Here is a 144,179-nt window from a genome sequence, read left to right as displayed (position 1 = left end):
AGTGAAGACACTGGATTTGAACCCAGTTTTGACTCTGAGGCTCTGTTTCATTCACATACTTCCTCCCACTGCCCATAAGCATCCCTCCACCTGCTGGGAACGCTGGCCCCAGTTTCCCCTGTCCCTATGGCCGTCTTGGGAAGGTCGGACAGCCCTCCCTGCACAGACAGCAGACTCTGGGAGATTTGGCCTGGCTGCCAGGCTCCCTGCAAAAGTCAGATGTGTGGCCCCAGCCCCGAAAATTTTGCTGATAATGCCGAAAGTGTTTGCCCTACTCCTTTCCTGGAAACTGCGAGAACAGACTGCTCCAAGGAGACCTTGAAAGCTGCTGTGGATGACTCACTTCATCCTCCTTTCAGAGAAGGTCTATCCTGAGGATTGGTAATCCTCTCGCTACCCAAGTAAGACATGGGTTGGTTGGGTTGTTTGTTTGTTTGTTTTTCTGGAGTGTTTCCTGCCCCTGCCTCCACTCCAGCAAGGGACTGGATATTTGCTGCTCGACAGTATAGTAAGTGACCTAGATCTTTGATATGCACCGGGTGGCCAGCTGATGGGCAGCCTGTCCTGAAAGCCTGCTGGAAATGCAGCATCCTGGGCCCCAGCCCAGCTGTACTGAATCAGGATGTGCATCTTAACAGGCCACGATTCCCAGATAACTCCTATGTCTTCCCCTAGAGGCCTCGATAAATGTCTAGTAGGCACCTATAGTGTGATATATCCTAACTGTAATACATACCTCAGGGGACACCGTAAGAATTCAATGAATTGACACATAGGACACGGTTTGACATGTAATAAATGCTGTGTGTTTGAGTATAATCATCATTATTAGTGTAACTATGTGCTAGACCTCAAGTCAAGCCCTAGGGGGCCCAAAAATTAATAGATGAACAAAAGCCCTGCCTCACAGAGCTCTCGGGCTGCTGGGAGATGTACATATAAACAAATAACTCTGATTGACTATAGCCTGGGCTCCAATGGCTGCACACCAAGCTCTGGGGCCTGAGTCCATATAGTATATTATTTGAGCATAAAGCAGTTTTTGAACTACCACGGCCGTTACATTGCCATGACTGAGCTCAGAGGGGCAAAGCCCAAGGTCACACAGGGACATGAATCCAAATATTTTCTTTAGGAAAAAAAATTTTTTTTTAATTTATTTATTTTAGACACACACACACACACACAGAGACAGAGAGACAGAGAGAGAGAGAAAGCGAGTGTGAGCAGGGGCAGAGGCAGGAGGCGAAAGAGAATCTCAAGCAGACTGTGCTGCATGTGGAGCCTGACCTGAGGCTCTATCTCACAACCCTGGGATCACGACCTGAACCAACATCAAAAATCAGCCACCTAATTGACTGAGACACCCAAGCACCCCTCGAATCCAAATCTTTTCATTCCAAATCCAGTGTTCTTTCCTGTACCCAACCTGGCCTCTGTGAGAGAGAGGAGGTTCTGGGTGCCAGCAGGTCTTGGAAGATTCAGGGTCTAGGGAAAGCTACAACCAGTCTCCTAGGTCATGTTAGCCTGGCTCCTCACTTCGTCTTTGTCATTGGAGAAGGACAGTGATCAGGCTTGGAATTGAGATCACTTCTTCTCAAATGTTACAGACAAGTGGAAATGAAGCCCAGGCAATCACTGGGGGCACGAGAGCACCCTACTGGGTTCAGGGGCTCTAAGATAAGTCAGCAACCTACACGCTAGCCCTCTAACGTTCACTTGTTAAAAAGTGGGTGTTAGGACACCTGGGTGGCTCAGCAGTTGAGCATCTGCCTTCGGCTCAGGGCGTGATCCCAGGATCCTGGGATCGAGTCCCACATCGGGACCCCTGCAGGAGCCTGCTTCTCCCTCTGCTTGTGTCTCTGTCTCTGTCTCTCTCTCTCTCTCTATGTGTGTGTGTGTGTATGTGTGTGTGTCTCATGAATAAATAAATAAAATCTTTTAAAAATAAAATGAAATAAAATAAATAAAATAAAATAAAATAAAATAAAATAAAATAAAATAAAATAAAATAAAATAACTGGTCTCCGGCTCCTTCTGGAAGCTCAGCTGGGGGAACTGTGTCCACTGGTCACTGTTTCCCATCAGCAGCTCAGGATCAATACATGGAGTCTTTGAAGCAGACTCCCCCAGGGGTGGTGACTACAGCGGTTCTCAGAGTGTATGCCTTGGGCCAGAGTGTGGATGCTGCTGTGCCCTCACCTAGGAAATTGTTAGAAATGAAAATCCTCCAACCCGCCCCAAAGCTATGAGGCAGAAATTGGGGAAGGGGGGCAGCTTTAGGTGTTTTAGCAAGTCCTCCAATGGTTCTGAGCTTGAGAACCACAGACAGTGCTGTCCAAAGACACTTGCCCTAGTGGAAATGTGCCTCTGCTCCGTCCCATATGGAAGCCACTGGCCGCCTGCGGGCACTGGGCACGGGATACATGACTCGGGCAGGGGGACCTGGATTTTGAGTTTTGTTTACTTTTCATCCATTTAAATAGCCACACAGACAACTGGCTGCCCCCACGGACAGTGCGGGTCCCAAGGACACTCTGCCCACCCCCAGTGCGCACGTTGGAAATGGTTACGGGCCTCCCAAGCCAGATGGAAGCTGGGTTGTCTGAGACGTACAAAGAAAGAAGAGGTCAGGAAAGGGATGCTTCGGGGCCGGCCCAAGGAGAAGCCAGAGCCTACTGAAGCACGGCTGAGATGGCACAGGAGTCAACATTCCCTACAGGCCCTGGTCCACTTGTCCACGGAGGTGGCACAGGCGGGCCTTGGCCACAACCCCTGGGAGAGGTCCTGGAATGGACACATGGGAACAAACAGGGCAGTGGTGGGTGGCGCTTGGGGGGGCTTGTTGACTCATAAGCTGATGATTAACATGGTAGAAAAAGAAGGGAAGTCGGCACACAAAAAAAATGGGTGTGAATCAAAGCAGGACAGACTCTGGTCCGGGTGGCTGAGCCAAATCCTGCTGATGGAAACGGCAGCCTCCATCCTGCAGGAGAAGCGTGGGGCGGTGAGAGGGTCCCGGTATCCCAGCTCCTGTTCCGAGGACTACTATGTGGCCTTGACCCCACTGCCTTCCATCTGTGCAATAGAAGGTGTGGACTAGTTGGACCACAGAGCCTCAGGAGCCATGACAGCCTTCAGGAAGACACAACTTCACGTTCTGGGTGGTTTCAACCAGTCTTCACCTGGTGGCCAGAGGAGGATGGGAAGTCTCTGGAGGATCCTTCCAGGTTGTAGACCATTCAGGGTGACCTCGCTGCTAGCACTCAGCAGGGTCTGCTGAGAAATGCCAGGGGAGTAAGGCAGGACCCAGGATTCCAGTCCTAACTTGGCAGGGTCAGGTGAGGCAAGCCATGGCCTTCCTTGGGTCACCTCTTCCCATCCTCCTTCCTGCCAGCCCAGGGCTGAAACTCCACTGGTCCAGTCAGTCCTAGAGCTCCACCCCTGTTACTGATCTGCCTATACCTGAGCCCAGGACTCGATCCTGGCCTGTGAGTCGCCGAGGTGTTGCTGAGGAAGGTTTTCCTCCCCCATACACAGTCCCACAGGAGAGAGAGCCAGCTTCCACGGGGACCGTATGGAACCCAGACTTGCTGTGGCCACTGTGTGACTATAGCAGCAGTGAGAAGAAGCACAGGGAAGCAGGGAGCTGGCGTCAGGGAGCCCCTGAATCAAGCAGCCCCCAGTGAGAGCAGGACTTGTCAAGGAGATAATGAACCTCTTACTGTGGAAGTCATGTCTGGCCCAGTACTTTCTTTGTTGCAGTCAAATCCAGTCTAAATTACACATTTCGTTTCCCCATTTGTCAAAGATAATACCTTTATCTTTGTTAAAGATAATACCACCAGGTTCTTGAGAGGATAAAATGAGATGAAAGACAAACGTCCAAAACATCCAGGAGCACCTGCGCACTTCCGTGGCCTGGAAGTTGACAGCTCTAAGGGAGTGTGGAGGGAAGGGGAACATTGTCGGTCCCACCGTAACCCACTAATGAATGATCTAACACCCAAGGAGTTTTCTATGGGAGGGCGGGGGGAAGGAGCCCCCACAATTGTGTGGACTTTCCTTAATGCTTGATTTGTTTACTTATATCTAAACAGAATGCAGAAAATCAATTTTTCTCAATTATAAATATGGTGAATTAAATGCCCTTAAATAATTTAAAATGCAATTACAGACAGTACATCTGAATCTTCTGGATGCTTCGAATCCCTCAAATAGCAGACAAAACATTTAGAAGCACAATGTTTGTATGACTTACTGTGATACTCAACACTCATTCTCAATCAGACAAGCCATGGCCTTCACTCATTGTTTGACACTTGATATATCACCTTGCCAAGATTATTGCTGCATTTATTTATTCCTTATTGCATTTTTATATCATCCTAGGGTTACAGTAATATTTTTCCCTTCCAGGGGATTTATTCGTCTTACCAAAGACTTGCCAAAAAAAAAAAAAAAAGAGGACACTTTCTCAGGCAAGCTGAGGACACAGAACTGGGCTATTGGCTCATTGATTCTTGGCCAGGACACGGGCCTGCCTGCACAATTTAAAGTGATTCAACATGAGTCCCAGGCTTCCAGGTTGGGTCTTTTTTTATAAATTTTTTTTTTTACTTGTGATAACTTGGGAATTTTAAGTATATGTCTTTTTACTGTGTTTTGTTTTTTTTTTTAAGTTTTCAAATTTGGAGTCTTCTCTGAGACGATGTAATGAGAAAAATGCTTCACCTGAGAGATAGTCTCCCCCAAACCCATCACTGTCATCTGACCATGAGAAGAACATCTGACAAATCTAAACGTGGGGATGTTCCACAAAATACCTGACAGTACTTCTCAAGTCTGTCAGTTTCTGCGAAAGAGGGAAAGACGGAGAAAGTGTCACAGACCAGGGGAGGCCAAGGAGATATGACGTCTGCGTGGAACATGGTCACCAGGACAGTTCAGAACAGGAAAAGGACGTTAGTAAAAAACTGATAAAATCTGAATAAAGTTTGGTGTCTACGTACTGGTAATAGACCCATGTTCTGATCTATGGTAAGGGAGCAGGTAGTGTTTGGCATAAAGTTGCAGTCGTACAAGATGACTAAGTTCTGGAGATCGTGCCTATAACTAACAATATGGATTATGCTCTTCAAAATGTGTTAAGAGGGTAGATCTCACATTAAATGTTTTTACCAAAAACAAACAAACAAACAACAAAAAAGGAGGGATATGAAGATGCTTTGGGAGGTGCTAGATATGTCCATTACCTTGATTGTAGTATTGGTTTCACAACCTTTTGCATATTTCTAAATGCATCAAGTTGTACACATGAAATACGCTCAGTTCTTTGTGTATCAGTTATACCTTCATTAAAGCTTTAAAGAAAAAGAAGTCAAGATTAGAAGAAAATGGATAAAGAAGTTTCTGTGACTAGTTGAATCTCAGAGCCTCAGTATCTGACAGATTATCTTTATGACCTTTCTCAAAATCTAAAATCATTCCAAATGAGTTTATTTTTAAAAATAGTGCCTTAGCCAGGGCTCCCCCCAGGCGCAGACTCAGAGACAAGGATATGAGTGGAAGTCACTTTCTCGGGGGGGGGGGGGGGCTGTGATTCTAGGGATCGCCTGGCAGGACGTGGGGACGTGAGACTGGGAAGAGAATGATCCAAAGGGGCAGTGTTGGCAAGTGGATTTCTGCCATGGGCCAACCAGGACAGTTGTGCCCAGAAATCTGGGAGATGATATAGATCAAATCTCAGAGCTACTCCAAGTGGAAAGCCAGGGAGCTAGAATATCTACCCAACGTTCCCTTCAGATATTAGGTGAGGGCTGCCCTGGAGCTGGACGCCTCCCGGCTGCCCCAAGTGGGCCAGGCAGGCTCTGGCAGCCACAGGTTCGCAGGCAAAGAGCTGCAGGCCTTTGGGGTCAGACAGATGAGGGGGGAAGTGTCCCCCCGGGGGAGACAGACCGGACACAGATGGTACCTGCCACAGTTGGCTTCTCTCCCAGAACCAATTCTCCCTTTCAATGTCTCTGGGCTGAGACATCTAAACCCATCACCCTATTAGGATATGCCAATCTGGTGCAACAATATTATTTGTGATTTCGGCAGTCATCTTTATTCAAATTAATGTAAGGCCATCTAAAACTTTCATCTCCTGCTTGATGAGGGATTGGATGAGCAGAGTGAGCTCCTCTCCTGAGAACATCTGATGAATTGTCCCTGGGCAATGTCCTGTCGAACTCTTTCTCTCCCTGCTTCTTGCACACACCCGCCTGGGCCCTTCCACCTGGGTTTGCTGTGACCATGGCGCACATCGGCCCTTCCTGCACTCGCTACTAGGTCTGTTTGTTCTGAGATGTTGTGGTCTACTCGCAGTTCCTGGTCTTTGCTCTTCCCTGGTATGACCCGATCTGTCAAACATGAACCAGGAAAACAGAGGTCCTTTCAATAGTTCACATTGAGGGAGTCTATCAGAGGGGTTGTTGATGTAGCTGAGAAGCCAAAGGAGGAAGCATGGCTGGCCCCATTGGGGACAAAAAAGGAGAAAGTGCTACTGGAGACAGAGGACTCAAGGCCCCAGAAGAAGCTGGCACAGTGTGTCTGGCAGCTGTAGCTACGGAGAGGATGCAGGGGGGCATGCAGCCAGGGACAGACACTGCGGGACACGAAGCAGAGGAAGAGGTCCCCTGGCTCTGCTCCTCTTCCCCTCACCCCTCTTCCAATGACCAGGCCCTGCCAGAGCCCACAAATGCAGCCTGTGAGCAGCGGTCCTCGCATCATGCAGAACAGAGAAGGGTTGGGGTGAGTGTGAGGCTCCATGCAGGTCACAGTCATTATAACCAGCCACCCACCCTACAGAGTTCGTATGCATTAACCCTCCCTCATGTTCTAGCAGAAAAAGTAACTGCATCCTGCTAGTCATCCTCCTCAAACCGTTCAACTACCCTTTTGTTGGTTAGACGGATTTTTCTCATTTGCATATCATTATGAATTCCCAGGCTTTCATGAATGCTCCAATTAATTGCCTTATTAAATGGTCAAATTGTCACCCTGTCCATGTGAGCACTTCGAGGATGCCCTTGGCATCCTTGAAAGCATTCTTCCTTTCCGGCAACAAGATGATCTGAAACTTTCCATCCTGATTTCCCCACCTGCACCCACCCCATCTCCAGCGTGGAATCAACTACCTTCCAAGCAGTCCTGACTCCGTGAGCAAAGAACAAGCATTAAAGATCAGAATCTGGCTACAGGGGTTGACCCTTGATCGTGACAAACCCGGGAACATTTCTTTCTGAGATGATGCATTTATCTCAATAGTTTCAGTTCAACATCCATCTTGCGGAAAAGCAGCATACAGTTTTGCATGACTGAGGCGTTCACGTAGGCAGCCGGACCAAAATGCCTCGAGGAAGAGTCAGAGGAGCCTTGGCTTCAGAAAGGACTCAAGCACAAGCCATGCCTCTGACACATCACAACCCAAAGACATGCTTGCTGTGTGCCAGGTACTGTTTTAAGCTTTCCATTTGCAGACTGTCGTTCAGTTGTCCCAACCCTGGGCCAGTAGAATCATTGTTCCCCTTTTACAGATAAGAAAACAGACTGGGAGATGGTTAAGTACCCATGGTTCTGCCAGATGGAACCCACAGAGCCATGCTCTTTGCCTCTGCTCTGCACTGCCAGGCTGGTCCCTGGACAAACCTCTTGGGCTCCCACAGCCTGGTCTCTGCACCTGCTGCCTGCTGGTCCTCCCTGGCTTGGGGTACTTCTTGACCTTCAAATTCCAATTGGAGCACTCTTCCTGTGTGTCCTTGCTCCTGGTACCCCTCAACCCCCTTAGAGTCGCACGTATGTGTGTGTGTGTGTGTGTGTGTGTCCTCACACCGTGAGCCCCTCCAGGGTAGGTTCTGCATTTCACCTGTGCCTGGCATGTAGCAGCTACTCAAGTCATAGCTGATGAGGGAAGAAAGAGGGAACCCGGGATGTCCCGTAGCTCAAGGCAGCGCTTCCAACACCTGGACAAGCTGAGGGGTCACCCCCAAACTCCCTTTCTATTAGGTGGGGCTTCTCCCCCCTCACCCCACATCTTGAATCTGCACCAGGATGCTCCTCCTAAGACACGTGGATCTTTATCTGCTGCGGAAACCAGCCTAATTTGCTCGTGTCATCGAGGCTTCAGGTAATGATCTGAGAGATGGATGAGGAGAAGCTGGAACGAGGTCAGGACTGGGGGCTTCCAGGCTGTTTTCAGGGGTCTGAGGGCTTGTGAGAAATCTCCACAAGCCTAGTGCCCTTGCCAGCTGGCACTGGATCGCTCCCCGGCCTCCATCGCATGTGCACACACACTCACACACACACGCAGCCTTGGTAACCAATGGTTACTAAAGAACCTCAGATGCAGACACATTCCCCACAAACAGAAATCCTCTAGGATACACCTGGCACAAGCCAATTGCTTCCAAATCCCTCATGTGCAGGGCTGTGGAGCTATGTGGGCCGTGGGCCACCATCCTCGGGATTCCTCGCGCATCAACCTTGTGGGCACTGGGCAGGCCAGGTCACAGTGGCCCAGCCTGCCTCGGTGAGGGCCCAGTAAGCATCTGCCAAGCGGCTGGCATTCAAGTCCTTGAAGCCGGTCTGTCCCTGAAATAGGTTAAAACCCACTCCGCGGCCTCTGTTACCTGCTTACTCCCTTGGCTTGGCCACAGTGCCTATATACGCCAAGAAAAATCCCCGGGAGAAATGATTAGTGTTGGCATAGCAACAATATGCTAACAGCTCCTTCCCTCAAGCAGGCCAGCAGGACTCTCCCGCGTGGGCCCGTGGCCGGTTCCGGCGTGCGGCAAAATCCATTGAAACTGCATTCCTCTGCAGGCCCGCCGTGCCTCGGACCCTCCTGCTCCACTCCTGCTCCACCCCCGGGTTAACCCATGTTAACAAGGTGTAGGTGCTTCTGAACGCTTCCCTGTTGGACCAGAACATGCACTGAATCTGGGTCCGTGAACTGGTCTTGATGTCAGGACACTGAGGAAAAAAGAGATCGTTGTCTTTCCCATCTTCTTTGTCCTTCACCCCAGAACTTCCCTGCACCTCCAACTAACCAACGGAGGAGGGAGGGCTGCCAGAAGCACGGAGAGGGGGACAGTTCCTGTGTTTGGGGCTGCAAGTCCTAGGGGAGGCGAGTCCAACAGAATTCAACCGGAGAGAAGATTGGCAACGGCGTCCAGGCGGGGTGGGCTCAAGGCTGCTCCATTTTGTACTCAAGGACAGAATCAAGAACTCGGGTTCTTTCCAGAATCTCTGTTCATCCATCCCGAGCCCTGAACTCCTTCCAAGTCTGCGCCCCTGTGGTCATGGCTACTAACGCTTAGCAAAGGCGGAGACAAATAAATACAGCGAGACAGACAGACACAGAGGGAGACAGAGAATGGATCTGGCTTCTCATCCCTCCACAAACGGTGGAACAGTTTCCCAGAGACCTTCAGCAAATCACTTCTTGTGTCTCATTGGCAGAATCAGGTCATGTCCAGTTCAGCCCCAGTAAGTAGCAGAGTAAATAGAATTAATCCCAAATGCCTCAGGATCACCCTGAGAGCTGAAGTTAATTTTTCAGACTGAAGTTCTACTCTGCTGTGGTGGAAGGAGCGGAATGGACAGTGGGGAGGCCAGCATGACGTCCGCCGTCAAACAGTGGTAAGTATGACCAGGATGTGTGCACCATCATGGTGCCACCAGTGTGTCCCCTTCACGGTCCTCAAGCTTGGCCTTGTTCACAACCTACCTGGAAACCAGAAGATGGGGTCCGGTAATCCTCCTTTCACCAGAGAGCAAGTACGTTCTCCCTCTCTAATCCTCACTTGTGGCCTGTGACTCAGCAAGGAGCTGGGCTCTGCTCATGGTCAGCAGGAGCTGCTTCCTGAAGTCTGGGCAGATGGTGGACAGGGAGGCTCCCACAAGGGCAGAGCAGAGGCCATTTCTTCCCTTGGGTTCCCTTTATCTTCAACCGTTTTATCCGTGAGGTACCTGCATGGAAGGAGTGTGATATGGCGCCAATAAAGCAACGCCCACAAGCCACCCTTCATACAAGAACCGGGGTGATCAGAGGAGCAGTGGTGGCCCCTGCCCTAGTTCCACTGTTTCACTGGAGCCTTGGAGCAACGTAGGGAAGCAGGTGGAGAAAACTGTATTATCCCCGTATAATCAGGGATGAGGCTCAGGAGCTTGAGTGATTTGCTTAAGCCTTGGTGGACCTCAGATCTCACGAGGACTTGTCTCCAAAATACAAAATAACTCTTAAAACGCAAGGGGAAGAAGAACCACAACCAAGTTTCAAAAATGACCAAGAACCTGAGTGGACACCTCGCCAAAGAGGCCAATGAGAATGGTGGATAAGTGCATGAGAAGGTGGTTCAGCCTCATTGGCCATGAGGAAAATGCAAATCAAAACCACAAACTCGACGTGCACCCCCTAGGATGGCTACAGCGAAAGAGACAGCCAGTACCCAGTGCTAGCAAGAGTGCAGTGCAACTAGGATGCTTCTGGGGTGACACAAAGATGGTTTAACAGTTTCTTATAATGTCAGGCACATATTTTCCAGAGGACCCAGCAATCTTGCTCTTGGATACTTATATCCGAGAAGTGAAAACGTGCTCACACGAAAACGTGCACAGAGACGCAAATATCTGTGAAAGCCCCAGACCAGAAACACCCAGATGGCCCTGGAGGGGTGAAGGATCATCGATGCTATGGAACACTACTCAGCCACGAAAAACGACTGAGCTGTTGGTGGTGACAACTTGGATGAACCTAGAGAACATTGTGCTGAGTGAGGGAAGCCAGGCCCAAGGAGTCACGGATGGCACAATTTCAGGCACCCGAGGTCCTCAAACAGGCCAACCCACAGTGCAGGGCAAACTGGTCAGTGGCTGCCAGGGCTTGTGGGTGGAGGAGAGGGGGGTCTTCTGGGGTCCCAGGATTACGGTGGTCATCGGAGAAATGCATACGTATGTTAACATGCAGAGCACTGTGCCCTGAAAGGAAAAGGAGTCGAATTTTACTGTATGATCGTTTTTTAGATAAAACTTCTTTAAAAATCAGTGGCTTGTAGACCAGTCCAGCTCCTCGCCCATGGCTGTCTCTACGACCGCGCACAGCCTGGATCAGCTCAGGGCTTTGCTTGCCAGGCAGCGCCCAGGCCCATGCTCAAAGCCTCGTCCTTGGTGGAAAATTCTATTAAACTTTGGTCTCCGTTTTTCCAGCTCGAGGAAGCAGGGTGCTGGAAAGAGAAGGTGCAGAGGAGCTGCGGGCACCAACAGCAAGCTGCAGCTGGTCATCCGAGGGGAGGCGGAAAACAACAGAATGCAGACCGACATGTTCAGGCAGGTTCACACCCCGGGCTGTGTGGGTCAAGGGCTCATGGCCCCCAGACACACAGCCGCATGTCAGTCCTGGCTGACCTTGAGGAGCAGGAATCCCAAAAAAGGCCGATTTGGGCTCTCCCTGTGCAGCAGCAGAAAGGAGTGAGTAGGGTTGGTACCCAGTGGGTGTGCTACTCACGGGCAACAGTACCCATTTCAACAAGGTTGAACACATGGTGACTCAGCCTTTAGTTGGGACAAGAATTTGGACCCTAAATTTGGACAGTCCCTACTCCCGTCAACGGCTAGCACCCGCCCCCCCAACACGGCCTTGCTGCTGTCTCTAACTGCCACCACCAGTGACCATCACCCCCGACATTTACTGAGCACCTACTGTGTTCCAGAGACTTTAAGAACTTTCTATTTTTTAAAAGATGTTATTTTTTTTATTCATGAGAGACACAGAGAGAGGCAGAGACAGAGGCAGAGGGAGAAGCAGGCTCCGTGCAGGGAGCCAGATGCTGGGCTTGATCCCGGGACCCCAGGATCACACCCTGAGCCGAAGGCTGACACTTGACCACTGAGCCCCCCGGGGACCCCTCTTAAGAACTATAAATGGACTATTGACTGTAATCCTCACAACAGCCCCAGGAGGAGGAACGATAATAAGCCCAACTTTACAGATAAGGAGGCTGCAGCAGGGAGGACAGGCGGCCTCCTGGACAGCACACAGCCAGCAAGGGGCAGAGCCAAGACCCTGGAGCCCCGCGGCCTGGGAGGGAAAGGGGCAGCAGAAAGAGAGCTCGAAGACCACTGACTCCGGAGCTGTAACAGGAGAGGACTAGGGGAGGCCCATCAGGAATCCAGCTCCTCCCCAGGACCCCACTGGGCAGGACCTGGCGCTCAGGGCGGCCGCTGCCTGGTCTGTGGCACTTGGGCCCAGCCCGGGGGGAGGTCTCCGAAGGAAGAAGATGCAGCGGGGTGTCCACCCCGTGGGCACTACACACACCCAGTGACTCGGGTGGAGCCCGGAGATCTCGGGGACGCCACGCCAGCTCACACCCTGTGCTCCAAAGGTCCGGCAGGCCGCTCCAAGGTTGGGCTCGCCCCGAATAGCACCCGGGCCTCCCAGGTGTGACCTGAGTCCCGCCAAGGCCGCCGCCACCGCCTCAGTATTACTAGGCCCGTGGCCACTCAGAATGACTTTTGTTGTTTTGATCTTTTTTTTTTAAGCAGGAAATCAGATGTCAGCCAATTGTAGGGAAGGACTTGCGCCGAGGAAAAGGAGAATAAGCAACATTCCCAGACAAGTGGGATGGACGGGCCAAGCCGGAGATGGCTTCCTTCCTCTTCTGTGTGAAACGCCAGACACGGGCTTCCCCAGGTTTGTGGCGGGGGCCTAGGGAGACGCCTCTGCCCCTGCGCCCTGTCCCTCTTCCTCTCGGGCCGGCTAACGACTCTGGGCCTTACTTGCTGCCAAGACACCTGAGGCACCTGCGGGTGAGGCATCAGGTGAGCCGCAAGCGGGGCCGCCCAGAGGCCTCGGCCCTCCTTTCCGCCGGGAGATCCTTGGGCCTGGGAGGTCCCCTCGCTGCAGACGCCCTGAGACAGCGGACGAGGTATGGTGGCCCACGGAGCTGCCCTGAGCCTCTGCCCACGGGAAAATGCTTTGTTGTGCCCAAGATCGCGAATCCGAGAAACCCCCGAGGAGCCGACACCGATGCAAACTCCCGAGGGTTGATTTACAAGCTGGAGCTTGGGTCCAAGTGCACCCGACACAGCGGAGCAGGGACTTGGACCCCGAGACTAAGAAGCGTAGCAGCTTTATAGGGGCCAGTGGCCCATGGGATACGCAGAAAGGTGCACAGTCCTGTCGGTCCACACGCAGGTGGCCGATTGAATCACACCTTACCCTAAAGTATCCATTTGAACTGGCTGGTCACTCTGGTCGATTTCCGATGAGGGTGTGCCCAGCTTCTTGACTAGGGTGGGGCAGCGCCCTAAGCAATAAGCAGGTCATGTGGGGGTCATAGGGGAGGTGGCGGGTACAACACAAAATGGAGTTAGTCCTGCTCTGCTTGTCCAGGGGTGGGGGATTTTTGTCAAATTTCCTGAGTCCCACAGCTTCTGAGTTTGACGTCTTCCCCCGGGGGAGGCTCTCCAACCCGGGGACCAAGGCGGAGGGTGGGATGGTCCCACCACACCTCCCTGCAGAGGCATCTCTGGGTTCCTGGTCGGTTCATGTCAGCTCTGGTCCCGTTCAGTCTGTGACCCACCCGCAACCCAACAAAGCAGAGGCCACCACCTACCCTCCCTTCTTCCTCGGAAACAAACACGTGGAGCCCATTAAGTATCCAAATGTCACCAGCTTTAAAGGCATCGGCTTGTGTGGGAGATGCTCTATGTGTCCCTTCCTCCTTTGCTCTACCTGGAGTCCTGCTGTGATGGCTGGAGCTACAGCAATCACGTTGCCTCTATAAAGCGAAATGGAGGGTAGTGGAGAGGACAGCAGAAGGAGCCTGGATTTCGGAAGAGTTTGTGAAACGACCACACCATCCCTACATTACCCACCCTCAGACTCTAGGTCAGAAAAAGGCAGTCCTCCATCTATGTGTAGGCCAGTACTATGGCAGATCTCCGTCATTAGCAGCCAGAAGGAATGTTCTTGTTTAGAGACAGGATCTCTGCCTCCAATTAGAGACGAGACAGACCCCTTGAGGTTAAAGAAATTGTAACAAGGAGCCCAAGGAGCAAAAGGCAACCCTCAGCAACTACTCAGGTCGCTCCCCACATCAGTACTTGGTCCTTGGTCCCTGTCCTGTGGACTCACTCCCCTGGCAGGTGGGAGACCAAGCAGGTGCAGGAAACCATCCCAGACCTCGTAGATGGAGAGACAAGGACGTAGGTGATGGTCCAAAGTGGACTCTCTAGAACTCTGCTCCCTGAGACCGGTTCTAGAAGACCATAATCACGCCCCACCACGATGCTCTTTACACATGATTGCTGTTGGTTGTTAGTGAGTTTTAGCTATAAGCTAAAGACAGCCTAGGAACTCAGACAATATTCACACTGGTTGTGTTGCGAAAATGAGCGTTTAAGTTCCAAACAACTCACTCGCCTTTAAAACCCTGCTGACCTAAACTGGCGAAGGTCTGTGATGTCACGTGTTTCTCTCCAGCAGCTGCATGTGCTAATGTACATTTAACAACATCAACAACTTTTAAGGGAATGATGTTCATACACAGCTAGTCCCCTTCGGAGGTGGCCAAAATGCAAATTTTTATAAATTAATGGTTTGATGAAATTAGGACCAACACCAGAATATTTTACCATTTTTTCATTGTTCTGTGCACTCACCTCAGTGTGCATGGCCAAGATCCATGTAAAATCAGTTTTTTCATAAGTTGATACAGAAAGTGTGGCTCTAAGCTTTTCTACTTTTTTAATAGTCCTTTGCATTTGCAAATCTACCATTTCCAAAGTGCTTTTGGATCCAGTGGGTCATCTAGACTCACGGCGATCTGTTGTAAGGACAGTATTGTTTTTCCCATATTACAGGCAGAGCAGATTACTTCAAAAGAATGAGCTGAACATGAAATGATTTGCCCAGCATGGCTGGTTAGTATGCGCTCCACATGTAGCTGGAGGCACCTCTGCTGCTCTTTATATCCCGCACAAAAAGCTGCAGGGTTGGAGGTGTGCTGTGGATGCCTTCCAGCGCTTGGGCTATAAACTAACATTTTAAAGGCAAAAGAGTAAAGTGATCCTGGAGACAATAGCTCTCCTGCTTCAGTTTACCGCAGGATCACCTGAGGGAATTGTAGGAAATCTGTGCAGGGTCGAGGAATGTGCATGTTAAATTGTTCTAGAATATTTGCTACTCAAAATGTGATCCTGAGTCCAGCAACAGCAGCCTCACCCAGGAGCTTGTTAGCAATGCAAATTCTCAAGTCGCATCCCAGTCCTCCGGTATAAAAATCTGCATTTGAACAAGTTCCCCAAGTGATTTCTGTGCACATTAAAGTTTTAAGAGGCTCCCCCCCCCCCCCCCCCCCCCCCCCCCCCCCCCCCCGCCCACTGTTTCAGATGCAGATCTTCTAGATCTCACTTTCCCTGTGTCCCGGGACAGGAGGAAATGCTTTAATCTTTTGGTTAATTTACTCAATTCCCTGAAAACTAGAATAGCTGACCAGTTGACTGTGTGACCACGGCCAGCAGACTGGGAACTCTCTCTGAAGGACAAGCCTATGTGGAAGTCCTGGCAAGCACTGTCTCTCATCTGCTCTGCAACACTGCGTATGGTGAGATGCATTATTGGCGTTTCGTTGGTAGGAAAGCCGGATTTCAGAGACTAGCGTGACTGATCCAACAGCACACCGTAAGGGGCGGAATCAGATTCAAACCCAGCACACTCTGACCCTCTGTGGTAGGGCCCTTCTGCTACCCCTGTTTCAGTTACTCTGCAACAAGGGGTTCCAAGTCTGGCCCCCAGACCTGCAGCAGCCACATCACCCGGACACTTATTAGAGATGCAAGTTCTGGGGCCCTACCCAGAAGGGGTAGGTAGACTGAACGACTCAGAATGTTTGAAAATGGAGCCCAGCTAGCCATGGCTTCTGCCTCCCAGGTGATTCTAATGCATGTGCACGAGCTTGAGAACCTCTGTGCTACGGATCCAAGCCTGGCAGATGCAGGGGAGGAGGAGATGGGGCCACCAGGTCTGACTAGAAGCCCACGGCACTCAAAACCATTCCAAGCTTCCGTGGTAGCTGAGATTTCCTCCCTTCACATAATGCTGCAGGACCTTGATGCTCAAAGGGCAGGGACTATAGCAGCACCCCCAGCCCTTGGGAGCTTGGTAGACCTGCAGGATTCAAGGCCATCCATCAGCACCTACTACTGCAGCACCTGCGTCCTGAGGAGGTTCAGGTGTATGTTAGAGCCTGAGAAGCACCGTAGAACGAGCACTAGATTGAGAGGCTCCATCCCTGAGTATAAATTCCAACTTCACCACTTTCTTGGATCTCCCCAGCCTGCTCACTTCCTAACTCAACCGGTAAAACCTTGAGGTCCCTCAAGGTCTTGAGGGAACCTCCAGGTCCCTCCGGAGAGCTGACACAGTTGAATCTCAGCCAGCCTCTAACTTGTGGTGGGACCCTGCCCTTCAGCCTGAGAGATGTCCTGGGGTGTGACATCATCCTGGGGGTTTCCTGTGAGTGGACAAAGCCCAGAAAAAGCACAGAAAGATCACGTGGCTAGAAACAGAGACCTCCCGGGTGGGGCAAGGAGGAGTGGCTAGAGTCTGAGAAAACCCATCAAAGGGCCAGGGGCACAAAGGAGGAAGTCAGTGGCTTAGATTAAGTCTGCACACACCAGGCTAGTGCACCATGCTGAGCAGCTTCCATGATGCTGAGTCCTTTCCCAAAACTGGTTTGGGTTCTGCCTCAGTTTCCCACTTGGCCTTCCAGCCCCGCCCTGCCTGAACCCCTTCCATAAGCTGATGACCAGTCTGCTCCCCACCCCACCATTGCCATCCACCGCTGCTCCCAGCTTCCTTCTCTTCCCAATGTTCACTAGATCCATGTGCCTTAAGCCAAGACCATCCAAAGTACAAGGAGATCTCACAGTAATAAGAAGCCTAGAGAGGGAGCTGGTGGTTAACCTGGCAGACAGGGAAAAGCTGACAGATTTCAGAAATAGCTGAGAAAAACCTACCAAAGCAGGTGTCACAGAGAAGAGAATGGAACCAGAGAAGTTCAGTACTGGGGGTAAAACCACCCGTACTTTGGGAGAAACCTAATCTGCCCGTGTCTAGGACTTCCAAAGCAACAGCATACTTTTTGGTGACAGCCACTTGATATCCAGGAAGCCTCAGGTTGTATTCCAGTAGGCTTTGTTAAGCCCTTTATTTTCAACATCAAACTGTGTTCTGCCAAGAAGAGATTACCCGGACATCAGGTTAAAGCCTGTAAAAGTCCAGAAGAATTCTAATGTGGCCCAACCCATGTGGGACCCACTGGCACCCACCCTGGCACTTCTCCCTGGGTTCTCCTGGATCTGGTTCCTTTCCGAATCCAGGTGTATTTGTTGGCTCAGGCTGCCATCGTGCCAGATTCCACAGACTGACTTAAATAGCAGACATTCATTTTCTCATAGTTCTGGAGACAGAAAGTGCAAAACCAAGATACTGGCAGGGTTGGTTTCTGGTGAGGTCTTGCTTCCCATCAGCCATCCTCTTCCTGTATCTTTATGTGGTCTTTCCTGTGTATGTACACCGAGAGTGAAAGAGCAAGCTCTGGTGTCTCTTCCTCTTTTTTTTTTTTTTTTAATTTTTTATTCATTTATGATAGTCACAGAGAGAGAGCGAGAGAGAGAGGCAGAGAGAGAAGCAGGCTCCATGCACCAGGAGCCTGATGTGGGATTCGATCCCGGGTCTCCAGGATCGCGCCCTGGGCCAAAGGCAGGCGCCAAACCGCTGCACCACCCAGGGATCCCTGTCTCTTCCTCTTGTAAGGACACCAGTCCTACTGAATTAGGGCCCATCTGTGTCACCTTCTTTTGCCTTAATTTCCTCCATATAGGCCCTCTCACCAAATACAATCACACTGGAAGTTAGGGCTTCATCATACAGATCTGAGGAAGGCAGACACTGTTCAGTCCATAACACTAGGGTTGAGAAGCTAGGCTCCAATCAGCCCACAAAATGCAGCAAGTGGGGCCCAGCTGGTACTGGTGGGTTGGCCCCTAAAAGCTGCAGCTTCAAATAGTACAGATGAGTGTCCTCACTTCTGGACCTCAGTTTCCTCCTTTGTAAGAAATGAAGTGGGACAAAGCCCTGTTGTATACTAGGACCCCTAGATATTGATCCTGACTTGGCCACAGTCCTGCTGTCTTTGAATAAGCATGGCTTTCCTATGACCCATTTTTTCCATGTGTAAGAAGAGGTGTCAACTCACAAACAAACAAAAATCCCAACAACTCAATTTTAAAATGGGCAAAGAACTTGAATACATATTTCTCCAAAGAAGATATACAGATGGCCAGTAAGTAGCGAAAAGATGCTCAGTATCACCAATCATTAGGGAAAGGTGAATTGAAACCATACTGAGAGACCACATCATGCCCATTAGGATGGCTACCATCAAAAGAATAGAGGGGCACCTGGGTGGCTTAGTCGGTTGAACGTCCAACTCTTGGTTTCAACTCAAGCCATGATTTTGGAATCCTGGGATCGAGCCCCATGTAGGGTTCTGTGTTCAGCATGGAATCTGCTTGAGAGTCTCCTTCTCCCTCTGCCCCTCCCACTTGTGCTGTGTCTCTCTTTCAAATCTTAAAAAAAAAAAAAAAAAGTGTTGGCAAGGATGTGGAAAAGTTGGAGCCCTTGTGTACTGTTGGTGGGAATGTAAAATGGCACAGCCAGTGTAAAAAACAGCATGGTGACCCTTCCAAAAACCTAAATATAGAGTTACCATGTGAATCCAGCAATTCCACTTCTGGGTATCTACCCCAAAGAAGTGAAAGCAGACTCAGATATTTGTACCCAAACATGGGTAGCAGCATTTGCAAAAAAGTGGAAACAACCCAAATATTCATTGATAGATGGATAAATAGAACATGGTATATAGATAATGGAATATTATACAGCTGTAAGATGGAAGAAAATCTTGTCACACGATACCACATGGATGACACTTGAGGACATGATGCTAAGCAAAACAAGCCAGTCACAAAAGAATAAATACCATAGGATTCTACTTCTGTGCGGTCACTAGAGTGGTCAAACTCCCAGAGACAGAATGGTGGTTGCCAGGGGCTGGGAGGGGGGGTGGAAAGGGGACTTAGTGTTTAATGGGGACAGAGTTCCAGTTTGGGAAAGTTCTGGAGATGGCAGATAAAGAGGGGTCATTGGTCTAATGGGTCATGCAGCTGAGCCACCAAGACACCCCAATCTTCAGCCTCTTTCCAGCCTGTGCTTCCCATACCTGAAAGGGAAACAAACACTTGTTGAGAATCTGTGGGTTTAACCAGGCTTTAGTCTTTCCTGGGGGGAGGGGATGGGGGAGTGGAAGCCCCTGGAGAAATTTGCACTTTCAGGGAGTTTAGGCCAAGTATTTTGTTTCTGTTTTTGTTTTTTGTTTGTTTGTTTGTTTTTGTTTTTGTTTTTTAGGCCAAGTATTTTGTGATGCCTGTAAGGATAAAATTCTTTAAAAATCAGGATTCTTGTACCTTTGGGTGAGTCCTGCTTATCGTATTTCTGAGCTGGGTGAGGCTGCTGGTGGATAGATTCAGGAAAACCCAAATTGGAGCCCATCTGTTCCATATTTGAAGCAAAATCATGGGAAGTAGTCAGGCTGAAAATTGGTTTGGGGTTTTGGCGGTTGTCTTAAAAAAAGAAAAAAAAAAATCCTTCAGCTGCCATGCGGATGAGTATAGTATCTTAAAACACACTGCCCTATGAAAACACACCAAATGGTCTTTGGGCATTCTAATTTGAGATGTCTGCCCTTCAAATGTGATGAGTCATTGTCAGCTTAAATGCCAGATTCTTGATTCAGGATATCTTTAAAGGACCAGAGGGGTTTGCAGCGATCCAAAGGAATGGTTTCAAACCCGGGTGCCAACCTCTACTGCCACTGCTTCCGTGGAAATCACTGCCGGGTTCCTCTGGAATGGGGTGGGCATGGCATCCCCAGGTTTCAGGCCCAGGCACCGCCCCACTGCCTCCCTGTCTCCCTCAAATCCCAGGGCTAGGGCTAGGCTGATCTCCAAAAGCCCATGTGCACCCCAAGGGTGACGATACAGTATCTTGTTCACCACAGCATCCCCAGCTTGGGAGCAAACAGAAGTTCAGCAAATATCTACCGAGTTTAATTGAATGTCCTGTGGATGATAGAGGATGGAGCATACGGGTCAAAATGTTAATTCCAAATAAACCAATTTAAACACCACTCTTTGTCTTCCTAGCTAAGTAAACAAAGAAGAAGCGCTCAAACTTTATTCCTTGCACTAATTAATACCTGAATTTTAAACCCTAAAATCACCATATTATTTTTGACTTACGATTATTAACCCTGAAAAACAAAGGCGATTATAATGAGTTGTTGGTGCTTAACTTTCTCCATTTGAGTTTCCCCCTTTAGCTAATTGCCTCTTTCTAATAAACGACAAATTCAGAGCTAGAGATCTCTATGCAGCCCAGACACACCTGCCAACCCCACGTGAGGCCAGGTGTGGGTTCACCCACTGGCCTACTTCATCCCTAAACATTGGATCCCAAGGTCCAGCTCTAGGTATGTTTCTGACCAAGCTCCTTTGTTAATCAACTTGGGTAAAATCCTTGCATTTTCTATTATACCTCGCACTTTTCAAAGCCTTTTGATAAGCGTCTATACCACTTTGTTCTCACAATCACCTGGGGAAAGCAAAAGCAACCCCATTTTGCAGAGAAGACTGAGGCATGGAGAGATCATGTGATCTGCTCACTTGCATTAAGAGCACGGTTTGTAGGGCACCTGGGGGGCTCAGTGGATGGAGCATCTGCCTTCGGCTCTGATCATGATCCCAGTTGGGATCGAATCCCCCATCGCGTTCCCTGCTCAGTGGGACATCTGTTTCTCCCTGCCCCTCCCCCAACTCTCTCTCTCTCTCACACACACACACAAAAATAAAATTTTAAAAAAGCTTTAAGAGCATGGTTTGGATCTGAATTCCTTCCCTACTTCTCTGACTTAATCATTTCTGATTTTAATGCACATTTATAAGCTTAAAACTTAGGAGTGCCCTGCTGGTTTTTTAAATAATATGCTCACCGTGACTTGGGCACACTGTAGCCAGTGCAGACACTCAGGATGCCCACCAGCTGCAATCACTTTCTCTTGTAGGACAAGAGCCTTCTTCTGAGTTAGCAAAGCTTCTTAGACTCCATGCTGCCCTCCTCTTTGGTTGCTGAGCCCAGAATCCATTTCAGGAATATGGTCTGAATTAACAGGAAGAGGAACCCAGGACAGACCAAAGAGCTGGATCTCAGGAGTCACAGGGAGCCACGGGTGGTACTGGGTCTAAAGCCGCCCAGGGTCTGCAGCAGCCGAAGACTGTACACCTTCACCCCGTCTAGAACTTTCCTATTAACAAGACTAAGCTCTCAGGGAGACAGCTCAGGGTATTTCTGTCTTGCCTTCATTGCCTGCTGCTCAGGGGGTGTGGAGCTAATGAAGTCAGCATAGTAAATGAAATTCCCATAGAATCAAAATGTGCCCTTGAAAAGCCTGGAAGCCTCCCAGAGAGAGCGGCTGCCATGGATGGGGCTGTGTGCATCCATCCAAGACATGTTACATGCAGAACGTATAGGGTACAATCCTTGCTGAGCTGAGCTATTTTCTCTGGCCCTGCCCTTTAAGCCCTCCCAGTAGAGGTTATCTTCCTCTTGTCCCTGGATGGACACTTGATGCAGTCCCTTGATTTTTTTAAAATTAAGATAAAATTCACATTAACATCAAATTAATAACCATTGGCAGTGAACAATTCGATAGCATCGAGTATATTCACACAATTGTGCAAACCAGCCCCTCTATCTAGTTCCAGGACATTTTGAGCACCCTGAAAGGAAACCCCCTACCCACCAGCACTCACTCCTTGCTCACCAACTCACCTCCTCCTCTGGCAACCACTAGTCCCCTCTCTGTCTCTATGATTTACTGATTCTGAGTATTTCATTTAAATGGAATATTACAAAAACGTGACCTTCTTGTCTGACTTCTTTCCTTAGGATAAATATTGTTGAGTTCATTCTTTTTATCAGCAAACCCCCCCCCCCCCATTTTTTTTCCCTTTCTTTGGTTTCAAAAAGTCCTACAGCAGTTTTCTTTGCAAACATGGTCCTCAGTTCAGAAAGTCAACTCTCAGAGCCAGTCAACAATTAGGTCTTCCTAAGGTAAGATTCTGGGCCACCTCTGGCCTTGTACCTCCTGCCCCATTGCCACCACCTCCCCGTGCGGGAGGCAGGCTGTAGTTCTCTCTCCTTCCCTCCTCCTCCCCAGTCTGTGAACTCTAGCTCCAGCTTTCTAGCCCCTGTGGGTTGCAGAGTGTGGAGGGAAAGCCCAGAAAGGAGGTAGGGGAGCAGAAGATTAGCTACTTGATTAGCGCTACAGGAAAACAGCCTCAAGAGCTCTGAGTGTGGGCAGTCCAGGTGGCTCAGCGGTCTAGCGCCACCTTGGGTCCACGGTGTGATCCCGAAGACCTGGGATCGAGTCCCATGTCAGGCTCCCAGCGTGGAGCCTGCTTCTCCCTCTGCCTGTGTCTCTGCCTCTCTCTCTGTGTCTCTATGAATAAATAAAATCTTTAAAAAAAAAAAAAAAGAGCTCTGAGTGTGATTCCATCGTAGGCTTTTCTTGAACGGAGCTGTCTCTGGGCCCTTCGGAAGCACCTGCCGCGGCTCTGCCATTGCAAACACCTTGGTGTGGGCAACACATTCTGTGCTTTTCGTGGTGTCCCATGGCCTTTTCAAACAGCCCTCTGAGCAACATTGAAAACTCTCAGATTGGTCTCTCCCAGGGGGTTGGGGGCTACTAAAAATAATTGCATAGAAATATTTAGCTATTGATCTACAAGTAGGTCTGATTACATTTGTGAACCTATAGAACTGTAAACTAGTCCTACTCAAAATCATACTTAAAATTCTCAGGGCTCCTGTGGGGACACAGTTGGTTGAATGTCCGACTCTTGGTTTCAGCCCATGTGGAGACCTTAGGGTGGTGAGATCACCCCCTCGCCAGGCTCTGGGCTGGGCATGGAGCTTGCTTGAGATTCTCTCTCGAGCTCTCCCTCTGCCCCTCCCCACCTCCACTCACATTCTCTTTAAAAAAAAAAAATCTCAAAATAAAAACATATCTGTATCTGCATATGTCTGAGCAAAAATTTTAAAGTATCTAAACTAATGTGAACATTTAAAAAACTTATTAGAATGATTACTGTGGGTACACAGTGAAGTGCTTGAATCCATTTTGTAGCTATATCTAATAGCATATCACAAATATTCTTCTGAAGAACATGCTTTGTTTTTTTTCAGTTTGGGCTCATTATTTTTAGATTTTCATAGCATAGACTGAAATTGTCTTCAAAGTTGCATTTACACATTAATAAATTTGAAACTGTTGATACCTCCAAAAGAACCCTCAATAGACCATGATATTTTTAATCAAGAAAATATTCTTTGCAGGTGCTGAGATACCCGTAAGCTCAAAGGAAATTCTGGCTAAATGAAAGATGGCCTCATTTCTTTTCTCTTTTTTTAAAGGTTTCATTTATTTGTTTGAGAGAGAGAAAGCGGGGGTGGTGGGGGTGCAGAGGGAGAGAGAAACTAACCAGACTCCATGCTGAGTGTGGAGCCCAGCATGGGGCTCAATCTCAGGACCCAGAGACCATGACCTGAGCTGAAACCAAGAGTCAGAGGCTCAACCCACTGAGCCCCCGAAGTGCCCCAAGGAGAGTCCCATTTCTAACATATTTCATATCATAATTTGATGTGTGATATTTCAGCCCAAATATTTTCCCAGGCGCTGTCTCTTTGCCTCCTTTCAGATTACTCTTCTTTGGTGAATACAGACACAAGATTTTTAAAAAAGCATCAGAGAAGAGATCTCTGTTTAAGACTTTTTTTTTTGTATATATATTTTTTATTGGAGTTCTATTTGCCAACATATAGCATAACACCCAGTGCTTGTCCTGCCAAGTGCCCCCCTCAGTGCCCGTCACCCATTCACCCCCACCCCCCGCCCTCCTCCCCTTCCACCACCCCTAGTTCGTTTCCCAGAGTTAGGAGTCTCTCATGTTCTGTCTCCCTTTCTGATATTTCCCACTCATTTTCTCTCCTTTCCCCTTTATTCCCTTTCACTATTATTTATATTCCCCAAATGAATGAGACCATATAACGTTTGTCCTTCTCCGATTGATTTACTTCACTCAGCATAATACCCTCCAGTTCCAACAACGTTGAAGGAAATGGTGGGTATTTGTCGTTTCTAATAGCTGAGGAATATTCCATTGTATACATAAACCACATCTTCTTGATCCATTCATCTTTCGATGGACACCGAGGCTCCTTCCACAGTTTGGCTATCGTGGCCATTGCTGCTAGAAACATCGGGGTGCAGGTGTCCCGGCGTTTCATTGCATCTGTATCTTTGGGGTAAATCCCCAGCAGTGCAATTGCTGGGTCGTAGGGCAGGTCTATTTTTAACTCTTTGAGGAACCTCCACGCAGTTTTCCAGAGTGGCTGCACCAGTTCACATTCCCACCAACAGTGCAAGAGGGTTCCCCTTTCTCCTCATCCTCTCCAACATTTGTGGTTTCCTGCCTTGTTAATTTCCCCCATTCTCACTGGTGTGAGGTGGGATCTCATTGTGGTTTTGATTTGTATTTCCCTGATGGCAAGTGATGCGGAGCATTTTCTCATGTGCGTGTTGGCCACGTCTATGTCTACCTCTGTGAGATTTCTCTTCATGTCTTTTGCCCATTTCATGAATGAATTGTTTGTTTCTTTGCTGTTGAGTTTACGAAGTTCTTTATAGATCTTGGTTTACGATTCTTTTGAATGTTCCCCCGGACTTAGGTCACAGGCCTTTCCTGTTCCATCCTGGCATATAGAATAGTAATGTATAGAGTTAAAAAGAGAAGCTTCATCTGCAGTGTCTGGCCTCGAGCTGAGCACAGGTGCAGGATGTGCCATGGGCGCGCTCATCCTTGACTTTTCCCAGTTCCTCCTTTCCTTTTTCAGGGGCAAGTTTCCATGCCTTCCCATGTGCAAGCTTTGTTTTCAGTCATTCCAATTTTCAAAAAGGTTTTAAAAGCTGAAATTCATGTTAGCATATTACTCATTGAGTATTTTGATTAATATTTCCAGCTGATTTTTGGCAAGGATTCAGAGGACTCCCTTAAAAAGGGGAAAACAAACAAACAAAAATACTTGGTAGCTTTGGAAGACTCCAGCGGACATACAAAGTAGTCCTGCAAAAGCTCAAGCATTTTCATGTCTGATAAATGACTCACAGCGAAGAAAGCAAGCATGGGCTACTATGCTGAGGTACTTTTTAACACCATATCAGCCTTATCACAGTTCCTCTCAGTTTGCATGCCAATATTTGTGATTTTTGATGGTCACAGCTCCTATGTCAGCTGGTACAATATCACAGCTGGTCTGAATGAATTAGAAGGTCTATGTGCATCACAACCAATTCTAAGGTCACTGCTATTTCAAAGTCTAGTAAAAATATCATTTTGATCATGAAGCTGTGTTTCGTCAAAATACCTATTCCTACTGAGACCACAAAAGCCATTTCATTTTCAGTGCCAGATATTTTAACTAAATTTACAGTAGTGTCTACACTAATTTGGATATTTTACTTTTGGCAGGATTCTATGAATTGGTTGAAAAAAAATCAAATCTCCATCAGATCCACTTAAAACGTCAGATGACACTGATACCAAACCAGCATTGTTTCACTGTTTGCAAAGTTGTTCCTATGCGAGCGGAGCCCACACGTTAACCGTTACTACTTCTCTTTGCCCATGTACAAGAACACCTAGAATCAAACACGAACAAAATTAATTTTTTATTGTGGTAAAATATCATGACAAAAAAGGACCATTTTGATCCTTTTTCAGGGTATAGTTCAGTGGCATTAAGTACTTTCCCAGAACTTTGTCATCATCTCAAACTGGTTCCCATCTCTCTCTCTCCAACATCTGGTAACCATGCCTCTACTTTCATTCTCCATGAGTTGAACTGTTTAGACACTGCATGTAAATACAATCACACAATATCTGCCTGTGTCAGGCTAATTTCCCATAGCGTGAGACCAGCAAGCTTCAGCCCTGTGTAGACCTGTGTTACGGGTCTTGTGGAGAACGCTGCCATGAACACGGAGGTCCAGACATCTGTTCAAATCTCTGATTTCAGTTAGTTGGGGTTGATACCCAGAAGTGGAATTGCTGGATCATAGGGGAATTCTATGTTGGACTTTTTTGAGGAATTGCCATACCATTTTCCATAAAGGCTGATGATTTTACATGCGCGTCAACGATGCACAAAGGCTCCAGTATCTCCACAGCCTCGCCAACACTTGTTATTTTCTGGGGGGCTTGTTGTTGTTGTTTATGTAGGCTTCATGTCCAGCACGGAGCCTGATGTGGGACTTGAGCTCACAACCCTGAGATCAACAACTGAGCTGAAACCAAGAGTTAGACGCTTAACCAGCTGAGCCACCCAGGTGCCCTATTTTCTGATTTTCAGCAATAGCCATCCTAATGAGTAGGAAGCAGTAGCTCATTGTGGCTTTGACCTGCATTTCTCTAGTAAGCAGTGACATTAAGCATCTCTTCATGTACCTCTTGGCCTTTTGTATATCTTCTTTACCCCCCAAAATGAGCAAGATTAATTTTAAAGGACGATCACTCGATACGAACAAACAGCTGTGGTCCACAGAGTGGTATGTAAATGCACTTTTCTCTAGCTGCGGATGGTAAGCCGTCCTCTTTGGGCATCATCCCTTAAAAAAAAAAAAAATCACTACCTTTTGCAGTGAACGTTGACGCTTCTTCCGCATGCAGATTTGTGCCTTCTGGTTTTCATGTGGGTGGTGACCGCAGCCCCAGGGGTGTCTTGGTAAACAGCACGTTGCACTCAGTGTATGTTCATCATCTACGGTCTTGAGAAACAGAAATGTGGTACTTCGGTTTTCATTAAATATGCATGCAAATTTTTGAGCTCATTATGGCTGGATGGATGTATTGGAAAAACAGAAATATTACCAAACAGTACAGTGAATAAATAGAGTCACACCATGTAAGTGACGACCACTGTAGCAAAAGACTCACTTCTCTCTATGCTCCAGGGTCGGGCTGCTCAGCTTCTCCTTCCTGCAGATATTTTCCGACACCAAATCTACACCTACCATCCCTAATCTGCTATATCCCATATTCCCAGCTGACACCACCGGTCGGCAGCCTGCTGGCTTCCAGCACTTGGCAGGCCGCACAGGCCTCGATACAGCTCATTGGCACCACTGGCCGGCACACTGAATGGCCACCAGATCCGCAGCCCCAAATCCTTTCCCTACCACCGGACAAGCCTGGCAGCATCGGCTTTCCCTTGTCACTCATGTCCTAGCCGGCTTGGTCTCTTTGCCAGGGCCCTGCAAACAGTCCTTGAAAGAAAGCTGTGGGTTATGCGGTGCAACTGAAAAAGAGAGATATCACTAGGAAACTTTTGGGCCGCAGCACAGGTGTCACTTGTTACCAGGTGAGACAGATTCAGGTGGAAGCTGGAAGAGCCAAGGGGACGTCTACGAAACTCACACAGCCTGTTTGAGTGGAACTATCCATATAATATATTTTGCTTAAAAATGACACGCTGAGGGGCACCCAGGGGAGGCTGCTGGCGAAGCATCTACCATGGGCTCAGGTCGAGACCCTGGGGTCCTGGGATCGAGCCCCACATCAGGCTCCCTGCTCAGCTGGGAGCCTGCTTCTCCCTCTCCCTTGGCTCCTCTCCACCCATCCACCCCCACTTGTCCCCTCTGTCTCTAACTCTCAAATGAATGAATCAAATTGTCAAAAAAATTTTTTAAATGACTTGCTGAACAGGATGAGACTCCAAGACAACAGTTCCAACAGTGGAACTGTCCCCAGCAAAGGAGGACAGGTAGTGGCTAATCAGCAGCTCCACAAGTGGTCCCTGGGAACCCCACACACCCTGCTCTGACAGGCCATGGGCCCCACGTGGCAGCCACCCATCTGTGCTTCATTGGCCTCTGCTTCCCTACACAGTAAGGGGCTTAGACCCCTGCCCAGCCCCTCTCACAGGCCACGTGGACCCTCGAAGTCAACCGCTCAGGCCCATCTTTCTGCTAGTGCTGGCTCCCTGCCCATGACCGGCTGGCACAGCCTCTGGCCTACACCACCTCCTAGATCCAAGGCTGCCTCCCCATGGGTGGTTCCAAGAGCAGACCCTGACAGAAGCCTTCTAGGAAAGTAGGTTATTTGGGGCGTTTCCCACAGACATGGGGCCTGTGAGGCAGCGGGGAGAGGAGAGAGAAGTCAAGGACGGAGTCACTAGTGATGCAGTTACCACAGGCAATGGAACCCCAGTCTTTCTGGGAAGACCTGGGACGTGGAGTCACCCCACCGACGGCTGGGAAAGCAGAGCATTTACCTGCTGGGTGCCTTCATCCTGGCGAGGGCTGCTTCTGGGAGCATTAGGTCCCCAGCACTTCTGGCTCTCACCTTGTGCACAGGCTAAGCGCACGCCCCTGCCAGACCCAAGCGCCCAGAGGCCCCCCGGGGCTGTGCAGAGACACGGATGGAGGGGCTACGGGAGGGCGCAGGCCGCATCTCCCACGGCACCCACCCCAGCTGAGGAATACCTTTGTCTCAGTTCAGACTCTCAAGGGACAGCAACTGATTGGCTGCCAGCTGCCAGCGGGCTGCTTGCCTTGGGTCAGATGGTGCCCCCCCCCCGCCCCCACAGAAGGTGCTCAGAGCCTGGGGAAGCATCCGCACCTGCACCTGCTCCGACAGCAGAGGCCTGGTTGGGTCTTTATTATAGACACGGGCCCAAGGTGGGGAATGCCCTGCATGCACAACCACCTCCTGCTGAGAGTCCCTCACACTGGTGCTTACGGATGAGGGTACAGCCCATCTCTTGCACCTGTGCCTCTCCCCTGGGTCAGGAGCCTCCCAGGCCAGGCCCAACCAGTCTACAAAGCACCTTCCCCATATCACAGTTGTGCTCACCGGCGCCATGCCCTCTTCTTTCTCAGCTGAATCAACATGCTCAGTTCCTTCAGCTCTTCTTTGTATCAGGCTTGTATTTTCCTTTGGTCAGAAGGACCAGCAGTCCAAAAAAGCGGATGTGAGTGAGGAAGGCCGAGGTGGGAGCTCGAGGCCCCGTGCTGTGACTTGGGCCATGAGCTGGAGGGGAACCGCGGGCAGGAGGCCTCGGCCAGAGCCAGCGGGCTCCCGGTGGCTCAGAGGCCGGGCGGTGCTGCGCTCGCTGTGCCCCGAAGAGCTGCGGGGCGGAGAAGTGAGGAACCCACGCTCGGCCACCCGCGCCCGGCCAGCTGCCCAGGAAACTGAGGGAAAGCGCTGCCCTGGTGGCTGGGGGACAGACCACTGCTGGCAGGAACCCAGGAAGGCAAAGGCTCCGGGTCTGGGAGAAGAGCACCGGCCTGGCACGGGCCCACGACGAGGTCACTTCTCCCAACAGGAGGCTCTTCATCAGAGAGGACGTTGTCACCAGGGACACTGACTAATCCGGACCAATCATGAAGTAGGGGAAACGAATGAAAGCCAGACCAAGAGGAGCACAAACAGCAGCCGTGGCTGATAACCGTCTCCAACCTGACTCCTATCTCTGGGTTCAGCAGACCCAATGGACCCCGGCCTGTCCCAGAATGGAGTCCAGCTGACAGCTCCGTGCCCCGCAGAGGCTTCCAGCACCCATCCCTGAGCAGTGTCCGGCACCTTCCGAGCTGGCATGCCCTGTGTTCGAGGTTACCAGCTCCACTCGCTTCCCAGGACTGCCCCGAGATCCAGACGTCAGCAGAGTCGCACTCCCTCCAACGGCTCTAAAGACACTTGGTGTCCTCGGTGGCCGCTGGCAGGTGCTCCTGGCCCAAGCTCTGCCTCCGCTTCCGCACAGTCTTCTCCTCCGGGTGTCTGCACCGCCTCTCCTGTCTCATGAGGACACTTTGCCATCAGACTTAGACATCACTCGGTTAGTCCGGGGTGATGTCATCTCGAGACCCGTCACTACCTCCACAAAGACTTTGTTCCCAAGTAAGTCCGTGTTCACAGGCTCCCAGGATTTGTATAGGGATGTGTCCTTCTGGAGGCCACCATTCAACCCATGACACCAACTAGTTTAGAAATCCTGGAAATTGGGGCAACTGGGTGGCTCTGTGGTTCAGCATCTGCCTTTGGCTCAGGACATGATCCTGGGGTCCTGGGTTCAAGTCCCACATTGGGTTTCCTGCTGGGAGCCTGCTTCTCCCTCTGCCTGTGTCTCTCATGAATAAATAAATAAATAAATTCTTAAAACAAATGGCATCTGCAATGACCTGATTTCCAAATAAGTCAGGTTTTGAGGTGCTAGAGGTGAGGACTTTGATGTATATTTGGAGAGGGACACAGGTCACTAACTGTCAGTAAAGGGCAACATGCAGTCAGAAGCAGGGCACAGAGCTGTCTGTCCTGTGCTATCTGAGCCACCCCCAGGGCAGGGCCATCCCCGCCAGACACGGGGTGGAATCTTAGAGGGAATGACTGACCTGGAGCTTCACACAGGGCAGGGAGGGTGAAGGCTGCTGCCTGGTCTGGAGGTGCTGGGTGCTAACCCTTCCGGTGGCCTGGTCTGCTTCCCTCAGAACACCCTCATCACTGAGGTCCTGCATCTTCCTCTCCACAGGTGCCTGGGGCTCCGGTTCTCCCATAGCTCCCAGTGGCATCCAGGTTGGCAGCTGCTGTTTATTCATGACAGCCGCCCCCAGTAGGTGGTGGAAGTCAGAGCACGTCCCCCTCTGCCTGTGGCCCCAGGGGCTCCTGTGTCAGCTCTCATCCCCTGCAAGCCCTTGTGCAGCAGGACACAGTCAGGGAGGGTCCTGGCCGTGTGGCTCCAAGGCTGTGTCCCCAGTGTGTTCCCAGTACCTGAAGGACTCCTGGCGAACATTAGGCACGCATGCGTGCATTCATCCGACGTTCACCCAGTATGTGCGGTGGTCCTGGCTCCATCCGGGCCGGTGAGCTTTGTCCCTTGTGCCTTCCCTACCTCTGACCCGTCCCCCTGTCCTTGCCTCTGGCTCGTACCCGCTTCCTGGGTATGCTGTGGGATGCCCCTCAGTCTCCCTGGGTGTGCAGGGGTGACACTCCTCAGTCTCCCTGGGTGTACTGGGGTGATGCTCCACGGTGCTCCCTGGGTGTGCTCAGCTGATGCCCCTCGGTCTCTCCGGTGTGCTCAGCTGATGCCCCATGGTGCTCCCTGGGTGTGCTAGGGTGCTGGGGTGCTTCCTGGGGTGCTGGGGTGCTCCTTGATAGCCACTCAGGAAATGCAGGGAGCCACCCCCGGGGTACCTGCACTGGGCAAAGGCCCAGGATGGGCCAACAGGGGGCTGGGGGCTGCCCGTCATCAGGCCCCACACCGGGCATCCAAAGTGAAGCCCACTCCCTTGGGCCCTGCCTATTCTGCCGACAGTTCCCAGGCGAGCAAGGCTAGGCCTGGCGGGAGCCAAGAGAGGCCCTGACTGGTGTCCCTGTGCTCTCAGGGCTGGTGCCAAACTCCTGCAGCCCAAACACGTCACATCTGTCATTCCTGCTTCTGCCTGTTGGTTCATCGCTTGCTGAGCAGAGGCTGCATCAGAGCCGTGGGCACCGGGATTTTCAGCTTGTGTTTGTCCCTTGGTCTCTTAAGCGGATGTTTTGACACCGGATTAGCAGGGCCTGCGCGGCTGTAGGGGCTAAGGGGGGCTTGGGGCTGCAGGCCATGTGTCGCCTTGGCCTGTGCCCTTCCAGCCACAGCACCCCCACTACCCCACCCTTGGTCCTCCTGGCTAGGGCCCTCTGGTTTGGGCCCTGAATGCCTAGCCTCTTGGCCTCTGTTCCTGGCACGGCCTTCCTGGCCTTGACCCTGGCTTGCCCTGGATCACTTTCTGTCTTACCCCTGACATGTCCTGGATACACTGTCTTTAGCAGCTAGCTGCTCCTCCCAGCCACACATGGTCCTGGCAGCTTCTTGTTCCCAAAGTGTCCCTCAGTCCCATCCTGCACCCTGCTATGGACAACACTCAAGCCGGGCGCCACAAGCAAACACAGAAAATGTTCTTAGACTTAGCAACTCGGGCTCTGTCAGAAGGGGGAAACTGAGGCAGGTGTTACCTAAAGCTTGGCTATACCTCCTGAGGCTGAAGAGTAGGGGGGACAAATGGGTGGATGCTTGTGTGTCTGGATCCACTGAAGTGTGATCTCAAATGCAAACCTCGGGGTATCTGGGGGGCTCAGGCAGGGAGCCGTCTGCCTTTGGATCAGGTCATGACTCTGGGGTCCAGGGGTTGAGCCCCGTGTCGGGCTCCCTGCTCAGTGGGGTGTCTGCTTTCCCTCTGCCCCACCCCCCCGCACATGCTCTCTCTCTCAAATAAATAAAATCTTTTTTAAAAACTTTTTTTTTTTAAATAATAAAATCAAATGCATCGAGAGATGTTCGTGGTCCCATCTGGTTGGTTGAATGGACGAGGAGGAGGTAGGGGCTGGCTGTCCTGCCAGGATGGTTAGGCTGGGGAAGAAGTAAGTCATGGGTGCCAGGGAGGCCCTCTGATCCCCAGAAAGAACCATGGCACCAAGGGGAACGTGATAGACCACCAGAGCACGAGAGGGCAGGGGGGTCATGGGGGTGCTAATAAAGAATCCAGGTGCAGGTGCAAGTGTGGGGTACGGGGTGCATCCCAGGGAACACAGTCCAGCGACTGCACCTGAGGATTTATACTGAGGTTTTAGTGGCCGAGTTTCACCGAGTTAGGCACGGAAAGCTCAGCAGTCCGCAAACTCCAGTGTTGGGCACAGCAGCCGACACCAGGGTGAGAGGGAGAGCGGGGTCATGCCAACTGCAGACAGGATCCCGTGGTCGCATGTGTGCCGTTCCCTGTTGGTGCCGGCCCCGCATTCCAGGCCCTTGGTAGGCGTCCGCATCCCTGCCTCCTCGAAAGTTAGGAAAGTCCTCACCTCTAGCACCTCAAAACCTGACTTATTTGGAAATCAGGTCATTGCAGATGCCATTTGTTTTAAGAATTTATTTATTTATTTATTCATGAGAGACACAGAGAGAGAGGCAGAGACACAGGCAGAGGGAGAAGCAGGCTCCCAGCAGGAAACCCAATGTGGGACTTGAACCCAGGACCCCAGGATCATGTCCTGAGCCAAAGGCAGATGCTGAACCACAGAGCCACCCAGTTGCCCCAATTTCCAGGATTTCTAAACTAGTTGGTGTCATGGGTTGAATGGTGGCCTCCAGAAGGACACATCCCTATACAAATCCTGGGAGCCTGTGAACACGGACTTACTTGGGAACAAAGTCTTTGTGGAGGTAGTGACGGGTCTCGAGATGACATCACCCCGGACTAACCGAGTGATGTCTAAGTCTGATGGCAAAGTGTCCTCATGAGACAGGAGAGGCGGTGCAGACACCCGGAGGAGAAGACTGTGCGGAAGCGGAGGCAGAGCTTGGGCCAGGAGCACCTGCCAGCGGCCACCGAGGACACCAAGTGTCTTTAGAGCCGTTGGAGGGAGTGCGACTCTGCTGACGTCTGGATCTCGGGGCAGTCCTGGGAAGCGAGTGGAGCTGGTAACCTCGAACACAGGGCATGCCAGCTCGGAAGGTGCCGGACACTGCTCAGGGATGGGTGCTGGAAGCCTCTGCGGGGCACGGAGCTGTCAGCTGGACTCCATTCTGGGACAGGCCGGGGTCCATTGGGTCTGCTGAACCCAGAGATAGGAGTCAGGTTGGAGACGGTTATCAGCCACGGCTGCTGTTTGTGCTCCTCTTGGTCTGGCTTTCATTCGTTTCCCCTACTTCATGATTGGTCCGGATTAGTCAGTGTCCCTGGTGACAACGTCCTCTCTGATGAAGAGCCTCCTGTTGGGAGAAGTGACCTCGTCGTGGGCCTGTGTCTGGCCGTCTGCGACGCCCGCCCTTGCCCACTATCGCATCCTTGTGTGAATACTGCTGAATTGTGTCACCTGCTAGTTCTGAGTGTAGATGTGGAGCATTTTGCTGGCAGGTGATGGCAGAAGCTGTTGGCACCCCTCTCCGTGTCCCATGGCCCCGCCGTTCAGGGGCGCAACCACTCCACCCGCAGGACCCTGTGACATCCTGCTCAGGACCCCGGGGTCACGCCCTCAGGGCAGACACCGAGCCCTGAGCCCCAGGCGTCCGTCCCACGTCCTTCTTCTCTCCCCTCACTGCTCTCCTGCCTTCCTGCTGCCGCTGCCGCACAGCCTCAGCCTGTTGGGGTCAGGGGGTCAGGTGTGCCGGCGTCCTCTGCTGTCGCCTGGGTGTTTCAAGGCAGGGCGGCCTGCAGTGGGCAAGTAGAGAGGGAGGGGGACGCCGGTGTCACTTGGGGGGCGGGGTCAGCAGAGCCTGAGCAGCCCTGAGCCAGACCTCTCCCGGGAGCAGGGGAAGTGGGCGGAGGGCAAGGCAGGCCTTCGGGTGCCACACTCCAGCTGCTGTCTCCTCGCTTCCCCGGCCTCCCTGACTGTCCTCTGCCCGCTCTGCCCGCTCTGCCCTGTTCCACTGGACATGGACGCCGCTCCTGGCTCCTGGCCCCGGGGCATGCTGATGGGGCTCCGCTGCTCAACAGCAACAGAGGACATTGCCAACCACAGACACACTGGGTGCTGGAGCTCCTCACGACAGGACCGCATGGCCAGCGTAGGTGGCAGCGGGGTGCCCTTCTGATGGGAGAATGTGGGAGGCCTGTGATTCCAACCCCCTGCAGCCTGAGCTGCCCCGGATTCTGGGAGCAGCGTCCAGCAACCCCCGGGAGACCTGCCAGGGAGTAATGAAGACCGTGGCCTGGGCTAACCAGGGTTGGAAACTCCACTTGCATATTTACCAGCTCAAGTGGACATTCGTCGTCACCCTTGGCCTCTAGAATCCAAATCCCCTTATCTTACGGTGAATCCCCCACCTGGCAAGGTGGAAAACTCTCCACTGTCCTCCTGTAGAAGTGGGAAACACCGGATACTCCCAGTCCCCACCCTCCTGGCTGCTGAGGCGCAGGTATGTGGCCCCCACAGTGTCCATCATCGAAAACCTGGTGCCGGGACACCTGGTGGCTCCGCAGTGGAGCATCTGCCTTCGGCTCAGGTCATGACCTGGGGCCCGGGATTGAGTCCTGCATCCGGGTCCTGGCGAGGAGCCTGCTTCTCCCTCTGCCTGTGTCCCTGCCTCTCTCTCTGTGTCTCTCATGAATAAATAAGATCTTTAAAAAAAAAAAAAGAAAGAGAAAAAGAAAAAAGAAAACCCGGTGCCCTCTGCTTTCCTGGCTCAGCACTCACTGACCGTGGCTGAGTCTAGCCTCCAGCAGGACTCAGAGCATCTCTCACAGCCACAGAGTCTCAACACCAGGTTCCCTGGCCTTCCCAATGACATTTTCCTCCTAGATTTATTGAGATATTCCTTTTCCAGCTTCACAGAGATGACATCATGTAAGTTACGGGGTGCAACGTGGTGACTTGCCACTCACCACACCTATATATGGGGACACGTGCGCCACAGGATACTCATGAAGACATCAGTCCGCTGATGTAGGAACGATGGTGTGGTGAAGACACCAGGCGAAGCGGTCCACATGACATGGGTAACTGTAGTCTGTGTGCGGTACGTAGACACCCAGAAGTTACTCATCTGCCAACTCAAAAGTTTGTACCGCTGACCAACCTCCACCCATTCCCCCAACCCCGGGTTAACCACCATTCTCTGCTCCTGTGTGTTTGATGTTCTGAGATCCCACGTATAGATGAGAGTGTAAAATACTGGTCTCTCTCTGACTTATTTCACTCAGCATACCGCTTTGAAGCTCTAACCACGTTGTCACAAGTGGCATGACTTCCTCTTTCTGTCTGTATAATATGCCGTCTGTGTGTGTGCACGTCACGCATCCCACATCTTCATCCAGCCATCTGTTAATGGACACCTGGGTTGTTCCTCGTCCAGGCTCCTATGACTGATGCTGCCCTGAGCCCGGGGTGCTGTTATCTCTTTTGATAATTCCGTCTTCTTCAGATACACACTGAGAACTGGCATTGTTGGAGCATACGGTAGTCTTACTTTAATTTTTTAGTGACCTCTACTTTGTGTTGTGGCTGCGCCAATTTCCATTCCCCCCAGCGGTGCACCGGGGTCCCTTTGTCTCCACATCCTCACCAACACTCGTTCTTTGTCTTTATGACACTAGCCATGCTGACAGGGGTGAGGTGATAGTGTGCGGTGGTTTTGATTTGCATTTCCCCCATGACGAGTGATGTGGGACACAGTCTCATGCACCTCTTGGCGGCTGGTATTGGGGTCTGTTTTATAGGCAGGGATATTCGCCCTTTTTAAGTGTGTAGTATAAAATCTGGCGAAATTATACAGTCGAATGACAATTCATTCCCACGATCAAGATCTGAAACTTTTCCTTCATACCAAAAAGATCCCATGTGTTCCTCGGGGTCAGGCCCTCCCCTGCCTGAACACCCTGGTGCTGATTTCCATCTCAGTGGTTTGGCCTTTTCTAGAATGCCACGTAAATGGAATCATGCCATGTGCTGCCTTGTGAGTCTGGTTTCTTATACTCAGCGTAACGCTTTAGAACGTCATCACCATCGCTGCATTACATGCGGTCTGTTCCTTTTTATTACTGAGTCAAAGGCTACTTATTGAACACATCAGAATTTAATTCACCAAAAAAAAAAAAAAAAAAAGAATTTAATTCACCAGTTGATAGACATTTGGGTTGTTTTCTGTTTGAGGTGATTAGCCAGCTCCCTTGGCATTTCCACCAACCGCCAGCCGCGTAGGAGGGGGGTTCCACATCTTTATCAGCATTTGATATTGTCAGGTTTCTAAAAGATGAGCCATTTTCAGAGGTGTGTGCAATAGCTCATGGTTTTGACCTCCATTTGCCTAATTAGAAATGCTGATAAGCATACTTTTGTGTATTTATTTACCACTTGTCCACCTTGGTTGGTGAAATGTTGTTCAACACTTCTGTCAATTTATTTATTAGGTTCTTACTGAGCTTTCAGAAGTCTTTATACGTCCTGGTTACCAGTCCTTCATCAGGTTTGCCCTTTGCAGATCTTTTCTCCCAGTCTGTTGTGTGTCTTTTTATTTTCATAAATGTCTTTCAAAGACCAAAAGTTTTTAATTTTGATGCTCATTTTATAGTTTTTTTTTCCTTTTATGATTCATGGGTTTTATGGCTGACCCAAAGTATCAGATGTTCTGTTTAATTCTAGAAGTCTTATAAGTATAGCATTGACATTTAGGTCTACAACCTATCTCAAATTAATTTTTGTATACAGTCTGATTGAGGGGTTTTGGATTTGGGGTTTTTTTGTTTAGTTTGGTTTGGTTCTTTGTTTTCTCATGTAGATATCCAACAGTGCCTTTGTTGACAAGACTATCCTTCCTCCATTGAATTGCTCAACACCCATGTAAAAAAATCCATTTCTATATAGGTCGGCATCTGCATTCTGTTTTCTGTTCCTTGTTCTGTGTGCTTATCCTTTCGCCAATACCATACTGTATTGATTGCTATGGCTACAAGGTAAATCTTGAAATCTGATAGTAGAAGTCCTACAATATTATCCTTTATCAAAGTCGTTTCTGGCTAATTGAGACCCTTTGCTTTTCTATGTAAATGTTAAAATCAGCCCTTCAGTTCCTCCAAAGAAACCTTCTGGGATTTTGGTTAGCATTGCATTGAATCTGGAGATCAATGTAGGGAGAATTGGCATCTTGACCATATTGCATCTTTTGATCCATGAACACAGTACATTTCATTTATTGAAATCCTTTTTGATTTTTCTCATCAATATTTTATAGTTTTTAGCTCACACATCTTGCACATTATTTATCCCAAAGTATTTCATGTTTTTGGTGCCACTGTGAATGGTACTTTGATAAAAGTCTCCCGTTTCCATTTGCATATTGCCAGCATGTAAAGATATAATTAAATAAATGAAATAATTTTAGTACATAGATCTTGTATCCTCCATTCTTGCTAAAGTCACTTGTTGGATAATAGCTATCTTTATAACTTCTTTGAACTTCTCTGTGTAGATAATACCATTGTCTACAGTTTTATTTCTTCATCATCATTTTGCCTTTTATTGCTTTTTTCTGGCCTTATTGCACTGATTAGGATATTGAGAAGGAGTGAGGAGAGCAGATATCCTTGCCTTTACCCCAGTCTTTGGGGAAGAGCGTGGAGTGTTTCGCCATTAAATACGATGGTTGCTGTAGGGTTTTGTAGCTGCTGCTTTACATGATGAGGAAGTTCTCACTTATACCTAGTTCACTGAGTGTCTCTTTATCATGAATAGATGTTCAATGACCTTTTAATACATTTCTGCCTAACTCAACTAGAGCTGATTTCTGTTGCAAATAGGTGCCCTGACTGATATATGATGTGGCAACACAGGGCAAGTTCCTTAACACCCCCTGAGCCAGGGTCTAAAGAAAAGCCTGGTGATGAAAACCTGAGTCTTTTTAATCCTCTCACCTTAAGAGAACAACCACAGTAAACTCCAAGGCCATCCACTGTGCTATAGATGAACCTTGAGTTTAATTTATTATTTTTCCCCCCGCCTTATCCTCAGTAACCTTACCCATTATATGTAATTACGCAAATTATATATATTTATTGTAAAGACCTGAAGCATTCATTAGAGTTGAGAGAAGAGAGTAAAAGTCCACCTAGACGTCACTGTCCCGCGATCACCACCATCAACAGTTTGATGATTCCCCTTTGAAGGAATAAGCCACTCCTTATGTGAGCTCACTCATACATACATAATTTCCCACAAGTGAACATCCAGAACACACACACTATCTCATCATGGGCATGCCACCGCCTCCCCGCACCCCTCACATCAGAACCACCCCCTATGTCTCTCACGGGTCATGGGATTGACTGGGCCCAGCCGGATGGTTCTCACGCAGGGTCTCTCTCCTGCACTTGCAGCCACATGCTGGCAGGAGGCATGGTCATCGGAGTGCTTGCTCGGGCTGGAAGTCCTGCCTGCCTGTGTCTCTGTCATGGCCGGCAGTTGATGAGCTATCAGCTAGGAGCTTAGCTGGGGCTGTGGGTTGGAGCACCTTGGGCTGCTCACCGCAAGACACCCAGGTTTGGAGAAGGAGAGTCGAAGCGTAGGAGTTCTGAAACACCCAGGTGAGTCTCTCAGGCCTCTTAGGCCTGAGATTGAGAAGTCCCAGAAGCCACTCTGCCGTGTTGTGTTGGTCAAGCGAGTCAGTAAGGCAAGGCTGGATTCGGAGTGTGGGGAAATCAGCACAGAACTCATGGCCGTCTTTAACTTACCACAATTATTACACAATAAATACATGCTGAGAACCTACTTCACTCCAGGTGCTATCGTGAGTGCTATTGTGAGGGATACAGAGGTGACGAGATGAAGTTCCTGCTCTTCCAGAAATTTCTTTATAGCATGGGGAGAGAGACCATAAACAAGGGGGCATATAAACATCAACAAAAGTGTTTCAATTCATTAAATCAATAAATCAGATGCTATCGCTCCTTCTCTGAAGTTCTGAGAGCTTTACCTGTACTTTGCTTGTGGCTTTGTTGCCTCTGTGCCTTCCCCATTGGGTGTTGCCCTTCCAGGCATATCACAAGGGGCAGATCATCCCCATCTCCGCCACCTCCAAGGACTGCGTGGGGGGCAACATTTAGCAGGCACCAGATGGCCCAGTGATTAAGAACATGAGGGTTTTGAAGCCACGATGTGGGTTCAAATCCCTGTTCTGCCAATGTGCTTACCGTGTGACCTTGGTGGATAACTTAATTTCTCTGTTTCTCACTTTTCCCACAACCTATAAACTGAGGAATTGGGGCCAGTAATAAAACCTACTTCGTAGGGTTGCAGTGAGAACTAACATTTGTGAGCCACTTGTAACAGTGCATGGCACACAGTAGGTGCCTTATCCATATTTGTTGAATGAATGGACAGCCCATCAAGCCCGTGACAGAGTCAGCCCTTCTGCGGCAGATGGTCCAGCCACCCACTGACCCCCAGGCCAGTCTACACCGGTGTGTGCAGGAGCCACACCGAAGTGAGTCCACAGAGCTCGGTCCTCAGGTCGGTCTTTACAGTGGTAATGAGCAGGCCTGTCCCACACATCATTTCAGGAAAACTAAAACAGACCTTCCTTGTAGGGGCTGTGGCAATGCCAGCTCACTCATGAGCACAGCCCCAGCCAGGCAGACAGGACCCAGGGTTGCAGGAGCGGACCTTGTACATGATTAGGGCTCACAGCATGGGCCTCCTCGTCCCACAGAGCATCCCCGTGCACTGTCAGAACCCAATCCCTGCGCTGGGCAGCTGGGGACCTGCTGGCCTGCAGAGCAGGTGCTTTGTGCCAGTGACAGGCTGTGGGCTCAGAGCCTGGCCACTCCATGGTTAAGCCAAGTGGCTTACCTCGTGTGCCCTCCGGTCCCGGGGAAGTAGGCTAAGGCCAGCCTGGCAAGATTATTCGCAGGGAATTAGAGCAGGAGGGAGCGGGCTTAGGGCAGCCTTCCAAAGAGTGGAGGCTCATCTGTAACCACCATCTGCAAAGGGCGGGGGCCACCTTCAGGAGGGCGAGTCAGGAAGGCACCCTTGCAACCGTGGGGGGCGTCCCTGCCCACCTCCTCCTCCTGCAGGCCTGCTCACCAGCACCTGCAGTTCTGTAGAGGACAGGCAAGTCCTTGCTGGGAATGAGACCCATGTGCTCCCGGGCCTGTCGCTCAGTGTGCAGCCTGGGCAACCCACCTTCTCTCTCTGGGTCTCCTTTTCCTCACCTGTAAGAAGAGAGTGCTGGGCTGGAGGCCCTGTCATCCCCACCTACCTGTCCTTCTTGAGATGCCACCACTCCAACGAATGGGGGGACCTGGAGGAGCAGAGACCCACCTGGGATTTCTCCTGGATTGGAAGGCAAGAGCCTGGAAAGAGATAGAATTGTCTCCTCTGGGATAACAATTAGATTTCGTTGTGGAAGGAAGGAAACAGTCGGTGTGGATGACATACAGGACTGTCCCAGGGCAACAGCTTCCTTCCAGGGACGTGGAACCGATATAACTAAACTGACTTCTAAGGGTAAATCATATAATCCCCATAAAATGGATAAAATCAGAATTATTCGGATGCTTTAAGTAACATGAATGGTACGTGTTTATTGAACATTTCTCCACCAGACATCAGTCTTCATGCTTTGCAAACATAACTTCAAGTAGTCCTCACCATAATGTAAAGCAGATAATATGGGAAGCCTCAATTTACAGATGGAGAAACTGAGAGGCAGAAATGCCCAAAGCTGACCTTAGAGTCTGGCTTCGGAGGCCACGGGCTGACATGTCCCAGGTCTGCCTCAGAGCACCCACAATGGCTCTTAGGCCTGAGTGAGCCCTGGCCACAGCCTCAGTGAGGTGGGGACTGTTTCCCTGGAGCCTGCCTCGGTTCCCCCTCTGGAGGTGAGACCCCTCCTCACCACGCAGGGCAGGAAGTCTGAGCTTTGGATCCCTTAGCTTGTCCAGCTGGAAACCCTCAGTCCCCAGCGCCCAGGACACAGTGCTCCCCCCAGCCCGGCAGGGTCAAGCTGTGGGTTACCCTGCCCTGGCGCGCCATGTTGCATGCAGGCCTGATCTGACCCCAGGACCCCAACTCCACCTCCAGCAGCACAGCTCGAGATCCAGTAACTCGGTGACCACTGGCTACAGGGTGATGGCATGAGCAGAGTGACCCTAAGTCCTGCACAATGGCAGGGCCTGGAGGCCTGGGCAAGAGATGATGCTGGCGCACCCCTCAGGCTGGGTCTGCTATGTAAAACTGACGTCAAGCAGCTCACAGCCTCTGTGTGATCTCCAGGACGAGCAGGGCTGAGAGGCCCCTGGGTTCTCACTCACACTTGGGGCCGCCAGACACACACAGTCCGGGACTGACACGTGCTGCTGTTCTCCATCGACTCGCAGGCTCACAGCACCACCTAGAAGGGGGCACGGGTGCTGCTCGTGGGCAAACCGTTTAGGACTCATCTGGATCTCAAAGGTGTTAAAATGTGGAAACACATGCTGCTGAGAATGGAGAACATGATGGGATCCCCAGTTTTTAGCTCAAGGCTTCATGACCTGGTGGACATAATGCATTGGAGGTCACATGGACAGTGAAGACAGGAGACTCCGGGGACCTGTGCTGAGGACAAGCCCCGTGCTGCTCCCACAGACCTGCCTCCCTGCAGTGTGTAAGGAGAGGACTGGGGGGTGGAGGGCGCCCTGCAGACAGAGCCCCCCTGAGGTCAGTGGCTGTTTCCCGTGCAGCAGATGCCGACTTTGCTGGGGATCCTATCACTGCAGTGACTCCAGGAGACAGATGGGAGGTTGGTGTCTGCACAGCGGGTGTGGCAAGGAAGGGATGCTGGAAGGGCACGGATGGGAGGCAGGAACAGCCCCAGCAAAGGAAGAGGAGGAGGGCAGAGGCCCCCCAACTCCTAACTTTCCAACTCACGCTGAGTGGTCTCTGCCCGAGCCCCATGAATGATAGAGGAAGCTGCCTCTGAGGAGGACCTTCAATGACGCTGGAAACCAGTGCATTTGGAAAATCATGAAGCACTGTACAGATTTGTTTCCCAGTATTACAAGTCAAAACATACCACCCCAGCTGCTGTGGGGCTGTCCCAGTGCATGACCCTGTGCAAAGGAATCCCCCAAACCAACTGCAGGGTCATTTACATAATCTCTTGCACATCTGGCTGCTCAATCAGAAGAGCAAGACTCGGGGATCCCTGGGTGGCTCAGCGGTTTAGCGCCTGCCTTTGGCCCAGGGCGCGATCCTGGAGTCCCGGGATTGAGTCCCACGTCAGGCTCCCTGCATGGAGCCTGCTTCTCCCTCCTCCTGTGTCTCTGCCTCTCTTTCTCTCTATGTCCATCATAAATAATAAATAAATAAATATTTAAAAAAAAAGTAGGGATCCCTGGGTGGCGCAGCGGTTTGGCGCCTGCCTTTGGCCCAGGGCGCGATCCTGGAGACCCGGGATCGAATCCCACGTCAGGCTCCCGGTGCATGGAGCCTGCTTCTCCCTCTGCCTGTGTCTCTGCCTCTCTCTCTCTCTCTGTGTGACTATCATAAATAAATTAAAAAAAAAAAAAAAAAAAAAAGTAGAGCAAGACTCTTGATCTGAAAAGTTCAAGATCCCATTTTGGGTATAGAGAATTCTTAAAAAGTTTCAAAAATTTAAATCTTTAGGGGTGCCCTGGGGGGCTCTGTTGGTTGAGCATCTGCCTTGGGCTCAGGTTATGACGCCGGGGTCCTGGGATCGAGCCCCACGTTGGGCTCTGTGCTCCGCGGGGACCCTGTTCTCCCTCTCCCTTTCCTTGTTGCTCTGCCTGCTTCTGCTCTCTCTCTCTATCAAATAAATGAGCAAAATCTTAAAAAAAAAAAAAAAATCAGATCTTCAATCTCTTGAAAAATTCCAAAAGGGGATTCAGTGCCTCTCTTGTTTGTCCTGTATGATGCAAGCTGTGTCTGTCATTCTTTTCCTTTCTCTTTCCATGAACTCCCAGAACTTTAAAGAGAAAAAGGAGAAGAAGGCCCACCCAGCTGGGCAGCTCTTTCCTTTGCCTCAATCTGTCCCATCTCAGGATCTGTCCTTTTTCTCTCACATGCAATCTCTGCCCTTGCAAATGACTCAATTTATGTTTTCTTTGCCCCTAAAAACTCTGCAGTTGTATCCCTCATCATATCTGGCACAGAGCTGCCAGTCCCAGAAGCTGCCCCCAGAGCCAAGCATCCCTTCTCGTGGGGCAGTGGGGAGCATGTGGACACTTTCTGTTTCTGGCATATCAATAATCACCAATGATCTCTTGACAGCTGTTGGACTTGTGATTGTCAAAGATAATGGAAAGTCTAAGTTCTGGTGGCTTAGGTGTGATTATACACACACAAACGTACCACAGGATTCCTCCCTGAATTTTCCCTCTCACAAAAAAAGGAGTTGCCTTGTATCCCGGTCCTTACAAAACGTAGCGTGTGATGGGGTCACGTATACTTGCTGCTGTTGTTCTGGACGCTAAGACACTGTTCTGAGGAGATACATCAGCTTGAAGAAACAGTCAGTGGATGGTAATTTGGGATGTGCATGAAGATCACCTGACAGAAACAGACAAACAAAAAGGAGCCAAAGACGTTTAACACAGATTGAACAGATGTCAGATATAGTCTTTAAGGGGAAGGTCCTACAATCGTCTGAGATGTTGTTTAAAAACAAAAACATGGGACACCTTGGGGCTCAGGGGTTGAGCATCTGCTTTGCTCAGATCGATCAATTTGATTCTGGGGTCCCGGGATCAAGTCCAACGTTGGGCTCCCTGCTTAGAGCCCGCTTCTCCCTCTGCCTGTGTCTCTGCCTCTGTGTGTGTGTGTGTCTCTCATGAATAAATAAATAAAATCTTAAATAAATAAATAAATAAATAAATAAATAAATAAATAAAACAAAAAACCCACGACTTTGTAAAGACCAGTAAGAAGCAATGCATTTCGTTCAGTGGGGTGGGTGCCTGCCCTGTCCCCACCAAGCTCTGGCCATCTAGAGGCTTCTCTCCTGGGCTTTTGGACCCAATTCAACATGGTGCCGGGTAATGAGCTCAGGTCCTGCTGCCCCTGCCCTCCCTCTGGTGAGGAGGGAATGGTGGCCCTCCCAAGATGTGCACGACCTAGTCCCCAGAACCTGTGATGATGGTGCCTTCCATAGCCATGGGGATGTCACAGGTGAGGTTAGGGGCTGAGAAGGGGACATTATCCTGAGGTATCCAGGTGGGCCTGGGGCATCACAAGGGTCCTCAGAAGAGGGAGGCGGACGTCAGGGAAGAGATGACAGCAGAAACAGAGACTGGAGGGACCCAGGGTAAGCCAGGGCCATGGCCTGGGCAGGCAGAAGCCTCCAGAAGCTGAAAAAGGGAAGGAAATGGATTTTCCCCTGAAGCCTCCAGAGGAAGGAAGGCAGCCCTGCTGACACTGTCTTAGGCCACTGAGAGCCTGTGGATGCCCTGACCTGCAGAAGTCTAACGAGTTTGTTACTTTTTTTTTTTTTAGATTTTTTTTAATTCATGAGACACACACACACACACACACACAGAGAGAGAGAGAGAGAGAGAGAGAGAGAGAGAGAGGCAGAGACACAGACAGAGGAAGAAGCAGGCTCCATGCAGGGAGCCCAATGTGGGACTCGATCCTGGGTCTCCAGGATCATGCCCTGGGCCAAAGGCGGCGCTAAACCACTGAGCCACCCGGGGTTGCCCAAGTTTCTGTTACTTTAAGCCAAAAAAAGACCAATGCAGCTCGCACTTAGGGTGTGGAGGTCACAACTCTGTCTGCAAGAGGAGCTGTCCCCACGTCTCCAAGGACACTGTCATGTGCCCTCTCACAAGGGCCGGTGCCTCTGGCCGTGTGGGCTGAGGCCGTGAATGGTCAGGGCTCAGGGAACAGAGATGTGGATGTCGGGGAGTCCCCAGCAGAACTTGAATGACATGCTCTGTGAACCCCGGGAGTAGAGAAAAAGGAAATTTCTAAATTAGTAGGACCTTTTACATAACATGTGACTTCAGATATATGAGCGCACACTTAAAAAGTGTCATCGGGATACCTAGTTGCCTTAGTCATGATTGGCTCAGGTCATGATCTCAGGGTCATGAGATCAGGGGGGTCTGCTTGCAATTTTCTCCCTCTGTCCCTCACCTTCCATGCACATGCTCGCTTGTTCTCTCACTCTCTCTCTCTGTCTCAAATAAATCCTTTTTCAAAGAATAAGTATTATAAATCCTTGATGATTTCTCTACAAATGAATAGGTTCACACTGGCCCAAACCATTGGCTTCTGGCCAGTTAGTTGGCCGGTGGTGTTTGGGGGCTGCTTTAATGCTTTTCACTGGGAAAAATGGGAAATTGCTTTATATTTAGTCACGTCCATGAACTGGGCACCTAAGGGCACGGCAGGAACAGAACTGAAGGCCTCGAATGTACGATTTAGTCCACAGAGAACCCATGTGCCAGCAGTTTCAGGATAACGACCCCCATCAGAACGTGGAAACTTCTAGTGTGGGAGGCCATCCCCTCCTGGAGTCGGGCCTCTCCGCATATTTGTCCTCTGGGCTGTGCCGTGGACCCTTCAAGGCCGACGATGACCAGGTGAGCCCCTTACACTGTCATAGGAAGCACAAGTCCTGAATTCCCTCTCAAGATCTCTAGAACACTGTGCAGGGGAATGGAGCAGCGAGTTCAATGAGCATCAGCCTCATCCTTTGGAGATTTATGCGGGACAGAAAATGTGCCAGGTTGGTGTGAAAGCCCAGGCTTTCCCCAGTGTCCTTCACAGATGGCAAGAGAAGTGGGGTGGGAGGCCTGACCTGCTCCCCGTGTCCTTTCTGGTCTCCTGCCTTTCTCTCTCCTGGGATTCAGTGTCTAAAGAATGTTCCCCATCAAGCATCAGCAAATTCTAGTCCAACCTGAATCCTACCTCCACCCGATAATTCCTTTTCCCTAACAGCCAGAAACCTTTAGAAACCCAAACTCAACCTGCCATCCTCCCCACAGGGCCTGCTTCATGCTTCTCTTATAAGAAAAGGTGAAAAAAAATTGTTTTTTGAAGGAATGTAGTGTTGTATTTTGAAAAACTAAAAAATAAATAAATAAATAAATTAATTAATTAATTTAATTTAATTTAATTAAAATAAAAGGGACATTTCTGATTTGGCAACATTTCTGCTCTACTTAAAATTCCCCCAAAGAGTCACGATCTGCGAGCGCAGCTGAGTTGGCATAGGGGCACAGGGTTTTGGTTTTCAAAGGGCTTGTCTGTCTGTCCTGTCGACCTGTGCAGCCACACCACCAGGCGCATGGGGCCAGGACTGTCTGTGGTTTGCAGTCCAGAGGCTGAGGCTGTGGAGGGAGATGGAAGCCAACACGCAGTTGCGTGGCCGTCAAGATTGTTGGACCCTGTGGGGCAGGTATGCTTTGGTCTCAACTCTTAGATTCCTAATTCCAGACAAAAAACCAGCTCAAGGTACCTTAAACAAATAAACCAAAAAAAAAAAAAGGGAATTCGTGGGTTCCCATAAGATGGTCACAGGGTCAGTTCAGACAGTGTCATCTGCGCACACACCCCCAAACTGCCCCCCACCGCCTCCATCCTTAGCCTCCTCCTGTGTTGGCACCCTTCTCAGACACACTGTCCACCAAGACGTGGCAAAGAGGCAAAGACAACCAGCAGCCCCGGGATGTGATCCTACGAGTTCAAGGGACTTGCACAAAGCCAGGCCCTTCTCACCAGCATTTGAAAAGGTGTGCAGTCCCTGCCCCTCTGGCCTGGCTGTCGCTGTCCCGAGCCCGAGACAATCGCCGCAGCTTCAGCCTTGGTTATTCCCCTCCCAGTCAGGTGATGGGACAGCCAGGAGGACTGGGTCCTCAGGGCCCCCAGGTGCAGCCACAATGGCAGGGGGACTGCGAGGCTATCACATTCACCATCCCCGTGGTTCCCATGAGAAAGTGGGCGCGACAGGTGTGGCCCTGGGTCCTGGAACCAGACCCACCCCCAGATGCTGTGGCCTGTGTGCATGGCCAGGGGAGTCCCCCAGCCGCCTACACAGCCAGAGCCGGCCCTGCCCCATCAGGAACACCAGCTTCTCCTCATCTCACAGCCTCCCACCGTTAGCACACTCCCACCCCCAAGCAGCACCTCTCATTAGGAAGATTATATTCATGGGGATGCCTTAAGTGAACCATCAGCCTCGAGTCCTTCCTTTCAATTTCCTGGGCCTCAGCCTCCTCTCCTCCTTCTGGGGTTGCCCCTCCCCACCTGGGAGCAGCTGCTCAGCGGCGCTCATTCATGTCGTCTTTCTGTCTGACGCCCTGCTTTTGGGCCTCTGTCTGTCCTGATCTATTTAAGACACTGCTGTGTTGGGGCACCCAGGGGGCTCTGTGCTTGGGAGTCTGCCTTCAGCTCAGGTCCCGGGATGGAGCTGCTGCATCTGGCTCCCTGCTCAGCCGGGGGGTGCTCATGCTGTCTCTCAAAAGAATAAATCTTATAAATAAATAAATAAATAAATAAATAAATGAAAGAAAGAAAGAAAGAAAGAAAGAAAGAAAGAAAGAAAGAAGAAAGAAAGAAAGAAAGAAAGAAAGAAAGAAAGAAAGAAAGAAAGAAGAAAGAAAGAAAGAAAGAAAGAAAGAAAGAAAGAAAGAAAGAAAGAAAGAAAGACTACTGTGTCTTTGTTCTTAAACACATATGATGTCCTTAAAGAAATAATGCCAGGGACCAGGGACCAGACCTTATTTCTTCTCCCCCCATCCCTGCCCTGAATGACCAGTCCAATACTCTGTATACAGTCAGCCTTCAATAAAAAAGTGATTTCTTGAGACACCCAGATGGCTCGGTGGTTGAGCATCTGCCTTTGGCTCAGGGTGAGATCCTGGGGTCCTGGGATCAAGTCCCACATCAGGCTCCCTGCAGGGAGCCTGCTTCTCCCTCTGCCTATGTCTCTGCATCTCTCTGTGTGTCTCATGAAATCTTTTTAAAAAAAGTGATTTGTAGGGTGCCTGGGTGGCCCAGTCGGTTAAGTACCTGACACTTGGTAGCTCAGGTCTCGGTCCCAGGGTTGTGAGTTCAAGCCCCACATAGAGCCCACTTAAAAAAACTAATTTGCTCCTGATTTGTACTAGACTCATTTCTGGAGTGACTCGAGTTACCGTTCAGTAGACAAAGAGAAGACACAGTACTGCTCATTCCCATTTCTAAATATTCTGACCACAGATTGTCTCAGACTGGATGGGAGCGGTTACATAAGCATTACATAGGGGACGATTTGGCCTTGGGGTTATTTTTCTAATCAGAACAGCTTCACTTGCTTTGCAGTGTATTTTTTAGAAAGTAATTTCTCCCAATGATGTCCTCTCTTCGTTCATCACAACTAAAAAAAAAAAAAAAATCTCTTTGACATTTCTCTTTTCATTCTTTCAGATACTCATTTTTCTATAGATAGATATAGATGAATTTAATATATTTCATTTCCCTCAAATTTTAATGTATCTTTTTAGAATCTATACCCTACTTCACGCTGAGAATAGGGAGTTAGATACCTGGAGCATTAAAGATTTATCACCTCCATCACTCTTTATAGGACTTTTCTTATTTCTAAGGAATAACTCATTTGCGAAGGTTATTGTACAGAAAGAAGGAGAATTATAGTTTTCTTGAAGCCCTGCAAGAATTTTCAAAAATCTGTAGGATGGCGAGTTTTTAATAACGTCTACCAATTACCCCTTTTAAGATTAGATGTTAGGTGGAAGCCTTTAGGTTTACCACCATTGAAAATGACTAATAAAACCAACTTATTGTGGACAAAATGCAGTTCCAACACGAGGATACCTCCAGGGCACAGCCGTTCATACAAGAAAGATTTTCCCCAATTCAGGTTTGAAGAGATGCATGGTAAATCCATCCAACAAAGAAATGTTGGTTGCAAGTGCTAAAATGACGTGAGCAGTGAGCTGAATTACCATGATATTTGTTTCCTACTCCTGGGTTGTAGTGGTAATAGGAAAGGGGAGGGCCACGTGAAGGACAAGAGTCATAGGGGCCCAGAAGGGCATTCACGTGCCAGATCTTGCTTTTATGAACTAGTCCCCACAGCATCTGGGATTGAAAAGATAGAACGCCATTCCCTGAGCGCCACAACACACATGACGTGGGTGATAGAATCACAACGTACAAGAGGGTCTTGTAGCCCCACCCCAGGGAGGATCCCATAGAAAGTGGTAGTTTCGGCCTTCTAGACTGCAGCGTTCTTTCTCCACCGAGATACTCATTTGCTCACTCATCGTCCTTGTCATCCACTTAGGGCGCCAAGCTAGGGATGACCCCATGTGTGTGTTCTTGAGCATCTCGCTGGAAACCATATTTAATGTCATGACTTGTCCAGACCTCCCAGTGTTTCTAGGGTGATGGGGCGCATGCACCGTACACGAGATGAGCAGGAGTATCACCATACTGCGGACCCTTTGAAGGCAGGTGGAGAGCAGTGGAAGCCAAGGGCAATGACGCTCTGGGGGAGGTGCTTCTGCATAGCCCTCCCCGCCTGCTGCCCCTGGCCCCTCCTGGCCACCAGGTCCCTGCCTGCCTGATGTTCTGTTGCAGCCCTCAGGGATGCTGAGCAAGAGGAGGCGAAAACTTTCAGACATCCAGCACAGTCTCCGCTTAAATAATGAGCAATTGCTCATTGAAACAAAATAAACACATTGGTAAAATCCATAAACTCAACACTGGCAGGGAAAAAAAAGTTCATCGTTAATGCACACCTGGGTTAGGCTCTTTCCCTGGCCATTTGCATCTGTAGCTTCATGAACACGGCATCATACCTTCTGTATTACTCTGAAATCTACTGTTTGTCATTTTAACATAACACAAACATCTCTCCAGGGGAGTGTGTAGTGTCAACCTATGGATCAAAATTTTTTTTTTTGAGATTTATTTATTTTGAGGAGAGAGAGAGTGTGAGGGAGCCGCAGAGGGAGAGGGAGAAAGAAGCTGAGGCTGACTTTGCAGCGAGCGTAGCTGGACGTGGGGCTCCATCTCACGACGTGAAGTCACAACCTGGGCTGAAACCAGGAGTCAGGTATGCAGCTGAGCTGAGCCACACACATGCCCCTCAATCAAAATTATTTTTTTCTTAAATAGGGGTTAACGGTTCCACAGCCTGGCTACACCATAATCAATCCATGAATGTTCATTGTCACTCAGGTTTACTATTGCAAATGCTGTTTACTAATCAAGTGCTGAGAGCCCAGCAGCAGCTGGGGCAGCAGGGCAGACAACCATCGAGCATCTGACTCTTGGTCTGGGCTCAGGTTTGCAGTCTCAGCGCTGTGACATCAGGCCCACGTCCCTCTGCACATCCAGCCCCGAGTCTGTCTGAGATCCTGCCTCCCCCTCCGTCGGCCCCTCCAGCTCATGTGCTCTCTCTCTTAATCTCTCTCTCAAACAAATAAATGTTTAGGGCACCTAAGTGGTTCAGTCGGTGAGGTGTTGGTCTCTGGATTTGGCTCAGATCACGGCCTGGGGTGTTGGGCTCCGTGCTCAGCAGGGTCTGCTTGAGATTTCCTCCGCCCCTGTCTGTCCCTCTCCCCCGTCTGCTTGCTCTCTCTCACTCTCACTCGTTCAAGAGCTTGCTCTAAAATAAATAAATAAATAAATAAATAAATAAATAAATAAATAAATCTTTAAAAAATAACAAGTGCGTAGCCCAGTGCCTGTGGTGGAGTGTAACCACGTGCCAGGCTCGCCACCCTCCTTTCCTATGGTGCCTCCACGGTCAGAGAGAGGGTGCGGGTGAAGTCAGGGTTAGCAGCTCCAAAGACGTGCCTCTCATGTTGCGCATCTCTGCTTGCTGAGGTCGAGGATTTTCCTCAGTTTCTGAATTTGCATTTGACCCCAGTCCTCTCCCTACTTTACCTCGAGGCTGGAGGTCTCAAAATGTTTAAATGTGTCTGGAGAGTCTCGGTCGATAGCAGAAACATTCTCCCAGCAGGGATCAGGTAAAGCAGCATGCTCTGCAAAAGCGTCTGCAGTAGGGAAGATGTCAGGTGGCCCCCAATTACACATGAATGTGACTCCTGTTCCTGTTTTCACATGGCGGTGAGTTGAGGCCCCGGGAATATCCAGATCCTGGAGTTTCAACAATGGTCAGAGAGACACAGAGGTTTCCTTGTCTGAAAGACAGGCGATAGTCTTGCTTTATGAACCTCATGACGTACATGGAAGTCCCCCACCCAAGTCACGCAGCGGTCCCTCCCTCCTTCCTGAACACCATCTGTTGCACCGTGGGGATAGGGCAACAATTGTAGTTGCACTTTGAAGTCTTTAATGTGTCCTAGTCCAGGAGCGTGGACCTCAGGATACTCAAGTCTGGCTGCATGTCCTGGCAACAGCTCTTAATTGCTGGCACTGGCCCCCTGGGAGCCACGTGCTGGATCCGGCTGGCCACGCGGGGAGGACTCTGCACAAGGGGAGCGAGAGCAGGGCAAGGGCTCACCATCCATGTGGGTCACTGACTGAGCAGACACACAGACCCCATCCCCCCTTAGTGGGCTGAGTAGTGCACAGCGTCCTCTATGACTGTGATTTCTCTCTGCCACCCTTCATCCACCTCTGTAGGACTGGCAACAGCGGCTAATCCTTTCTGAGCACTTGAAAGCTCAATGTGCTAATTGTGGCCCCACTTTTCAGGAAACTGAAGTCACGGGATGAAGAGCTCACTTGGGATGGCTGCCAGGGGCTGACGGCTGGGGGTGAGTTTTGTACAGTAGCCACAATAGATGTTTTTTTTCCCCCCACAGGGCAACACATTATATGATGACTGGTGGTACAGTAATGACAATGACGGTTTCGACAAATGTTTTTTTTTTTTTTAAGATTTATTTATTTATTCATAGAGACAGAGAGAGAGAGAGAGAGGCAGAGACACAAGCAGAGGGAGAAGCAGGCTCCATGCAGGGAGCCTGACGTGGGACTCGATCCCAGGTCCCCGGGATCACGCCTTGGACTGAAGGCGGCGCCAAACTGCTGGGCCACTGGGGCTGCCGGATGCATGACTTTATGACTAAATCTGTCTGCATTTCACATTGTAGAGAAAACCTGGAAACCATCCAACAACTGGGAAGAGCCAAACAATGATACAGCCTGACGAGAGAGTATTTATAGCTATTAGAAGATATTTATAAAGGTGGGGAAATTTTCTCTAAAGGCACAATGAAAACTTACATATCAACTCCTATAAACATTTCATTTAAAAAAAAGATGGAAAAAAATAAAATAAAGATGGAAAGAAGCCAAGATGATATAAGTACTACATTCAGTAAAAGATTTTTTCCTGTTTCTCTACATCTTTTCTATGCTCTCTAAATTTTCTATAATATGCATTTATTACTTATTACAGAGAAAAGCTAAAAGGGGGGGGTAGTCTACTGAATGAAAGCTCGGTCTTACCAGTGGAATGAAGCAGAATCACCATCTTTATTTTGAACAGTCCATTAGTGATTAGTCCAATAGTTTATTAGTAAAATGGCCCTGATTCTTAACCTTTTTGGCAGCCATCTCTATAACTCAGTTTATAGTACAATAACATGCTTCTTTTTAAGCCTAGAATTCTAGGGTTTTCCTCTCCATCATATATTTATTTATGCCACTGGTTTAGAAAGACAGGTGAAATTCCATTTTCTTAGATTTTGCCCATTGTCAGGATCCCTGTAGGCACCAATTTTCTGTCTCTTTATACAAGAGCTAGTTCTTCCAGTGGCAGGTCATTTGCAAATTTTCTGAACCTGCTACCAATATCCTCAACCAGAAAATTTATGAAAATTTCAAGTTAAGGTAAGATGAGAACTTACTGTACTGTACTAATTCAGTACAGTACTAATTCAGTAAGTACTAATTACTGTACTAATTCAGGCTAGCACACATCCATCCATGAGCCATTTTGCAAATAGCTTTGGAAGGGTTAGAAACCCACTTGACTCAATCTTAACCCAACCCCAATGTCTGTCTCTTGTTAGTGTTGGATGGCATTTTGGAATTAATATATTCCTGAATAAATATGCTCCAAGACTATTCTCTGTAATTCTATGGGGAACAGCATAAAATCGCAATAAATTTGTGAAAAGATTCAGTATCTCTAGATTAATGTATTATCACTTTGACCAAACTTGAAAATTTGCTGCATTTAAATTATTTTACTGTATGCCTAAAGATAAAAATGTCTAAGATCAGGGCGCCTGGGTGTCTTAGTCAGTTTGGCGTCTGCCTTCAGCTTAGGTCATGATCTCAGGTCCCTGGGATCGAGCTCCCTGCTCAGAGGAGAGCCTGCTTCTCCTTCTGCCTCTGCCCCTCCCTATTCCCACTCATGCTCTCTCTCTCTCTCTCTCAAATAAATAAATAAAATCGTTTAAAAAATGTCTTAGATCTACATTAGGTCATATGTTGTAAATCACAGTTATTTAGAGGATACTATAAAAACATTAGAAGCTAATTTAAAGAATTCTTGCCTAGACACTAAAAGAGTAAACAGTAGAGGACCTTTTGGTAGATCAAGTGATAATGGTAAAAGAACTCAATTCACTATTGGTCTGAATCAGGAATGTGACTTTTTTTTGTTTTAAAGATTTTATTTATTTATTCATGAAAGACACACAGAGAGAGAGATTGGCAGAGACACAGGCAGAGGGAGAAGCAGGCTCCATGCGGGGTGCCTGACAAAGGACTCAATCCCAGGACCCCAGGATCACGCCCTAAGCAGAAGGCAGGCGCCAAACCGCTGAGCCACCCAGGGATCCCCCATGGAATGTGACTTTGAACAAGCCATTTAAGAACTCCCTCCCCCAGAGCTAGTTTCTGTATTTGTAAAAACAGAGGTGATATGAGCATTTAGGGGTGGAATGGAGTAAATAAGGCAACAATGATCAATAATTGTTAACATATATTGAGGTGCTTACTATGTGCCAGACGCTCCACATGCCTTGCATGATTCATACCACTTAATCTTCATGCAACCCTTATATATAGTACCATTGCATTGCCATGTGGGCTCAGGGATATTGCAGGTTTGGTTCTAGACAACTACAATAAAGTGAATATTGCAGTAAAGTAAGTCAAATAAGTTTTTTGGTTTCCCAGTGCATTTAAAAATTGTGTTTACATCATACTGTCATCTATTAAGTCTGTTTAGGCACAGGGCAATAACATTGTGCCTAAAAACAAAACAAAACAATGTACAGGCTTTAACTTAAAAAATACTTTATTGCTAAAAAAAAAAAAAAGAAGTGCTCAGAATCACCTGAGCTTTCAGCAAGTTGTACCCTTTGTGCTAGTGGAGGGTCTTGCCTCGGGGTCAATGGCCACAGACTGATGAGGGTGGGGGCTGCTGACGGTGCCTGGACCATTTCTTAAAAAAAAAGACAATGAAGTTTGACCCACTGATGAACTCTTCCTTTCACCTGAGCACTTAAGAGGCCATTGCAGGGTTATTAACTGGCCTAATTTAATACTGTTGGGACTAGGGAGCCCAAGGCCAAGGAGAGAGATGGGGAAGGGCCAGCCCACAGGGCGGTCAAACATACAGAAGCTACATTAGGTTCGCCGTTTCACATGGTTCGCGGTCCTGTATTGTCCACGGTCCCATTCGTGGTGCCCCAAAAGAATCACAATAGTGATACCAGAGATCATTGATCGCAGGTCGCCATCGCAAATGTAATTACAGAAAAGTCTGAAATACCGTTAGAGTCACTGAAATGTGACACAGAGACATGAGGTGAGCAAATGCTGTTGGAAAAACAGCACCGTGACCTGCGGGGCGCACGGCTGCCACAGACCGTACTGTGTAAAAACGCACAGCACCCGCAAAGTGCAACAGAGTGAAGCACAATAAAATGCAGTGTGCCTGTGTGTTTTAAGTAACGGGGCCCCACGAACACACCAAGCACTGCCCTCAGCATCAGAGGCCCCCATCTTCGGAGCCTATGCCCCTAAATACCGCATCTCCCCGGAGGGGGTGCTTGCCGGGTTTCAGTCTTTCACCCTGTGGAAACAGACCCTGGGAGTCTAGTGGTGAAGTGTCCCTACCTGTGTGGAACCTTTGGTGGGACTGACCACCCAGGTGCCACCTGAGCCTCAGCGTCCGCTGAGGACAAAGCCAGGCAATGAAGGGCCACCCGCATGATTGTGTGGGGAGGGGCTATTTCCTTGGTGGCTCTTCAAAGGCTGCTGGGCCACCTGCCTGGATCCTCAGAGCTACCTGAGGTTTTTGTCCCCATAAACCCTGCTTGTTCCTAGGCGAGCCAGCATTTCTTTTGCTCAGAGCTGAAGAACTGAGGTACTAACCCAACACCTGTACACACCGCAATGCCTGTTGTAAGAGCCGGAGGACTATGGACAGACCCTAAGCTTCATTGTCCTTACAGGGTAGGAGCAGGGCCCATTCTGCCCACAATCATGATGGTTAAATGGGACAATGCGTGTAAAGTACTTGGCACAGTATTTGGTACATGGAAAATACTCTGTGTCAAGCACTCTTGCTAGGGGCTGTTATTTATTTTTGTAAAGTAAGCACTTGAGCAATTATTCTCATTAGGTGAGCCAAATCTCTAAATGGGCGAGAGGGGCACTTGATGGGATGAGCACTGGGTGTTGTACTATATGTTGGTAAATTGAACTTCAATTAAAAATTATATATATATATATATAAAGAAATAATTATAGCCATAGACTCTATTTCCCCACAAGTACGAGTAAGTTCTAATAATTATTATACAGGCTCCCACGTTTGTTACATAACTGGACTCCAGCCTGAGCTGACTGAGGAATCGTTTGTCCAGGGGCACAATATTATTCCTCCTACTACAGACTGTGAAGATTGAATAACTGATTGTTTCATAAAAGAACAGCTCAGCGCTCAGTAGAGTGAACTTGGTCCTGACACTCCTAACACTTAAGAGTTAAGGGGGTAGATGATCCAAATGATGAATTGATAGGCTTTTTTTTTTTTCAAGGACAGTTATAAAATAATCTTAATGCAGACCTAAAGATCTTTAACTGCTAATGTTTCAGTGCAGAGGGCATTCTGGAGTGTGATCACTACGGGGTGGTGTCCTCCCACCATGCCCATCATCCCCCTCAAGGCTGTGGTGCCACCTGCTTCCTTTTCCTGCTCTCCTCCATGGACCCACTCCACTGCAGTCATTACTTTGGCTTACCTAGTGCAGAGACTAAGAAAGGAACCTATTGTAACAAAATAACCAAGACAAATGCCTGGACTGAACAGTTCCATTCAATGGAGAAACCTTCAGTTCCTGTGCCCGTTTCACACCCAGACCACAGTGGGAACTGGAAGGCAAGGTCAGCTATGGCACAGCACTCTGGAGCCTACTACTTAAAATACCTACCATGGCATTCAATTGGCAGGTGTGCCGTGGATTGGGAATGGGAGGGCACTCGAGTCACAGCAGCCAGGGTAGGGGGCCTGGAGGTAAGTGGCTAGCCCCTCAGTCAGGAGGTTCGCTAATCCCAGAGAGAGGGAATACATGAATACACTGAGGATTACGGGAGCCTATATTTTTTTTACTATAGAGTAAAGGAGGTACAAATATGGAAAGGGAGGAAACCAGAGTAAACCTCATCTAAGAATGGAATTGGAGATGTGTGCACTTACAGTTTTTACTATACAGAGATGGATGAACGAGGAACAGACGGATCTATTCCCCACTCTTGGCTCAGAAGGCCTAGTAGCAATGATAGCACAGTGGCAATGAGGGTAACCTAGCACCCGGATCTGGTTTCTAAATATCATTTTCCACTGGGACACCTGGATGGCTCAGTCGCTTAAGCAACCAACTCTTGATTTTGGCTCAGGTCATGATCTCAGGGTAGTAAGATCAAGCCCTGAGTTGGGCTGCTGAAAATTCTCTTGCACGCACACGCGCGTGCGTACACACACACACACACACACACAGGAAAAAAAAATACCATTCTCCACTAAACTAAAATAGGACTCTTTGGAGAAATATCTGATCCTAGGATAGGGTAGGAATAATAGAAGATGGAACCTGAAATACCTTGTGCTGAAATGTAAGAAAGTGCTCAAAGAACCATGGGGAAAACAATTATGGAGCCATTATGGAAATGGCAAGTTCCTCCAAAAATTAAAAATATTCCCACTGGATCCATGTCCCAAAGAATTGAAAGCAGCATCTCAAAGAGGTATTTGCACACTCCTGTTCATCACAGAATGAGTCACAATAGCAAAGTGGCAGGAGCAACCCAAAAGTCCACGGACAGATAAACGGATAAAGAAAATGTGGTATTATCCACACAATGAAATATGCAGCCTTAAAAAGGAAAGAAAACCTTCTTAGAAAATAAATAAAAAGGAAGAAAATCCTGCCACATTCTACAGTATGGATGAGCCCTGAGGATGTTATGCTAAGTGAAACTAGCTACTCATGAAAAGGACAAATACTGTGTGATTCCATTCAATCTAAAGCAGTCAAAAATCACAGAAAAAAAAAATCACAGAAAAAAAAAGTAGAAAAGGTAGTTACAAAGGGCTGGGAGGAGGGGATGAGGGTGAGTGCTTTAGTAGGTATGGAGATTCAGTGTTGCAAGATTAAAAAAAGTTGAGACCTCTGTAGTGCAACATCGTGAATATACTAAACACTGCTGAACTGTACACCTAAAGATGGTTAGGATGATTTAATGTTGTTTTTTCACACAATTAAAAAAAAAAAAAAAAAGAACCTGAGAACCATGTTAAAGAACACAGAGGCCAGCTTGAGTGTTCCTGCTAGCCAAATCTAGGGCAACTGGAGAAATCAGAATAGATCGTGATAGTTTGTAGATTATAAAACAGAATCCATGTTCCATGCATACAAATAAATAAATAAACGGGGAAGAGAAAGTATGACTCGAGAATATGCCAATTACATGTAGATGCAGGAGTATAATCAGAAAGCCACCGTTTGGCAATGACTGTTTCAGATAAGAATCATCAATGGATGCTAGAACCAGAGGATAAAAATGTACAGAATATAGATACTGAGGGATGCCTACGTGACTCAGAAGTTGAGCATCTGCCTTTGGTTCAGGGCGTGACCCCAGGGCCCCGGGATCGAGTTCTGCAATAGGCTCCCTGCATGGAGCCTGCTTCTCCCTCTGCCTGTGTCTCTGCCTCTCTCTCTCTGTATCTCTTATGAATAAATACGTAAAATCTTTAAAAATATATATTGATACAGTCCCAAAGTAGCTACCCACAAGACATTTATTCCACATTAATAAGTACAAAATACCAACTTCACAGTGGAAAAACCTTGCAGACGTAACCAGTTATCAACAATTAACATCACTGGTAGCAGCAAAAACGAACACCAAGCACCTCCTGATAGAACACAGCGTCACTTCTCCAGTATTCCTGCCAAAAATTCCTAACCTGATTCTAATCATGAGGTATCAGACAAATACAGTGTAAGGCTCAGTCTACAAAGTCACTGGCCAGCACTCTTCAAAAATATCAAGGTCTTTAAAAATTCTTTATTAAAAAAGGAAAAACCAAGGGAGAGCTCCAGATTGAGGAAAACAGGAGGGAAAACCTAACAGAATGCGTATTGCACTGCGGACAGGACCTTGGAGCAAAGAGGAAAGGATTATTTTAAGGACATTTTTAGAGTAAATGGTAGCATTTGAATGGGGTTTGTGAATTAAATGGTAGAATTGTATCAATATTGTCTTCCTGATTTTGATGGAAGTACTGTCGGGGACTGATGGGACATCATCCCTGCAACTTAGTATCAGACAATTAAAAAATTAATATGTATATATAGAGGGAATAAGGTAAACAGGACAAAAAACAGGAGAGGGATATATGGGGTTTTTAAAATTATTCTTGTAAATTTCCCATCCATTTAAAATTATTTTAAAATAACTTAAATAATAAAATAGATACACGTGGTCTTTCAGCTATTAGAAATTTATTACACCAATTTTTCTACTACTGGAGAAATCTCTACTTAATGCTTTCATTATCTCAGGTAAAACTATTCAAAAGAATAGTTGAAATAAATGCGTTAGAAGCTTTTCTTAATGGACAATAATCTAGGTATAAAATCCTACTTAATAGTTAAAAATGTATATTCTGAATCTTCATTAAACCTGCTTCTTTCTTCTGCAATAGTTTATCTCCTTGAAAAAAACCCCACATACATGATATTGAAAAACCTTGAGATTTTGAGTCCTGTACATTTAATTTTTTCTCATAACTGATAAAGGATTTATACACAATCTCATTAGACTTATGTCCTCTGATATTTAAATATGAAATTTAACCTGAACCAACATAAGGTTGGAAATTACAGTATCTTTACAATTTCTGGTATACTCTACTTTTAATTATAGTTTGGGATTAAATAACCATTTAATATAAAAAAAAAATCTCCTACAGTAGCAAATATCTATTAGAAGAGGGCTCTTTGGGCAGCCCAGGTGGCTCAGCGGTTTAGCGCCGCCTTCAGTCCAGGGCGTGATCCTGGAGACCTGGGATCCAGTCCCACATCAGGCTCCCTGCATGGAGCCTGCTTCTCCCTCTGCCTCTGTCTGTGTGTGTCTCTCATGAATAAATAAATAATCTTTAAAAAAAGAAGAAAGAGGTTACTTTAAATCTTTTTCTTCTTTCTCCCATCATTTAGAGTCAAGTAATAAAGTCATGTTGGATCAAGACCACAAGTTGTTTCTAAAATCATTTACATTCCTCATAAGCTTGGTAAATGAATCTAAAGAGAAATGAGAGCTCCCAAATTATTAAAAACCAGGACAGTGGCAGCACCCTTGGAATAAAAACAGCTTCCCACAGAGAGTTGTTTGAAGGACCTCACTAGTTGTGAATGTTCAATTTAGCAGTGCCTTAAAAAAAAAAATTGTCAGAGGAAAGAAAGGAAATATGATAAGTTGGATATTGAACATTACAATTGACAAAATCTCAGAAAATGAATGGGTAAGCCTTTATGAAACCTTCATACATTCTCCACTTGACGGTATCACTCTGTATCAAAAATCTGAGCAGGACATATGGAACCCAATTAACAACTTCCCACAAAAAAAGCACATATACTTTTGGTTCTCTTCAACTACAGTGCAGAGAAATTTAAGTCTCCAAACTTCTATTTTGCTCCTTGAAATCGTATTTTGACTTCAAGAACTAAAATGAAAGAGGCCTGAGTAATAAATGAAAACACTCAGAAAAAAAAAAGAGAAAGCGAGCGAGCTGTGTGCACACTGGGAGAGGACAGGGGAAGAGGGAAAGGACAGAACAAAGATACCCTTACCTCCTGGTTGGGTAAAGTCCTGGGTTGATTTACTTTTGGTAATTTTTGGTATTTTCTCATAAATGCAACTGAGGTGGTTCACAGTTAAGAGACAGGCAAAAGGAGAAGAAAAATAATCCTCCTTGATCCCTGCTCAGGAGAGCAGATCTGAATGTTCCTTCTGTAGTTCCCACCAAATCTTCACTTCTATGTTCATTGAATGGATGAATATAAGAGGGGAGTGGGGTGACAAGGAACCACCACCACACAATCAAACTCCCAATCACTGAATTGCTAACTACTAGTCCACTGAAACAAAGTGAACATAAAGTATCATCACAGCAGTGCAGAATACAAAAAAGAGTCCAAATTCAGTCTTAACATCTCCTGATGTTATGGTAGGGGCTGTGAAATTTATCTAGTCCAACACTTATTTTAGTGCTGAATGGATTCTACAAGGATTCTAGATCCATTCATGTGGTACCAAATGAAAGGATTTCATGAGGCTGGGTCCCACTCCCACTCTGGTCTATGAGGCTCTCAAGCAAATCCCTTCCTTACCTGAGGTCCATTCACCCAGTATTAAAATAAGCGAGCTGAACTAGATGAATTCCAGTACTCCTCAGCCATAACTTTGTTAAGATTTCATGCTGTAGATTTCAGCTACTTTTTCTTTCCCCTATGGGTTTTCTGCAGACATTGATAAGCTGATTCTAAAAATCACACTGACATGCAGGAGAACCAGAAAAAACAAAACAATCTTGAAAGAATAAAGTTGGGAGGACTCACCTTTGCTGATTTTAAAACATAATTTTAACAGTTATCCAGACACTGTGGTATTGGCATAGGATATATCATATAAATCAATGAGAACTGAGAGACCAAGAACAAACTCATACATTTATGAGCAACTGATTTTCAACAAAGGTGATAATTTAATGAGGAAATGGTCTTTTCAACAAATGATGCTGGGACAACTAGGTAGCCACATGCAAAAGAATGAAATTGGACCCCTACCTCACACCATATATAAAAAATTAACTCAAAATGACTATAAGACTTCAATGCAAGAGTTTAAATTATAAAACTCATAGGAAAAAAACAGGTATAAATCTTTGTGACCTTGGATAAAGCAATGGTTTCTAAGATATAACACCAATAGCACATGGAACCAAAAGAAAAAAACCATAATCACAGTTTACCAAAATTAAAAATTTTTGTGGGGCAGCCTGGGTGGCTCAGCGGTTTAGCGCCACCTTCAGCTCAGGGCCTGATCCTGGAGACCTGGGATCAAGTCCTACGTCGGGCTCCCTGCATGGAGCCTGCTTCTCCCTCTGCCTGTGTCTCTGCCTCTCTCTCTCTGTCTAAATGAATAAGATCTTAAAAAAAATTAATAAATGAATAAAATCTTAAAAAAAATTAAAAAAAAATTTTTGTGTGTGTGGCTCAAGGGACACAATCAAGACAGTGAAAATCAGAATGGGAGAAAATGTCTGCAAGTCACTTATCTGATAAGGATTTAAGTATCCAAACTGTATTAAGAAAATGTTATTAATTCAACAACAAAAAAGATAAATAATTCAACTAAAAAACAGGCAGAGAATCTGAACAGAATACAATGGCCAATAAGTACAGAAAAGATGCTCAACATCATTAGTCATTAAGAAAATGCAAATCAAAACCATGAAATACCTCTTCACACACACTAGGACGATTAAAATAAAAAATAGGGTAGGAAACAAGTGTTGCCAAGGATGTGCAGAAATTGGAATCCTCACATCCTGCTAGTGGGAATGTAATATAGCATTGGCACTTTGGAAATAAGGTTTGGAAAACTGACAGTTTCTCAAAAGAGTTATTGTATTATCCAGCAATTCTCCTCTTAGGAATATGTTCCCCCAAAACTGAAAACCTACATTCACACAAAAAACTTGTATAGGAATGTTCATGGCAGCATCATTTATACTAGACAAAAATTGAAAAAACCCAAATGTCTATCAACTGATGAGTGGATAAACAAAATGTGGTATATACACACACTGGAATATTATTCAACCACATAAAGAGTGCTGACACATGCTACAGTATCAATGGATCTTGAAAATATCATACTAAGTGAAAGAAGTCAGACACAAAAGGCCACATATTGTATGATTTCATTTTTATGAAATATTCAGAATAGGCAAATCCATATAGACAGAAAATAGATTGATGGTTGCTTGGGACTGGGGTGAAGGGAATGGAAAATAACTGCTAATTGGCAGAGTGTCTTTTTGGGGGGATGAAAATATTCTGGAATGAGAGTGGTAATGGTTGCACTACTTTAAATATACTAAAAGCTAATGAATTATATACTTTAAAAGAGTGAATTTTATGGTATATGAATTTCAAATTTTTTTTAAAAAGGCCCTCTTAGAAAATTGATTTCCTCACTTCTATTTCAGACCACCTACTGGTTCATAAAAACAATAATTTTCAACAATACTTGACATTTATAATTCATTGTAACAAATACTACAATAAATTTTTTTGACCAAATTATTTATAATCAGCTGATGGTCCACTTGTATTTATTTTGCCTCTAAACAAAATCTGAAAGTTCCTCTGAGTTCATGATTTATTTTATAGCCTTTTTTAAATGTATATTTTTAAGTAACTAAGGCTAAAGAAATGTCTTCATTTTAGAAATTTTAGTAATCCTGCCATCAATAAACAGGACAAAGTATTGCTCTTGCAATGACATTAGTTAGCACAGCCATCTTCAAGCAGCACTTTAAAATTTAATTCCTGTTCATAGGACAATAAAAAGGCTAAGTGAGAAATAATTTTTCAATATCAGTATCGCAATGTAATCTGTATAACCAGATGCTTCAAGCCATATAACAAATGCAGACTTTCTTTCCCCTGGAATATAAATAGGATTCCAGGCTTACTCTTTTCAGTAACAGGATTTTAAGTTGAATTTTTTCAAAGCTCTACAAAGAAAACATACTCTTTATCGTCACCTTCTGTAATGGTGTTCTGCATATCTGATTTTTGCTATCAGAAGACTGAAACTTTGCATTAGCACTATAATCCACAACAAATTCTTTATAAACTTTGAAAGAGAATAAAATATTAATTCTAGTCTGATATCACTGGGTAGTACTATACTATGTATAGTTCCATATAAGTTAAACAGGAATGATCCTTCTAAAAATGCTAAGCATTAAAAAGAGGGCTTAATTACTTGAGAAATAAAGATCAAGGACTGCCATGATCAAGCTACACACTAGACAAGCATCCAAGATTATAATAGGGCAACATGATTCTCATTTTTAAGTTCAATGAAAATTGCATATATTCAGTTTTTACTCTTAAACACAAGTGGTTTATACTGTATTTGGGCCGCTAGCCCCAAGAAAGACAGGAACACAGAAAGGATGACCTTATACAACTTCAGTATTATTTTTGTAGTAAGGTGTATAAAATCCAACCATTGCTTCTGCAACCTTAGGAGGGAGCAAGCCTAAGAGATGAAAACATTTACACCTTTTGATTCAATTATACTATCACCTTATAAAAATATAAGGTTCAACATTTGTTTCCTTAAAAACAAAGCACTAAACAGTTCTCAATGAAGTAACCTAGCGATAGCTAAGATGTATCTAACATGTATACAGAATCCTTAAGACTAAAATAGCAGGAGTTCTTTTGCACTACATATATTCAAATGATGTTAGTTGTTGTAATTCAACCTGAACAACAAAATCTTGGTAAAGTAATAGGAGAAATAAAAATTGATTTCTGAACGAAATATGTACCACCTTCCACTAGATTGAATAACTGGGAAATACAGGTAGGGTAAGGAGATATGTGTGAAGACAACTGCATATCAGAATTCAAAAGAAGAGTTAGAGCACATACTCTTTGTTTTTTCTTTTTTAAACACACGGGCCTCAAAAAACTGTATCTTCAGTTTTTTTTTTTTTTTTTTTTTTTTTTTACATAGCACATCTTTTCTCAATAATTCTCACTTTTCATTCCAGAAAATTTAAGAAACTGTTTGCAAGAATTCACAACATGCAAACATGTTTCTCTAAGGCCATGAGCTGGTTTGCTAAGTTGCATTGTTTTATTCAAGTAAAAAGCCCTTCTAGAACAAGGGGTCTGTAGAGAAAACCAATCACCTTCGATTCTTGGGCCTGCACACTTGTTAGGATCTCTATCACTCTGAAAGCTAAAATGTGGAGTGCTCATTTGAGCATTAGCAAAATGGACTCTATTTACATTTTTTAAAAAATCGAATGCATGTTAAATTTTTCTGGCAATTCTTTCTGTATGTTACAAGACAAAAAAGCAAAAGCTTAGAATAAGAACGCTTTTTTCTTAGAAAGGTCAAACAGATACTTCCTGACATCATGTCCTTTACACAATGGCATACTGTTCATATAAAAGGTCTCTTATCCTATAAAAATCTTGACAAAGGCAGCCTTCTAATCCAATGCGTCCAGTTTCCGTCTAGAAAGTAAAAAACAAAAACAAAAACAAAAAACAAACTTTAGTATATTTGCTATTAATATGCAGACATAATAAACAAGATATATTAACTCGACTATTTGATGATTGGTCTGGAAATGGGTTGCTCAGCACAAAATAAGGATATTACATTCAAGTCATGAATTTTACATAGATATGTAAATGTCAAGATTCAAGTAATAAAAATTTACAGTAAAATTATACATTATTTCTTTAAGAGTCACTTTTATAAGCCTTTAAGGTCATCATTATGAATATAAATTACGGTCTCCAGTTTGTGAAATTACTGATCAAGAATCACAGAAGTCAAAATGGCAACACATCAGAAGGAAATATTTGTTCACTTTGCCCCTTATTAAAAACACATTTACGGGCAGCCCACGTGGCTCAGAGGTTTAGCACCGCCTTCAGCCCAGGGCGTGATCCCAGAGACCCAGGATCGAATCCCACGTCAGGCTCCCTGCATGGAGCCTGCTTCTCCCTCTGCCTGTTCTCTGCCTCTCTCTCTCTGTGTCTCTCAGGAATAAATAAATAAAATCCTAAAGACAAAACAAAACAAAGAAAAAAACCACACTTACTCTACGGACCGCTACTTGATTGTTGCAAACAAGCACACCTCCTACAAATTCAGCTTGAATCCCCTCCCGTAAAAGAACTTGTTTGAAGTCTGACAGTCTTGGTTCGTTCATAAAAACTGACTGATGTCCAGGAACCTTAAACAAGGATAAAGGGGAAAGAAGAACTTCAAATAAGACACCACACATACAGTTGTACTGAATAAAGTGCAGTAACACATCTCTAAGATATTTTCTATCATTCCCTGAAGACCTCTAAGGGATCCTATCAAGGCTGTAAATCACATTCTGAGTTGCTATTCTGAATTTTACCTCATTATTTAACATTACAAAGCCCAAGTTTCCCATCAGTTTTTATTAGTCATAGCTCACAGTAACAGGGAGATTTGGTGATGTTATGCTCTTCACTCACCCACTTGCCTGAGGGGGTCAAGGAGAGTGCCAGTAGGCAGAACTGAACCAAAAAATTCATTTTCCAGATCCAACTCCTTCACTTAGGGAATTCTCAGGGGAGTCCTCCCCTGATCCCACTTTCACCTTCCCTTCTCCCTTAGAGTGAATGCAGTGGATGCCAGGGGTTTTAGAATCAGAAAAATAAGCGGTTCCACCTATTGCTGCTACTTGGAAATTGCCGTGAAGCTTACTAGCTTTAGCAGAGAGAAAAAAAGATTCTTTTTCCTCCCCCAATCTCAAGAGTATTACTAGAGAGGAATCCAATGACAGAGGTCGGCTCTCTACTCCTTACTACACAGAAAGTCTAGAGTCCTCTGACATGCACACAGGACTCTTACTACACAGTTTTAACACTGTTGTAAGTTAATTACCTGAAATCTTTGCTAAAAGAGTATCTCCTGAGAACATGTAAATACTAGATTAAAATTATACCTATACTTTATAAAAGATTCTTACCTGTATCAAAACCGAAAGTGATTTCAGCTGAGCTAACAATGTACAAAAATGGAGTACAAGAGTTTCAGTCTTAAAAAACTATAAATCTCCTAACTGGAAGTAGGTATGTGATGTAATCCTCACAATCAATATTTAAATACTGAAAAAATAAATCATAAAACAATAATATATCTTATGATATTTGCTAAATATTTCCTGTAATTGTTATCATTCCCTTGCAGTCCAGGATATAAACACACGCTCCTGCATGCACACAGCCATATTGTAAATAATCTTTTTTCTAAAACTCCAAAATTCGTCTACATAGGATACATAATTTAAAGAGTTAAAAACAAAAGAAAAATCCAAAGGATGACAAATGCACAAAAAGCACATGCTTTTTTTTTTTTTTACCTCGTGGGGAGGCAATGGTTCCAAGGTTGGAATGATCTCGCTTTCTTCACCTGTCTCTTTCTCATCATCCCCAAACAGACTCTTCATGGCCTTCTGTTGTGCTATAACGCTGGAATCCGAAGGAGCGTCCACTTGCATTTCGGAGTCTTCTCCATCATCCTTCAGTTCTCCTTCTTCTAAAATAACTCCTGTGTCCACTTTGGAAACTCTCATGTCCAAGACACCGTCTATCCAAGCTAATTCAGCATCTTTTGCCTTACAAAACTGAAGGGAGCTGACGAGTGAATCTTTCAATCTCACCTAGACACAATGCAAAGGGGAGGGAGAGAGATGGGAGTCCACGAAATATAAATTGACAACAAAATACAAACAGCTATCATTTCCTGACTCTGGTAATGTGTATTAAGATTCGAAAATCTTGCACTCATCTGATCCTCACTGCGAATGGTAAAGACCTAGTGACCTGTGAGATCATGAGGACTGCTGTCTGCTTTCCAAAAGGTTCTTAACCCGGGGCCCCGAGGTGGTTCAGCAGTTGAGTGTCTGCCTTTGGCTCAGGACATGATCCCAGGGTCCTGGGATTGAGTTCCACATTGGGCTCCCTGCATGGAGCCTGCTTCTCCCTTTGCCTGTGTCTCTGCCTTTCTCTGTATGTCTCTCATGAATAAATAAAATCTTAAAAAAAAAAAAAAAAAAAAAGTAAAGAAAAAAGATTCTTAACCCTTGACTGCACATTGGGATCACATGGCAATTTCTTTTTTTTCTTTTTTCTTTTTGTTAAAGATTTTATTTATTTATTCATGAGAGAGAGAGAGAGGAGAGAGAGAGGCAGAGACACAGGCAGAGGGAGAAGCAGGCTCCATGCAGGGAGCACGACGTGGGACTCGATCCTGGGACTCCAGGATCACACCCTGGGCTGAAGGCGGCGCTAAACCGCTGAGCCACCCGGTCTGCCCCACATGGCAATTTCTTAAAATATATGTTGATGCTAAGGTCCCACCTCCAGCGACTCTAACAAAACTGATGAGACTAAATCCAGAGCATGGAGTCCCCCTGTCACCCCCAAACCTCCCCCAGATGATTCTAAGGTTGGTGCTCTTCAGGAGTACTGAGTTACTGCTTCCTCCATCACCATGAATTTCACACATCCATATTCTTGGAATGCTGCTTCCTCTCGTTCTGCCCAGAATAACTTTGCTGCCTGGTGAATTCCGACCAAATCTAGATATCACTCCTGCTTTAACTGCTATCATCTCCCACTATCAGATAAAAGCTAATCTCTCCTCTGTGCTACTCCTATTTTTTATACCTGCTTCCATTTTTTTCAATTAGGAATAGACCCTTGACATCAGTGAATTTTTATAAAACTTTTGAATTCTTGAATACTCCCTATTCTTCTCCCCTTCATACTTCTGCAAATCTTGTTCCCTCTGCCTGGAATACCCTTTCTCTCTCTCTCCCACTCTCTATGCCACCCTGATGACCCATCTAAACATGTTAGAATTCAGCTTAGTTATTGCGTACTTTGGGACATCTTGTCTAAACTTCCAAATCTGGGTTGGGGGTCTCACTCTTTATACACCCACAACATACTGTATTTTCTCTACTGGAGGTCTAACAATGTGATAAATGCTCTTTCCTTGTTAAAGCCCCACAGACCGTAAGATCTATGAAGACAAGGGACCGTATGGGTCTCACTCACCACTATATTCCTAATGTGTACCTGTCCTTTTTTTTTTTTTTTTTTTATATAGTATATATTTATATCACTTTTATTTATTTATTTTTTATTTATTTATGATAGTCACAGAGAGAGAGAGAGAGAGAGAGAGGCAGAGACACAGGCAGAGGGAGAAGCAGGCTCCATGCACTGGGAGCCCGATGTGGGATTCGATCCCGGGTCTCCAGGATCGCGCCCTAGGCCGAAGGCAGGCGCCAAACCGCTGCGCCACCTAGGGATCCCTACCTGTCCTAATCTGCAACAAAAAGTGTTTATTTCTGTGTGGCTTCAGATGCCAACACACTTACCTGGTAGATATGAGTTTCACTAGTGGCATCCACTGTTTCATGTAGCTTTGGCATGTACACTTTAATATCTTTCCCACCAAATGCACGACAGCACTCTGCGAGATCCTGACTGGCCTCTGGTGGTCCATGGACAATGATTAACTGTCGTGGTTTCATCTGATTAATGATCTTTTTAATGGAATCTCCATCAGAGCGTCCTTCATAGTCTATGTAAGTAACTCTGGCTCTGTAATTAGACAGGATTATTCAAGGTTACTTTTCTGATAAGTTAACTCCAAAACTAGGTTATTAATGGCTTTTATCATCAGGAAAGAAATGCATAGAATATGTAAAATAAGGATTTGAGGAATACGCATATTATATTGTTAATAAGTATTTGAATGGGAAGGATTATGGATTACTCAATAGCTATTAGAAAAAAATAGCTCACTATATAAAGAAAAGTAAAACTGGATCCTGTTCTAATGCCATATATAACAGCAGGTTGAGCTGAAGCCATAAGAGAGAATGTGAAGACTTAAAATATAATAGAATAAAACGTACGAATTATGTCTGTGACCATGGACAGGGAGAGACTTCTCTATACACAATTCTAAAACCATAATGGAAAACATTTTATTATTTCATTACATCAAAATTAAAGATTTTTTTTTTTTAAAGTAGACCATGGACAACTCTTATAAACAGGTAACAGAATGGGAGAAGATATCTGCATTGTCTGTAACCAACCAGGGCTAATATCCAAAATATACAATGATCCCCTGCAAATCAATAACAAAACAGCAGCAACTGCTACAGAAAAATGCACAAAGGCCATGCACGTGGACTTCACAGAAAAAAAAAGTAACAAGCATTTGAAGATAATAATCACAGTAAGACAAATTTAAACAGTGATATGTTACTCTGTACTGGAAAATGCTGAAGAGTTAGATAATGCCAAACACTGGTAAGGAAACAGGGATGAAAGAAGCCTTCTGCTCTTGTTAGGGAAAATATAAACTAATACAGCCATTCTAGAGAGAATTTTGTGATACTGATAATAAGCATTATTTAGATATTAGGTGTACTCCAAAATATATGCTAAATGATATCACTAGACAAACCACTTTGTTCTCTAATGATTTAAAAAAAAAAATCCATCCAGAATGATGATTTTCTGGCGTTATTAACTGCACCAAATGAAAAAAAGGTTTATTAACTACTTCTGATTGTAGTAACATTTTTAAGACATAAGGACACTAGAGATAAGGAGTATAGTTTATGAAACACTTAGAAAAATTAAACTTGTGAACTGCACAAGTTCACATGCTACCAGACTTACTAAAAAGGCCAGAATGTTTCTTCATATAAATGTACAATTTGAAGTTGTTTTGTTTTTTTTAAAGATTTTATTTATTTTTATTTTTTCATGAGAGACACACACACACACACAGAGAGAGAGAGAGAGAGAGAGGCAGAGATACAGGCAGAGGAAGAAGCAGGCTCCATGCAGGGAGCCTGATACGGGACTTGATCCTGGGTTTCCTGGATCACACCCTGGGCCGAAGGCAGCGCTAAACTGCTGAGCCACCCAGGGATCCCCCAATTTGAAGTTTAAACCCCACCTCACCACCAATTCAAACACACTGGCATTCAAATACTATTAATGAAAACAAAATGCCACCATACTTTATAAGTCTTTGCACAGAAAAAGAAATTAAATTTTAAAAGTACAAACTTACTAGATATTCAGAATTTTCACTTCTGAAACAATGAAAAATTATGTAATTCAAGTTCTTAAAATTTTATCTTAGAATTTAGTTTCAAAATGCAACAAAAAGCACTTACTTTATTTCAATAGACTCTGTTGTAGAAATACACTTGGTAGGAACATCAGATAAGTCCTGATCCATGGGTTCATCTCCATTTGTCAAGCCAGATTCTAATTTGCTTTTCTCTTCTTCAGTCGCTTGGAGTTCTGGAACTAAGAAATCTTCTGGTCTAAATAATAAGTCTCTAATTAGAAGTGCTAATGGCAAACTAATATTATATAATATATATAACTAGTAGATGGCACAAATTTTAGACTCCTCACATCTCTCAAGATTTAAATACACAATTGATCCAAAGCTAATGCAACTTTATAACACCGATTACCAAATGACTGTGTATATTCTGTTTTCCTGACCACTGAGGAATGCTCTGTAAAACATGCTGTGTGGGCTAGGAAAGAGGCCTAGACAGACCACTGGAAGATCTTCATGGCTAGGGACACCTGCACCCCGATGTTTCTAGCAGCAATGTCCACAATAGCCAAACTGTGGAAGGAGCCTCGGTGTCCACTGAAAGATGAATGGATAAAGAAGATGTGGTCTTTGTATACAAAGGAATATTACTCAGCCATTAGAAACGACAAATACCCACCATTTGCTTCAACGTGGATGGAACTGGAGGGTATTATGCTGAGTGAAGTAAGTCAATCGGAGAAGGACAAACAGTGTATGTTCTCATTCATTTGGGGAATATAAATAATAGTGAAAGGGAATAGAGGGGAAGGGAGAAGAAATGGGTAGGAAATATCAGAAAGGGAGACAGAACATGAGAGACTCCTAACTCTGGGAAACGAACTAGGGGTGGTGGAAGGGGAGGAGGGCGGGGGGTGGGGGTGACTGGGTGGCGGGCACTGAGGGGTGCACTTGACAGGATGAGCACTGGGTGTTATTCCGTATGTTGGCAAATTGAACACCAATAAAAAATAAAGTTATTATTAAAAAAAAAAAAAAAAGAAAAAAAGATCTTCGTGGCTATCACAAGTACTTTTACAACCTGGCCCTGCATTTGTTTGAATCATTCTTTCTCTCAGTTTCTGTGGTTTCTCTTCCCAACTCCCAGTCTTATAAATCTCGGACCTCTTTTGATTTCCTGAAGGGCCCTGGTTACTCCATCTGTGCCCAAAGAAAGCATATGACTCTCCATTGGCACATTACCAAGTAGACTAAGATACAAAATAATGAGCTCCCTCAAAGGCATTTGCCTTTATTTCAACAAAGTATGAATGCGTCTATGTTCCCATCTTTACTTCCCCTATCAGAGAGAGTTGTATGTTAAAATTAAAGAACAGGGGTGCCTGGGTGGGTCAGCTGGTTGAGCATCTGACTATTGGTTTTAGTTCAGGCCATGATCTTGGGGTTGTGAGATCAAGCTTAGCGTTGGGCTCTCACACTCACCGCAAAGTCTGCTTGAGATACTCTCCCTCTGCCCTTCCCCACTCCCAGGTTCTCTCTCTTTCTCTAAAATAAGTAAATTAAAAAAAAAAAAAAAAGAGAAAGAAAAAAAAGTAAAAAATAAGAATATTCTTTCTCGCCTCCTGTAATTATCTATGCCACATGCCCAAACCCACTCCCACTGGTCTCTGGGAATGCAGGCCTCTGTTACCCAACACCTAGACTGTACAGCAGTTTCTCAGAACCTGGAGTTCAACTTCACCATCTATGATCCACAGAACAGCAGTATAGCAGGAAGCACTCAAAGTGCATCTCCTAGAAGTCATGAGTCACCAAATTCTATGTTAAATGTCTTAAAAACACAACCTCATTTCATTCTTATCCCCACTCTTCAGATAAGGAAATTGAAGCTAAAGAACTCTGTTCACATGCTGAACAGACTGGACACTAATTAAGTGGAATGGTACATAAACTCACCAACGCTATTTATATTGTTATTTTTCCTCTCTACTATTTTAGAGGGCCACACAAACAGTGGAAACTTTGCTCATTAAATTCCAGAATGACCTAAAATCCACTATATGCTCAAGAAAGCATTACCAAGGAACAAAGGAAGTACAAGTGAGGGACCCAGACTGTGTTGGGGTGGTAAGCAAGAAACACAGGAAAGGTTTCCAGCAGTTTGTAACACCCACTTTGGCAGCACAGAGACCTGGGACAGGAAGACAGAACAAAGCTGAGGGATGAACATATGCAAGCGCCTGACGTGGAAAAGTCGCATAGAAGGAGGCTGCAATAAGGATGGTACCACTAGAACAGAGAGCGCACGTCGGCATCACAGAAAACTAGGGAGACACCAAACAGCGTGAGACACCGTGCACTGTGCTACAGCATCTGACATTCAGCTGGAAAGCCACGGGGCCCTGAACAATCTGCACACAGGTTAATAGTGTTTTCAAAATTGGATTAGAACATGTGATTTCAGTTGTTTTTTCCAATAGTGCATGTAGAGCTGGTAGATCTCCCATGGTTCTACCCATGCTATCTCATATTCCTCTCGTAACCAAAACCCTTGTCCAACACTGCTTGAAATATAACACATTTCCCAAACTTCACACATCATCATCCATCAAAAATTCTCTTTATCCTGTGTTGTTCTCCAATGCATGTTCCTTGCCCTCTTTCTCTTTTTTTTAGAATTATTTACTTAAGAGTGGGGGAGTGGGGGAGAGAAAGAGAGAGAGAAAGATAGTGCTTGAGTGAGTGGGGCGGTCGGGAGAGAGACAGAATTTCAAGCAGAAATCTTGATCTTAGGATCAAGACTCGAGCCAAAAATCAAGACTCAAAGGCTCAACCAACTAATCCACCCACCCAGGTGTCCACCTTACCCTCTCTTTAAATGGAGGAAGTCTTGTTCATCTTTTTAAACTTTTCACATACCTAGGTAATAAAACTGCTAGTTTGCCTTTAATACTAATTCTTTAGGTATTCCTCTAAACTTTCTTTTTGTTTCAAACTACACAAGTCCTCTGTATTTTTCAAAGTGCGGTACTCAGAAACTATCGAAGTACACAACATGATCAAAAAGGCCAAATTTATTGAGTTCTAATGATACACTGAGTTATTCACAAAATACACAGTCTAAACTGAAAGAAAGAAAAACTTGTTTTGTTCACATACTTGATAATTTCTCCATATTCATCCCATTTAATTCTTTCTTCTGGGGCAGGAAACATAGGGTAAGACTTTTTAGCCTGTTTGAAGAAACTTCCTTTCCGACTACCTTCACCTTTCATCATCAGGTCATGCTTCATCTTATGAGCTGATGGCTGGTCAATGTCTTCCTCAACATCACTCTCATCACTGGAATCTATGTCTGCCCTAAAAGGATTGTGGAACAGATAAAGGTCATAAAGTCCCAATATTTTGAATTAATATTTACAACACTATTTTTGAATTAATTCAACAATAATAATTAAATTTATAATTTTGTAAAATAGCATTAACTGCTAGTTAATAAATGCATATTAACACTAGCACTGAAAGTGTCAACTATACTCAAAAAATATTTTAAATAACACAACACACTAAGGTACATCATGTTATAATCAATGGAGAAAAACACATACTATAGAGGGACAAAGGAAACAATGACAGCATTGTCTGAAACTCCCTGCCAGAAACAATGAAGTCTGTAAATTGCTGATCTGTATCCTTAGTAAAAATGTCATTCAAATACAAATAGAAAAAGAGAAAAAAGAAAAAAAGAAAAAGATATTTGCCAGACTGAAAAAAATAAAAAAAAACACAGAAAAATCTGATGGAGGTTATTGCCTGCAGATATGTAATCCATGAAACAAAAATCAAAGGAATTTCTTTAGAGAAGGGAAGATGATACCATGTGGCAATATATCCACATAAGGGAGGAACAAGAACAAGAAATTAGAAATACATATAAAATAAGTCATTTAAAAACAATCTCTTTAAAAATAAATTTGATTTTTTAAAAAAACAAAACAAAAAATTAGCACTGAAAGAAGTTGGCATTCTAGCACCAGTTAAAAATGTAACAAAAATCGTGAAGTCAACAGAAAATTTAAATTTTTTTAAAATTTAAATTCAAGTTAGTTAACATATAGTATATTATTAGGTTCAGGGTACAATTTAGTGATTCATCAGTTGCGTATCATACCCAGTGCTCATTCCATCACATGCTCTCCTTAATGCCCATTACCCAGTTACCCCATCCCCATCCCCGCCTCCCCTCCAGCGACCCTGTTTGCTCCCTACAGTCAAGGAGTCTCTTATTTACATATAATTTACATATAAACTCCTAATCTATCTGAAAATAACTCACTCTTTTGACTGCTCAAGTTTTTTTGCTGCCTCTTTCTTTAGTTTCTCTTTTTCTAAGTATTCTTCTAGTTCTTTTCCTTCAAGCTTCACACGTTTCCTCAACTAGAGAAAAACAGCAGACAGAAGAAGTATCAGTATCAGGGGTTACGCAGGGGTGTGAGATGCAGCATATCTGTGAATTTATCATCTTAAATTTGAAATTATTCAAGTTCCCATTACATGCAATTACAGATCCTATTTAGATTAGCACCAAAATTGAGCTGCCACATTTCTAGACTGGGTTTAATTTAAACTGGTTAAAAATAATCAATCAGGAAAAGAAAATATAGATTAAGTATTTTTATAATTTGGAATAGGTGAGGCCTATGTAGGACATAAAACTCAAAAGCCACAAAGGAAAAGATGAATAAATATGGCAAAATGAAAAAAAAAATCTCTTTGACATTTAAAAATCTCATAAAATTACAGGAAATGGAGAAAATTATTTGCAGCACTAACATGACTATCAGAAGCTATTTTTTCCAAAGAGCTCTTTGAAATCAGTTAAGAAAAAGATGGTCATAACACATCAAAAAAGGACAAATCCATTTATAAGCAATTTGCAGAAGAAAAACATATAAGATGTCTCATTTCACTGATTTCTGAAAAGTGCAAAAGTTTTTAAAATATAATATCATTTTAAAATCTATGAGATTGGCAATGCTAATTACTATACATCTATGGGAACAATAGCACAACTACAGTAGAAGGCAATTTACCAACTTTCTTTTTTAAAAGATTTTATTTATTTATTCTTGAGAGACACAGAGAGAGAGAGGCAAAGACACAGGCAGAGGGAGAAGCAGGCTCCCTGCAGGGACCTCAATGTGAGACTCAATCCCAGGACCCCGGGATCAGGCCTGAGCCAAAGGCAGATACTCAATCGCTGAGCCACCAAGGCATCCCAATTTTCCCAATTTTTCTAAACATAAAAATGTGCCTGTCATTTGACACAGCAAATTCTACAAATTCTACTTCTGGGAAATTCTAGGAATTTATAAATTCTAGGAATTTATCCTACAGAAATAATCATAAGCATGAGGAAAAAAAAGTACATTGCAGTAATGTCTGTAATGGTAAAAAAATGGACTCAACTTTAAAATCTATTAATGCGCAGCCCTGGTGGCACAGCGGTTTAACGCCTCCTGCAGTCCAGGGTGTGATCCTCGAGACCCAGGATCGAGTCCCACGTCGGGCTCCCTGCATCGGGCCTGCTTCTCCCTCTGCCTGTGTCTCTCTCTCTCTCTCTCTCTCTCTCTCTCTGTGTCTCTCATGAATAAATAAACAAAATTTTAAAAAAAGAGGGGGGCGGGGATCCCTGGGTGGCTCAGCAGTTTAGTGTCTGCCTTTGGCCCAGGGCGTGATCCTGGAGTCCCGGGATCGAGTCCCACATCAGGCTCCCTGCATGGAGCCTGCTTCTCCCTGTGCCTGCGTCTCTGCCTCTCTCTCTGTGTCTCTCATGAATAAATAAAAAAATCTTAAAAAAAAAAATCTATTAATATGAGATGATTAAATCAGTAGGTCTCAAACTTTTTAATCTCAGGATAGGCTTAGACTTAAAAATTACAGAGAACCCTAGAGAGCTTTTTTTATAGATTACATTTATTAATGCCTACCATTATCAGAAATTAAGAATGAGAAAATTTTAAAGTGTTCATCTGTTCATCAAAAAATAAAATCATGACATATTAACATTATCATATCTTTACAAAAGATAATTGTTACTTTCTAAAGCAAAAAAATAGCAGAAAGCATGGCATTATTTTACATTTTTGCAAGTATCTTCTTAAAATTTTTATATTATTTTTTTAAAGATTTTATTTATTTATTCATGACATATAGAATGAGACAGAGGCAGAGACACAGGCAGAGGAAAAGCAGGCTCCATGCAGGGAGCCTGATGTGGGACTCGATCCCGGAACTCCAGGATCACACCCTGAGCCAAAGGCAGTCGCTCAACCGCTGAGCCACCCAGGGATCCCTGCAAGTATCTTTAATGTCTAGCTCAACAGAAGACAGCTGGATCTTCACATCTGCCGAATTCAATCTTCTGCAATACATTGTTTTCGTTGGTACCCCTGGGTGGGTCAGTGGTTAGCGTCTGCCTTTGGCTCAGGGCATGATCCTGGGGTCCCTGGACCGAGTCCCACATCAGGCTCCCTTCATGGAGCCTGCTTCTCCCTCTGCCTGTGTCTCTGCCTCTCTCTCTCTCTCTCTCTGTCTCTCATGAATAAATAAAATCTTAAAAAAAAATTTGTTTTGGTTAAAGCATATGAAGAAAATGCAGCCTCACACAGAGATATAATTGGAAAAGGGAGAAATATTTAAATAGCGTTTCCATGAATATTCCTTGATATTATATTAAACCTTAAAAACCGGGCTCCTGGGTGGCTCAGTGATAATGTACGCCTTTGGCTTAGGTCGTGATCCCAGAGTCCTGGGATTGAGTCCCATATTGGGCTCCCTGCATGGAGTCTGCTTCTCTCTGTGTCTCTCATGAATACATAAATTAAAAAAAAAAAAAAAAAAAAAAAAAAAAAAAAACTTCAAAAACCGGTGGCTTCTTAAAGATCTGTTGTAATGTGGAATCTGAAATCAACAACTTTTTTATACTGTTATATTAAATTTATTGATTTATCTTGCACTTTGAATGGATCTTTTATTTGTGCACTATTTTATATGTACAGGCATCGGTTATTTGCAAAACATGGTTTACCAAGTTACATAGATCTTACAAATGTTGATAGTATTTTAAAAATCACATTTGCAAATATCACCACCAAACTCATCAGCAAAGCCGTCTAAGCTTAAGTTGTCAATTTCACGGTGATGGGCATAGCTTTCTAAAATTCTGATTTTCACTTGAAAGTTGGAATTTTATCAGATTGAGGCAACAAAATTTTATCTACTCTTTTCCCTAGAGTGACAAGCTCAACTTATTCATCCTTGAGAGAATATCTGCCAAATATCCAAGTCTGAATAACCATGTTATTATTTCAAGTAAAAATGGTGTTTTAAGAAAAAAGTGGCCAGTTAATTATACAATTGGTTTTCTTGGAGACAAACATCATGTATTAGTATGCAACACAAGTGTTGTACAAATCCTTCCCATCTTGCCATTCAGGTTATTTTTAAAAACCTTGTAATAAAAGGATTTAATAAAAATAAATGACTTTTACTGCTTCATCAAGAGCATTCTTAAGTGAAATGGACTCTTTATTTGGAGCTTCGAGTGTGTGCTGATGCACAATGCGGTGGCCACCATCATCTGGTGCCACTGCCTGGATTTATGCTAAGGCACCAGCACCTTTCCCACCACTGCTTTTACTCAGCAACGTGAAATGTAAGCATGATGGAAAGGTAAATAACATCTTAAGATTACTGTGAGAAGTAGTTTTGACCTTAGGGACTCCCTGAAGGGGTCTCAGGGACCCCCTCCAGGGTTCTCACAGTATACTTTGAGAACCACTGGATTCAATCATCACAGTACATATATACACATGCATTATTAAAAAGTTATTAAAATGAAATCATTTATTTGAAAACACTTAAATGTTCATAATATGGCCATCTGTGCATCAGAAGTCAGGATAGTGGTTTCTCTCAAAGAAGACGGGGAGAACCTTGAGGGGGATGTGTGGGGTACTGGTGTGGGTATAGGCTAGACACAAGTATTCCATTTGTGAACAGGTAACATGATGTACCTGTACCACATGCACACTTTCAGTCTGTATTACATGGCAATGGACGTTTAAAAAATCCATCCTTTTTTGGCCAGAGTAAATCTGTGGGAAGTGCTGCTATTGTCTGAGATGAGGAAGACTTAGAAGAGTATAAGTCTGAGACAAGCAGGAGGGGAAATAGTAGTGTTTTGCATATGGCCAAGGAGAGGGGAAAACTGACAGGTAATGGACAGGGAAGGCATAATTCCCAAGGAAACATCACTACAAGGGGAGTGTTAGTGCTGCTTATAAAGTCAAAAACCTCAAATTTCAAGTTATAGCTCCAAATGTCCTTTTCTATTTTCTTCAAATTGAAACCATTTTTAATATTCTTCTATTAAATCCTCAAATGGCCTTTCAGCCTTAATTGAATTTCTACTAATTATTATTTTCAAATTCAGCATTTCATACCTGATGAAACTATTTCAAGTATTTCAAAGAGCTCTTTTAATTTTTATCTTAAAGATCTATTTATTTATTTTGGAGAGAGCTCATGTGCGAGGGAGTGAGCACACACCAGCACTGGGCAGGGCAGAGAGGCCAGAGGGAGACAGAAAATCTCAAGCAGACTCACTGCTGAGCACAGGAGCCCAACTCAGGACTCTATCTCACCACCTCACAACCCTGAGATTATGACCTTTGAAATAAAAAGCTGGCCGTTTAACCAACTGAGCCACCCAGGTGGTCCTGAGCTCTTTAAATTTTTTTTTCCTTGGCTCTTTTAATTTTTAAAGAAAACTGTGTTTTTAAGCTATTAAATAACCCAAAGGACAGGTTTTATTTTGATATGGTTGCTCGGAATCCTTCTTCAGCAATTCTGTATTTATAATGAATGTATTTGAGATTTTGTCCTTTTCTTAAGTAGATTTAAAGACTAAGGTATGCTTATCACTCACTTCTAACAACATTCCTTAACATGGCTACCAGGAAGGAAAAGTAAAAAACAGTCAACTACAGCCATGCCCAACTCTGGCAGTTGTCAGCCCATTCAGCATCAACTGCTACAGACTTCACAGTTAACGATACTAGCTTTGGAAAATTAATAGATGCAATGGGTTGGTTATTAAGCAAAATGATCTTTTGGCATATTGATCATTTGGCTGCTTGTCTTGCTCCAATTAACAAGAGATAAAATCAGCAAATGTGGATACAGAAACAAGTTTGGCTATCTAGTGGGGAGAAGATGAGGAGATTCTTGTCTGACTTCTACTTCTCAGCCAGGTTTCAAACAAGTTCATGTGCTATGGGTGAGGGCTGTAGGATATTTGAAGGGAATGAAGCTACCCAACTGGAGAGCAGGAAAAGGAGTATCTTACAGAATGTTGGGTTGGTGCTGAGTACCCATCCGAGATGTGATGTCATAAATGTGAAGGGCAACCTGTCCACACAGTAGTGTGTTTAACACTAGTGATGTACGGTTGCTTGGGTTTAGGCATGGTTAAACAAATGGTTTAACTAGAGTCAACACTTTGCCAGGTGAGTACAATCAACAGGAGGGTTACAGAGTTAAAAGTGTTTGTAAAATAATGATGGACCACTGACTAGAAGCTGGAGCAATGATGGATAGTAAAAGTGGCAAGGTTCACAACATGAAAGTCCCAATGGAACCAAAGAACTGTTGGCATGGGAGCATTAGAGCAGGTCAGCTATCAGATCAGAGTGGGATGTTTGAGGTAGAGCTCTTCAGAGGTAACCCGTAATAAGGTGAAGGTATGACCACAAGAGTAGACAGCATGATCTGTGGGGAGGGAGAGGGATGGCTAAGGTGGAATGGGGGAAAAGATCATTAAGAAATAAGGCATCAAGGAACTGAGAGGGCCCAGGACTCAGACAGATCACGCCTATGGATGCCAGAGTCATCACGAATGCAGTCCTGACTAGAGACCAGAGTCAAAGTCACCAATGAAGGACAGAGAATGACTATGAGATCAGTAAATGTCAGAAGGGATCAGTGTATTGTCAAGTCTGATGGCATGACCTAGAGAAGGAAGAGAAATGGCTTGAAAGCTGCAAAACAGAAAAAGGACACCTACCCCACCCCAAGTACCTGAAGTGAGAGAGAGAAAAAAAAAGAGCATCTACTCGAGAGGCCCACAGGAAAATTAAGGAAAGGATGTGAAAAGAACTTTTCAAAGAGAGCTTTAAGAATTCAGAGTCCATGACACCTTCTGGGCACGGTTCCAGAGGATACCACAGAAGGGTTAAAGAACACAAATTTCCAATTAAGAAACTCTAAAATTTGTGCTATTAAAGGCTCTCTACAGTTACTCTGGTAAAAATCTGGAAACAATTTCAAGTTTCATTTTTGGTCACTGACCCCCAAACAGGTTTAAGATACAGTTCACACACAAGAACTTACCTCTATTTCTGTAATTTTTTCAGAAGGATTATCAATTAGGAAACGTGCTAAAGTCCCAGGAGTAGTTCTGTAAGTTAGAATGATTGAATTTTTAGGGTCCTGACACCATTGAATGAAGAGATCCCTTGAAAATCCACATTCCAGGTCAGGCTGGCTGGCGAGTACTACTTTGGGGCTAGGTACTCGAGCCAAGTCAGAAAGACCATGACATAAAGAGAGATGACGAAACTGAAATGGATTGTTTCTTTTGTCTTCAAAACATCTCATCAATTTGTCACTCATCCATTCTACCTAATACAGGGGAAAGGATGATCATAATTAGAAAATACTAGATTATAACTTCAATGCCTTCCACAAAGTCTAGAAATTCATGTTCTGCCTTCTTTTAAGTCTTTACCACCAACCAACCAATGGTTGTTTAAACTTGTACCATTCTGATAAGCAGCACTTATTCTCTGTTCTGTTCCCCATTAGATCCTCTCATCCCATAATAGCTCATCTCGAAAAATCCAATTTTGCATTATATTTCAGTTATAAGTCACCCTAAATCTTACGGAGAAAGCAGAGTATAAGTTCTAAATAAATCTTACCCAAAATTCCTATTTCAAGGGAAAGAGCTATTTAAAAAGAAGAGAAAAATGGTTTCTAACATTTATATCCTATGAGGTACACTTTATTTTTAATCTCCATTTTACAGATTGTGATAACAGACATTAGAGGAGAAGTAACTTGCCCAATCTGTAAGATGGGGACAAAAACAGAACCTACTTCATAGGGTCTAGAAGGACTAAATTAAATATTCCACGTGAACATACAGAACAAGTGGTTTATTACCATTATCATCATCATCAACCTCTTCAACAGAAAAATGAAATCCAAAGGGCAAATAAAACATTGTTTTCCACAAAAGCCCAATTTCTGCAGCAAACTTCTGCATTACAAATGTAACAAGGACAAACCTGGGACTTAGAAAACTCCACTACATTATAGCTGACATTATTCAGGAGCGCCAGTGAGTAGACACCCAGTCCTGCATCTTTAGTTCTCCAGATCTGATCAAGAAGTTGAGCAAGTTCCAAAACTCTGCCTGCAGTGTCCACTGCTATTAATACATTTCCATCACCTCGAAGCGTTTCCAGGACATTTGCTAGAAAACAAGAAAGTCAAATCCATGGAGAACATAACAATACCTTGATGCAAAATTAAAGATGACTTCATCTCCAGAATAAAGACTATAATTTAGGAGCAGCCCGGGTGGCTCAGCGGTTTAGTGCCGCCTTCAGCCCCGGGCGCGATCCTGGAGACCCAGGATCCAGTCCCACATCAGGGGAGCCTGCATGGAGCCTGCTTGTCTTTCTGCCTGTGTCCTCTGCCTCTCTCTCTCTCATGAATAAATAAATAAAATATTTTTAAAAAGACTAATTTATAAATGAGCAATTATTAGGAAAGGTACACAATTCTATTTTTTAAAAGATTTTACTTATTTATTCATGAGAGATATATAGAGAGAGGTAGATATAGAGGGAGAAGCAGACTCCCTGCGGGGAGCTTGATGTGGGACTCGATCCTGGGACCCCAGGATCATGCACTGAGCCACCCAGATACACAATTTTTAAAATTCCATTCAGGTTATTATAACTACTTTGTATTCTGTGAAGGTATCTTCATAGGAGTGAAAGACAACGCCATTAATTCTCAATTTTCTTTCACCGAAAAGTACAGAGGGTCTCCAGCCCTCTTCACCCAGAGTACACATAGAAAATGACATTTGGGGACAGTTAGGTGGCTCAATGGTTAAGCATCTGCCTTTGGCTCAGGTCATGATTCCGGGATCGAGTCTCACATCAGGCTTCCTGCAGGGAGCCTGCTTCTCTCTCTGCCTGTATCTCTGCCTTTCTCTCTCTCTCTTTCATGAATAAATAAAACATTAAAAAAAAAAAAAAAAAAGAAAGACAGAGAAAATGACATTGGTATAGTACAGTGGGGCCAATTATTTATAACTTTGTTATAAGTGATTCCCAAATTTATACACACAAAAGTCCATATTTATATTTACATATACATATAGATCACATTCCCTCTTCCAATAAAAGTATCTTTTTTTAAGATGTTTTTTTTTTTTAAGATTTTATTTATTTGACAGACAGAGAGCATGCAAGTACACACAAGCAGGGAAAGCGGCAGGGAGAGGAAGAAGCCTGACACGGGGCTTGATCTCAGGACCCTGGGGATAATGACCTACACTTAACTCGCGGAGCCACCCAGTCATCCCCAAAAGTATTTTTATGAGTAGATTTCCTTGCTCTACATTAAAGTCTACTTGGAAATATCTGAAAAACAAAACAAAACAAAACAAAACAAAACAACAACAACAAAAAAACAAAACTGTAGCAAAAACAAACAAGAAAACATAAAAACATAAAAACTTCTTAATACAACATAGTACACAACTGTGCTTTTAAAGTAAATAGATGAAAGCAGTGTTTTCAGACGTGCTTAAAAGTCAAAATCACTTTTCCTGTTGAAATCTCATGCAGCCTATCAAAAAAGAATCGAAGGTAAAGTAGCTGGAACAGAAGCACCCAGGGATGGCCCAGAGACTCCTCTTCAGAACCGACACTACTAGATTAGAGTTTAAGGCACTCAACACCAAGATCAGTTGACTATTTGCACCCTCATGTATCTCCTTTGCTCATTTTTCTGTTAGAGTGTAAATGTTGTTCTAATAGATTTTTCTGAGCTCTCTGTATATTCTGGCTATGTGCTAAATGACAGGGAGAAGTCAATCTTTATACCTGTCCCACAAAAGCTAAATTCACACCAACCAAAACATCTTTTTGTACAAAATGATGATATGGTCACAGAATATTTTTTTCAAAAATATTAGAGTTAGGGGTGCCTGGGGGGCTCAGCTGGTTAAGTGTCCCGACTCTTGATTTCAGGTCGGGTCATGATCTCAGAGTGGTGCGATCAAGCCCCCACATAGAGCTCCATACTGGGTGGGGAGCCTGCTTAAGATTCTCTCTCCCTCTGCCCCTCCCCGGCCTGTCCCTCTCTTAAGAAAAAAAAAAAAAAATGTTAACCAATCATTCATGACAAGAAAAGTATAAACACAAAACAGAATAAACAGTAATTCATTCTACCATGCACCTCCACAGAGGACATCACGAAATACGTACTCAGAAGTTGCTCGTCTCTCTGTTTTCTCCTAGGCTGCACATATGTAGCATTAAATGAATCTGTGATAAGCAGGGAGGGTCTGCTTAGCATTTCCAGGGAACATCCATTTAAATGGCTATAACAAAGATGAAGAGGAATATTTTAGATCAATTCAAATAAACAATAGTTTATCTCACCTAAAAAATAAGCAACTTCATGTAAAATTTTTCCTTCTCCAACTACAAAAGGACACGTGCTTATTAATAGGAAATCTAGTATATTAAAAAAAAGGGGGGGGGGGAATTAAGATCTTCCAGGGTACCATCACTCTGAGAAATCAATATAATATTTTAGTATACATCCTTTTAAGCATACAAATACATTTTTCTATGCATATACATGTGAATGTATTTTACAAAACTGGCATCTCATGTATACACTGATATACTCAGTTCTATGCCTGGTTTTCTCCCATGACACTAAAACTGATTTCTAAACCTATTTTTTAACAATTGTAAAAACCTCCTACTGTGTATTTTATTTGATCACTTCCCTTTTTAAGGTTATTTTTCTTGTCATCATAAATAACTTCAAAGAACATTTCTGTAGAAAGCTTCAATTCCACTTGATGGTTTCTTTAGGACATATTCCTAGAAATTACTTACTCCAATAATTGCTAAGTGGCTTTCCAGAAAGATTTAAACCTTTTCCAGAAAGGCTCTTCCTTTTCCAGAAAAGTTCAACCAGACAGAATGAGCAACTCACTAAATATTTCCCAGAAGAATAATACTATTTAAAAATCAATTTATGATATTTAATTTTAAAAAGAATTGCCATTTAAATTTACTTTTATAAACTTTTGTCTATCTGGCATCTTTTTGATTGGTTAACACTTGGTCTTATATTTGTAAGTCTTTAGCCAATACGCTGCAAATATTTTCCCAACTCTTTTTGTCTTTATTGTTTCTGATGTTTTAAATCTGTATGTAATCAAATCTATCAAAGTTTTCCTTTATAAGTTGGTCCATTGCCTTTACACTTACAAATCTTTTTCATATCAGAAATTAGACTCATCAGTATTGCTTCATTTTCTATTTAATTCTAATCCATCTGAAATTTACTTGGTTAAAATAAAGACACAAACTGATCTTTTCCCAAAATGTTTGAATACCATTTACTTGAATATCCATGTTTTCTTCATTCATCTGTGATTACGAGACTAAAATGTATTAGTCTTATATATTTCTGAATGAGATACAAAAGACCTTGAGCCTACTATAACCTCATACAAAAGAACTATGAACTTAATGTACAGAAATTACAAAAGAAGCCTCTATGAAACTAAACATCAAAACAATTTTCTAGTAATGATGTGAGTACTTGAAGTATACAGTACATAAAGTTACAATTACTGTGTCCCCTTTTAAAAAAAATCTGACTTTATTTATATAATTACTAACATTCCAAAACAAAAACAAAACCCAAAAGCCACCCACAAAGTTCCTTTAAATAGCAGGTCAAGTAGCATATAAAATATAATTTTACATACAAAAATTAATCTCCTTTGCTACGTCTCCAGGGAGATATATGTTCTACACAGTGGATACTTACATGTCAATTTGTAAAATGTATTTTATCTCTTATATCAAACTTTCCCCTACAATGCAAAAAATTAAGTTATTTTGAAAACAGTCACTATGAGGCTTTTAAGTAGTTCTAGATTTCTGGTTAAAAAAAGATCCTTAATTTTCCCTCCAAAGAATCAAACAATACCAACTGCATTTCCATTAGTTTTTGTCTTGATATACCTACATCTCCCTCTTGTGGTTAAAGTCAACTGCGTAAACAATTTCTTCTTCTCCATCTTTGACTATTTTCCATATTGTTCCACCTATCATATGACCAGCTGGCAGAGGTGTGATAGACAAGCCATGTCCTTTACCTATGTTAATAAGATAGTGACAATACTCAGATTTCTTTTACAAGCCTAAAGAAAGCTTATTTATCTGTAAACTATTTTTTAATAGCTAATATATGCAAATCCCGAAGTAAAAAAAGCACATAGTAAAAATGCAACTCTCACTCTTCTGTCCCCCCAGCTACTCCATTCCCTTACTGTAGACAGACACTCATGTTGTTTTATTATGAATTCTTGCAGACATATTTGTGCTCATAAACTGAAATATATAAAAAGACTAGATTTGAAAGCCAGTACCCAGGGAACCTGGGTGGCTCAGTCAGTTACACGTCTGCCTTTGGCTCAGGTCATGATCCTGGGGTCTTGGGATAGAGCTCCCATCAGGCTCTGTGCTCAGTGGGAAATCTGTTTCTCCCTCACTCTCTGCCTCTCCCCCTGGCTTGTGCTCTTTCTCTCTCTCTCAAATCAATAAAATGAAAATGAAAAAAATAATAAAGTAAAATAGCCAGTATCCTATTACTTAGTATGAATCAATAAATTTGGATATTTATACCATACACACAATTATCAAATGTTTCCATTTTTGCTAACCTCTAAACTGACAGAGTAAAAATTCAAGTCTCATGGTAAAAAAATTTATCCTATAGGAAAATTAAGTACAAGCTAAACTGTTGTGACATTATTTCTTGGCTAAATCATCAGAGTCCATTGTGGCACCATTTTCTTGATTTCAACACAAGGCATCGTATTTAATACCGCTCTCTCCGAGAAGATGGGAAATATATACTTAACAGAGGACTTCTTGACTTAATTAAATAATAAACTTCTTAATTTCTAATTCTAGAATTCAGTTATATTCTACTACACTGCCAGGGCACTACATTTCCTTCAAGACTTCAATCACTACAATTTATCACCTAAGCCTCTCAACCTGTGAACTCCTAAAAGGAGGACCTGGCCACATTACATCTTTGGGCATCATATACAATAAACACAAAATAAGTCTTTTCTAAGTTAATGTGAAAAGGCTTGAGCTATTAACATTGTATTAGTATTTAGTCTGGAATATTTTAAAATCCAAATGACTTGGGAAAAAAGTTCAGAGTTCCATATCAGAATATGCTCATTGTTTCTTTTTCAGACCACAGTACCTGTTGTCTTTTACTACAAATTCCCCTTGTACTTTTCAAAGTAGGTTAAACCCTATTAGTACAATTATTTACTATTGGAAACATTTTTTACCTTTCAAATTCACAATCTGAGAGAATTTTAACTGCTGTATCTTATCAAAGGCTGCATCCACATCATCTAATGTAAAGAGTGTAAAGTCTTCTGTATTGTGTCGAGACTAAAAGAAGAACACAAACCAAAGGTTAAAAATGATCACTGCAGGAGTGTAAAAAGCATTTTTTAATTGCTTGAGTTACCTGGTAAAGATCATACATGAACATCTGTCCCATTTTATAAACCGGAATGGTTGCGTAGATAGCACAGTTCAGACCCAGCTTTCCGACGGCGTACGGGAGGGCACCAAGATGCAGAGGATCGGGGTGAGACAACAGTACTGCATCAATTTGGTGAACATGCCTAGGAGAACACGATAGGAGAATACGATCAAAATGCTTTCTCAATTTCTCCAATCTTGGTTTTAAGAGTAAAGACTAGGCTGGGGTGAAAGAGCAAAAGAGCTGAAATTATGATACCTATCAATATCAGTTACTACCCCATCCTGCACAGATATCAGAAGTATGGCATGTGTTGTACATAATAGATGATGTCTATGCACATTAAAAAAAAAAGAGAAAAAAGAAAAAAGAAAGAAAAAGAGAACAAGTAGACGCCATACATAAGATGAATCTGGATGCCTATTTTATGTACTATTAATTAAAGTTCAAGAATTCAACTTGAAATTTCAGAAATTGCTAAGGAGAGGATATTTAAATGGCCATGTATTTATTATGGATTTTGCCTCTGCTTTTTAGCATGGTGACAGGCAGCACATTCACTAGAGTGAAACTTCAATTAATAAAGCATGCTCTCACTGGCTGAAGAAATTAGAAAAAACATATTTTGCTATAAACTCTAAGTTTTTAAATATTTAAGTGCTCTTTCCTTCCACAATTAGTACAGTACTGCAAGCATAACTGAACTTTTCTTTGATGGATTTGTATCCTTTCGTATCCTGTGGTTGTTATTCTGGGCACCAAAACTCAATATGGAGGATCAAAACATACAGAAAGTAAGCTAATGTGATCTGATGGCAGACCTTCCATATGAAGGTTTTTCTTCTCTTCAAATTCTTATATGCTTATTCTTCTCTAAAACTAAAGTGCAAAAATCTCTACTGATACCCATTAGCCAAGTAACAATATTTTACTGAATTTCAATAAACAGAGCTCATAATGCAATCAAAACTTTACAAATGAAAACGGTCAGTCTGGCTCTTTGGCATAGTAAAACTAAGTCTTTTACTATAAATCAAAATAGAAAGCAAACACTGCATAATATTAAAATAGTATTACAGTGTAGAAAAGAGAAGTTGGTTTAATAGAAGTTTAGAAATATGAAAAGTAACTTACTTCCTCAGGGAATCTATAATATCCATAGAAAAGTGCTCATCCCAGCCACAGTCCAACAGAAATCTAAACTCATCAACTTGCAGAAGATAGCAAAGAGCAGACTCTTCTTGAACCCCAGAGAGGGTAGTTAATTTGATAATAGATGTCATTTTCAGTCCAAAATCAATCCAAAAAGTCCTTTCAAAAGAAACAAAAATATAATTAAGCATACACCGTAGCCTAACAAATATAATGGACAAATTAACATTATATCAAATTTCTAAGTGGGTAAACATTCTATAAATATAGAAAGCAAACACTTTAAAGACCTATTTCCATTATTGCTAAGTTTGAAAGTACAAACGTGATCTTGTTTACATTGTGTCCTTCAGAGGCTCCCCAGTGTGGCTTAATGAAAAGCAATAGACTTTAGAATCAGATGGTTTCAGAATTGAAACTACTACTATGTGGTTGTATGCAATTAACTAACTTTTCCTCACTTAATGTGTCCCAGCCTATAAACATGAATATTAATAACATACATAAAAAAGGTGCCTTGGCACAGTCGGTTAAGCATCCGATTCTTTGTGTCAGCTCAGGTCGTGATCTGGGCATCTTCAGACAGCCCTGAGTCAGGCTTTGTGCTGGATGCAGACTTTCCCTCTGCTCCTCTCTATCCCCTCCATGCATGTTCTCCCCCCACCTCTCTAAAATAAATAAATAAATCTTTAAAAACAATTATGCACATAAAAAGAATGCTGGAAGATTTCAAATAATGTGTAAATAGAGACTACAAAGTCCGTCAGTAAATAAATGTATAATGAATTGATGAACTCCTCCTTCAAAGTGAATTTGTGCTTCCTTTATTTGGCTCTGTGATGGCAATAATTTCATTGCATTACAATGAGTAGTTTTTATGTCTCTCTCTCCTATTAGACCAGTGGTCCTTAAATAAATAGACCCCCTTAAGAATCTGATAAAAAGCTAGGGACTGTTTATTCTCCCTTTGGTCTTCAAAAAGCAAACAAGGTGCACATACACAAAGAAACCCACATACTTTTCAGGGGTTGAATATTAAAAAACACTTGCACTGGAAAGTAAGCAACTAAAAATATAAATAGTATCTTTTGTTTGCAGTTCCTAAAAGAGAACCTGATACACAGTAGGTGCTCAATATCTATCTGATGGAATTTATGTTGGGATACCTACTGTTTACATTTCAAGAAGACAGAACACTCAATATCTACCTGATGGAATTTATGTTAGGATGCCTACTGTTTACATTTCAAGAAGATAGAACATGAACACATCTATTGGAATTTAAAACCTAGAATTTCATGCTATTAAATAGATGTTACAAAAACATTCATCAGCAAAGTATAGCTCCACAGCAACATTTCAGATCTCAGCTCCTTGAGGTAAATTAGCCTTCCCTGGCCAACTACGCAAGTAGGAGAGGTCATGCATACTTGATAACTTGATAACCTCTTACCAGCTGCCCCAGATCCTATCAACAAACTCAAGTGAACTGTCATATTTGGTGACAGGCTGTCCGGAGACCAATCCTATCATATCTCCCATCCTTTTCTCCCCAGTCACAGCCAGAGGCCCAGGACTCCTGGGGTACCCATTTTCATGACATGCACATCTACAAGTCGGATCCAATCCCCTACTCTCTAACCCTCCCAAGACCTCCCAGTGTGCCCTCTGGGCCTATGCTGCTTACCCCCACATGTAACTGCACCTCTTCCCTGAAGGTTCTCTTCACCTGGTAATATTCACAGAAACTTTCTCCTGCAGCCTTCTCAAGGAGTTTTTTCCTTGTACTCCCTATACCTCCAAAGCAGGAAGTAAGTGTTCCTTGCTCCTCACTGCAGCTTCCAAACCACGTCTTCTCCTTCTTCCTTCAAATACTCCAATCCTTCCCAGCTGGTTCACCATGAGCCTTCCCAATTTCCTCCTCACTGCTGGCATCTCATTCATGGTGACTTCATTCACAGACTTTAATTCCTGATTCCATCTTCCTCAGTAAATTCACTACTGACTCTAGTCCCCTAACATTCTCAACTCCAAAAACCTCATTTCATTTCAGCCCCCACCACTGTGGTTTTGCCCTGGACCTTATCACCCCTGAGCTGCACCATTTCTCAATGTTCCCCTCCTGAGATCTCATGCTCTCACTCCCACCTTACTTATTGACTGCAAAAACCCTTCAGCCTCACGGACTCTCTAATCAACCAATGGCTCTTTCACGCCCTCCTGTCTCCATTCATGTCCTTCCCATTGATCCACAATCCATCAGAAGTATCTTGCAAACACTATCAAGGTATGGTGGCCAGGGGCTCCTGGGTGGCTCAGTGGTTGAGCATCTGCCTTTGGCTCAGGGTGTGATCCCAGGGTCCTGAGTGTGATCCCAGAGTCCTGGGATCGAGTCTCACATCGGGCTCCTGGCAGGAAGCCTGCTTCTCCCCCTGCCTCTGCCTGTTTCTGCCTCTCTCTCTCTCTCTCTCTCTCTCATGAATAAATAAAATCTTAAAAAAAAAAAAAAAAATCTGGCTGCTCTAATGCTTCCTTGTACCAGCCTGGCAAAACCCTAACCCTGACTCTAATTCTTTGCTTTGCCTATTCCAGAAACTGAATGTTGGGAAGAGGAAGGAACAATCCCACAACTGTGCTATTTGCTCTTAAAATTCACGGTCAAAGATCTCAAATGGAAAAATTAGATATAGATACATAGATATATCTCTCTCTCTCAAATGGGTGCTAAGTACTACCTATCAATCTGAGTTTTTGTAGTAGGTTGACTATTTCTGAGACTGTGATTTCACATCACCTCTTCTCTGCTCATGCACCACTCCCTCTACCCTACTCTCAGCTGATAATCTCACCTCATTCTTCAATTAGGAAAAAAAGTCATCAGACAGTAACTCATTTTCCAATAGCAACTCTACTAATGTATCTGCAAATACACTGTTTGTTGTGTCTCCTATTACATGGAATCAAGAGCCCTGCTCTCGTCCAAAGCCAATCTCCATGAGTAATCTGGATCCCATTCTCATTTTTTACCTTCTAGAGGACTGAACCTTCCCAGTCATTCCCTCTTTTCCCTGTACCACTCCTATTAGCATACACAGATACTCCAGAATTTCCCAATTTAAAAGAACCCTCTCTTAATTCTACAACCCCTGGCAAATACCTCATCTTTTCTACGTTCCCCTTTCATAGCAGGTCTCAGAATATTTGTCCACAAACATGTCTCCACTTTCTCACCTCACATTCAGACTCCTAAAGATGTCATCTTTCTTTAACTGGCTCACCAGAAGTGCTTTCATCAAGGTCACTGACCAACCTCTATGCAATTTAACCCAATGGGCATTTATTTCTCTGGTCTCAACTGAGGAAATCATAGCAGCATTCAATAAAAGTGCTCTGGACCACTTGAAATGCTCTCCTGCCTCTAAGCTTCTGAGTCCACCCTCTCCTGGTTTTCCTTGTTTGTTCATTCGTTCCTTCCTTCCTTTCTTTCTTTTTCCTTGTTTCTAAGTGGCGACTCCCCAATCTCCTTTGCTAGGTACTTGAAAAGCAGTGCTCTTCAATGGGACTTCTTTTTTTCTTTCTAGGTAATCTCACCAGTTCCACAGCTAAAAATATCTTCTGATCTCAGATGGCATCATCCTTGAGTCCTTTCTTTACTTTGTGTCCCACATCCAAACTATCAGTAAGTGCTACATTTTTACCTTCATTCTAATTTCCTTCTATTTCCACAGTCACGAAGAGCTCTAACTAGCTGGTATATTTTCCCTGCCTCAAATTCAATCTGTGAGATGGTTTTCTAACAATCCTAAAATCCTTCTCTATCTCAGTTACACCCTGTGACATCACTCTATTTACCTCAAAATACTCACTGCTCTCTATACCTGCTCTTTCTTTACTTGCTTTAGCCACCTCCTTGTCACCCTGGCACTAGATTACGGACTCCATGGAAAAATAGGCCTTGTCAGGATGTCTGGGCAGCTCAGAGGTTGAGCATCTGCCTTTGGCTCAGGATGTGACCCCGGGGTCCTGGGATCAAGTCCCACATGGGGCTCCCTGCATGGAGCCTGCTTCTCCCTCTGCCTGTGTCTCTGCCTCTCTCTCTATGTCTCTCATGAATACATAAATAAAATCTGAAAAAAAAAAACAAAAAAAAAAACCACAAAAACTTGTGAAACAAATTAAATTAAAATTAAAAACATATTGACTTAGCATGTTCCTATTTGTAAGGTATGAGAAGTACAAAGATATTAATTCTTCACTTGATGAAAAACATTTCTAAATACAATTTTGGAAAGGTTCTAAAAAATAATTCTCCCTGCTGAAAAGCTTCCTGTACCATAATTAATATTAATGGCCTAAGAGAGACTCTGTTTTACTCAAATCCACCTTAATTTCCACTTTATTTAGATTATGAAATGAAAATACAAAATATCTTGCAGACAGAAGTAAATGAGTTCATATCAAAATATTTTGCAGACATACCCAAATTTCAACATATTTTTAATACAATTGCTCAAACATAATAAAACTGTAGCTTTGTTAGACACGTTCATTACTTACTGATATCTCAGTTGTATATAGGATGAAATACCATGAATTCAAGGGAGGAGTTCTTTATAGATCTAAAAAATAAAGAAATGAGAATCTGATGAATATGGTATAACAGACTTACTTCTGTTTCTAATTATGGTGATTAACTTCTATGTCTTGCCCTAAGATGAACACCATGAGCATCAGGAAGTAGTATAATAAATGGTCCTTTTTAAAAAATGAAACTTGTCATCATTTTAGGAAGCTGAAACTTACATAAAACAAATATAATAAAAAGGAATAATAAAAGACAAAATGTATCAAATTGGTCATAATCACGAGCTAAAATCTGCAGGTTAGCATACAGGATTTTAAAAACTGACATTAGCTTATGTTATCGAGAATCACAAGAGGTGGGATCTTAAAATACCTCTCATGGATTAGGAAGACCTGAGTAAAAGAGACAAAAAGGAAGGTATTCGAAACAGGAGAATAATATGATCAAAGGCACATAAAAACTTACAATTTTAGTAGGAAAAATCAGGTGGGCACACTTTCATATAAGCAAAAATCAAAGAAAAGGCCTAATGACTAGAAAGGGGCCAGATAATGGAAGGTCTTGGACTCTGGACCTAGATCGTCAGGCAACAAAGAAATATTTTAGGATCCATTACCAAGTAAAGATGACATAATACAGGAAATTCCATATTTTAGGAAAATTAGCCGGTGTGTATGATTGACTCAATGAGATACAGAAAGCGAGGAGATAAAAAGGAAGAGCATTTAGCAGACCACTTCCTCCTTCCTATTTGCTGGTTTATTTTGAGATTAAATTCTTTTAGCCTCAAATGTACTTTATAACTTTAGGACATGAATTCACTATTAGTCCTTATCTAAGTAACCAAGGCTTGAAACTCTACTTTGGATTCCTTCCTTTACTTTTTCTTGAATAGTCTGTTACCATTCCTGATTATTTTTTCCTCAGAATGCCTTGCATGTGTACCATTCCTTTTCCCTTCCTACCACCAGTATCTTAAAGCAGGACCTCGTAATGACCTGCTTGTATTTGGGTTTCTCTGATTCTCTGCCTCCAGGCTTTCCTCTCTTCATCTCAACCTAAACATTACTGCCAGATTAATCTTCAGAAACACCCCCTGTACATTATCATCCTTTGCCCAGAAATCTCTGAAGGCTTCTGACTACTTGACAAACAAAACAAAAAACCTGAATGCCTTAACTGGCAATGGAGGGCCCAGCCAGCTGTCCTCACATCACTGCTCACCACTGTCTCAAGGTTCAGCTCAAATTGCACCTCCTTACAAATTCCTCTATCATCAGTCTAGACTACATGGGCTCTGCCCAACAGAAATATAACACAAGCCAGATATAATTAAAAATTTTCTCATATCCGCATTGAAGTTTTACATGCAAAACTAATTTTAATATATTTACTTAACCCAATATATTCAAAATATTATCATTTCAGTATGTAACCACTATTAATAGAGATATTTTACATTGTTTTTCATACCAAGTGAAACCCAGTGTGTATTTTATATTTACAGCACATCTCAATTCAATCTAACCACAATTTCAAGTGCTCAACAACTATACAGAACTTGTGGCTATTGCAATAGCACAAATACAGAATCTAAAATCAATGCTTTGTACTGTGGAGCTCTGTGCTCTACCACTGCTTAGAGGGCAGGTTGGCATCATTTTATTTCTATGTACATATCTGACGCTTGATTTTAATGGTTATCACCAACCATTTAGTCTCTCAGACCAAAACTCTGGAGTCGCCTCCTCCCGGCAAATTGCTGCCACCAGTCAAATCCTATGACATTTCAGAAATGTCTTTCACATCTTCTACTACCCTATTTCAATGGAGACAATCACCACCTTACTTCAAATGTCTACCATTTCCTCTTACCTAGTTTTCCTATTCCAAGTTGATTCTTCATACAGCTGTCAGAGACCACCCTAGAAGAACAAATACATTCTTGCCCTTTGCTTGTGCAAAGTATGCACCTTCCAACAAATAAAATCTAAACTCCTTCGTTGGAAATCAAGGTCCTTCATAAGTTGCTCTCAACCTCCCTCTTCCTTCACCAACTAACCTCGCACTACAGGCTCAAGCACATTAACCTTCCCACTCTTCCTCAGTATGTCAAAACCGCTCAAGTCTCAGCGTCCAGGAATGACCTTCCCCTGAGCCTAGTAAATTCCTTTTGACCCTTCAACACCCAGCTCAAACATTTACTCCTTTATGAACTTTTCTGGTGGCCTCGGGAGGTTTTGGGGTTTTTTGTTTTTTTCATCTAGCATGAACTGGGAACCAAGAGTATTTGTTCAAAGGATGCCGAATGTATAGGTCAGGAGTAAGAGCCAGCACTTTTGTATCACCAATATCAAGCACAGCACTGCAGCGACCTACACGTGCGCCTGGAGAATGAACCCCAACCAGATCATCAATTCCTTCCTGACGGATACCATTTCATCTCAGTCATCTCACGCAGTTACTTGCTCTCTCAATAACGACCTTGCCTGTTGGTGACAGCTAAAGGGAACTATGCAAAATCCGAGGGAAAACGAAGGAATCTGCTTTGGCCCTCGAGCGCACGAAGTACACACACACACACACACACAAAGGCGGTTTTCGTACAAAAATCACAGCGGTGGTGAGATAAAAAATCAGGGGATGGGCGACTAATAACTCGGGCTCAGCTGGTGACAGGAGGCCAGAGGCGCAAGGGTCGAGGCCAGTCCGATCTCCCGTTTACTTAGGAGCACGTAGAACCGAGTCCTGGAAGCACCGAGGGCAGAGGGAGCCTGGGGGCTGCGGGCTGCGGGGCTGCGGGGCTGCGGGGCTGCGGGGCTGCGGCGGAGGGCCTAGACCTGTTCTAAATAGAGCCTGGTAATATCTCAAAAGGTCCCCGGGGTCGACCGACTAAAAAAGGGCGCCTGCGGTGTGCCCAGCGCTCAGCAGCCTCGTGGTGTCTACACCCCGGACCGCGGGAAGACCCCCGAAGCGAGGAAGCGCAAAACACGGCGACCGCGAGGCCAAAGGGCGCCAGCGCGGGCATCGGATTCACTCCCCCGGCGACCGGACCCCGAAAGGTCACCGGGAAACGGCAAAAAAGAGGGAAGGAGCACACGGGAGGGAGCCGGACGGACCGCCTCAAAGACCGGGGGCTGGAGACGCTCGGGGAAAGCGCCCCCCTCCCTCGCCAGGCCCGGCCGCGCCGGCCGCTCCCCAAGCCCAGGGGCACGTCCCCAGCGCAGCCTCGGACGAGGGGGCATCGGGGTCCCCCGAGGAGCCGAGGGCGCCCCTCCCCCAGCCAGGCTCCCTCCTTTCCTCCGCCCTCACTTGCCTCGTCAGTCCTCCTCCGACGCCGTCCACCGCCCTTCCCAGCTCCTGGTCGAATCCAGGTTCCAGGGAGAGCAGAGCCGAGGCCGGCTCAGTAGCCCCCGCGACGAGCAGCCCGCGCAAGCCCCCCGATGGCGGCCGCCATTTTGAAACTGGAGGCGAGCCGCTGAGGCGGGGAAGGCCCAGGGCGATACCATCTGCGGGGGGAGGTGGGGCCGAGGCTGCGGGAAGGGGACGGAGCTTCGCCAGCAAGTCTCGGCACCTGGGGCAGACGTTTCATTTTTAAGTAATTTGTAATGTGCGAGGGCTGAAAGAAGCACGAAAAGAGTCGGGCTTCCAGAGGAAGAAATGGTGTGGTTTCCCAGCGCCACCCCTCTCTGCGCGGGCGCGGCGAGTGGCACGTCCCAGGGCCGCAGCTTCCGCCGGCGCCGGTGGCTGGGCTCGCAGCTGCCCTTGGCCGCGGGGTCGTTGGAGCTTCCCGGGCTGCAGGTGGGTCTGGGGCCCCCGTGCTGCAGGAAGGGCGAGTCCCCCTTTCCTCCGGGAAAGGCCTCGGCGGCGGTGTGTGCAGGCGAGGGGTGGTCCGGGCCTCCCCGGGGCTGGCGAGCGGCGGGGCCGGGAGAGGGAGAGGGAGGGAGAGGGAGGGAGAGGGAGGGAGAGGGCGAGGGCGGCCTCTTCCCGTGGACAGGTGGGCCCACGTTTCCCGCCTGGCGGCTTTTGGAAAGGGCCGCGGGAGGCAGTCGTTATCGGAAAACGTCTCTAGAGATCGATCACCCGGTGACCGCTCCTGCCCGGGCTGGAGCGAACGCGGGCCGGGATCCGCTCGTAGGGAAGGAAGCGGACGGAGGGACGGCGTCACGGAACGGTCCAGGTCTCAGCGCTCGGGTTCCTGGTTGCTCAGGATGGGAGACCAGCAACTCCTCCTCCAACTCGCAAACCCTCTCGAGCCGACCGTTCCATACACACACCGCGAATAACTTAAAAAACGTTATATTTAATTCGTCCTTGGGTTCCAGGGCGTACGGTGTATTTAGACACAGTCCAGACCTCAAGGAGGTCCGTGTCAGAGGACGATCTAGAGTGCTGTGGGGACCAATGAGAGATTAGGCCTTAGTTTTTGGAACATCTATGCACCCATGTTTTAGAACGCGAATTGACTTACCAAAATACACAGCACATACAGTTTTCTTTTTAGAAGTTAGGCGGGGGAAATCCGGTAGAAAAAGTAATGTTAAGAAATACAAGATAATGCTGAGTGAGGTCAGTCTAAATGTTTATCTGTAGAGTTACCTTACCAGACAATAACACGGATAGCTTGGACCAAGCAGCCAGGCTTCCTGAGTGTTAATCCTAGTTTTGCCACTTAACTGCATCTATGACCCTAAGTGAAATCGATTGTCCCTGGATTTCCTCATCTGAAAAAAAACAAAAAAAAAAACAAAACTTGCCTACTACTTTGGGGACATTAGTAAATACACACACAGTATTGTGATGGTTGCATGAGTTAGTGATCATGAAAAGCAGTAAGAACTATACCTGACAGTGCTAGAAGAGTCAGCTCTTTCTAGAAGTAGGCAAAACATTTGGAGCATGTTTTGGTATGTTGGTAACAAAGGATTAGGTTACATCTGTTACGTGATGCTGAGTCCATAAGATAAAAACTAGTTTTTCTTAGGAACACCATAGCAAGTCTCAGTTCTGAAGTAAAATAAGGATTTTTCATGAGTCTTCTTATAAAGAAGACACTAATGGGGCACCTGGGTGGCTCAGTCGGTTAATCACAACTCTTGATTTCAGTTCAGGTCATGATCTCAGGGTCGTAAGGTGGTGCCCCACATCAGGCTCTGTGCTGGGCATGGAGCCTGCTGAAGACTCAATCCTTCTCCCTTTGCTCCCCGCCCCGCCCTGGGAAAAAGGAAAAAAAGAAGACACTAATATGTACAGTGTCCTCATGGGCACCCATGTGGATGTCACTTTATCCAAACCTCGGCTTGTTTCACTGGAGCCTCTCCCAGGACCTCACTGCCCTCTGTCCATCAGACAAAGCCCCTTATCATCTTGGGCTCATGACCAGAGCCTGTCTATATTCCCCAGTCGTATCCATTCTCCAGGAAGTCATCCTTAGGTCCATAAATCTTTGTCCTCTCTGGTGATCCACTCACTAAAATACAGAGAACAAATTATGTTTAATGCGACTGCTCCCAAAGTCCCATTAAATAGATTGTACTAGTGTAATGTGAAATGCCTCTGGTTCTAAGATTTGTCATTTACCTGTTAGCGATGGAATCATGGTGGCTGAACTGAGCTCTGGGTTTTGAATATACAGAATCCTCCTGTCAGTCTTCACTTGTAGAGAGTGTGTAAGAGCCTAGGTACAGCCAGTCTCGGGCTTATCTCACCTCTTCTCAGAGTAGAGCCAAATCAAAGTAGCTACTGGCCAACGATAATGCCTTCTAGCCCAGAGGTGGCCATGAGCTTATTTAAAGCAGTCTTGGACTAAGTCAATAAAGCAAACTTATGTGGTTGGTTAAAATACAAATAGTATCTGACCCACCTGAGGGTCAAGCTGAGGGTTAAGCTTGACCCCTGTTACGAAATTAGAGGACCCTGTGAGGGACAGGTGACCGAATACATGACCACTTTACATCTACAGAGACCCATATTGTCTAGTATTTTGCAGTTTTTGTGCTTTCAAAGTTAGAGTAGTTGATAAAGGCATGTATTGTCATTCCTATACTTGACTAGGTCAAGTTTATTAAGCAAGTGGCCACTTTGGTGGGCACTTGGTCAGATTCACAAAGTGCTTTAGTATCAAAATGCAAATAATGTTACTTAAGGAAGGCAGGGTGCTAACAGGAAATAAGATAAGTTTGCTGAGAACTATTTGCATCGAATCAGCAGGTGAGTTCTTTCAACTATAGGTTTTTCTGGCCTCACCAGGAAAGAGGACCAAGAGTCCCTATTTTGTTTGTTTGTTTTAAAGATTTATTTATTTACTAGAGAGAGCATGGGAGCATGACGGGGAGGAGGGGCAGAGAGAGAGAAACTTGAAACCAACTTTCCATCAAGTGTGGAGTCTGACCTCTGCCCCAGTCCCACAACCCATGAGATCACGACCAAGAGCCGGACACTCAACTGACTGAGCCACCCAGGCGTCCCCAGAAGTCTGTATTTTGATAAAGGCTCCCCAGATGCTTTTGATGCGCAGTCACGTTTGAAATTTCCCACTGTAGGCAATAGACTGAAACTTTAATGATTAAACTGGAAGTTATATATTTTAAATATCTCATTAACTTTACATAATTTTCCAAATCAGTGATATTCAGAGTAGGACCCGCTGTCTGTAATAATTATACTTTATCAAATATAAAGTAATTGTGCAACTATTAACTTCATGGCCATTTTCTAGCCTGGTGCCTTTGAATAGTGATGAAGTTTGAGAAATAGAGAATTCTCTCACTTGTGTGAGAACCAGTGTCTTAGGAGAGGCAGGAATCCAGTCTTCTTAACCCTAGCACAGTTTAGTGCTGAGCACTCTTGTTGGCGATACTGTATTCTCTTACCAGGGTGTTGTTATATGCCTTCTCAGCCATTGTCTATGAGTTACTCATCTTAGATTCACGTGTAGGCAGATGTATTTTGATGTCATCTTTAGGCACAAATTTTTACAGAAACTGATAATTCAACCATATTTTTATTGAATTAAGGCCAATTTATTTTCTGTGTGGTGACTGCTAGTGCTATTCTGCCTCTACGTTTTAGAAACCCTTAGAACTTAAAAGTCCTTAAGTATCATAAATAATCAATTCAGGAAGTCTTTTAGAGAGGTATTATAATCTAATGGGATATAGAGTTTTGGAACAAACCTGAGCTTGAATTCCAGCTGTGTACTTAATACCTGTTTAGGTTAAGCTGTTTTCTAGTGTATAAAAAAGAATAATAATAGTTATTTCATGTTAAATATATATAAGATTATACGATGGCTCTGGTACCTAGTAGTCATTCTATAAAAGTGAATTCCCCTCTGTCCATGTCTTTTGAAAACCGTTGATGTTGAGATCTACCATGACATTTTTTGAATGCAATTGTTTTTTTAAAGTTTCTCTCCTTTCCTTTCAAAAATTAGTTTTTAGCTTTTTGCAGTAGCAGTATTGTAGCTAGTGGAGTTTATCTGAGTCACAATTACTGCTAATTGAAAAAATAATTTTCAGTAATTACAGCTTCACTAAAGAATCCTGCTTTTGGCATAATAGTACAATATATTTGTTTTAGCATTGTAAGAGGCTCTGAAAATATTTTACACATGTGTAAAAGCTTTAAATAAATAGTAGGAGGGTGCAAATATTCAGCTTTTGCAGGTAGAATTGTTTTATACTCGCCATTCCTCTGTGCTATACTATATCAGATCACTAGTGGAGCTAGAAAAAAGTTAATAAATTGATTTTAGTGTAATTTTTATACTGATCATTGTTACCTATATAATTGTCATCAGGTAGATTTTAATTTTATCACTACATTCTGATGCTAAGAAAATTTGAAGAGACTTCTTATGCTTTTTAACATCTATCTCTTCTATTCAGGGCTACCTTCCTGTGTCAGATATAATTTTGCAAGATATTTCAAAGGCAGTTATATTTCTGATAATCTTTTTTTTTTTTTTTTCCTAGCACTTAAGATGAACGTAATTCAGATTGTTCGTGACCACTGGGTACATATACTTGTGCCTATGGGGTTTGTCCTTGGATGTTACCTAGACAGAAAGAATGATGAAAAGCTAACTGCCTTCCGGAATAAGAGTTTGTTGTTTAGAAGGTTAGTTTGTACACTTTTTTTAAACCAACAATTAACCAGCTCTTGGAAATAATTCTTTTTAGTACCATATATGCCAAAAATAAACAGAGGATAAATTTTGACCCAAGGACTTATATTTAAGTTATATTGTTTAGCAGCATTAGTTGTTTAATCCTTCTACAAAACTGTATGATTACCTTTGGAATGCCAATAAGTCTTTAGTTTATGAACAGGCTATTTCAGATGTTTGAGTTTTTCTTTCTTTTTTCTTTTTTGGCATTCAGGGTGCATTGTATTATAGAAACAAAGTTTTAAACCAGCTCACCAAAGCCTTTCATACAGCTTTCACATATTATCATATATTATCTCACTTAAGCCAGAAGGTAGCTGAAATCTATGGTACTAATAGTGGCTTGGTGCTATATTCACAGGAACGCTGCTTGAGAGCTTGAGATGCGGTGGCTGAGTGATCAGAAGGCAGCTGGCAGCTGCCTGGTCCCGTTGTGTCTCTGGAGATGACTCTTTTGGCAGAAAGTTAGTTAGCAAGACAGGGTAGCTGCCGCTGGGTATGCAGCTGGGTGGGAAAAGCTCAAGGGACCAGAGGCTTGGGCAGCATTAACAGTATGGAGAGGAGGTTTACAGTTAAGGATTTCAAGAAAGATAAATGAATTGGAAGGTGTTCAGAAAAACCTCAAATGAACTCATTGAAATGATAATAGCTTTTGTACAGACTAAGAAATTGTAGTTCCTTAATTTGGAAAAATGAAATTAAAGGGATGGTAAAAGTTTAAAATCATGAGACAATAGAATGAGTATGTTGAGTCTATATAAAAATTGTAATGGGTCAATTTAATAGAATATAAGATTGAATTAATATTCTTCTGAGTCTTTTCCCCCCTGTAAAAGTTTAATTTATAATTTTTCCTTTCCTTCCTTTTTAATTTCTACACAGGGAATTGAGACCCAATGAAGAAGTCACCTGGAAGTAAAGGCTGTGACTAAATTACAGAATGTTCACATTTTAAAAGTTAGGAGAGAAATAAAAGCACATTCATTATTTAATATGAAGTATGATTCTTTTTAGCTTAAAAATAAATAACTATTGAGTACTTGATTGTGTACATTGATGGTAAGTTTACAATTAAATTTTCATTTTGTTTTCTTCATTTTAGGCCATAGTACTATTAAATAGTAGAGCCAATTTTTTCCTCAGGTATTTTTCAGAAATTTTTTAAAACTGTACTTTAGAATGATGATAGTAGCAGAAAATTTTAGTGATCTTGAGTTTCGCAAAGATTTCTTGAATGCAACACATAAAGCATGAACTAATTTTAGAAGTTTTTGTTCTTCAAAAAACACTTAGGAAAAGGCAGCCATAAACCAGGGAAAAGAATTTGTAAAACATAATATACAACAAAGAACTTATATCTAGAATATGTAAAGAACCCTTATAACTTAATAAGATAACTCAATTTTTAAAAAATTATTCATTTATTTATTTAATCTCTACACCCAACGTGGGGCTCAAAGTCATAACCGTGAGATCAAGAGTTGCATGCTCTTCCAACTGAGCCATCCAGGTGTCCCGAACCCAATTTTTTAAGTGAGCAAAATTTAATAGATACTTCACCAAAAAGATAAAAGGATGGCAAATAAAGCACACGAAAAGACTCCCAACATCAGTAGTCATTACGGAAATGCAAATTTAAGCCACAATGAGATACCACTACACACCTATTAGAGTGGTTAAAATTAAAAGACTGATCCTATTACTGGTGTTGGCAAGGGTGCAGAGCACCTGGACCTCACACACTGCTGGCAGGAATGTAAAACGTAGCTGCCAGGAGTTGTACCACTTTGGAAATCAGTGTAGTGGTTTCAAGTGAAAATAACACCTACCATATGACCCAGCCATTCCACTCTGAGGTATTCATCCAAGATAAAGGAAAGCTTATGTTCACACAAAGACTTTCATGAATGCTCATAGCAGCTTTATAACAGCAAAAAATTAGAGCTAACCCAAACGTCCATCAACAAATAGATAAATTGTATTAAATCTATACAATGGAATACTACTCAGCATTAAAAAAGAAATGATCTGTTGCTATGACATTGATGAATTTCAAATTAATAATCCTAGATGAATGTAGCCAGACAGCACACACTTTACAGATCCATTTATCTAAAATGTTAGAAACTGTATACTATAGTTAAAGCAGATCAGTGGTTGCCTGGAGGAGCAAGGTCCAGAAAAAGGTTAGAGGTAAGAATTACAGGAGGGCACAAGGAAACATTGGGATATAGGTGGTTCATTCTTTTGCTCGTGATGGTTCCATTCAACTACTTCTCAGAAAACATTTTGTTTTAGGTAATACTGAATTTAGGAGAAGCAAAATGAAAATGAAATGATACTCTCTAATTATTACTGCTGGGTCTTTGTTAATGTAATTAAGGTCTCCGCATGAATTACTCTGGATTAGAGTAGGATCTAAATCCAATCATTAGTTCTTGAAAGAGGAGAGGACAGAGACACAGAAGGCCATGTGAAGAAGACCAAAGCCGAGGTTAGAGTCTTGCTTGCAATCACAAGCCAACTAATGCTAGGAGCATCTAGAAACTGGAAGAAATAAGGAAAGGATTCTCCCTGTGACCATGGAGTATGGTTCCGCTGACTGGTTTCAGGCTTCTGGCCTCAAGAATATTTAGAGGATAAATTTCTGTTGTTTTTAGCCACCGAGTTTGTGATGCTTTGCAGCAGCCATAAGAAATGAATACAGTCACATTTTTTTCTGAATAATACATTAAGTAGTTTAAAAATCAAGAATAAAACTGTATACAGTGAAAACTCTTCCCACTGCTGCCTCCTATTTATCTAGTTCTCTTACCATCTCAAACTTGTACATAACCTCTAGGTGCCCTGTATATTCTTCCAGATATTTGTAATGTATATGAACAAAAAATTAGATAGTTTCTGTACACACTTTCTTTTAAAAAAAAAATAAAAAAAAATGGTTGCATATTTTTTTGCTTCATGAAACCATGATTTATTTGCCCAGTCAGGCCACAGTTCCTTAAGAACATGCATGGACTGTTTCCCCAGTACAGGATTGTGGACTATGCACACGAGGGTTTCAGTAAATAGTGACTAGTATTGAGCACCTGGTCCTCACTGGAACACTCCATTTCCTTATCTCCCACTGCCCCTTCTGTTCCTCTGAGCCTACACTCACCCAAGTCCCCAGTGGTCTCCATAGCAACATAATTTAGTGGACTCCTGTAAGTCCTTATGTTGCAGGATCTCTTGGCAGCAACTGACAGACTGATTCTTGAAACGTTCCTTCTCAGGGCTTTGATAACCTTACACACTCCAAGTTTTCCTCCCTTGTCCTTGGCTATTCCTTCTTGACCTGAAGGTTCTGTTCTAAATCCTCTTCTCAATCTCTTCCTTTTCCCTTAGATGATTTTATTCACTCCTGTGAGTAACTCCCCATTTTACCATAAAACCAAGCCCCTGAACTCCTGACCATTTATATATATAAATAGGTATATATTACTTGTCTTATACCTCACAGATATTTCCCAAACCTTGCCCCTTCCTCCAGTATTCCCTATCTCAGTGAATACTATTCCTACCTCAGTGGTTGTCTAAGGCAGAAACCCAGACATCACCCCTAACATTTCTGTGTCCCTCACTCCACTCTCACTCAGTTCTATTAAGTCTCCCCACCTTCCTAATCTCTCAAAATGGTCTTCTCTCCACTACAGGTCATTACTCTAGCCCAAACACCATCATCTCTCCCAAGATTCCTTCCACAGCATCAGCTCTTTTCTGCAGCTAGAGTGATCTTTGTAAAATGCAAATCTCTTCTCGTTTAAAAATTTTATATAGCTCCTCAACTGTCTAAAAAGCATACCTGCTGGGATGCCTGGATGGCTCAGCAGTTGAGCATCTGCTTTTGGCTCAGGGTGTGATCCCACAGTCCAGGATCGAGTCCCACATCGGGCTCCCTGCATGGAGCCTGCTTCTCCCTCTGCCTCAGTCTCTGCCTCTCTGTCTCTTTCTCTGTGTGTGTGTGTGTGTCTCATGAATAAATAAATAAAATCTTAAAAAAAAAAAACATACCTGCCTTAACCTAATTTCAAGGTTAAACCTGCTTCTTTCCTACTCTTTCAGTTTCATCAACACCCTTCTCCCACTTTACTGAACTTTTCAGTTTCTCCAACTCATGCTTACTCTTCAGGGTCAGAACGCAGACGCTAGTAACAAGGTGTCTGGATTTGGACCCCAACCCAGTAGTGGACCTTGGACACGGTTCTTTTCTTAACCTCCCTGTGCATCCGTGTCCTCACGTATGAAACAGGAATCATAACAACACCTACAAGGTTGTTGTATTAAATTCGTTAGTATATGCAAAGTAGTTTTAAAAGAATGCCTACCTAACAGTAAGCTCTATATAAATATTAATTACATTTTTAGACAAGGGCTAGGTGTTGGGAATGGAATGTCTTTTTCCTAATTAGGCTTTCAGTGGGGGAGGAGGAGAAAGATATTAAAAATAATAATAATCATATCTGATACGCAGATGTGAAAAGGAGGAAGTACAACGTGGGAAAACATAAGAGAACGCATAACCCAGGTATTCCTTATCCAGAGCCCTTGAGGCCTGAAAATCCATAGCAATGGGTGGGAAGCAGGGGGTTCCTCCAGACCGCAGGGGGCGCTGCAGCACCCGCAGCCGGCCAGATAAAAGGAAGTGGGAGGACGCGCTACGAAGGTCACGTGTCCTCCCTCTACCGCCCCGGCGTGCCCCCGCTCTCCGTCCCACGTGACGCCCGTCCTCGGGGGTGATTGGCCGGGGCGCGGCACGTGGGCGGGGGGCTCGAGGCGGGGCGGGGCGGGGCGGGGCGGGGCGGGAGACGGGGTGGGGCCGAGGGGCGGGGCTGGAGGGGGTGTTTCGGCGCGGGGGCCGTTGGCTCCAGACAAATAAACATGGAGTCCATCTTCCACGAGAAAGTGAGTGTCCGAGCTTGGCGGGGAGCCCGCCCGCCGTGCGGTGGCCGCGGCGGGGCGCGGCACGGTGTCCTCCTGGAGAGCTGGCGGGGGCCCGAGTCGCCCCATCCCAGGCTGGGCCGGGCGGGCCGGGGACGCCGGGGAGCTGGGAGGGACCGAGGCAGGGCCGCGGCGCCGGGGGCACGCAGAGGGGTGCCGCCGGGTGGGTTGGCTGTGCGCCTCCCGTCCCCTTCCCGCGGGATCCGTGCTCTGGTCCCTTCCCGCCCGCTCCCCGAGGTTTCTGGCCGGTCCCCCTTGGACGAGTGAGAGCCTCGCCCCTTCCTAACTCCACCCCGCTCCCCAGCCCTACTCCTGGCAGAATGAACTTTTCCTTCTCTGGGCTCCTCGGCTCTATGCTGGAGCCTCGCAGACGTTGGGTCTTCGGGTTGTGTTCTCGTCCTCCTGCACTGGGTCCGGAAGCCGCCCGAGGCGGGGGCCCGGGCTCGCCCCGTGTAGGGCCTGACACTTGGGGAAGGGAGGTCGGAAATCCTGCGCGCCGCTAAATAGGGAAGTCGTCGCCAGACTTTTTGTTACGGGATGTTCAGGTTTCGTTTCTTTGGGTGGTTGGGTCCTCCCGGAGCAGAAGGGCAAGCCTCTCCGCAGGTATCGGGATGGACTGGAGTAATTGCGCCGTGGTCCGCCTCGCCTGTCTTATTCCTGGATGACCACGCACTTTGAAGATGCCGTCTGTGGCACGTGGACGAGCCCATCTTTTCTCACAGACAATAAACATGCTTATTCGGGTGTGAGTGAAACCTTCCTCAGGACAATTTTGGCCCAGGCTATATTGTTTCATAATAGTTTCATGTTTGGAAAGGGTGTCTGGGGAGGCTACTGCTGAGTAGGAGCAAAGGGGTTGGATTTTGTGAAGTACTTAGCCACTGAAAAACTCACACGTCGACTTTAAACGAATTGTTAAATGGAGTGCTTTTCCCGATACCTGCTATAGAAACGATTTTAGCACGTTTTGGGGCTGGGGTAGACCAGTTTTTATGTGTGGGGAAGTTATCACTAGTCTTTTGATCGACATGATTTATGAATCTTGGACAAGAGAAATGTAGTTGCTTGACTAAGGAGATTGGATAAAGAGAACCCTATGTACACATATTTTTATTACTAATTTTCAAAAGCTTTAGTTAGTGTAGGACCAGATGTTTCAAGTGGAAGACTTTAAACATTTCCACACACCATCTCCTGAGAGCTGTATGGTTTTACAAATACTGATTGGTGGATATGGGTCACTGTTTGCATAGATTGCAGTGAAGGTAACTACCGAACCACCAGATCAAAAGAAGCTGGGCTCTAGCCTCATAAAGGTCTAGTTTCCTGAAGGAAGTCGCTCTCAGTTATCAACATCTGTGACGGCTTTAAGGGTACTTGAGTACAATTTACCTTTATCGTCAACTTATATGTACTCAATAGAAGGCTGGTAAGGTTTTTTGAAGCATAGTTCAAGAATGGAAAGCGCCTTGTAGCCATAGGGCCCACTGTTAATCTCATACGTAGTCCATTCTGGGAATGTTTTAGCTTGATAGGCCGTTTTCTAGCACATTCTCTTCCCCTCTGCCACACATATTTAACCTTTGCTACAGCCAGAGAACCACCTTTGGCTCTAAGGAAGCTGTGTATATAAAGATACCTGCCTAGAGCAGACCTTGCAGCTACTTTCTCTTGGAATATTGGTATCCCCCATTTTCAGAGTTATCACTTTGAGTGTCCTCTCTTAAGTTAGAATGCAACAGTTGTTCACTGATCTGTCCGCAGTGCCCAAGATAGTGCCTGGCAGATAGTAATTGCTCAATAAATATTTGAATGAATCAAGAGAGTTTCTTAAGGTTCTGAGACGTGGATTGTACTATTTATCTAACTTAAATAGTTTTTCTGTAAGTATTTTAAGCTTTGCAGGTTGTATATGGCTTCACGTATTCTTGTTTGTGTGTGTATGTCTGTGTTCCCCAACCATTAAAATCATAAAAACCTGGGCGCCTGGATGGCTCAGTCAGTCAAGCAGCTGGCTCTTGGTTTTGGCTCAGGTCATGATCTCGGGGGTTGTAGGATCCAGCCCTGAGTGGGGTTCATACTGAGCACAGAGTCAGCTTCAGATTCTTTCTCCGTGTCTCTCCCCATTTGCCTGAGCACGCTTTCTAAAATAAATAAAAATATCTTAAAATAAAAATTAAAAAAATAAAAGCATAAAAACCATCCTTAGCTGCTGGAGCAGATTGGATTTGGCTTATAGGCTAGAGTTTGCCAGCCCATAACTTTAACCTATTATTAAATGGTCACTAACTGCTGAGTATCTTGGTTTTTGTTTTAGTTCTGGAGTCTGGTATTTTCTCTTTCTTTCTTTCTTTCTTTCTTTCTTTCTTTCTTTCTTTCTTTTCTTCCTTTTTTTTTTTAAGATTTATTTATTTATTTATTCATGATAGAGAGAGAGAGAGAGAGAGAGAGAGGCAGAGACAGAAGCAGGCTCCATGCCGGGAGCCCGACGCGGGACTCGATCCTGGGACTCGATCCTGGGACTCGATCCTGGGACTCCAGGATTGCGCCCTAGGCCAAAGGCAGGTGCTAAACCGCTTACCCACCCAGGGATACCCTGGAGTCTGGTATTTTCATTGCCATTTCTCTTGCTGCCTGCTCTTGGTACAGTCACTGTGCCATCTCCATTGATACTTTTCATGTAATGTGAACTGAGAATGATAATCAAATTTGTTGGGATTGTGTTTAAAATTAATAAAAATAGTTAAAAGATGCTGAGCTTTAACTTCATGTCTTCATTTTGCCCTGTGGCGATTCTGGTTCCTAATTGCCTTTAGGATATTTGAGGTTTAGGAATCCCAAATAAGTGGCTTGAGAAAGTAATAATATCACAGACTTGAAACTTTTGCTGGGTTTGAATCCCAGCTCTGCCATTTACTGTGCATACATCTTGGGCTGGTTACTTACTAAGTCTCTCTGCTCCAGTTTCCTCCTGGAAGATAGGAGGATAATAAAGTGTCTACCTCAGTTAAGCACTTGGAATGCTTCCTGGCATGTATACTGTAGATGTGCTGGCTGTTCTTGTGATTCAGATGCTTGTGTTTGCTGAGCCTCACAGTAGAGCATGAGACTTACCACTGAGATGAGATGAAGATCTGCTGGGTTGACTGTGTGGCCCTTTACATTAGGGCCATTTCCGAGCATACCCTTAGGTTTCTGCCTGGTTTCTGTTGTAATCAGTAGTATCTCCCTGCAGCGTGGGGTGTGATCCTGGAGACCCAGGATCGAGTCCCACGTCGGGCTCCCTGTATGGAGCCTGTTTCTCCCTCTGCCTGTGTCTCTGCCTCTCTCTCTCTCTCTCTCTCTCTCTCTCTCACACACACACACACATACACACACACACTCTGTGTGTGTCTCTATGAATGAATAAATAAAATCTTAAAAAAAAAAATTTGCATTAGAACTGTTTCCACAAAATCCAGTGTCTGGTCACTATAGTAAATAGCTCTTGGCATGTGAAATAGCTGTATCTTAGCAGAGGTTTTTTGTTATTATTTGAACCTTTTTAAGTGTAACAATCACATGTTAGGGGTACACAGATCATCATAGTACAGCTCTAAGTTCTGACAAAGTGGACACACATATGTAAATAATGCTTAGATCAGGTAACAGAACATTACCTACATCCCATAAGCTCCACTTAGGCCCTCTTCCAGATGCTCTCCCTCCATCCCACCTTCACCCCTGCAAGGACAATCACTGTCCTGAATTCTAGCATCATAGATTAGTTTTGTCTGTTTTTGAGCTTTAGTAAATGGAATCATATAGTGTGTACCTTTTGAGACTGTCTCAGTGCTCCCTTCTGATTCTGTTGTATACATACCCTGTATCATTTTCAGAAGCTGAATTTTGCTCCTAGAAAAATTTATTCATCAGGAAAAATATGCGTCTTCCAGTGTTCTTTGGAGACACCATCTATTTTTGTTTTGTTTTAGATTTTATTTATTTGAGAGAAAGAGTATGAGTGGGGGGGGGGCAGAGAGAGAGGAAGAAGCAGACTCCCTGCTGAGCTCGGAGCCCAGATACAGGGCTTCCCAGGACTCTGGGATCATGACCTGAGCCACCAAGGCTCCCCAGGGGGTCATCATCTATTGTGTAACATAGAACAAATTGCACAAGGTAAGACAGGTTGGGTTAAGGCATAGACGTTACTGGGGAAAGGGAGATCTTAGAGGACCGGGGAATAGGAGAAGAAAGTGTTCTCTTCTGCCATCCCCCTACGAGGGGTTTGTGTTCACAGGAAGGGATCTCATCCACCAGTGAATCTTCCTTAGAAGGCAAGCATGAGAAAGTGGCATTGTTGTAGGCAGCAGGGTGATAAGCAGACTGCTCAGTGCCATGCAGCTTGGATTTAGATTTGGGGTGCTGGTTGTGTGAGAGCCATTTGCCCAGCACTTGAAGACCCTGGTGCCCATGGAAAGTTGTACTCCCTCCACCCCCCACAGTAGGAAGCCAGTGATACCGATGATTCATCCCATGGCTGCTTGGATGCAGCCCTTCTTGCTGGCTTGTCTGGAAATGAGCTCCAGGGGTGGTTTTTGGAAGTTTTGCTCATTGTACTATACTACATATACACTTAGTGCAGAGTTAGCTACAAGTCTTCATTAACCTCAAACAGGATCTTTCTTACCTGTATCAATTCTTGAGATTCTTTTGTTCATTGATCTCAAATTCCTTTTTAGATTGAGTAGATTGTCTTGTTAAAAGAATACAAATGATCTAGGGATTAAAGTTCCCTTTCAGCATTTTAAAATTGCTGTGGAACCTCCAAAGATATGTGTGTTTTAGGTACTGAAAATGAGAGATGCTAATGTTTTTATAGTTTCTAGTAAAACATGAAATTTGGCATACTTGATAGAATGATTGATGTAAATCATTCTTAAGTTTTTGATCACATAGCTAAATAATTGTAGTTTCATTAGTGGTAAAGTTGTAAGAGTTAAAAAATGATAATTCATGTACTTAATGTTAATCATGCTTATCAAAAGCCAAAAAGGTTCAGTTTGGCCCTGTTGAGTTAATGATTAAATTCTCTTTAGAGGAAGATACTGAAAAAAAAAAAAATTGAGGAAGATACTGTACAAATCTTGTTTCACAAGTCACATTTGAATTTTTTCTTTTGGAAATATTAGCAAGAAGGCTCACTTTGTGCTCAACATTGCTTGAATAATCTATTGCAAGGAGAATATTTTAGCCCTGTGGAATTATCTTCAATTGCACATCAGCTAGATGAAGAAGAGAGGATGAGAATGGCAGAAGGAGGAGTTACAAGTGAAGACTATCGCACATTTTTACAGGTACTGATTTTAAACTCACGAAATTGTGTTTTTTTTTAAAATGTGGGTATTGTTTAGAAACGGATGCACCATTTTTCCTATGGGGCATTGACTTGTTAATTATAACTCTGCTCTTGACTATATAAATGGGATTGCACAAGATGTTATTTTAAAAATGCACACTAATGACAGTTTTAATCCTTCTCTCCCCATCCTCAACCCCCGCCTCAACTACCTGTCCACATTAAACAGCAGCCTTCTGGAAATATGGATGACAGTGGTTTTTTCTCTATTCAGGTAAGTAGTCACAAGCATGTACTAAGGGTTGTTTATGTCCCAGGCACTGTTCAAGCTGAGAATATGGTTGATAGGAATATCTCTTCACAGCCTTTCATGATCACTGTAATGATGTGACCTTCAGAAATTCCTCCAATAGTTAGTGTCTAAGAGTATAAGATTATAAAAAATAAAATAAAAATCAGCTGTAGAGCACAAGGAAAAAAACTGAAAAAAAAGTATGAGATTATACTCTAGAGTACTGGATTTTTATAGAGTTAAACATGAAAATTAGGATTGTAGAACCTTCATTTTATTTTATTATTTATTTTTTTAAAGTAAGCTCCATACCCAGCCTGGATCCCAACACGAGGCTTAAACTCATGACCCTGAGATCAAGACCTGAGTTGAGATCAAGAGTCAGACACTTAACTGACTGAGCCACCCCGGCACCCCTGAGCCCTCATTTCTAGGTTAGGGCTTTTTGAAAGGAGATGATTTAATTTACATCTGGATGCTGATAAACATAATTCCAATAAGTCACAGTATTTCAAACTTACGACTTGTATAAATTTGAGAAAATGCAGCAGCTTACTACCTTCCATTTAAATCCGCCTACCAGGACTGTATCTCTTTATTATGGTCCGTGGCTTTTGCTTGTTTTCTTTTTTGAAACTTACACTCCCCTTGAATTCTGTGGGTGATGGTAGATGTGCTTGTGAGATTCTTTTATCTGGGTCTTTCATTCTGTTTCTCACCCTTGGGAGGTGTGTCCAGAGTTCTTTCAGAACCTCTTCTTGGGGTGTCTGTTTCTACAGATACCTCTGTTGCACCCCCCTGTGCTGTCCTCCTGGATTCCCCACTAAGGAGCATTTCCACCCAGTGCTCCATTGTGGATGGCAGTGTGCAGCCGCTGCCGCAGGGCTAGGGGAAGCTCGAGCAGGCCTGGCACCCGCCATGGCTTATTTGTGTAGAGCTGTTCTTGGTGCCCATTCACCTTTGTCCACCACATTGCATTCACTTTGTATCCAAGCTAGTACCTGCTTCACTCCCTTCTTTGTTGGCCACCCTGGAGGGCAGATAGTAGGTTTTCAGAAATCCATTTTGTTTTCTCAGTTTGAAGTAATCAGATTTATTTTTTGTTCTGGTTTTCTTTCCCCTATGAATTACAGACCCATGATAATAGAAGCTTAAAGTCTGAGAGCTTCAGTTTAAATTCTCAGGAAGAACTCCTAATAAACAAAATTTTCATCACTACTGACAGCCCAGGTTCTAAGTTGAATATAGCTTTTCTAAAGCAGGATCCATAGCAGCCAAATTATCACATGCATATATTGGACTGGTTTTAAGAATAGTACCTGCTGGATCAAATATACATCTGGATTTTTGAGGCAGTTTCATCTAGGAACTGTGTGCTTCTCTGGAATGTTCCAGAAACCTAGTGTAAGTAGCACTCTTTTAATGCTATGTTTGTTCTTTATGGATTTAGTGATATATCTATACGTACAAACTTTTTTAAAAACCGTAACTTTCCAGGGAAAATTATACATAGAGTACAGTTGTTTATACACTTCACATGACCAAACTACTTAAATTTGGAATTGATAGTTTAGCTCATGGAAAGTTGCTTTTTTTTTTTTTTTCTTTTTTTTCTTTTTTTTTTAAACAGGTTATAAGCAATGCCTTGAAAGTTTGGGGTTTAGAACTAATTCTCTTCAACAGTCCGGAGTATCAGAGGCTCAGGATCGATCCCATGTAAGATTTTATATTGCTTTTCCTAAATTTGACTTTTAAAGTTAGAATTTCTTAAAGAAGAAAAGTATATTTTGAATGCTTTTGTTTTGATGTTCCTGGTTTCATTCCCTTAGAATTTCCTATTATATCTTTAGGGGATGTCTATGAATATCTGCCCACTGAGCCTTCCCCACACCTCAGTGTGTAGCAGCACAGAGCTGATCCTTAAATGCTGTGTGATGCCAGTGTTTTTGCACGGCATTGCTAATCTGCAGAGAGAATTATACCGTTTTGTAATTTCTTAAAAACCAGTGATCCTTAGCTGTAAGCATAATCCTAATGTTTTTTATAGTACTTGCCAATAGATAAACTAAATGAATATGAACTCTACTATTTCAACTTGTGTATGTATTTTTTTCTTTTTCTAGAAATGAAAGATCATTTATATGCAATTACAAAGAACACTGGTTTACAGTTAGAAAATTAGGGAAACAGGTAATGTTTCTCCCCTTCCCCGTCTTTCTTCTCATTTTGCATTCCATTTGCAACTAAAATGTAAAGGATTGGAAAATTAAAGATGAAGAAACTTACCAATAATGTGTATGTGGTATGGTTTCAATCTTGATAGAGATTTGCTATTTTAAAAGACAGTATCAGTTCCCCTTACAGATTTAAAACAACCATACATACTTGACTCTTGAACAACATGGGTTTGAACTACATGGGTTCACATTCACATTCACATTCACATTCACTATATGTGAATTTTTTTTTTAAGATTTTATTTATTCATGGGAGAGAGAGAGAGAGAGAGAGAGAGGCAGAGACACAGGCAGAGGGAGAAGTAGGCTCCATGCAGGGCACCCGATGTGGGACTCGATCCCCGGTCTCCATGATCACACCCTGGGCTGAAGGCGGCGCCAAACTACTGGGCCACCAGGGCTGCCCGTATATGTGAATTTTTTAAAAATACAGTACTGTAAATGTATTTCCCTTATGGTTTTCTTAGTAACATTTTTTTTCTCTAGCTTTATTATAAATATAAGTATATAAGGGGCACGTAGCTGGTCGGTAGAGCATGTAACTAACTCTTAGTGTCAGAGTTGTGAATTCAAGCCCCATGTTGGGCATGGAGCCTACTTAAAAAAAAACCCAACAAGTGTATTATATATATACAAAATATGTGTTAATTGTTCACATTCGAAGTAAGGCATCTAGTCACCAGTAGGCTATCAGTGGTTGGGGTTTTTTGAGGAGTCAAAGTTACATGTGGATTTTTAGCTGTGCAGGGGTCAGCATCCCTAACCCCCATATTGTTCATGGGTCAACTGCATAATTTAACTATATCATAAGAAAAACTTTCTCTTTAATGCAGTACAGATGTGACTACTTTACCGAGTTTTATGTGATAAAGATGTTCTTCCAGTTAACTGTGACTTTATAGATTTGTATTCAGTGTATAGTAGTAGTATCATGAGGCCTGAAACAACATCCAGCATGAATAAATTTTTGAGTCATGTTTGCTTTAGCATATCAAGATTACTCACGTGCTAAAACACCATGTAATCTGTACATCTACATAAAGTCATTTCTTTTTTTTTTTTTTTCAAAAAGAACATGGAATAGGCCTTGAACAAGCCTTTTTTCAGATCAAGAAATGTACCTAAGATGTTATTTTTATAAATAATTACCAAAGAATTTCTATGTACATGATACCACAATTATTTAAAGTCCTTTTTATTAGAATTTTGAATCTTCAAAAGAGTTCTTGTAAATGATTTAATATAAAAAGAAACAAACTATTGATATGTTTAACAACATAGATGAATCTAAAAATAATTATGCTGAGTGAAAGAAGCCAGACACAAAATACTACATACTGGAAAGTTCCATTTTCATAAAGATCTAGAAAATGCAGACTAATCTATAGTGACAAAGTAGAATGACCAGTGGTTGCCTGGGGATGAGGAAGGCAAGGAACAGTGAGAGAAGAGGATCGTAAGGGGTGCAAGAAACACTCTTGGTTGTGTTGAGCTTTCATGGGTGTATATGCATATGTTAAACTTCAAACTGGACATTTTAATGTGTGTGATTTCTCACATGTCAGTTACATCTCCATAAAACTGTTTATAGAAATACTACAGAGCAAAAAGAAAATGAAATCAAGCATGAGAACATTGGATTAAATCAATAAAAGAGAATTCAAAGCAGAAGCCCTACTATTATCTTTTAGGCCAGCCTCCTAGAAGCAGCTTCATGTGACTTAGTTATTTCTAAAGGTCCCTCCTGAGTTATAAAGAGCAAGGAAGATGGTGTGGCACAGTAGAGGCTGACCTGAGTAGGGATCAACTCTTAAGGAAAACCCAGGGAGGACCATGCCATGATTATTTAACCTTTGACTTTTGTTTATATTTTTTAAAAAATATGATCAAGTATTTGTTACTTTTTCTATATAAAGTACTCACTGGATTTTTTTAAGATCTGAAGACTTAGGTCCCAGAAGTCCCTTTGTATTGGTTTGCATGTAAACTTACATCGTTATTTTGAGAGGTTTTAAAAATTTTAGTTCTTTAAAAGTGAACTTTCAGAGCACCTGGGTGGCTCAACCGATAACAGTGTTCCACTCTTGGTTTTGGCTCAGGTCTGTATCCTGTTTTGTGAGATTGAGCCTGCTGAGCAAAGAGCTGACTTGAGGATTCTCTCTCCCGCTACCCCCTCCCCCCACTCACACACACAAACACACACTCTCTCTCAAATAAATAAATCAAAATTAAAAAAAAAAATAAGGGGAGGATCAAGGTGGCTCAGTTGGTTAAATGTCTGCCTTCGGCTCAGGTCATGAGCCCAAGTTCTGGGATCTGGTCCAGCCCTGTGTTAGATGCCTTGCTCAGCAAGGAGCCCGCTTCTCCCTCTCTTCCTTGCTCGTGCTTTCTGTCTGTCTCTCTCTCATAAGTAAGTAAAATCTTTAAAAATTTTAAAAATTTAAATAAAAATAAGTAAAATTGAATTTTCACATTTTAAATTATCTTTGACAAATACAAGAAATGTCAAATTTTGACTTCTCTTTGGCTCTATATTTTTGTTTATGGTTACATTTTTCATTATGTATTGTGTATGAGGTCCTTGTATTATGAAAAATATGATTGGAAAAGGTTTTTTTCTGTGTATTGTTTTTAATTCCAGTATAGTTAACATACAGTGTTTATATTAGTTTCAGGTGTACAATATAGTATTCAATAATTCTGTACATCACTCAGTGCTCATCACAAGTATACTCTTATCCTCTTCACCTGCTTCACCCATCTACCCGTCCCTTCCCCTCTGGTAACCCTCAGTTTGTTCTCTGTAGTTAAGAGTCTGTCTTTTGGTTTGTTTCTTTTTTCTTTGTACCTTTGTTCTGTTTCTTAAATACCACATATGAGTGAAATCATACATTATTTGTCTTTCTCTGACTTATTTCACTTAGCATTATATTTTCTAGATCCATCCATGTTGCAAATGGCAAGATTTCATTCTTTTTTTAAATAATTATTTAGAGAGAGAGAGAGAGAGCATGCACACACAAGTGGGGGGGGGAGGGGAGGAGGGAGAGAGAATCTCAGACTCTGAGCTGGGTGCAGAGCCCGAGTTGGGGCTTGATCCCATGACCATGAGATCATGACCTGAGCTGAAATCAGGAGTCAGATGTTTAACTGACTGAGCCACTCAGGTGCCCCAAGATGTCATTCCTTTTTGTGGCTAATATTCCTGTGTTTGTGTGTGTATTTATCTTCTATCTTTATCCATTCATCTGTTGGTGGACACTTGGGCTGCTTCCATAATTTGGCTGTTGTAAATAATGCTGCATTAAACATAGAGGGGCATATATCTTTTCAAATTAGTGTTTTAGGATTCTTTGGGTAAATACCCAGTAGTGGAATTACTGAATCATAGAGTAGTTCTATTTTTAATTTTTTGAGGGACCTCCATACTGTTTTCCATAGTGGCTGTACCAGTTTACATTCCCAGCAGTGTGCAAGGGTTCCTCTTTTGCCACATCCTTGTTAGCCCTTGTTTCTTTTGTTTTTGATTTTAGCCATTCTGACAAGTGATATCTCATGGTAGTTTGGATATGCATTTCTGTGATGATGAGCATATTTTACGTGTCTGTTTGCCATCTGTATGTTGTCTTTGGAGAAATGGATGACTGGAAAAGCATTCTCTGCCAAAATCAAGGAAGAGTAGTCAGTCATAATGCTGACGGGAACTTTTCAATCTTCCTTATCTTGTGGGTTAAATTAGGAGTCTTATGAAGTAGTGACTAAATGATTTTAATTACATGTGATAGTGGCTTAGTGGCTTAGTGATGTTTATAAAATCAATTGGCAATTGTAGAAGTTCTCTTCCTGGAATGTCCAGTTCTCTCACAATTGAAATATTTTAAAATTTTATGTATTTATTTTAGAGAGATAGTGTGAGCACACAAGCAGGGGGAAGGGCAGAGGGAAAGGATTCTTGAGCAGACTCTGCACTGAGTGTAGAGCCTGACACAAAGCTCGTTCCCATGTTCCTAAGATCACGACCTGAGCTGAAATCAAGAGTCGAATGCTTAACTGACTGAGCCACCGAGGCAACCCTGAAATCTTTTAACCAAAATTATCAGCAGTGGGAAAACTTTGTGTAGCTTCATTTTTCTTCAGTATACTGTGATTAGGATTTTTTGTTGGGCTGATACTTTGAAAAAAGATTTAATTATAACCTATCAATAAAGATACTTAAAAGTATTAATCAGTATCTATGCTCTTTTGCGGGGTGGGAGATTTAAAATTTATGACTTAAAGCAAAATTTTATTTTTGAAAAAGCATTTTAAAACATTTAATACTGATAAATCTGCAACATTTATTTCAGTTCTTAAAAATCATATTATTTAATGCTTTTAAAAAAATCTTAATTTGACAGATTTTTGCTGTTTAGTCTTAATAAATTTAGGTGGGTTATATTCTTAACATGTTAAAACTTCCTCATTACTTACAATGTACATTAACTTAAATATTTATGATTTCTTTTCAGTGGTTCAACTTGAATTCTCTCTTGACGGGTCCAGAATTAATATCAGACACATACCTTGCACTTTTCCTAGCTCAATTACAACAGGAAGGTAAATAAAGACTGAAATTTTTATAATGTTATCTTTCAAGGGAGCTAAATTAACTCTATTGGGTGTAAGTATAATAATAATTGTTTATAGCAGTGAAATCATCTTTATGTTTTACTTGGTGAATGTTAATCTGTGATTTGGAAGACACTGTCCAGGTAGAGTTTTCACTGACTCTTGGCCCTCCACCTGAGGAGTGTGCTTCCTTCACCCCACTAAGTAATGGCTCTTCCAGACCCCATAGATCCCATGACTAAGAGTGGGGGGTGGGTATTCTTCTGGCTTCTTCTTGCCCCTTCAGGCCACTATTCTTCCCTAAAAACTCCAGCTCCTTTAACATACCTGACACTAGAAAAAAAATTTAAAAACAAAAAGGAAACTCCAGCTCCTTTAACATATCTGACATTAGAAAAAAAATTTAAAAACAAAAAAAAACAAAAATAAACTTTCCCTCTTACTCTTTTGCATTCATCTGTGATCATCCTTTTCCTTGGAAGATTTTGGGGTCTGACTTACTGTTTTCTCTCAACTTGGACTCTCATCATTGTTAGTGATTTCTACATCAAAAATCCATCCAGTTCAGTACCTTGCTTTTTATTTTCAAAGAATATTTTCTTCACTCTTGCCTTGCTATTACCAATAACTGTACCATCTTCAAATCCCAGTCACATTTTACTCTTTGACAATTGCCTTCTGTCTTTACGCTATATTTTCTCTGTTTTTCCGTATCCAACAATTCTTTAAACTCTACCCAACATTCCTCTTACATCTATACTTCTGTCTGAACCTGCTTATTTCTGTAACCCATCATTATAATCAATCTGATGTATTCCTCGACTTCTTTTTCCTTCCTTTCATCGTACTTCCATGACAAATGCCAGCCCTGGTTAAAGTCAGATCTTGGGTTTGTTCATTCCTGCATCAGAGTAGCAGAACATGGTTACAGAATAACATAAATTAGGATGGCTGATTTTGCTTTAAATATATGATCACAAGTTTCAGAGGATCCTTTAGGGCTGCTTGACATTCCTACTGTGTTTTTGTAGTAAGTTCACTTGCCTCTCTCCAACGTGCTTATTTTCCAGTGCATCTCTTTAAACCTCTGATCACTCCCCTCTCCCTGACTCCTAGCTTATGGCTTGTCTTTATATTCTGATAAAACAGAAGCAATGAAAAGAGAACTTGCCCATCTTTCTACCAGCAAATGTGTCAGCTTGCTTCTATGTCAGCCTGTGCGTTGAGCCCTAGTAAAGTAGCTAGTAGGTGAATTGTGCCCTGCTCCTGACCCAGACCATCCTGTCTACTGTGGGGTGGGATCCCAGCTCCTCTCACTTATTCAATATCTTTGCTTCTGCATTTGTCTACTTTCCTGCATGATCACTTCACCCCCTTTTTCTGTATTACTTCTATCAACAGAGATTAAACCCTTTGTTTCTATTGACCAAAAACGAAAAAGTCTCTCTTGACTCCAGAGAAGTCCAGCTACCTGCCATTTTTATTTTCTCCTTAGACTCACCTCACCTCTTATTGTCTCCTGTTACTGAACTCATTCCAGTCACAATCATAATGAGCACAATCACTGTCATAATGAGCATTTAACCAAAAAGCCTTCTTCCAAGTTCACCGGTGACCTCCACATTTGTATTTCAATCTCAGTCTTCCTTTTATTGGACCTCATCTACTTAAGTGCATAGTTGATGATCCCCTCATGTGGATGGTACAGAATAAAACTTTTTCATTGAAAATTTCAGACGGAAAGTAGAGAAAATGTGATGAATTCTCATATATCCTTTACCCAGCTTCAACAATTATTTCATGTCCAATCTTGTTACACTTTTTCCTTCCCTGGCTTATTTTGAGCATCTTATTTTTTCTGTGAATTTATTTGAATTAAAGTATTTCAAAGCAAGCACTCTTAAATACATAGCCTCAATGCTACAAGCATACAAAAAATTTAGGCACAATGCTTTAATAACATCAAAGATGCCACCAGTGTTCATATTTCCAATCTCTTTGGTTGTGTATTAGGATTTTTTCACTTTAGTCAGGTTGAAATAATTATTAATTAATGCAATTAATTGCATTGATTGATGTCTTCCAAGTCTACAGGTTTCCTCTTTTTTTCCCCTTGATTTATTTTTAAATAAATTTTTTATTTAGGATTTTATATATTTATTCATGAGAGACACACAGAGAGGCAGAGACACAGGCAGAGAGAGAGGCAGGCTCCATGCAGGGAGCCTGATGTGGGACTCAACCCCGAGACCCCAGGACCACGCCCTGGGCCGAAGGCAGGCACTAAACCGCTGAGCCATCCAGGGATCCCCCTGTTTTTTTGTTTTTTTTTTTTTTAAGAAATGGGTCGTTCTTTCCCATGCTATGAATTTTGCTGATAACATCTTTATTTTTCTCAGAGCCCTGGATACCCAACAGACTGGCCTTTTAGAGTTTGAGACTTGATCAGATTCAGATTAATTTGAGGGCAAGGTGGGGAGACAGTGGAGCACTTCACAGATGGTGTGACACTTGATGTCTGGTTGTCTTTCTGTGATTTGAGCAACTACTGATGTTGAGTTCCTAGATTGATGCAAATTGGTGGTGGTAGATTTTATCATGCCTTCCTGTATTAGCTGGATACTTGTACACAGATAAAATTTGATCAGTGATTTGGTTCTCCTAAAGTATAGTTTTTTTGTTTGTTTTAAAATTTTATTTATTTATTTATTTTAAAGATTTATTTATTTATTTATTCAGAGAGAGCAAAAGAGGCAGAGACACAGGCAGAGAGAGAAGCAGGCTCCATGCAGGGAGCCCAACGTGGGACTCAATCCCAAGTCTCCAGGATCACACCCTGGGCTGTAGGCGGTGCTAAACCGCTGTGCCACCGGGGCTGCCCTATTTATTTATTAATGAGACGCACAGAGAGAGGCAGAAACACAGGCGAGGTAGAAGCATGCTCCCCATTGGGAGCCTGATGCCGGATTTGATCCCAAGATCCTGGGATCATGACCTGAGTCAAAGGCAGATGCTCAGCCACTGAACCACCTGGGTGCCCCTGAAGTTTAGTTCTTCTGGGAGAAATAGGATAAATGTTTCTTCATTTTATCGCTTTTAAAGATGAGTTGGGTTCATCAGTGTCCTTCTTCCAAAGGTAACCAGTTAGTTTGGGGTTTTTGTATGTTATGGTGAACTAATCCATAAAACATAGTTTGTGTGTTTTGGTCTATTGTCATTATTATTCCTATTGATACTAAGCTTGTCCCATGTAGACCAAGGAGAGCCTTTTGAAGTTGACTCCTAAGTTTCCAAAATGACTGCTGTAGCTTTTTGAAGACTTTCTCAAAGGCAAGGTGTTTCAGGCTTACCTTGTATGTTTCTTGCCCGTTTAATAATACTGCTTACTGCTACTGGGTTTGTTGTCATGTTGTTCTTTCCAATTTACGTTTAGGATTATAGTATATTTACATTTTTGATTTCATGTACTAGTATGTTTTTTCCTTTCATGCCTAAACCTTGGTTCCTGAGTATACCCTTCCTTCTTGAAATACTGTCCACACTTGGGTTCCAGGCCACTATGCTCTGGTTTTCCTCATATCTTGTTTGCTGCTTCTTTCAGATTCCTTTTGTGGGTCTTATTCTCTTGGTAGTCTGTTGTGATGAAGTGACCCAGAGGTCAGTCCTTGGACAGTTTCTTGATTATGTGCTGTCCTATTATTTTAAATATCATCTCTAAAAAAATCAGTATGCCTGTAATTCCCATATTTTATCTCCCGTCTACACATCTATCCTGAACACCAAACTCCTCACATTGACCTCTCCACTTGGGAAGTCCAGAAAGCATTTTAAACTGAACATGTCTGCAAAGGCTGGTTTTTCTTCTCCCAGTATATTCTGTCCATCAGGTTTTCTGTCTTAGTAAGTAAGGGTCTCTCTTGCATTCCATTTCCTATATGTTACAAAGAAGCTCAGAGTACTTTTTAAACAATGGAATGCATGTTACAGCACTCCTCTCTCTTCATCCTTCAGTCTCTTAACAGCATACTTAGAGTGAAAGCTAACCCCTTGAAGTATTTACTATGCCACCTGAACAAAACAAATTTCTTTTTTTTTCAAAGATTTATTTATTTATTTATTCATTCATTCATTCATTCATTCATGATAGACATAGAGAGAGAAGAGAGGCTGACACACAGTCAGAGGGAGAAGCAGGCTCCATGCAGGGAGCCCGATGCGGGATTTGACCCTGGGACTCCGGGATCGCACCCTGGGCCAAAGGCAGGCGCTAAACTGCTGAGCCACCCAGGGATCCCCTGAACAAGACAGTTTCTGATACTCCTGATGCTCTTCATGGAATGCCATGGTGCGGACACGTTTACTTTAAGATCTGGAAACAGTTTTACTGCCATAAAACATGCTAGACCATCTAAACTCTGAACACATTTGTCCTTATTTTAAAAAAGTACATTAGTCATATTATGTCCGTGTTCAAAAAATAAAGGTTAATGTACTGTTTTGAATTTTTCGATTAATAGTGGTTTTGATCTTTGTTCATTTGTTTTGTTATCTTTTAATGCTCACAAAGGATATCCAGTAATAAGTACCAGAGTTTAAGAAAAACTTATGGTAGATAAGCTTAAATTGATTAGAATGACTTAGGTATAGTCCACCCATGTTCAGTTTTTGTGTGGAGTATTTAGCTGTGAAAACTCTAGCTTTTTAGAATCATATTTATAAAAAATTACACTGAATCAGTGTAATTCTTTGAAAATATGAACCACATCATCAACACCTTGACTAGATTCTCAGCGTTGGATTCCCAGCTCCTGTTTTCCGTGAGAGGAGTGTGGATGTGTCAGGGTTGTGGGGGCAGCTATTTCTACAGATGATTGGTTTAACCCATATTTCACATTATTACACACATTATATGATTATGTCCTCATGACAGTCCTCTGAGGGAGGTACCGTATCATCAGCATCAGACAATACTCAGTCTTGGAATTGGAAGAGGTAGGATCAAAGCCCTGGCCATCTGATTCCAAATTCCTTGCTCTTCTCCACTCTGTTACTCACCTCTCTATTACATTTAGTGATTAGTCTACTTGGTCATGCATTGTTTTGGTAGGGCCCTTTGCAGACATTATTTCATTCACAGTCACACTATGAGGTGGCTCTTCCCATCTTACAGATGGAAAAAGTGGGGCTTAGTGGCTTTGAATAGTTTGTCTTGGATCACCCTGCCAGTAAGTGAAAGAACCATTACCTGAACCCAGCTCTTTCTCACTCTTCAGCTTGTATTCTTTCCACTATACTGTGTTGCCTTTCTATCTGTTATCATTTTAAATCTATTTTTAATCTCTTACTAGCTGTTTTAGTTTATTTTTGCCTCTTTTTTAGGTTATTCTATATTTGTTGTTAAGGGTGATCTGCCAGATTGTGAAGCTGACCAACTTCTACAGATGATCAGGGTCCAACAGATGCAGAGACCAAAACTTATTGGAGAAGAATTAGCACAACTAAAAGAACAGAGGTAAAATAAAGCCTGCAGCATGGAGTATATGATAGTATTTCTTTACAAAAATTATATTTTATATTTCTATTCTTTTCTTTTTTTTTTAAGATTTTGTTAAGTAATCTCTACATCCAACATGGGGCTTGAACTCAGAACCATGAGAACAAGAGTCTCATGCTCTACTGACTGAGCCAGCTAAGTGCCCCAGGAATTATATTTTCATGCTTATATTGGACGGATATACACAAAGTACATTGGTTCTTTTATGGTTGGTGATTTTTTTTTCTTCTTTAGAACTCTTATATTTTTAGTGAAGTTTTCTGGTTTAAACTTGACTCTTTGAATTACTTAATTAGCTTATATGCACATCATAGCACAATTTTTATGCTATTAGATTATCAAAAAATGTTTAATTTTTGACTTATATAAAATCTTGGTTGGGGGGCTGGCTGGCTCAGTTGGTGAAGCATGTGACTCTTTTTTTTTTTTTAATAATAAATTTATTTTTTATTGGTGTTCAATTTGCCAACATATAACACCCAGTGCTCATCCCGTCAAGTGCCCCCCTCAGTGCCCGTCATCCATTCACCCCCACCCCCTGCCCTCCTCCCCTTCCACCACCCCTAGTTCGTTTCCCAGAGTTAGGAGTCTATGTTCTGTCTCCCTTTCTGATATTTCCTACCCATTTCTTCTCCCTTCCCTTCTATTCCCTTTCACTGTTATTTATATTCCCCAAATGAATGAGACCATATAATGTTTGTCCTTCTCCAATTGACTTATTTCACTCAGCATAATACCCTCCAGCATGTGACTCTTGAACTTGTGGTTGTAAGTTTGAGCACCATGTTGGGTGTAGAGATTACTTAAAAATAAAATCTTAAAAATTATTTAAAAAATCTTTTCACTTATAAATGTCTGTGTTTTATCTAAAATAGAAGACTGGAAAAAATAATAAAATAGAAGAATGGTCTGCAGTTACTCTCTGGTTTTGTTCTTTAGAGTCCAGAAAACAGATCTGGAACGAGTCTTAGAAGCAAACGATGGATCAGGCATGTTAGATGAAGATGAGGAAGATTTGCAGAGAGCTCTGGCACTAAGTCGCCAAGAAATTGACATGGAAGATGAAGAAGCAGATCTCCGCAGGGCTATTCAGCTCAGTATGCAAGGTATCTGCATGTGGATGTGTTGTTGAAGAATTGATTCAGATTATTCTTAGTTACCCTGGAAGTTAATATTATTGTTAATAAAGGTTCTTTGACAATTATTGCAGAAGCAATAACTATGTACATACGATCAGGTAGGTATTTTAGCTTTCTTACAAATAACTTTTTACAACCTAAGTTATATTAGGACTAGTTAAATTTTTTAAAGATTTTTTTATTTAAGAGAGGGAGCCACAGAGAGAGCACAAGTTGGGGGGAAGAGTAGAAGGAGAGGGAGAAGCAGACTCTGAGCAGGGAGTGAGACATTGGGCTCCATCCTGGGACTCCAGGATCATGACCTAAGCCAAAGGCAGACAGACGTTTAACCAACTGAGCCACCCAGGTGCCCCTGACTACTTATATTTTTATTCTGGTTTTTCTGTTTGGTTATAATACTATACTAACAACAATAAATGGAGCTTAATCTTTAGAGAAGAATCTTTTTTTTTTAATATTTTTATTTATTTATGATAGTCACACAAAGAGAGAGAGAGAGAGAGAGGCAGAGACATAGGCAGAGGGAGAAGCAGGCTCCATGCACCGGAAGCCCGACGTGGGATTCGATCCCGGGTCTCCAGGATCGCGCCCTGGGCCAAAGGCAGGCGCTAAACCGCTGCGCCACCCAGGGATCCCTAGAGAAGAATCTTTTAAAGAAGGGGAGGCTCTTTCCCAGACCAGCTATTTTGTAAATGTATGCTGTTGGATACAAAGGAAGGCCTGGGTAGAAAATATTTTAAAAGTCTACCACTTGGTGTACAACATAACAACTTAAGCCCACTTTGATGGGCCCACCTTGATAGTGACAGAAGCCCACCAGCAGAAGAGAATAAAGATGTATCCCCTAGATGGGCATCCCTGATGGCTCAGCAGTTTAGTGCCACCTTCAGCTCAGGGCCTGATCCTGGAGACCCAGGATCAAGTCCCAATGTCAGGCTCACTGCATGGAGCCTGTTTCTCCCTCTGCCTGTGTCTCTGCCCCCCCCCCCCCTCAGGAATAAATAAATAAAATAAATAAATAAATAAATAAAAAAAGATGTATCCCCTAGGGAATCCAGGCAGAGGGACTTGTCCAGAACGTAGCCTCAGAGAGGCCTCTGAAAGGTATGGGTGATTTTCTTTGGCAGTTTTGTTTTCATCTAATTAACATGAATTTCCCTTTTACTTAATGAGATTACTCAGTGGAATTTCTCAAATATCTAAGTAAAATTGAGGTTCCATTAATATAAAGGTTATCCTTTTTATCCTGAATTCTCTTGCCTCCTGGCATACCTTGGAGTGCTTCATATATGCAATCCCATTTTTAATTCATAGAGCTCTGCTGGACTAGCCCAATAATGAACAGAACAGCTATTTAAATTTTAGATATTTTCATGTCCTTCGTTTTTCTTCCTGCGTTATTACATGATCGATGCAGGATCTCTGATTGGTGTAGCTATTTAGTGAGAACACACTTAAGTTGGTGTAGCATGCAAGTATTTTAGGATAGAGGACTACAGAGAATGGGTTTACTGTTACCCACTTTAAATTGCTTCTAGGGGATCCCTGGGTGGCGCAGCGGTTTGGTGCCTGCCTTTGGCCCAGGGTGCGATCCTGGAGACCCGGGATCGAGTCCCACGTCGGGGTCCCGGTGCATGGAGCCTGCTTCTCCCTCTGCCTGTGTCTCTGCCTCTCTCTCTCTCTCTCTCTGTGACTATCGTAAATAAATAAAAATTAAAAAAAAAAAAATGCTTCTAGTTGAAAGTACCGATTCATTGCTAGCAAGTTAAAGAGGGCATGCAAGCGTGGTGTTAATGGCTCTTCCTACCTGGTTGGTTGTTGGACTTACATCCTCACACCTGCTATATCACAGATGGATGTGGACACAGGTTATATTTGAACTGCCTTATTCAGATTTGTCCTTGAGAGTTTCAGAGCCTGCCTTATATTTATAGAATAGTAGCACAATATTTTTAAGAAGAAAACTTTTCAAAAACTTGCCCAAATAAATATAAACATAGTGTTGCTCAAATTGGTAAGTAAAATGATTGTTTTTTTGTTCTGTTTTCTTTTGTTTTCAGGGAGTTCCAGAAGTATATCTCAAGATACTCCACAGACATCAGGTATACATCTTACTTCAGAAGAGCTACGGAAGAGAAGAGAAGCCTACTTTGAAAAGTAAAGTAGTTAGTACAATATTAAAATTGCGTATTTAATGTGTACTTTGTTTTGTCTACAGTTTATACACACAGAGCTTTTGCTTAAACTATTTTATTTAGGATTCTCTCCTTTTAAAAGATTGTTACCACCTGAACCATGAACATCTGTGTGTATTTTTTTTTTTAATTTACAGCAAATAAACTGATATCATATGTAGTTTTAGGGAAAACTTTTGCCTCGATATCAGTTAAGTTTATCTGACATAAAATGAAGGAAACCCAGTAAAATTTCAGTCATTAAAAGAAAATGGGATTGGACCAAAACAAGAACAATGCCATAAGATCCTCTGGATGTGCTTCTTGGTTACCTGACCAATTCTGCAAAGTTCTTTTATCCATTAACAGGAAAAGCAGCATTGTGGTCAGGGAGCACACTCTCAGATAGAGGCGGTAGATAATTGTTCTTACTGCCACTCTAGGGTTTATATGCAGGCCTGTTGGCATAGGGATATGGGAGCAAACCATAAACTTGAATCATCAGCTCCTACAGCCCAACTCTGTAAGTGTTCTCAAAATAAGAAACAAAAATGTCATCTTTTCCAGTGACTACCATTCACAAATTGTCTTCCCTTTTTATTTTTTTAAGGATAAAACTTATCTTAAAGGCTACACAGTAGTCTTTAGATAAATACTCATATCCTCTGATCCCAGGTCAGAAACCAAAAGGCTGGTGGCTGAATCTGGCCTGTTCACTATGTTTCATCAGTTCTGAGATGTACATATTTTCACATTTCAACATCTCTGCAATTGAGTAGCATCTTACAATAATAATTGGCAGTATTAGTGGGATCTAAAATATTGGAGCATTTTACATTTAATGATGTAATGAAGATAATATTTACCTTGTTTTCTGTTTTTTTTTTTTTTTTTTAAGTCACAACTCAGAAGTATATGAAGGAAAGTTCTGATCAGCTGACATCCTCTTAATGTGAGATATTTCTAGTCTTTATTCAGTGATAGATTGATGGATTTAATTATATATAGAATTTCAAAATAGTGCTTATTAGTGCTTTCAAATTTTTAACTTCCTTTCAAATTTTTAATTTTTCTAGTTTTTTAATTATGATAAACTTCAAATATCCATAAAAGTAAAGAAACCAGGATAAGGAACCCCTGTTTACCCATTGCCCAGATTTAGCAAATATCAGCACATGGCCAGTCGTGGTTTTCTATGCCCTCATCTCTCCTACTTTCCCCTCTCTCCCCCCCAAGCTGCGATTATTTTATGACAAATCTAAAGCATTATATCCTTTCATCCATTCTTTAGTAATATAGCCAGATGTTACTGTCACACTGTAATGTTAATAATTATCACATGATAATTATGTGATAATTTTTATATCTCAAATATATCAAATATTGTATATCTCATTCTCTCAAATAAAATATATAGCTTTTAAAGATTCCACGTATTTACTTGAGAGAAAGAGGGAGAGAGAGAAAAAAAAAGGAGAGAGCACGCATGCACACATGTGCACACAAGCAGGGGCGGGGGCAGACGGAGAAGCAGACTCCCTGCTGAGCAGGGAGCCCCATGTGGACTCCATCCCAGGACCCTGGGATCATGACCTGAGCTGAAGGCAGACAGTTAACTGACTGAGCCACCCAAGTGCCCCAAATAAAATCTTTAAAAATAAATAAATAAATTTTTTAGATTTTTTTTTTTTTTTGAAAATGTGAAACTCTTATTGCATTTAATCTTTATAGTAGAAAGAATTTAAAATGAGCATTAGTATAGCTCCTTCTAGGTTGGAGGATAGTTGACTGGAGAGGAAGATGTGCAGTGATGGTTTCCAGCTTCAGTTTCATCCTCTGCCTCTTGGTTTGACCTTGAAACTACTTGTGGGAACTTGAGGAAAACTAGAGAATATTTGATAATCACATGTTACTGAGAAGAGTTAAGAGCTAACTCCTTGGTGTTTCTTTTAGGCATTATCTAGTATTCAGAATCTTGTAGGGCTCATTAGTAAAGGAGCTGAGAAACAATAGTAGTTTCAAATATTAGTTCTTTCACCAGAATTCCTGATTACTAAGCCTACAAGGTCCTTCTCTCTCTAGCTTCCATCTTTGGGAAATCAGTTCTAAGGTTATAGAGCCACTCTTTGTTCCTTCTGACCCTCTCCAAACTGACCCTGGTGCTATTGTTATTTAAACAAATTTTGAATTCAAAATAAGGCTTTTTTCCATTTAAATAATTTGTTATTCACTCAAATAGTTTTTTTTTTTTCCTGTAGAGTATTTGAAGCTTCATTCCTAATGTAGAAACCACAGTATTCATGCATCAAGCATAAAAATACTGTTTAAAAACGTACCTAATACAAAGTCCTAGTTAATGGGGGCACCTGAGTGGCTCAGTCAGTTAATCATCCAACTCTTGATTTCGGCCCCGGTCATGATCTCAGGGTTGTGAGATAGCCCCACATCAGATCAGGCTCCCTGCTCTGCAGGAAGTCTGTTTCTCTCAACAACCCCTCCCAACCCCCTCATCCTTTTCCCAACTTGTGCATGTGCATGCTCTCTCTAAAATCTTAAAACAACAACAACAAAATCCCAAGAAAGTTATAGTTAATGAGTGTTAAGTTCGCAGCCGAGATGAGTTTTTTCAAGAAGTAATCTTGAAATCTATTTTATCTATTATAAAACCCCAAATAAGAACTCTTATTATGGGGATCCCTGGGTGGCGCAGCGGTTTGGCGCCTGCCTTTGGCCCAGGGCGTGATCCTGGAAACCCCGGATCCAATCCCACGTCATGCTCCCGGTGCATGGAGCCTGCTTCTCCCTCTGCCTATGTCTCTGCCTCTCTCTCTCTCTATGTGACTATCATAAATAAATAAAATTAAAAAAAAATAAATAAATAAAAAAAGAACTCTTATAATGTTAGCAATGTTACCATAAAATTTAGCTTAAAAACTCACAGACTGAGCATCAAATTAGGCAATGTGTGTAAAACTACTGTGTAAATTGTAAGGTATTCCACAAATGTCTTAGCGTATTTAATATCTTTTCCAGGTGTAGCTTTGAAATGATGGAGATTCTTTCCTTCTGTTACTAAAAAAGTGTTTTCCAACAAAGAGAGAATTACTGGGCATTGTCTTCATGGTCACAAATTGCTATGATTTTTTGATCATCTAACTCTTGAGCCACCACTTCAATGGCATGGCATAACAGGATTCAGTTTAAGAAACAAGCTACTAGGGGTGCCTGGGTGGCTCAGTCAGTTAAGCGTCTGCCTTTGGCTCAGGTCTTGGTCCCGAGGTCCTGTGATGGAGTCCGGCACCGGGCTCCCTGTTTAGCTGGGAGCCTGCTTCTGCCTCTGCCCCTCCCTGCCATATGCTCTCTCTCTCTCTCCCTCTCTCTCTCAAATAAATAAATGAAATCTTAAAAAAAAAAAAAAAAAAAAAAAAGCTACCAGAGGTATTTTAAACAGGAAAGTAATTAGTACAGAAACTTGGCTTACACAATCCTAAGAAGAGCTGGAGGTGCAGGCTATAGGCCAGGTCTCAGAAATTCCATAGACCAAATTCCATAGACTTGTTGGAAGAGCTGTGCCACTTCCCCCATTGGCATCATGGGGAATCGGGACATGGAGTTTAAGAACACGCTGCTATAGCTCTGATCCTAGATCAGGAAACTGCCATCACAGTTGCCTGGACATGGGAATGGGAGTCCCCGCTGCAGCTGCTGTGAAGCAGAATCCTGGTCTTGGCAGCTTCCCAACCTGACTTGTGTGCAGAGAGCAACCAGGGTAGCAGGAGGACAGCTGTGCCTCCTTTCTGCGGAGTGCTTAACTGATAACCATAATCCTAGCTATACAGTGACCTAAGATGTTGTTTTAGCTCTCTAGCCTCTCTGATTCTGAGGGCACAGTCAAAGCTGCAGTGGGAATGGGTACTGATTTGCTGTTTGAATATGTTGCATCTTATGGTGTCATCCAAGATGAAAGGTGTCAGAATTGTTTCAAGGTTGGCAGTTCATCTACTTCTCACTTTTAATAAATTTAAAGTAGAATAAAGGTTATCCCTCTAAGTCACTGTCTCACCTACTACTCTCTTATATTCTGACCTATTACCTTGATCGGAGGGGGAAAGGGCATGCATGGAGAGAGATCTGATGGGCCAGAATCCCTCCTGCTTCACAGCCTGTCCTTCCTGTGCACACCTCAGAATCGGTGTGTGCTGGCGGGAGCATCCTGCCCTCTTGTGCATCATTAGCCACACACACCCGAGAATAAACCAAGACAAACATCAGTGTACTTGGGTTTTCTTTGTTACATTTAAAACAGAAGAGTCTCTAGGGGAAAAAAAAAGTATGCTATTCTATTAATAGCATTACTGGTAAATCTAAAATACTAATTCCTTTAAAAGTCCTATGCATTTTTTTTTAAAGCTATGGCTTCTCAGAGTGTCAGCTGTTTGTAAATTTTGTTAATTTTCAACATATATGTGGTATGATGTGAAATAATTTTAAATTTATGTAAAAGTAGAAATAGTTTAGAGAACTCCCTATATACTCTTTGCCCAAATTCCTCAATTGTTGACATTTCTGAGGGATTTGAGAATAACTTGCAGACATGATCTCCCATTACATCTCAATATTTCAGTGTGTATTTAAGTACAAGGACACTGTCCTACATATTTACATCATAATCATCGTGTTTAAAAGTTTAAAATGTGAATTTTTCTGACATTGTTTTTCCATCCGAAAGAAATACAGGGAAGATTTATTTTAATTCAAAAAACGGTACTGAACCTTGACCATGCATCTTAAAAAGTTATATTCTTTCATTCATGAAGTATTTGGCGAATGCCTACTATGGACAGGCACTGTTTTAGGCATTTCAGAAACAAGTTTTGTGCTCTTGTTAGCTGACACTCAAAAGAGGGAATATCTGATGATATATCTGATGGTATAAGTTGATACTGGAAATTGAAAAGGAGCAGCGATGAGATAGCATATGCCTGGAAGCTGCTGCAGGTGGTTGGTCAAGAAAGGTCTCTCCTAGGACTTGCTAAAGCTCAGAGCTGAACAACAAGGAGAAGCTGGCCATGGGAAAGATCATGTTACCTTGCATGGTAATTGGGATGCTTTACATTTTCAAAGGTGCTTATTTTTAGTGACTTCCAACAATATTAAGGATCTGTAAATGCAACACATTTGTATAAGAGTAGCTACCAGTGAATGCTTTTGTTTATGTGTTATTTTGTGGTAAAAATCTTTACCTATTAATTTGTTTAATAATTTAGATTTTATATCTAGGTTTCCTAGGATCAGCACTGTGATACTTGTAAGTAATATAAATCAGACTGATTGCTCTGGCATTGTTTTGTGGACTTATGACAATGACTCTTATTTTGTGGGACCTTTTATTTTCCATGCGAATACTTTTTCTTATGGCATATGTATTCTTAGGGTTTGTTTTTTTTTTAATGTACATTCACTTTTGAATGTTTCAGGCGGCAGCAGCAACAACAGCAGCAGCAGCAGCAGCAACAGGATCCACTAGGACAGCTCTCACATCCGTGTGAGAGGCCCACCACAAGTTCAGAAGCACTGGGTAGTGATCCAGGTATGCCTCTCTGACCATGCTCTGACACAGGCTCTGTGTGATTAGGGCTTCACAGGGTTTTTTCTCCCCTATTTAATTATGCTGAAACTGTTGTATGAATTTTTTTTTAAGATTTTATTTATTTATTCATGAGAGACAGAGAGAGAGAGACAGAGAGAGGCAGAGACATAGGCAGAGGGAGAAGCAGGCTCCATGCAGGGAGCCCGATGTGGGACTCGATCCTGGGTCTCCAGGATCATGCCCCGGGCTGAAGGCGGTGCTAAACCACTGAGCCACCGGGGCTGCCCTTCTGTATGAATTTGTAATCTACTCAATTTCCTTAGACTAAGAAGCAGGCAGACTAGAGCAATCAGTGCATGTGTTGCTTTAAAATTATAGACAACACTTGCAACTTCAAAATAATCAATAAATTCTTCAAAAATTTCTCAGAGATAATGGATAGTAATAGGTGGAAGATGAATACATTTTACCACCTGGAAAACTAGAGCACCCATGTGTAGCCTAAATAATAGGAAATCTAAAATTATTTATCAGGCCTTGGTTTAATAGGTCTTAAACTTTGGCCAATTATTGGCAGTACAAGTTGAGTAACAAAACAACTGTATATGACAAAGGCCTTAAAAGCAGACCACGTAAAGAACTCTCAAAACTGAAATAAGAAAACTCAAATGGGGTGAAGGATTTGAACAGATACTTCATCAAACATGTGGTTGACAAATAAGCACATGAAAATGTGATCAATATTAATAATCAGGGAAATGCAAATTAAAACCACAATGAGATACTATTACACACCTTATTATAAGAATGGCTTAATAAAAAAAAACTGACAGTACCAAATGCTGGCTAAGATCAAAGCAACTAGACACCCATACGTTGTTAATAGGAATATAAAATGGTACAGCAACTTGGAAAACAGTTTAGTATTTTCTTATAAACCTAAATGTAGGGGATCCCTGGGTGGCACAGCGGTTTAGCGCCTGCCTTTGGCCCAGGGCGCGATCCTGGAGACCCGGGATCGAGTCCCACGTCGGGCTCCCAGTGCATGGAGCTTGCTTCTCCCTCTGCCTATGTCTCTGCCTCTTTCTCTCTCTCTCTCTGTGTATGACTATCATAAATAAATTTAAAAAATTTAAAAAAAAATAAATAAATAAATAAACCTAAATGTACACTTCACCATGTGATTTAGTGGCCCCACTCCTAGGTGTGTAACCAAGAAAAAAGAAACGTGAGTTCACAGAAAAATATGTATGTGAATACTTATAGCAGCTTCATTTATAATTGTCAAAAACTAGAAGTTACCCAACTGTTGTCCTTCGGTGGTGGATGGGTGCACAAACTGTGGTGCTTAAAAGCAATGGACTACTATTTAACAATAAGAATAAACCGGTGCTGTTTCCTATTGTTCCTGCTGTTTTTAGCTAATAACTCTGGACATTTATATCAAACAAACATAAGAAAAATCTGAAAGGTGGGGCACCTGGGTGGTTCAGTCACATAAGTATCTGCCTTCAGCTCAGGTCATGATCCCGGGGTCCTGGGATAGAGCCTGGCATGGGCGGGGTGGGGGGGGGGTGTCCCTGCTCAGCGGGGAGTCTGCTTCTCCTCTGTCTGCTGCTCCCCCTGCTTGTACTCTCTCACTCTTTCTGTCAAATAAATAAAATCTTTTAAAAAAATCTGAAAGGTAGAAGACAGACTTTAGGAAGCTCAGGACCAGAGGAATGACATATTGATGTGTAGCCTGGATTTTCTTTTTTGCCTCACATATCCTAGACTTGGTGCTGAAGAAGCCACAGCAGAGACAAAGTAAAGCCTGCTCTATGTCGTCAAAAGGAACTACCTAGCAACTAAAAACTTCTAGATAATAAATATCCTGTTCTATCCAAGCAGAATGATTAGGTAAATAAACTGGCCTTTATGTCACCCCCTCCATTGGCACAGGCCAAGTCGGAGGAGTGTAGCCTGGTATCCCACCTGGCAGGAATGAGGTGTATCTCCTGCTTCCCCAGCCAGCAAGATGTCAGAGAAAGCCAAGTGGGGAGCTGAGATTTTCATTCCCTCCAGGAGGGAGGGCCCTTTCCCATAGTGTCTGTAGTCATAGGGAGCCTAGACTTCCACCCAGCACTGTATTATGAAGGCATCTCTCTAGCTTCCTACCTGAGTGGTTTGAAAAGAGGCCCACTGGAGAATCAGGAGTTACTGATTTGAGGCTGTAACAAGGCCACAGCCAGAGTGTCAGTAAGAGGCGGTAAGGAGGCATTCCTACCCCTTGCAGGCAGGGAGATGTCAGTGGAGGACAGTGGAGACCCTGAACTCCCACGTGTGCCCAGCAGTAATGATCATACACTCTCCCCTTCTCCTGGCCACAGCAGGGCAGCACCCCCTTCCCCCACTGGTGCTGTGTCAAAAGAGGCTTACTAACAGAGAAGATTAAGTAGGACTTACAGTCTTATAACATGCAACACTGCAGATGTTCAGGACTTGATCAGAAGCATCATTCTACTAAAAGCCAGGAAAAATTCAAATTGATTGAGAAAAGACAGTTCATAGGTTACCATCACCAAATGACACTGATGTCAGCATTAATCTCATGAGGATTTTTTTTCTTTTATTATTATTATTATTTTTTAATAATTTATTTTTTACTGATGTTCAATTTGCCAACATACAGAATAACACCCAGTGCTCATCAAGTGCCCCCCTCAGTGCCCGCCACCCAGTCACTCCCACCCCCTGCCCTCCCCTTCCACCACCCCTAGTTCGTTTCCCCAGAGTTAGGAGTAGTTATGTTCTGTCTCCCCTCATGAGGATTTTTAAAGTAGCCATCATGAAAATGCTACAATGAGCAATTAGAAACATGCTGAAAACAAATGAAAAAATAGAAAGCTTCAAGAGAGAAATAGAAGATAAAAGAACTAAGTGGTAATTTTAGAAGTGAAAAATAACAATACCTAAAATTTGAAAATGCAGTGGATGGGTCCAACTAGTGAATGGAAGGACAGAGAAGAGAATCTGTGAACTTTAAGGCAGTACAATGGAAATTATCCATTCTGAGCAACAGAGAGAATTAGACTGGAAAAAATTAACAAAGTCTTGACACCTGTGGGACCATAGTAGAAGATCAAATGTGCCATGGAAATCCCAATAGATGAGAAGGAGGGTGGGGCCGAAAAAATATCTGAAGATAAAATGGCTGAAAATCCCCAGCTTTGACAAAAGATCTAAAACTACAGGGCAGCCTGGGTGGCTCAGAGGTTTAGTGCCAACTTTGGCTCAGGGTGAGATCCTGGAGAACAGGGATTGAGTCCCATGTCGGGCTCCCTGCATGGAGCCTGCTTCCCCCTCTGCCTATGTCTCTACCTCTCTCTCTCTCTCTCTCTCTCTCTCTCTCTCTCTCTGTGTGTGTTTCTCATGAATAAATAAAAAATCTTTAAAAAAATCTAAAACTACAGAATTGGGGCACCTGAACATATGAGTATGAGCAAACAATAGATATCCCTCTCCTTTTGAGTTTTCTAAATTACATTTGATGATTGAAGCAAGAATTTGAATATTGATTTAGTTTTTAGTATATATGTAGAAAGTAAGGCAATTACATTATAAATTAGAGGGACATAAAGGGAGGTGAATTTTCTACTTTTCATTTTGACTGTTAGAGCCACTGTGGGAAACCGGTTGTCAGTTTCTTTAAAAACTGAACCAGTACTAAGCATACAACCCAGCAGTTACACTCCTGGACATTTACCCCAGAGAAATGAAAACTTACCTGTCTATGCAAAAACCTGGACACAAATGTTCAGAGCAGCTTTCTTTCTCATAATCAAAACCTGGAAACAACCAAATGTCCTACAGGAAAGTAAACAGTTAAACAAACAGTAGTATGTCTGTGGAATATTACTCAGGACTAGGGAAACCCCAGCTATTGATACATGCAATTCCACTGAGTCTCAAAGGCATTATGCTGAGTGCAGGAAAGATATGTAACATTTTTCTAAAAATGACAAATTTGTAGAGATGGAGAACAAATTAGTGGCTGCCTGCAGTTCAGGAAGGTGGGGGCAGAGAAGTGGGTATGAATCAAAAGGGACAACAGGAGAGAGACCTTTGTGGATCTTGACCAGCTCTCTGTCCTGATTGTGGTGCTAGTGGTTATATGAATCTGCACATATGATGAAATAGCCTAACACTACACCCAACTTTGTACCAGTGTCAGTATCCAAGTTTGGGTTTCAGCTGCAGTTTCCTAGGATTTAACTGTTGGGTGAAATTGAGCTGAAGTGTAGATAGTTCAGTAAACTGTCTTTGCAACTTGCTACAAATTATTTCAAAACAAAATTTAACTAACAAATTACAAATATATACACAACTAAGTTAAGTCTTTGAGCCTAATGCACTGGTTTTGAAATCTAGGATAAATGTTTGTGGGGGACTGACCACAAAGGGGCAGCATGTGTGAATCATTGAGAGCAGGGCACAGCTCTGTGTCTGGGTGGTGGTGATGGTTGTACAGTGCCATGTGTTTGTCGAGACTTCTAAAACTGTCAGAGTGCATATTGCTTTATGTAGATATTAAAAATCAAAAAAGGAATCTATAGTAATCAAACAGATATATTTTCTAAGAGCTTACCTTTTGATGACTGAGAATTTTCCAAAAAATAGCTAAGAGATATACTTGGTTTTTTTTTCCCCCAACAGGAGATGTTATGAGTGAAGAAGACATGCTTCAGGCAGCCGTGACCATGTCTTTAGAAACTGTTAGAAATAATTTCAAAACAGAAGGGAAAAATTAATACCTTTTACAAATCATTTAGATGTTCTTACTTTCCAGCATTATTATCTGTGTGGTTATAGCACAGAGGGTCCATTTTAGTCATGTGTCAAACAATGTTCAACAGAGGAGATTAGACGTTTAGGTGGTTTGCAACAAAAAGAATGGAAAAATGCATCAGCTGTAGGACTAAATAGTGATCCTCCAAACACTAGCCAAAGAGGCATTTAGAGATTAAAGAAGTTTAAAATAGTTTTCTAAATGTTCCTTTTTCTTTTTGAGTGTGCAATATCTAACATGTCTAAAATTAGGGCATTTTTCATGGATCTTTTTGCAGACCAACTAATTAGCTCTTGCCACAGAACTTTTTCCATACATGTTCTTCTCCTCGTTTCTGTTCAGGTCATTTGACTCACTTTCCATCATCTCATAGTTGCTTCTCTTATTAACCAAGTTAACCTTTTAGGACAGCGTCTCTTCTCTGTGTTGATATGATTCCAGAAGGATTCGCTGCTTTCGCTCCAATTATTTAGCGAGCCCTTGAATGTTTTCTCATGTTATTTCCCCAATCACAATGTCTTTGCTACTTTGTTTCCTTGCTTTTCTATAGCTCTTTTGAAAGATGGTAATCTTTCTTGAGGTTTGCTTTTTAAGCCCTCTAATATAAGATCATTAGTTCGTGATTCTGGTGCATTCCTAAACTCTGAAATCAACTCTGCACAAGTATTTGAGAATAAATGAGAATTTTTTTGATGTGTGAGCACATCCTTTTCCAGATGCTTTACAAATGTCTTCTCAATTATGTTAGACAGTCACAGCTCCACTGGGACCTTTTCTTCTGCACCTTGATATTTCCTTTTCTCCAGTTGAGAAAAATAGGAGAAGCACAGTATGCAAGTAAGTTTCCTTCTGTTTAAGACTTAACAAATAATACCCACCATGAATGTATGAGAGGCAAAATTTGGCTTTCAATTTAATGGCAGTGTCATTTTATTCTCTCTTGTGACTGGAGCTCTCTTTACGGCGGAGCCACAGAACATAGATGTCTGCCTCTGCTGCACATCCTGTAGTAGGTATAGCTTGCCAGAGATGATGATCTGGAACATGAAAATAATCTAACAAAAATACATTTACATTTATACTATGATTTGACCCTCGTATCATGTTTAAGTAGCTTAAGAATTACAGAAGTCACACAGTACTTAATGGGTCTGTAAATAAGAGTTTAGTTTTGATACACATTCTTTAATTGGGATGCACAGAGTTTTTTGCTGGGTCAATACAGTGGTATGGTTTTGGTGAAAATTAACTATGTATGTCTCTCTGAAATGGACATTTCGGGTTCTGTCACTTATTCCCCCATTCTCCATCCCCTTTGAAGCCCTTTGGGATGTTGAATTGTTCATAAGCTAAAAGAGGAAATTTCAGCCGACAACATAGAATAAGAAAGTATATGTTGCCATGACTAGTGTATGGCTGTACACATTTTATCAGGGAAATTTTTTTGACCTAGGACTTATTACTGAATTTAAAAGAGATGAAAAAATGCCTTTTATGATTATGAAATAGCTTTTTTGGGGGGGGGGACAGATAGAGACAGATTTTTTTTAGTCATTATTTTGTGCCAAAATACAGTTTTCTGAAGTTTCCTGTGCAAAAGTAGACCATTTTACTTTAAAATCTAAAGTTTTCTTTTGAGAATTGAAAGTATTTCGGAAGAGTTATAAAACTTTAGAATTGCAAGGGATGTTGGAGTATAGTACTGCTCCCTCAAGATTTATAAACCAAAATATTTTAAGGTTGAACATTTGTGTAATTATCCCCAATATGCTTATCCTATTTTCCATGGATATTATTGGCTTTTACCTTATCTCATTGAAACATTGCATTAAACTTTTCATACACTTGAATGGATGAGCTACCTAATATAAAAATGAGAAATATGCTTTTGAACTCTTAACCTCAGAGTTTATAAAGTTCTTATATTACAGCCTTTATTAAAGCACTTAAGGAAATATGGCATGTTGGCCTTCATTTAGGCTGTTTTTGTTTTTAACAGCAGAGCTGAGCACACACTGGATACATTTGAATGTGTTTATTTACTTCCTTATGAATGTTGCATTTGGCAGGAAGATCCAGAATGACTAAGGAACTGCCAACTTGTTTGGATTGGCTTAAACTTAATTTAGACTCCATTCCTTAATTGGCCAGTATGAAGAGATGCCAATGCTCATAACTACAGTATCAGAAAACTTAGTGTGGTTCACACATCAGGAACTTTTTTTTACTGTAAACAACCTCAAGAAAGTCCGAAACAATTAAATTCACAATAACTGTCCTGCTAAAAGCTCTATATTAAGATTTCCATTCTGTTTTACCAATTGGGAACATCTTGATGTTTAATATTTAAACTATTGGTATCATTTTTCTAATGTATAAATTGCGTTACCAGGATAAAATATGTACAGTGGTGATGCTAGTGTTTAAAGTTTTGGAAACACTGCTTTCATATTTTGAGATGTCATGGATATAGTAAGTTATATTTTAAAAATTCACAGTAGTTAAATTCACAGTTAACCTGATCAATTAACATTTTTATAGTAATTAACATACAAATATTTCAGTAATGTAAATTGTTCAAAAAGATGCTGCAGGTTATATTTTAAAATCTTGGTCAAATAATTTACAATTCACAGAAAATTTAAGGAGGTGCTTTTTTTCTTTAAAACTTGATTTTTCTTAATTAAGACTTTATTCATGCCAAAGTTAATAAGGAAAAAAGCTCAACACTGGTTGAAGATCATTATAGGTAAAACTACCAATAGTCTGGGTTTTTCCATTTAATATTAAGTTGAATAAAGTAAATTTTATTCCATTCAGAGCCTAAATCACATATTTAATGTCTTCATGTTTGATATTCTTTTTAAATAGTATCATACTAGTGCCAAGATTTATTAAATGTCTTAAATTGGCCCATTGGGCCCATGCAAATTCAAATTTTGAGTCAGTACATAAGCAAAATACAGTAATAGAAATTAAAATATCTCCAGTTGAAATAAATCTCTATGTTTTTAAATTCTCAAGATTCAGTAATGAATTTTGATGACTTCTATTAAAAACTTTATTTGCAACTGGAGAGCCCAATGACCTCTACTCTGAAAGTAAATAGTTTGTTGTATCTGGGCACTAACAAGTATGGAGATATTACATGTGTGATCTTAATTAAGAAAAACCAGATTGGATCAACTAGTCATTTCAGCAGTGTCAATAATTTTTCATATCTTAAGAGAAAAATTTTCCTTTTATCCTGGACCCTTTATGAACCAGCATCTTTTGCTAAAGAGATGAACTGGCTTGTATTTTTTAAAGTCTTCCATTAGCAAAAATATTTTGTTCCGTTTTGCTTCTATGCACGAAAATATTATTGACATCGTTAATTCTTGAATTTTGATGTTTTTTTATTTGAAGAAAATCTTTGCTATTTTTGCCCAAAGTGTCCTGGTATTTTGAGAATTAATGCTAGTTCATAATTTTTAATCTTACAGTAATTGGCATATTAACAATAGTGTGTAAGTAAATATTTTAAGACTGGATTCATAGACAAGGAATGGGAAGCAATAGAGAAATATATATGAAAATTCCTGATTCATTTAGGAAGTACTTCACCTGTTTTTTGCATAGTTCAAGTGAAGAATGTCTCCAGGAATTAAAAAAAAATTTTTTTTAAAGAGGAAAACATACATTTGAATGTGAAAAATTATCTAATTTCTACAACACTGGACTACCAGAAAAAGAACTTTGTAAAAATTACTGTTGTGTACAAACTATTTGAAATACAAGTACAAAAAAACACCTGATAAGGTATGGTCTTTTGGCCGTGACTACAATGCACCGTGGCAATGCCATTTGCTCAGGACCCAGCACTGCAGCCCTGTGTGCACCTGCCTTGAAGTTGTGTTGCGGTTACTACACACACAGATCTTCCCGTCTGGTCCGTAGAAAAGCCAGGCTTCCAAAGCACTGTTGAACACTGAGATTCTATTGTTAAAGTGGATGTTCGATGAGTTGTATTTTAAATATCAAAGATTATTGAATAAAGATAATGTTTGCTTTTTTATTTCTGTTTTTATTTGTGTTGACAGTTAATTCCTAGCCTTGCTCTGCAAAGGATGGTCAGAAGACCAGTAGCCTCCTCCACAGCTTTTCAGAGAGGCCGAGCTTCAGGCCACACCTACGACTGGCTGGGAACCTGCGTTTTTACCAAGACCCCTAGGGAACTCACGTGCAAATTCAAGTTTAGGAGGCATTGTATGGGCTGCATGTGATTAATAAAATGGGAGGGGGGCACTGATAACTCCGTTCCAGCCAGCTGCTACCCAGCGCTTCATTATGACTGGAACCTCTCCTCTTGTCTAAGATGCTAAGAAGTCCAAATTTTTACTTGAAATCTGATTTTTAAATGATTGCTCAATCGTTTTTAACCCCGAGGGCCAAACAAAGCACATTGGTAACAATTTTTTTAAGAGTGCCATTTTTTTCTTCCTCCGACTCAACACGGGAACCCAACTAGTAGTTAGAATCCTAGTTTGAGGGCAGCCCCAGTGGCGCAGCGGTTTAGCGCCGCCTGCAGCTCAGGGCGTGATCCTGGGGACCCTGGATCGAGTCCCACGTCGGACTCCCTGCATGGAGCCCGCTCCTCCCTCTGCCTGTGTTTCTGCCTCTCTCTCTCTAGCTGTGTCCCTATGAATAAATAAATAAAATATTTAAAAAAAAAAAGAATCCTAGTTTGAGGATTCTACAGTCCTTAAACCATAATGAAGGTTTATGTATCCATTTTATCCTTATCCTTAATTAGGATTGGGCACAAAGAAAATTTTCGAGTTGATTACATGAGTCTGGCAAAACCTGCTAGCTTAAAACCTAGAAGGAGGGGCCCCTAGTTGGCTCAGTGGGTTAAGTGTCTGACTTCAATCAGGTCATGATCCCTAGGTCCTGGGATGGAGCCCCCATCGGGCTTCCTGCTCAGTGGGGAGTTTGCTTCTCCCTCTGCCTCTGACCCTCCCTCCTGTTTGTGCTCTTGCTCTCTCTCAAATGAATAAATAAAAATCTTTAATTTCAGAGCATCGGAGGTAAAGAGAAGATTCTACAAGCTTCCAGAAAGAAAAGGTCTAGAGAATAATCAGAAAAATGGAGCAAGGGAAAAGTGTTGAGTCTAAGCAAATTAAACTGATGCTTTCTTGCAAACAGAATTAGGAGCATGTTTTACAGTTCTCTTGATGAGTTTTAGAATGACTTGCAATTCTGTAGTAACAGAAAAATGTGCAAATTAAAAATATGGAATCTGCTAACCTCAGGAAGAATAGTTGAAAAATAATTGTAACTTAATACAACCACTTGGCTCAGGCAATGAACAATGCAGATGTCCTTGTATAAGGTAAAC

The 144,179-nt window shown here is 43.1% G+C and overlaps 3 protein-coding genes, 1 long non-coding RNA gene and 1 pseudogene across 4 annotated transcripts; 3 read left to right on the top strand and 2 right to left on the bottom strand.

Moving 5' to 3' along the window:
- Positions 1-63,172: 63,172 nt before the first annotated feature.
- Positions 63,173-97,373, bottom strand: CPSF2 (cleavage and polyadenylation specific factor 2). Its single transcript, XM_038544117.1, has 16 exons — positions 97,206-97,373; positions 93,862-93,923; positions 89,287-89,463; positions 88,135-88,294; positions 87,950-88,055; positions 86,602-86,731; positions 84,810-84,925; positions 82,590-82,777; positions 81,631-81,921; positions 75,512-75,612; positions 74,335-74,535; positions 71,279-71,431; positions 69,452-69,677; positions 67,424-67,723; positions 66,125-66,259; positions 63,173-65,528 (listed from the first exon to the last, which is right to left on the bottom strand). The coding sequence occupies exons 3-16, from the start codon at positions 89,433-89,435 to the stop codon at positions 65,436-65,438; spliced, it is 2,349 nt and encodes a 782-aa protein (XP_038400045.1). The 5' UTR covers positions 89,436-89,463; positions 93,862-93,923; positions 97,206-97,373; the 3' UTR covers positions 63,173-65,435.
- Positions 97,374-97,532: 159 nt separating this feature from the next.
- NDUFB1 (NADH:ubiquinone oxidoreductase subunit B1) lies at positions 97,533-103,098 on the top strand. Its single transcript, XM_038544119.1, has 3 exons — positions 97,533-97,690; positions 101,866-102,010; positions 102,942-103,098. The coding sequence occupies exons 2-3, from the start codon at positions 101,874-101,876 to the stop codon at positions 102,976-102,978; spliced, it is 174 nt and encodes a 57-aa protein (XP_038400047.1). The 5' UTR covers positions 97,533-97,690; positions 101,866-101,873; the 3' UTR covers positions 102,979-103,098.
- On the top strand, positions 101,330-101,462 carry LOC119873156 (annotated as a pseudogene).
- A 3,881-nt stretch (positions 103,099-106,979) lies between the features above and the next one.
- ATXN3 (ataxin 3) lies at positions 106,980-143,253 on the top strand. The gene is given in 13 exon segments (XM_038544118.1): positions 106,980-107,003; positions 112,211-112,375; positions 112,607-112,651; positions 114,300-114,385; positions 114,793-114,859; positions 119,415-119,502; positions 124,894-125,026; positions 126,008-126,174; positions 128,268-128,364; positions 133,859-133,922; positions 133,924-133,971; positions 139,548-139,636; positions 142,882-143,253. Coding segments are annotated over 13 exon segments (1,077 nt in total). The 3' UTR covers positions 142,886-143,253.
- Positions 125,930-139,633, bottom strand: LOC111096945. The gene is made up of 4 exons (XR_005363009.1): positions 138,599-139,633; positions 137,738-137,817; positions 136,417-136,473; positions 125,930-126,229 (listed from the first exon to the last, which is right to left on the bottom strand). It is a non-coding gene; the product is annotated as an uncharacterized LOC111096945 (long non-coding RNA).
- Positions 143,254-144,179: the final 926 nt, after the last annotated feature.

Source organism: Canis lupus, chromosome 8, assembly GCF_011100685.1.
Source record: "Canis lupus familiaris isolate Mischka breed German Shepherd chromosome 8, alternate assembly UU_Cfam_GSD_1.0, whole genome shotgun sequence".
Taxonomy (NCBI): Eukaryota; Metazoa; Chordata; class Mammalia; order Carnivora; family Canidae; genus Canis; species Canis lupus.
The sequence above is the reverse complement of the archived record's forward strand: the minus strand, read 5'-3'. Positions and strand labels throughout refer to the sequence as shown.

Coding starts and splice junctions, on each gene's coding strand:
- NDUFB1 (XM_038544119.1), top strand. CDS start 101,874: ATGAACGTAATTCAGATTGTTCGTGACCACTGGGTACATATACTTGTG. Junction 102,011..102,941: donor AAGAGTTTGTTGTTTAGAAG/GTTAGTTTGTAC, acceptor ATTTCTACACAG/GGAATTGAGACCCAATGAAG.
- CPSF2 (XM_038544117.1), bottom strand. CDS start 89,435: ATGACATCTATTATCAAATTAACTACCCTCTCTGGGGTTCAAGAAGAG. Junction 75,613..81,630: donor AAAAAATTACAGAAATAGAG/GTAAGTTCTTGT, acceptor GTTTTTCTCTAG/TTGAGGAAACGTGTGAAGCT. Junction 71,432..74,334: donor GAATATGGAGAAATTATCAA/GTATGTGAACAA, acceptor CTTATTATTTAG/ACCAGAAGATTTCTTAGTTC.